The following is a 138286-nucleotide window of genomic DNA, read 5'->3' as shown; positions in this document are numbered from 1 at the left end:
ATGGAGAGAGTGGAGCCATGAGTGGGCAGGGGGCTGGAAAAAAACAGCGGTTGCCAGAGCCAGGGGAGGTCTCTGCTCCTCATCGCCCACGGGGAAGCTGCGGGGCTTGGAGCATCATGGCCCTGGTGGGCTGGGATGTCTGCCCTTGAAAACGAGGAGTGACTCGTGTTGTAGCCCCAGAACCTGGCAGGGCAGAGAGGGATGGGGCTGCAGCGATCTGCTCGCCTGAGAGGAGGGATGCAATGTGAGGCAGAATCGGGGCCACAGCTCCAGGCAACCACAGCCCTTTGTGTGCCCCCCCCCAGGCAGCACTGCAGGGACCCCATCCCTCTCTCCAAGGGCTGCGAGGGCGAAGGTGCCCAGACAGAGTGTTTTATTAGCAGCAGGTGCCTGAAATCCAACCCGTGGCCCGGCAATCCCTCCCCTCACCTGGAGATGAACCCGGCTTGGGGGGCACGGCTGCCCAGGGTCAGGCTCCGCCGGTGCCGGCGTTACCCCTGCCGTAACCAGAGCAGCTCCCCGGCAGCCTGATGGGCCGGTCCTGCCGTGGGCGACAGGCGCGTAATGCCTGATTTCACAGCACCGGCGTGCTCTGTTTGCTCGTGGCAATGATCTCTCCTGCCCCGGCCAGCTCCAGTCCCTGGCCAGCCCCTGACCTGCAGCTCTGTCAGCTGGGATTAGGCACAAGATTTAGGCTAAGACCTCTTTGCTCCTGGCTGAAGCAATGATAGGGAGGGGAAAGCCCGGCCCATGGTGTCTGGAGATGGAGCTCTCGCCCTGCCCTCCAGCCTATGGGCATCAGCTCCCAGAGATGGGGCAGGAACATCTCAGCTCTGCAGCCAGCACCAGGGCCTTGCAGACACCACAGCACTGCCATGGCTGGCAGCAAACCCCATGCAGAAGAGGAGGAAGGTAGAGACTCCTCCATCTCTCTGGCTCTAAGGTGGTCCATGAGATGGGGATAGGCCCATAAGATGAGGATAGGTCCCTGGGCCATCTGCAACAAACCAAGGGGATGCTCCTAAGGGAGGCAGATGAGGAACAGAAGTCATCCATGCAGAAGGGCTCTCCCCCTTGCTGCCTGCAGCCTCCCTCCCAAAGTGCTCCTTGCTGTGCCCAGACACCTCGTTCCAGCAAAGCCATAGCTGGGAGGAGGAGGAGCTGTGGGGCAGATGCAGCCAGCAGCCCCCTGCCCTCAGCTCCTCCAAGCAAAGGACCAGAGGTGGTTTGGGAACAGATGAGCGGCAATGCCCTGCAGGAGGGCTGGGGCCGGCTGCCTGGTGCAGCTAGTGCCGGGGGGAGGCAGAGCAGGATGTGTGCAGCAGCCAGGGATGCCATGGCACCCTGGCAAGCACCAACCCTGGACTTGCAGGAGCACTGTATCCATGCTTTCCCATTGCACGGTGCTGTGCCCGGGGCTGAGGATACTCATCACCTCCTTGTGGGGTGCACAGCCCCGGCCAGCCCTCCGTGTCCCTGCAAGCTTGTCCTCTCCCAGAGCGCCGCTTCCTGCTCGTCTCCCTGGACCCCAGCTTTGTTGGCTGAGCTCATTTAGCTTTGACAAAGTTTATAGTGCGCTGGAATGCAGAATTGCTGCTGGCCTCCCTCCAGCCTAAACATCCCCACCCTGTGGTGCGACAGGAGCTGATAAGGGTGAGTGCGGCAGCGAGCAGGTATCTCGTGCCCAGCCCGCGACCTTACAGCCACACGACCTTGAAGGTTGTCATTTATCTCACTCGCGTGTGTGTGTGTGTGTGTGAGCCATCTCCCATCCCCAAGAAATGTTCTCCGAGTCTCTGGTTTTCTCTCCGGGCCAAACCCACATGCACGTTGCCCGAGACCGACTCCGAACAGACTCCTTTGATGAGCAGGGCTTAAATATATATTTGGCATTCCAGCGGCAGCGTGCCGAGCGCGGCCGAGGGTGTGAAAGTGTTTGCTTGACAAACTCCGGGGGCTCTCGCCTCTCTGCTGGCCCTGGGGACTCGCAGGAGAGAAATGTCAAGGAATTTTTCACCTCTCTGTTTTGTTTTGTGTTTTTATTTTGTTTTCCTTCTGAGAGTGCATTTTTAGCTCTGGTGAAAGGTGCCTGATTGACAGTCCCAGACACTGAGTTCCCTCTCTTCGCTGGGACATGGACAGAGGGAGCAAATGTCCCACCCCAGTCTCAGGGGGGAGAGGCAACAGCCCTGTGAGCCTTGTGCTGACCTTGGGGCTCTCCCCTCCACTGGCCCTTTCCCCTCTGTGAGCCCAACGCTGTCACGGACAGATTTGGGTACCAGCAGGATGGAGATGCCCCACATCCTAGATGTCCCAGGCTGTGGTCTGCTCAGAGACAGCCCTTTTGCAGAGTCTCTGCCTGCTGAGGGCAGAGAGATGTCTGTCACGGCATCCTTTGTCACCGCTCAGCTGACCCCAAAGAGCTCTCTGCCCCAGCACCATGCTGTGAAGACACCCGTGATTTCCCAGCTGGTGTCCCCATGTGCCGTGGTACCAGCCTGGGGTACACGCTGGTCCCCAGGCACTTTTCGGGGTGTGGACATGTCTTGTCACCTTGCACCTATGCAGGGGAAGATGGAGCAAGTAGAGCAGGAGAGTGTCTCTGGATGCTTGCAGGCTCCTAAAATGGTGCATGGGAGGCGCCGGGGGCGTGAAGTCAAAACCACCTTGGTCTTCACTTGACACTTGACTTCTTCTGGGCTGCAGCCGGGAATGGGGCAGGGGAGGCAGCTCCGTCATCCATTACCGTGTAATGTGGGATCCATGGTGGGGCTGGGACTCTGGGCTTGAAGACACCCCAGGGTGTCTCCTGAGTGGGGAGGAGGAAGGCAGAACCTCCCCATTGCTCCGGCCACTGCGTCCGTGGGAAATGGGGAGGAGAGGCCCTGGGCAGCGGATTCAGTTTCAGACCCTATGTCTACAGTGCCCACCGGAGCGGGGCGAGATCCCGGCTGGCTCTTGGGGAGGGGGCCGAGGGGGCTGCATCTGTGTGTTCCCAGCTGTCCCCAGTGTAATCCCTCAGGAAAGAGAATCCCCTGCCCTGCTGCATCCCCGTTGCCTGGCCCTAAATCACTTGCTGCTCCCAGCCTGATGGATCACCATAGAAATGGGGGTGCTGCCCCCCAGGGCAGCCGATAGAGAGGATCTGGGGTCTGTGAGTCAGAGGTCCGGACTCCAGAGGCTACAGAGCAAGGATTAGGATGCTGGGAGTCTATGGGGACTGCAGGACAGGGACTGGTACCCAGGGACACCAATTTGGGGGCAGGGAACTGCTGTGAACGATAGCTGCTGAGAAAGGGTTATAGGGGGACTGCAGAGCATGGTTGGGGACCCTGGAGGGTTGTGGGGCTGGGGGCATGCTCTGTCCCCAGGGCAAGGGCAGGCTTGGCTTGGGCTCCCCGAGGTTTCCTTCCCGGCCCACTGAAGAATCGCTGGCTTGTCCGGCAGAGCGTGGACCTGTGGATTTCCTGGGCAGCAAGTCCCTTTCATGTGGCCGCTTACAAACTCTCATGACATCACCGGGGCTGCTCCTCCCGGAGACAAACCCAGTGCTTTTTAGGGGTTTGCCAGCCCCCCCATTCCCCTCCCCACCCCAGCCTGTGTGTTTTGGCCAGGGGGGACCCGGGGAACCATGTCCAAGAGCGGCCGCTCTGGCAAGGAGTTGGCGTGCAGGGCCAGCAGGCAGGGGGAGGGCAGCGCGTGTCGTGTCCCCCCCCCCCGTACTGAATAAACATGGGCTGGCCGGGGCTGGAGGGGGCTTTTCCAGGCTGAACCACACCCCGGGGGGCTATTTTTTGCCATGAATGAAGGGGCTGTGTGCTCGCAGGGCAGCCTGGCCTCTTGCCGCTGCTGCTGCACACAGAGAGCTCGCCTGACACTCAATCCTGCTGCCTGGCCAGGGACCAACATCTGTGCTGAGCAGCTGGGCACTGCCCGGGGACACCTGGGCACCAGCACAGCTGGGCACTGCCCGGGGACACCTGGGCACTGCCACAGCTGGGCACTGCCTAGGGGACACTTAGGCACCCGGCACAGCTGGGCACTGCCCACAGAACATCTGGGCACCGGCACAGCTGGGCACTGCCCGGGGACACTTATGCACCCAGCACAGCTGGACATTGCCTGGGTGACACTTAAGCATCCAGCACAGCTGGGCACTGCCTACAGGGACACAAACGGGCTGCCAGGGCTGGGAAACACGGGCTGTCACAGAGCAAGGGGAAGTGATGGTGACTCAGTGGCTGTGCCAGCGGCCGTGCCAGGGCTGCTGGGGCATGTCGGACCCAGCCCTGCCGGGGCTGTGTGCCTGGGGAGCTGCCTGAGCCAGCCCGGGGGTGAGCCCTGCTGCCCCCCTGCCCCACGCAGCAATCCTTCCTGCTGCAGTTTCGGGTGACGATGGGGCAGTGTCCCCAGGGGCTGCCCCTCTAGCTGCGCCCGTGTTTAGGAGGAACCGCAAAACCACCCGGGTGGAGCAGCCACGGCCTCCCACTCAGCCCAGTCCTGAACGCACCCAGATTCCCCCCAAAGCCCCTAATCCCGCCTGGCTCAGCCCCAGCTTCCGCTCTGGGCCCTGTTAGCTCAGCTAATCCCTTGTGTGCCAGGTTTGGGGACGCTCAGGGTGCAGCATCCCCATGGGTGTCTCCCCGTCACCCCCAGATTTCGCTTCTCAAGGGGTCTGCAAGCTGCTGTGCCAGTCCCCAGCCCTGACCCATGCTCCCGCCGCCTCCGCCAGCCCCGCTGCCCCACAGGTCCCAGGGGGACCATGAGTGTTTGTGCCCATGAATGAGTGGCCTGTCCTCGCCGGGTGGAGCCAGGGTGCTGGATCCCACCCCTCGCTGTTCCTTATCGCCGCACAGCATCCTTGTGATTCACCAGGTGTGGCTGCCTTTCCGTCACCCCACTTTGCAGGAAGTTTTCCGGCCAGCCCCCCGCAAGCCCTGCGCAATAACAAGCCAAGATGAGCTGGCCGGCCTTCCTGAGCAACCCTACAATAACAAACCAGCGCGATGTGTCCAGCTTTCCTGGACAGACAATAATAAACCCTCATGAGCTGGCACGCTTTGCGGAGGAACCCTACAATAATAAGCCTGGGTGATGTGTCCATATTCACCAAGCCACCCTACAATAACAAGGCAGTGTGAGCCACCCAGCTTCCTTGCAGAGAAGAGGGGTCCCTGAGCTTTCCCCCTGGGACAGGAAGGACCCTGGTCACCAGGTCTCCATGTCTTCTGCTCCTGGGCTTGTCCGGGCCCTCCTCTGCCTGCACTGGTCCCCGGAGAAGGCATTGCATATCGGTGGTGGTCCAGGTTGGCAGAGATTATGCCCGTAGGTGCCATCAGACTGTGGCTCTGCCTTCCTGGAAGCCAGCAGCAAGTCCTCACAAGTCCTGGCATGCCAGGACCTGCTGCTTTTCAGGACATCCTCCTTGCCCAGCTCCCTTGCCAAATTGGCACCCAGTGTCAGCTGCCCTGGAGGCTCTCCTGCTGTTGCCCCAGGGGCTGCTGGATGGGAGGACAAGTGCCCATGGTCAGGCTGGAGCTGGGGGTGCCACCGTCAGCTGCCCCCAGCCCCTGGGCAGCCATACTCAGCTTCTTGCAGGGTTGCCCAGGTGGGGAGGCAAGGCTGATGCCTGTAGCAAGGGCTGCTCTGATGGGCCCCACTCTTTTTCAGGGAGTTTGCTGGCACATGAGCAGCGGGAGGACTTGGATGCGCACGGTCTTGCTGGGCAGCCCGGTGGGACGGCCTCTCTCCAAGTGTGATGGGGTAGGGGCTGTGCCCACTGGGGGCTGGAGCCCCTCGCTCCCCCCTCCAGCCTTCTGCCGAGCCCCAGGCTGCTCCTAGTGGGCTGGTCCTTGTGTGTCTGGGAAGGAGATGCTGCAATCTCCTGTCCTACCTCTGCTCTGCTGCTGACCTTCCTTTCCCTGCGATTTATCCCTGGGAGATGGAAGCAGCAGTGGATTGGCAGGGCAGGGGCAGGACACCCCCCTGCAGCATCCCCACACGGGGAGGGGGACCTGCATCCACCCCAACACTGCAGTGGCACAATGCAGAGCCCCCGCTGCCACCGCGCCCCTCCACTCAGTGTCTGCGAGAAAAGCTGTAACCCAAGCCGCGAAAACAGCACAAGGAGAAAAGAAAAGGGTATTGAGCGGCGGGGCTGCTGCGGTCACCGGCCAGCATAGACTGCTGGTTGTTAAGCGTGTGCCTCGCTTGCAAAGGCTGCCTTGATGAAGTGTGAGACAGCACTTACGGAGGGACGCGGGCAGGCATTCTCGCTCCATCTTCCGCTCACAGTGCCGCTCTTTATGCGCCTGACATTTGCTCGCTGGAAAGGCCCCGAAAATCAGAGGGGAAAGGAAAACATTGCCCGCAGCAGGGCCGGAGCGGCGCTGGGAGGAGGGAGCGCATGGCCGTGCTGGGCTGGGTCAGGCTGGGATGCTGGTCCATCCCGGCCTCACCGCCTGCTCTTCCCCGGGGTGACCCCTTCACCTCTCGGCAGCTCTCAGGCTGCCTTCCCCTGCCGGCACCGCTGCTTCCTGCCAGGTGTGCTCAGCCTGGCTCCCTGCCTGGGAAGCCCTGGCCATCCTGCCCCTGCCTGCTCCACGGGCGGGCTGGCAGCACCGCCGGCTCTCCTAGCTGCTGCTGCTGCTGCGCCTCCCCAGGGGTGTGCGTGGTTAAGGGGGTGATGGGGACGGCAGGAGCTCAGGGCAGGTCCCTTAGCTGTCCATCGCTGGGGTACGCAGTGCCCCAGGAATTGCTGTAAGCTGGGGTGAGCACGTGTGAGAAGTTCCAAGGGCTAGGAGAACTGGGAAAGGGCATCAGCACATTCAGTGTGGGGCAGCTTGGGGTGCTTTGGGGCAGCTTGGGGTGATCTGGGGCAGCTCCCCAAAGGAGAGGGTCACTGCCCCACCAAGGAGCTGGGGAGGGAAGCCAGGCTGGCATGTCTTGCTCCATCCCGGGGGCATGATCTGCCCCTTTGCCTGCCCTTGACCTCATCCAGGAGGGAGCAGTTCAACCCCGTTCTCCTGCAGGCAGATCCTGGTGGGATGCCTTGGTCCAACGCTGTTGGCAGAGGCTATATGAGTGGCTAGCACAGACGGGTGCTCATCTACCTGGATCCCAGGGTGGATCCCTCCCCAGCCTGACTGACGCTGGCATGACCATGGGCAGAGATGCCCAGCGCGCATCCAGCCAGCCACGCCAACCCCGTTCCCAGGAGCAAGCACAAAGCTGGCGGCAAGGGAGAGCTCCGAGTACAGCCTGGCCACAAGGCACGGGAACGCCCCGGCCATGGAGCCCTTCCCCTGGCCACCACGGGGTTGCCGCTGCATCGCCAGGCTTCGCCCGTGCCAGTGTGGTGGCAGCCATGCCCATCACTGGAGAGCTGGTGTGCCATTCCCAGGCCGCCGCTCCACCACGCTGCTTCCGCAGAGCCCGCTGGTGGAGGGGAGCCCGGGGAAGCCATGCCCCCCCACCCCCCACCCCGGCCCACACCCCTTGGCTCCTGGCCCCGGCAGGAATTATTAAGTGTGCCCCTGTGGAGCATGTGCTGAGGCTGGCCACGGGAATGTGGGCAGATCTGACATACAAGCCACAGCAGCCAGGCTGTAATTTCCAAACAGGCCCTGTTCGCTCTGTTTTCCAGTTAAAAATATATTAAAAAATAGGAATGTGGGGTTTGTAGCGAAGAATGTTGGTAACCACTTCGAACGTCTGGTGTGATAATGAAAGGGTCAGTCCCCAGCTTTGAGCACGACCGATTTAGACTCTGGTGCTTGGCACCGGTGCGGGGGCCCAGCATGGTCCAGCTTGCCTGCAACCCCCACCCTGGGCCCAGGCCAGGGGAAGGTGATGCTTCTGCATCAGTGGCACGGTGCCGGGCTGGGTGACGTGCCCCTCCTGCTCACACTGTCAAGAGGACATCCAAATTGCCGCTTCTTATGGCCTCTTAAGAAGGGAGTCTGGGCAAGGGTGGGTGAAGGCAGGATGCCCGGGAGATGGATACCGTACCCTGCCCACCACTGGCCCCGCCGCCCCCCCACGCTGGGGTACAGCCCCATAGTGGATTCCTCCAGGATGGGGGGCACCGATCGAGGCTGCAGAGCTGCCCGTGAGCTGCCCCCACCGCTGCGGGGCTGCCGGCGAGCACAGCTAGCTCCCAGCGCGAGGTCAGGCGCCTGTCCCCCTTTGCTGGGCATCCCCCCCGGCTGGGCTAATCACAGTTCAGGGTGTGCTGTGGATCCTCCTGTGCCGCTGCCGCAGCCTTGAGTCGATTCTGATACCGTGGCATCTCGCTTGGCCTTGTGGCCAGGTAGTCATAACATGCTGGGCAAGCTGTGCCAGCTCCCCAGGCATCGCTCCCCGGTGCCCAGCAAGCCACGTGGGGCAACCCAGTCGGGCACTCCCCCGGGTGCCTGCTGTCTGCTCGTGCCGGTCCCCAGACCTCTGGCATCATGTTTATCCCAGAGATGGATAATCAGAGAAAAACAAGACACCGGAGGCCAGCCCTGACGTCGCAATGGGGACAAGTTGGCTGCGGCGGGGTTCAGCTTGGGGATGTGCTGGGGCAGTGGGGCAAGGAGGGAGGGGAAAGTCACTGGTACCCAGGGCTTGTCCCCCATCCAGCCCCTTGTGGGGACACCTCCTTGTCCCTCTCAGCCTCCGGGGCCATCAGGTGGCCGGTGGCTGGCACAGCATGCTCCGCTCCCTGCTGAGTCACGGCTCTGCAGGGAAATGCTTCCAACTCTGGTTATAAACCCATTTCCCTCCGGGGCTGTGAAGCGTGGCCCTCCCATCCCGGTATGGGCCAGCTCCGGCAGCCCGATGGCTCCGAGCCCACGGGCTAGAGCCACGGGGAAGGGCGGCAGCAGCAGGAGGTGGCTGGTGACTCCTGAATTCCACCCCAGGCTTGGCTGAGCTGGGCCCTTCCTAGAGGAACGGGCAGCGGGTGCCCTGTACCTACAGACCCCTGTGCCATCCCAGATCCCCATCCCTCCCCAGGTACGCTACTGGGCACCCTTCTCCCAGCACCCTCCCCAGGGTGACACCCCAGCGGGTGCCTGTGTGCAGGTCTGAGGGACACCAGATGGTTACAAGCACAGTGGGCACTCCACAGCATTGCCCTGTCCCCAGGGACACCGTGGGGATGCTCTGCTGGCTCCGGGCAGCTGGGGCTGAGCACTGAGATCCCTGCCCGGATCCTCACTTGGATGCTGGGAAAAGGAGCAGCCTGAGCAGCCCCAGGGCTCAGGGCATGTCCCAGGTGCCGTCCTGCACTGCAGCCCACGTCCTGGCTGGGTTGGAGCAGAGGAGGGTAGCCAGCACCCTACGCCTGGGTGCACAGCCTGGCACTCCCCAGGAACCCCTTGGTGGCAGTGAGAGGGGGTGGGCAGCAGGGTAGTGGCACCCAGGGCTGGGTGGCTTTACAGGGGACTCTCCTGCCCTCCCGGGGCATTGACCCACGCAATGCTATCTAGTACACTTTGCTCACTCCACCACCGTTCCTGGCTTTCCTGGGACCTGCTGTTTGCTTTTCTCTGAATTATGACTCCAGCTTGTGCCTTTGATCTAGGCTGTGTCGGCCACCCGTTGCCAACCCCTCTCCTGCCTTTGAAGTGCAGTCGCTTTCCCGGCCTCCGATGCTGCTTTTGCAACTTCAGATGCCACCCTGGCCCCCTGGGGCTGAGACATCCAGGGCAAGAGCATCCCCAGGGTGCCTGAGGTGTTCAGCATCCCTCCTCCTCCCTGGGACCTTGCGATGGGCCAGCGTAGCTCAGGGCAAGGAGGCCGAGCGAGGAGGCACTGGGAGGTGTGTTTGCCCAGTGGCAAGCAATCCCCGGGAAGCTAGCAGGGTGCTGGGACCAGAGCATCGCTCCCTCCTGTGGCAGTGGGCAGGGACACAGGAGGTCCTGCACGAAAGCCGGCCGAAAAGCAGACCCCCGGTGGCATACATGTCCTAGAGCTAAGGAGCCTTTCATGCCCGTGGCTCCAGCAGGAGGGATGAGACCTGTGGGGAACCCATCCTGGCATGAGCCATACCCTCCCTCCCTGTCCAGCAGGGAGGAGCGAGGGGGACTCCTCCTGCCCTTTCTGCCACTGGGAAGCCGGGGCCAGGCTGTGGACTCTGGCCTTGAGTGGGTCTGAGCGTCCCCATCTCCTCCCCGCTCCCCTGGCCCGGAGAGGATCCAGCCTTATCTGTTACACTTTGTTCTCCTGCTGTCTGGGTGTGGAGCGGAGCAGAGATTAGTGCGCAGACCTTTGACACACACACACGTGCGCGCGCACGCACACACACGCACACAACCAGCCACGCATGTATGCAGAGCCAGGCTCATCTACGCACGGCTGCGCGCACAGCCCCCGTGCATGCACACATACTCACACTCACCTGCACATGCGCACCCATATTGTGCCCTACACCCCCCCATGCAGCGCCCCCCCCCCCCTCCCCAGCTCCAGGCATACATGTGTTTTCCCATCTTTACACGTTTGTTTTCTGGCTGTGTGCTCCGTTAGGTTCCCAGCGGAGCACGGCGCTTGCCCAGCCTGACAGCCTGCCCATGGTGACAGCCAAGGTCCCCCATGCACATCAGCATGGTCCAGAGGATGCCTGGATGGAGAAAAAAATGCATGCAGGGAGGCGGGAGCTGCTCTGGCAGACTGGGAGCAAACCTGGGCATCCCTTGTTTTGCCACCGCATCACCCCCACTTGCCATGGGGCCAGCGGGGATGGTTTGTCCTGCCCGCATAGACATCGCTGGAGGCAGTCGTGGCGGGCAGAGGTTCCCGGTCCCCACCTCGTGCCGAGGTCCTGCCCCTGCCCAAGGCTCGCTGTCCTTATCGGCCAGCCATGGCCCCTGCCTTGCTCCTGCCAGGGAAGCCGCAGCCCTTCCCGTGCGATCTTATCTCCGGCGTTTCATGAATGACTCGCAAGCCTCCGCAGTCTGCCTCTGAATGGGAAGGCAGCCCACTGGCCGGAGCAGGTGTGTGGAGTGTGTGTTTGTGTGTGAGTGTGTGTGTGTGTGTGTGTGTGTGTGTGTGCGTGGCTGGGGAGCAGAAGGATGCACGGCCCCTTCTCCGCTGCGGCACCGTGGCAAGGGCAAGGTGTCCTGGCAGGATTCCGGGAAGGTGATGGCCTGGCGGGGTGACGGTGCCTCTGCTCTCTCCCGCAGAGCCTGCCCCAGATCTGCGGTGTGGGAGAGGGCCCGGCGTTCGCCTCCGCTCTGCAGCAGCTCTACACGGCAGTGACGCAGCAGGAGGCCAAGCAGGCTCGGAAACGGCAGCGCTCGGGTGAGGAGCTCCGTGGCTGTGGGACGGGGAGAGCCTGAAGCACCCGACCTCCCTGCGGCTGAGCCCCCATCCCCAGGGGAAGGGGAGCGGGGCCCTGGGTGCAGCTCACCCCATGCAACTGTCTCCCCCTTTGCTTTCCCCCTATGGGCTGAGCTCCCCGCTCAGGCACTGTTCCTGGTGTGGGTTTGGGCAATGTCCTGCGCTCCTTCATCTCAAACCCAAATTGCATTTCTTTCTGCTGGTACCAGAAGACACCGAGGACCCGACACCCACTGCAGAAACCGCAGAGCACCCCCATCCGCTGCCTCCATCCCAGGAGGATGAAACAGCCTCTTCCAGCGAGGGAACCATGGTGAGTGCAGCTCTGGAAACATCTTCTCCGTACCAACGGCAGGATGGGGCCTGCACCTCCCTTCCCTCCTCACATCCCAACCCTCTTAACCCCCCCAGAATGGGCTGGGGGTCTCAGCTGAGCTCCTCATCCATCCTACCCCATGCATCCTGTCTGGGGAGCGTGTGGGTCTGTTGCACACCTGTGTGTGGTTTCCACACCACCATGGGGGTGAGGGGGTGTCACTGCTTGCACAAGCAGTCCCATCCTGCGTGAACCCCTGGGGGATACTGATGCTGCCTCCGCTTTGATTCCAGCTGGCCTCTTCCCCGTCTCAGAAGCCCCGGCTGCCCATGGCCAAGGCCAAGCCGAAGAAGGCGAAGGGGCTCTTCAGCTGAAAGGTCACTGCCACCCACCTCGAGGGTCTCTGGTCCCCTCAGCAGCCGAGAGAGACAGTGCAGAGCGCCCATGCGTTCTCTGCCTGCCTGCATCTCCTGGCAGACCCTGGCCTGGGGCATCATCCCTTCCCGAGGTGTCTCCAGCCCAGATGATGGGGCATCTCCTCTCTTCAACGGTGTCTCAGGAACCTCTTTTTTGCCTCTTCCCTGGTATAGAGCTTGCCCAGGCTGCCCCATAGTGGAGCCAGCACTGGACCTGGGGGGAGTGGGAGGGATGCTGCCAGGTGGGTGTGGGACAGGAGGGACTCCGGCAGCATCGTGGGGCTTGGCTGGTCTCGTGTGGGTTTGCAATAAAGGGTTGTGTCTGAGTGAGATCCTTCTTTTTCTTCTCTGTCTCCCCTGGGCCCACAGTGTCTGGGCAGGGATGCAGCTCCTGGTGCTTCTGGGTCACCTCTCTGGCTAGTCCCACTGTCCTAAGGGCTTGCAGTGGCTATGGATGGTGAAGAGATGACAGCAGATGGGGCAGGATGGCAGCTCCCAGCCTGTGCTGTGCCTTACTCTGAGGAGCAGCATGTGGGGTGCAGTGTGCATAACGGGACCCCCAGACCCTGAGGGCACAACGTGCTGGAGGGCCTGGAGCCCGTGTTCTCCTTGTCCTGTGCTGGAGGCACACCATGTGCTGGTGCCTGGAGCCAGGTAAAGCCCTTGTAGCAGCAGATTGGCAAAGGCAGTCTGGCTGTGCCGAGGGCCACCATTCATGTGCAGGCAGCTTTCACGGGGTTAGTGAGGAGGTGATATGGGGTTAATCCTTCCTCTGGCCTCCAAGGGACAGGAGACAACCAAGCCACTAAGACACTGCCTGGGAGCAGTCCTGGAGCAGGTTACATATGCTCCCTGGACACAAAGCACCACCTCTGCCCCTCCACACCCCATCCATCCATCCATCCATCCATCCATCCATCCATCCTTTAATACTTGCTCTCCTCTTCCAACCCTTGTCTCCTTATGCTTCCTTTGGGGCCAGGACTCCACTCCTGTGCCCAAGCCAGGTCCCAAAATAGCAGGCAGAGAGCCAAGGAACACTGCTGCAGGCAGGCTGCATGCAGCCCACAGTACCGGTCTCCTGGGGCAGGGACCCGTATCCTCGGCTGCCCTGCTCCCCGGGCCTGGGCTCGCTGTAGTCACACTGCCTGCTCTCCCGGGCAGCAAGGGGGAAACAAAAACATCCGGAGCAGCCCCTGTGTCTGTGGAAGGGGAATGAAAGGGCCTTTGCTGGGCCATGGCCGGCCAGTCCCAGGGTGAGAGCAGCCCGTTGCTTTTTATATTTCCTCTCTGAGGGAGCAGCGTGTGGGGCAGGGTGGGTGGTGAGAAGGGGAAGCCATGGGATGGGGAGCTTGTGCCGACAGCCATAGCTGCGTATCCTGCCTTCCCCTGTCTGCCAGCATCCTGCCCTGGCAGCTTTGGGTCTGCCTGTTGGGCACTTGCCCCCAGAGAAGGTCCTGCTACCGGCTGGGTAAGACCAGGGCAGCAGTTTAGCAGCTGTATGTTTCATGTGTCTTCTGTCACCAGTTTGTCCCCTGGTGCAACTTCTGTCCACCCATGTGGGCTTCATCACCTGGTCTGGGAGCTGCTCTGTTCCAAGCCAGGTCCCCCAGCTCCCTGCTGGGGTCCATGCTGCTCCCCTGTACAAGTCAAGACCTGCAGGAGGAGGGTTTATGCCCCCAGCAAGGGCATCTAGCTCATCTGTCTCCTTTGGGGCTGTGAAGCCATCATATGGAGGGTGTTGGTTGATGAGAAGCTCAACATGAGCTGGCAATGTGTATTCACAGCCCAGAAAGCCAACCGCATCCTGGGCTGCATCAAAAGAAGCGTGGCCAGCAGGTTGAGGGAGGTAATTCTGCCCCTCTACTCTGCTCTGGTACTGTGTCCAACTCTGGGGTCCCCAACATAAAAAGGACATGGACCTGTTGAAGCAAGTCCAGAGGAGAGCCACAAAGATGATCAGAGGGCTGGAACATCTCTCCTATGAAGACAGGCAGAGAGAGTTGGGGTTGTTCAGCCTGGAGAAGAGAAGGCTACGGGGAGACCTTATAGCAGCCTTCCAGTACCTAAAGGTGACCTACAGGAAAGATGGGGGGTAACCCTTTATCGGGGAGTGCAGTGATACCATGAGGGGTAATGGTTTTAAACTGAAAGAGGGTACATTTAGATTAGATATTAGAAAGAAATTCTTTACTGTGAGGGTGGTGAGACACTGGAGTAGGTTGCCCAGGGAAGTTCTGGATGCCCCATCCCTGGAAGTGTGCAAGGCCAGTCTGGATGGGGCTTTGACCAGCCTGGTCTAGTAGGAGGTGCCCCTTCCCATGGCAGGGGGGGTGGAACTCGATGATCTTTAATGTCCCTTCCAACTCTAACCATTCTATGATTCAATGATTCTATGACACATTGCCATCCCAGCTCTACCAGTGGCAGGTGGGCTTTATAGGGGAGTGGTTGGTGCAAACCATTACCTGCACCCTGGGGTTGTCCCAGCTGCCAGCTGCACCTAGGCTGTGTTTCTGCTTCTCCCCAGGGTGCCCAGCTCAGGGGACCCTGTGCCAGCCCCAGGGACGCTGCAGAGGTGTTGGTCAAGAGCCTTGTCCCACTGGAGAGAAAGTCCCCCCAGGCAACACTGCAGCTCTGTGCCTGAGGGGCAGATGAGCACCCCAGTGGGCATCTGGCGAGGGCAGATGAGCACCCCAGTGAGCTCTGGCGAGGACCCCCAGGCCACCACAGGGACCCCAGCCCCCAAGACTCCAGCGTGGGGCCACTGGTGCCTCCCTGGCCCAGGTTGCCACCGGCTCCAGGGAGTGTCACCGCTCATTGTCCCATCCTGTCCCACTGGGGTCTCCTTCCCTGTCCCCACCCCCTCCTCCCTGGAGCCGGCTGGATTTGAGCTCCCGACACACATTAAAGGCCACAAGTTCGGCCTCGGCCTCCATAAATTTGATTCCATAAATATTAGTTTTCGCAGGGTTTAATGAAGCCGTTATGCCGGGCACGGCCCAGCACCCCGACCCGTGCCCTTAATAAGGGCTCTGTGGCCTCGATTAAAGGGACCTTTCAATCGCTGTCAAGTATTTTTAGAAAAGGAAAAGAAAAAAAAAAAAAAGAGAGCGAGAGAGAGAGAGAGAGAGAGAGGAGAAGAAGACGACCAAGGCAGCGAACAGAGAGAGGAAAATCCCAAACCCGTCCAGTGCAAAAATAGAGAAATAGCACCACCTAGACTGCATCGCCCGGCTCCGCTGCCCGCTCGCCTGCTCGCCCGCTCGCCCTGCGCAGCTCCCGGCTCCGGGCAGCCCTGCGGGGCCCTGTGCCAGCCCCCTGCCCCCTGCCCCAGCCAGCCTTGGGAACCCAGCGAGGTGTCTGGGGGATGCTGCCCTCCCCCTCGGGGCAGAGGTAGGGGGATGCGGTGGTGGGGAAAGCCGAGGTGCAGAAGAAGGAGGGACTTGGTCACGGTCGGGACACAGGCAGGAACAGTGTGCGGTGGCTGAGCGTCGCGGCGGTGCCTGAGAGTGGCTGAGGGCTGTGGGAGATGCTGTATGATACAGGGATGGATGCTGCATCTCCCATGCCTCCACGGGAAGGTAATTCCTCCCTGTGACCTAGTGCTGCAGCAGAAAGTATCCCTTCCCAACAGCTCCCCAAGCAGAATTCCCCTTCCCCAAGCAGAAAAGCCCCTCACCCCCTGGTTAGACAGACCCTGTTGCAGCCTCCAGCCCCCTGCCCGCACACCCAGCCCTGCCTGCCCTATCATGCCTGGGGCTCCTGTCCCACTTGGACCCATGTGCCAGTGTGCTTTGCCTGGCAGGGACATGGGTTGGCATTGGGAATGATGATGCTGTGGGCAGCAGTGCTCCCACAGTCTGCCTCAGCTCCCCTAGAAGAGGGTTGCTGACAGCTGGGGCAGTGTCCCCAGCTGCAGAGCCACCTCTGCCACCAGCACAGGGCAGTGGGGCTGGGGCAGGACCAAGGGTGCTTGGAGCTGGGGCAGTTCCTGGAGGGTTGCTCTTCATCAGCACAGAGTTGTTAATGAGTGGGTGTCTTTCTCCTGGGTCCCATGTCCCATGCAGGAGCCAGACCAGACCAGCAGGTCCCTGCTGCATGGGGAGGTGACAGACTCTGCACCCAGTGACAAGACACTGTCACTGCTCCCTGTGGCCCGACCCGATGCAGGATGCCAGGGCCCCTGCATCGGTAGGAGCTGCTGTCACAGACAAACCCAGCTCTCTGCCTGCAGCCCTCGGCCTCCGTGGGACATAAATGTTTGTACCAGTGAGGGCTGGGCAAGGCTGCTGTCAGCCCAGAGCTGCTGGGAGGGGGACAGACATGTGTGACATGCACGCTGAATGCTGGCAGGCTGCAGAGGTTATTTGGAGGTCTGGGTTCAGTCACTGGCAGCCATAGGGCACTTCTGCCTGAGGATGTGCTGTACCTCCTGGACCCAGTGCCATCCCAGACAATCCTGTTTTCCACTCCCTCATGGCAGTGATGAGCAAGGTGGGGACCTGGGCTCATTTGGTGGCTATACAAACCAGCTTGGAGGACACTGTGGACCTAGCCCCAGGCTCCATTTTTACTGTTCCCATGATATGCAGAGGACTGTGCCCCTTCTGCAGCCATGGGAAGCCAGGGGCAGGGATGGAGAGTGGTGCTGTGACACATCCTCTGTGCTTTCTCTGCTGCTGACGCCCTTAAGGATGCTCCATCAGCTGAAGAGATGTGGAAGTGGGGTGGCCTGGCTCTGCTGGCCAGACCCTCTTGCTCCATCATGTGCAGGAGTAATGGGACAGCCTCACCACCCTGCACAGTGGCAGGACTTCACAGAGGCTCTGGGCACTGGTTTGGGGGGTTTGGATACCCCAAACTAGTACAAAAAACTGATGGAGTGTGGCTACTGAGTACGAAAACCTGATGAAGATACCTCTGGCCAGCTGCACTTTACCTGCAGCTCTTCCAAAGGAAATGGTCCATGGTGGCCACTGGATAGCAGCATCCCAAGCTCATGGGTACTGCTGGCTCTTCAGCCTGCATCCTTCTTGCCCAAGTTGCTTGGTCCTGCTGAGGCCAGCACAGTCCTGCAGCCAGAGCCAGACTGCCTGGCCTCTTTGTGTGTCCCTAGAAGTGACCCATGCCCTGTGACCACCAAATAGCTGGTGAGGGGACATCCCTGAGAGACTTGTGTGCGCGGAAGCATCCCAAAGCACTGCCTCACCTGGGAAGGTCCTAGGGAACCAGAGGGGGTGCAAGCAGAGCGTGCCGGACCCCTCCCCGGCACACAGCTGGGGGAGAACCGGGGGGCCCCGCAAGCCCTCGGTCCTGAAATCAGGGTGTTGTATTTACTTTCCCCTTTTGGCAGCTAGAAGGGGAAGCCCATCCCAGCCCCTCATTGTTGTCTCAGCGAGTTAATCAGATGCCATAATCCTGTTGTGGAAATATCGGGCCTCACTGGAAACAATGGGGAGCGAGAATATTGTGGTTAAATTTCAACCAGCTGCCTCCCTGCTCTGTTTGATCCCCGCCCGCAGGCCCGGGCCCCTGGCGAGCAGGCGGCGCGGCGGGGGCCGGAGCCCCGGGGGTGCCACCCCACGCTCACGCCGCCGCGGGGGACCCCCCGCGGGACGCCCCGGGTGTGTGTGGGGGGTGTGTCGGGGGGGGTGTGTTAGGTTGTGTGCGGCGGGCCAGGCGCGACTCGGGGCGGTGGCGGGGCTGCCCCGGGGGGCAGGTGGCGGCGGGCACCCCCCGGCGGGGTGGGCTGCGGGCTGCGGGGCTCGGCCGGGGGGAGGAGGCTGCGGGCGGCCCGGGGCAGGTTCCGCGGGGAGGAGGCGAGAGAGGGAGGGCGCTGGGAGGCTGGGACACGGGCAGGGTGCGGTCCTGGCGGTTCCCGGTCCCGGATCTCTTCAATTTCCCCTCTCACTCCTGCCCGGGGAGCGGAGGCAGCGGCGGCTCCGGCTCCGGCTCCAGCCCCGCCGCGCTGACCGCCGGAGCGCAAACCGCGGGGGGCTCCGGTAGCGCCGAGCCCCGCTCCCCGCGCCCCGCAAGCGGCCGCTCGCCTGCCAAAACAAACGGCCCTTCGCTATTTATTGCCGCCGCCGGGCCACGGCAGCTCAGAGCGGGCCGACACCGGCCCGCCGCACCGGGCAACGGGAGCGCACCCGCGCCGGGCAGCCACCGCGCCCCGCCGCCGCCGCCACCGCCACCGCCACCGCCGCCACCACCACCACCGGCACCTGCCCGCCGGCTGCGCGCCGCATGGGGAGCCCCGGGGCGGGCGGCGGGAGCGGCGGCCGAGCCTAGCGGGGCCCCCGGAGCCGCCGGTCCCCCGGGCCGCCCCGGGGCCGCCGGGCGCGCCATGAAGCCGGCGCGGCTGCTGCTGCTGCTGAGCGGGTGCGCGCTGCTGCTGGCGCCGGCCGTGCGCGGCTGCGGGCCGGGCAGGGTGGTGGGCAGCCGCCGCCGCCCGCCCCGCAAGCTCATCCCGCTCGCCTACAAGCAGTTCAGCCCCAACGTCCCCGAGAAGACGCTGGGGGCCAGCGGCCGCTACGAGGGCAAGATCGCGCGTAACTCGGAGCGCTTCAAGGAGCTCACGCCCAACTACAACCCCGACATCATCTTCAAGGACGAGGAGAACACCGGCGCCGACCGGCTCATGACCCAGGTACGGCCCCGCCGCCGCCCGCTTCTCCACCCGCGCCGGGCACCTGCGGGCACCGGGTCTGCCCGGGAGCTCCTTGCGCCCCGCTTTCCTGGGGCAGCGAGGGCAGCAGCGGGGGACCCGCCGCTGCGGTTTCCCCGTCCTGCCCCGGGCATCCCGATGCCCGGCCCGGGCTGCCGGCTGGGCGGTGCGGCTATCTCCCTTCGCCGGGCGCTGCAAAGCTCTGCCACTTCGGCTGAGCTGAGCGCGTCGGAGCCGGCGCGGGCAGCAGCCCGTCCCGCTGCTCCTTGATACGGCAGCACCCTGCGCCCGCAGCCGGCAGCACCCTGTCTCCCGGGATGGCAGCACCCTGTCCCGCGGGATCGCAGCACCTTGCCCCGCTACCCCTCGGACGCGGTGGCGCACCCATGACTGCTGCGCCCCGAGCTGTGCCCTTGTGCCTCCCGAGCTGGCAGCACCCTGCCCTGCTGTCCCCCAACTCATGTCCCCCGTCCCCTGAGCTGGCAGCACCCTGCCCTGCTGTCCCCCAACTCATGTCCCCCGTCCCCTGAGCTGGCTGTAGCCTGCCTTGGTGCTCCCCGAACCATGCCACACTCCTCCCGATCCGGCAGCATCCTGCCAAAACACCTCCGAGCCGGCAGTGCTGTGCCACGCTGTTCCCCAGCCGGGCAGCCCCTTTCTCCGCTGCACCCATCCTGCCCTTGCCCGCCCTGCTCTGCCTACCGGCTGGCAGGTCAGGCAGCCTGCCTGTTGGAGCCGAGGGGCAGAGCAGAGCCCTGTGTGCTGACAGGGAAGGGAGTGGGCAGAGCCGGTCTCCAGGAGCGCCCTTGCTGTCCTTATCCCCACTCTGTCGTCAAACCCCTGTGCCGTGCCTTAGTGCCCCATTCCTACATGTCTCGGGTGGGGTGGTGAAGCGTGCCTGGTGGGGGCTGCCCTCAGCTTGCTGCGCTCAGGGACAGGGACAACCTGTTTATTGCAAATGCCCTGCTGCAGCCAGCTTACAAGTTCCCTGGGCCAGTGGGAAGGAGGGGTGGGGGGGACAGAGGACGGCAGCGCGGGGGGGGTGGGTAGGGGGTGATGCTGGACGAAGGTTACTCTGTGTTTTAATATTGCCAGGAGAATGCCTGAGGGTTTCAGGAATGCAGATAAGGAGCCGCACGGCCTTGCTAAGAAACCTGGCCACCAGCCTCAGCACTGGGTTACAGCCCAAGGAAGCTCCCGGGGGAGGCGGGGGGGGAGCCGGGGCTGCCCCGCTGACCGCTGCAGCTCCCGGTTTGGGGCTGGCAGGTGGGTGAGTGTGGATGTACATGGTGGCAGGCGCTGAGGGGACTCTGGCCATGGTTTGTGACTGAGGTGTTGGTAACAGCTGGAGAAGAAGCTGCTTGGGTGCTGGCTTGACAGCTCTGTAACACCGTGTGCCCCGGGGGCAGGTCCTTGAGGGCAGAGGCCATGGTCCAAGGTGGTTCTCAGGCTGGGGACTGCAGCAGAGGGACCGAGACCCCCTGTGAGGCAGCACCAAGATTGGGAACTTGCACAAGTCGTGGTTGCTGGTCACTGGAGCCCTGGGGCTGGGATGGAGCCTGCATCCCCCAGGGAACAGCATCAGGGATACTGAGGAAGCAGTGAGTTCCGCTGGTCTGTGCATCGGAGAAACAGGTGACATTGTATTGCTTGAGTTGGAGGCAAGAGAGTACTTTTGGCTGCATTTGCTCTTGACGGTGCTCCCACCACCTTCCCTAACCCAGCCAGTGCCCTCCAGTACCCCTGGGAGAGGGAGAGCTCCGTGTCCCACCTGCCAACCCCACACTTCTCACTGTCCCACTGCCTTGTTGGCAGGGTGCCTGGAAGCTCCCTGATCCTCTTTAGTTGCCAAAATGAGGGCTCCTACCCCCTGCAGGATCCTTAGTGACCACACGTTTGTGCACAGACGGGTACCATGGTGGTTTGAACAGCTCTGCAGGGAATTGTCCCCACTACTGTGGAGGTGGCATGACTTCTGATAGCTCCCTGCCATCCCACAGCCCTCTGGGCTTGCTCTGTGGCCTCTGGCTGTGGGAGATGCCCCCAGGTGTGTGAGCTCTGGCTCTGGTACCATGCCCTGTGTTGCTGTGGGTTGGGAAAGGTCATTGACCCAACTCCTTGTCCCTTCCCCCAGTGCGCTGGCTTTTACTGCTGTTGACTCACTTCAAACCTGTTTTCTTTCCCCAAGTCCAAGGGTCTGGGTGTCCCAGGCAGCCGGAAGATGCCGCCTGCTTTGGGGGGTGGGTAGTGCTGCTCTCTGCCCGCCTTTCCTTTATCGTTTCATCTTCCTCAAGAATTCCAGTGTGTTTGCTCTCGCTGGTCCCACTCGGAGGTGCTGAGATAAGGCTGGAGGCAGAGCCCGCCTCACCTCTCCCCGGCAGCCTGGCCCAGGAATGTCCCGGGCCCCCCTGCCCCCATGGAGTCCCAACCTCAAGCCTCTCCCTTCCACAGCCATCACCCCTTGCAGCCACCATTGGCCCAGCTGGTACCGAGACCATCCTTGCAGTGGTGAGGAATCACTCATGGAGACCTTGGGATAGGACTCTTGGCTTCCTTTGAGCGAAACCTCACCTGGGGGGAAGATGCTAGTGGGATCCCTCTTCTCCTGGCCAGCCTCAAGCATGGGGATAGCTGTGGCCAAACAAACTCCATCCACAACCCCTGTGCTGAGGCTGTGGTCACACTTGAGTGTCCTGCATACCTCTTCTGAGGTGGCCCTGGGGTCCCTGCTAGCTGTGCCCAGTCTTGGAGCTGTGCCCTTCCTTCCAGACCTGCTGTCTTCCCAAAAGGGGTTTGGCTTCCTCCACAGGACATGGTCCTGTCCCCAGTCTGGGCATGAGAAGGGAGAGATGCCAATGCTGCTCAGTGGGGAGAACAACTCTGCTCAGCCCAGACCAGCGTCTCCAGGGTCTCCACTGTGATGTGCATGGGACAGCACAGAGCCACCCAGCTCAGCGTGGTGGCATGGTACCATGTACTGCATGTGGCCTGGGTGTGCCCAGTCACCTGTGCCACTACAAGGACAAGTTGTGCCCCCCCTCACACTGTCACCACTCGCCTTCCCCCCAAACCCTGTTATATGCCTGTTGCATGGGTTTCAGCTCCCCGTCTTGGTACCAGAGCAGCGCTGGGGCTGGTGGGCTATGGACAGGTCTCAGTGCCACATGGCTGAGCTTGGACTCAGGGCCCGTAGGCCATGGTGGCATTTCCACATCTTTGCCGTCACCTTGAGAGACTTTGTGTTCACCCCCAGGCAGGAGAGGGACGATGTCACACAGGCAGACATGGTCGCCCTGGTCCCTGAGGATGCTGTAGCCCCTCTGGACTGTGCATGGGGAGGAGGTGGGCTCTCCCTGCAGCCCCTGGCAAGCACAGGCCCCGCAGACAACCCATGCCTGTGGGTGTCTTGGTCCCTGCCTATCTGTCTGTGCAGGCAGCAGGGCCCCTGAGTGCACAGAGTCCGTTCCCTACCTGCTTTCTGCCCATCTGTGCCTGCTCCCTGCTGCCCATGCCTGCTCTCTGCCCATTGCTGCCTGTTCCTTGCCCATCCCTGGCCATCCCTGATCGTTGTTGTCTTTTTCCTGCCCACCCGTGCCTGCTCCCTTCCCATCCCCACCCGCTTGCCATCGCCCATCACTGGCTCATAGTTGCCTGTTCCTTGCCCATCCGTGCCTGCTCCTTGCCCGCTGCTGCCCTGCCTGTCCGTGCCTGCTCCCCCACCCGTTGCTACCCGCTCTCTCCCCGACCATCCCTGCCCGTCGCTGCCCGCTCCCTGCCCGTCGGTACCGATTCCCTGCCGGTCCCTGCCCGTGCTCTGACACCTGCTGGCCACCAAAGGCACAGGCAGAGCCGCCCGTCTCGGCAACCGGTGCTCCGGGGCTGTGTGCCCAGCCGGGCAGGGAGGGGGAAAGTGGGGGACTCTTGGGCAGGGGCTGCGCTGGGAGAGGAACATGCAGGAGACAAGGCAGCCCAGGTGGGTCCCGCTAGGAAAGGGTGGCCCTGCCCCAGGGGCTGGTGGCAGGCGGTGTCCCTGCCTGGGGGACAGGGGTGGGTTGGAGGGTCTCCGTGTCTGTGTGCGGGCAGGGTGCCCCTGGAGGACAGAAGGGCTGGCAGTGAGGGCAGGACGGGTGCCCAGAGTGGGGTGCTGGCATGGGAACGGCAAGGGGACATCTGGAGTGATGACCTGGGGGATGCTGGGGGGCATCAAGGAATCCCTGCTTGCCTCCAGCCCTGAACCCCCTTACTGGCCCTTCTCTGCAGGGTCCCCATGGGGCTGGGGGACCTTGGGAGCTGCTTGTGCCATGTGCCAAGTGGTACCACGGTGGTGTTGGATGGAACAAAAGTCGCTCTCCTCCCTCCTTCTCCTCCACTCACCTGGCAACTGTTTGTCCAACACCTTCCTTGCTTATCTCCCCACACCCAGGGAGCCGTGGGACGAGGGCAGAGGTGCTCCCCCGCCCCATGCAGGGCAAAGGCCTGCCTGGCACTGCCCTTCCCAGGGTCCGGACCCTGCCAAGCGCAAGTGGGTTTCCCCAAGGGCAGGAGTGCCCACCACCCCTGGACAGGAGCAGGTGCTTGGGGATAGGGTGAGGGACAATGTTTTTGAGGGGCAGCTCCCTTGGGAAGTAGTGCTGGGGCGTTTCTGAGCCCAGGGGTGTAGCCAGCATCAGGTTTTATAGCCTTGGCTCGTGCTCACCGTGACACTGTCTCACGACCCATGACATCCCATGGTGGGGAGTTCCAGCGCCGAGCTAGGCACTACACGAAAACATCCCCCACAGTGGCTGTTTTTTAGGCTGCTGCCCAGCTGTTTCATTTAGTCCTTCCCAGAACTGGCCTCATGCATGACTATAAATGCTCTGTCCTTCACCTTTGATTTTATAGCACTCTCTGGGACCCCCCCAGCACCTGCTTTCTAGGCTGCACGATCCTAGTCCCTTCACCTGTCTTTTTGTAGAAGCTCCCGTATTGTTTTTCCTACACTTTTTGTAGCTCTCCTCCATCCCTTTTGTGGCAGGGGAAGGGACCAGAAGTGCAGGCTGCACTTTTGCAAGCCAAGCGTGCAGGGGCTTCGTCCCTCCCTGAGATGCAGCTGTGTCTGGGGGAAGCGGGCAGTGCAGGGCTGCGGCACAGGCATGAGGACAGCGGCAGGTGGGGACAAGGCAGGGCAGTTGCCTTGCTTTTGTGACCTCTGTGGCCACCAGGTCTAGGGCTTTTGGAATCTGCTGCCGTTCCTCAGCCCTGGATTTTCAGTTCTTGTGGTGGGGAGAGGTGGAGGGGGCTTTGCCCCACATCCTTTCTGCTCCAGCACAACAGAGCTCTTGGGTGGGTTTGGCATTTTCCATGTGAGCAGAGGTGGGATGAAGCTACGAGGCTGCCCAGTGCTGTGTCCCTGTGCCTCAGGACTTGAGGAGTGATACCCAGCAGAGCTGTGCTGAGGACTGGTCAGATTGTTTCATTTGTGCCTGTGGACAGCACTGAGGACCCTGGGGGGATCCTTCCAGCCAGGAGGCAGCAGGGTCTCAATTCCCTCATCCTCCTCCTGTCAGCTGGGAGCCCCCAAGGCAGTGCTAGTGCAGGGAAGGTGTCCTGGGAGTAGAATGGGTATTTCACCCTGACCAATGCTCTGCTGCCCAACAGGCTCTTCAACAAGCTGGGAAGGGGGGGAAGAGATGGAGGGGGAGATGGGTACCCGAATGGGGTGCACACCCTTGGGAGATGCTGGGTCAAACAAGGGGTTATTGGGCACCGCGAGGAGCCTGGAGGGCATGGGGTGGACAAGGCACCTCATGTTCTCAGCTCTTCCTGGGCTGGGCCAGCCCCCAGAGGGTCTGGGAACCCAGAGAGGCTTCGTGGAAACATGACGGGATACAACCTGCCAACCAGGCAGCTAACCCCCACCTCCAAAAAGCTGTTACTGACTCTGCCTTTCTGCCCCATAGCGCTGCAAGGACCGCCTGAATTCCCTGGCCATCTCCGTCATGAATCAGTGGCCAGGGGTGAAGCTGCGTGTGACGGAGGGATGGGACGAGGATGGGCACCACTCAGAGGAGTCGCTGCATTACGAGGGCCGAGCTGTGGACATCACGACCTCGGACCGGGACCGCAACAAGTACGGCATGCTGGCTCGCCTGGCTGTGGAGGCTGGCTTCGACTGGGTCTACTACGAGTCCAAAGCACACATCCACTGCTCCGTCAAGTCAGGTAAGGCTGGGGGAGGGCAGTGAGTGGGACTGGGGGTCAGGTCCCCCATTGTGGCATGCCCAAGGAGCCTGGATGGCTGGGTGGGGTGCTCCCGCAGGGGTGCTGGCTCTCGCAGCCTGATTTCCCTATCTGGGGCAGACAGTCAGGTGGAGAGTGAGTCACACACCTGTGGCCAGCAGTGCCATGGGGCAAATTCCCTATCTAGCGCCCACAGACGTGCAGCCTGACCCACCCTCTCTACCCACTTCCTTTTCCCACCCTACGTGCCCTTCTCCCTCAGCCTGTCCCTCCGAGTCTGCCCATCGCATCTGTCCCCCCTGCCCTTGCAGTGCCTCATTGCCCAGCTGCCCACGCTCAGCCCCATCCAGCCCTGACTGTCTGGGGCCGGGGACAGGTGGGGACAGGCCCTGGGATCAGCTCTCTGCCATGCAGCTTCTTCTGCGGAGGGGAGCGGAGCCAGGGGGTGCTGCGGGCAGAGGCAGCTGGACTGGAGTGAGGGATGCTATCGTGGCTGGTGGTGGTTGCTTCCCCCCCGTGCGGTGCAGTAGTGGGGGGGGAGAGGCTGCCGGGACGGGCTTGCGTGGGGTGCAAGGCCCCCCGCCCCCCCGCAGCCCGGGGAGAAGCTGCCCTGACTGGGATGCTGCAGCCCCGGTCTCCGCGCATCTCCCGCCTGCGCGGCGGCTCTGGCTGCGTGCGGCAGAGGGCAGCAGCGGCCCACGCACGGCACCGGCCACGCAGGACCACACTCGCCCCGCGGCCGCACGCCCGGAGGCGGCCGTGCTGCTGCTCAGATGCTTGTGTGCCCGTATCGCGACAGGCCGGGAAGGGCTCTGCCTGTGCGTGGGCTTGCGTGGGCGCAGAGGCAGCCTCAGCGGCTGCACGCACACTCGGCACTGCGCCGGCACACGGCTGTCGTGCCAGAGGACCTGTGCCCAGAGCACTCGCACACGCACAGGGAGAAGGCTGTGGCTTGCACACACATGCCCACGGACGTGCCCGCACACCCCTGTGTCGCACAGCGTGAGGCGGCAGTGCCAGGGCTGGTGCACCGGCGCTGCCCCGCGTCTCTTGTCCCCGGGCTCGGCTCCCACCACACTCTGCCTGTCCTACTGCCCTAGCCCGCGGCCAGCGGCCTGACACCCCCAGACGCCAGCCTGCCCCCCCGCGCTGACCCACTCCCCCGTGCCGATGCCAGGATGGGCGCAACGCCGGCCGGCGATGGAGGTGGGGCGACCGCGCCGCAGAGAGGGAGCGACGCGCCCCCGAAGAAGAAGGACAAAGCGTGGGCGAAGAACCCCCACGTCCCAGGGTGCCCCATGGGGCTGGCCGGAGGAGTGGGGCCAAGCTCCGAAGCAAGGACCATGACCCCAGAGCCTTGGGGCTGGCCAGAGTGGGGGGCTGTGCCCCTGGAGAAGAACGGAGGCTCTTGAATCCCAGGATGCTCCCCTGGACCGATTGAAGAGGGATGCCATGACCCAGGCAGCAGACTGGGGCCCTGAGGCCCTGGAGGGCTTCTGGAGGCTGGCCACAGCCCACTCGCTCCGCAGTGGCTCCCCAGAGCTCTGGGTCCCCCATATTTATACCCGAGGCCATGGGGAGCCTGGGGATGCGTGGGCTGTGGGGTGCATACCCTGACACACTCCCCCAGAGCTGTGTACAGAGGGCAGCCGGGCTGCCCCTGCCTTTTAGTAAATGGCTTTTATTTTTGTACGGATGGCCACATGGCCTGTTGTATGTATTGTGTCTCCTCGGGTTCCCCACCCCCCCCCCTACACCTGCGCAACCCTTCATGCCCAGTGCCTGTGCCCCCCACTTCTGCCAGGTGCCCCTCTCGCCCTCCTGCCAGCCCCTCCCCATGGCTCTGCCACCTGCCTGGGGCTGTGGGCTGCAGGGTTTGGGACCTGGCCTCCGGGACAGGCATGGCGCAGACACTGCACCTCATCTAAGCAATAAAAGGATTCTGTCCCAGAGATGGATGCCTCTCTTCATGGGCCTGGGGGCTGGGATCTGGTTCTGCCTGAAGCTGGGGAGGGATGGGGGGCAATGCCATCTGGGTGGGAACACTCAGGGATTAGATGGGGGAGCTGGGAGAGGGCCCCGAGGGGGGCTGGCATCGTGAGGCTGGAATTGTGCAGGGCCAGGAGCAGGACCCTAGATGAGATGCCCCCAGCAGATGGTGGGAGAATATCAAGTAGACCCTAAGATGGGGGTTGCTGGGACTTTGGTGACCAGAGCTGCTGTAGGAGCTGAGCACCGTTCCTTGGGAAGCCAGGGTTCCCCTGCTGAGTGCCAGGATGGGTCCCTGTTGACATTGGGTCACTGGCCTGCATCTTTTCATCTGGGGAAGGGTAGGACCGCTGTGCAACCATCCCAGGCTACAAGCCCCGGAGAGTTTGGGTGCTTTACCCTGTGAAGGGCCGCTAGCGAAGCCTGGCCCAGGAGGCTGGTGGGTTTTGCCTGATGATGGCCACAGGCTGTGACACTTCCCTGCAGCTCAGAGAGGGGGTTGGCTGGCATCAGCGGTGCAGGGGTGAACAAGCAGGAGAAGGGAGCAGGTCCACGGCATGGGGTGGGGGTGTGCGGCGGTGCTGGGGGAGGGTACTGCACCCTGTGCCTTTCCTTGTAGCATCCTCCCCAGAGGTACCCAGGCCCAGGACTGCAGGGGATGGGGACACTGTGGGCATGCAGAGTGTGACCAGGCACTCTTCTCCTCAGCCTGCCACCGGCTCAGGGTTCTGCCTCCCCTCTTTCGATCTTTGGGTGCCCCCTGGCACTGCCGTGCACAGTCAGGACTGTGGCTGTGCCCTGCTCCCCCTGCCAGGCAAGTTTCGGGACCTGGCTCTGTAGAGAAGTCCTAGTGCCCTGTCACTGCAGCAGGGAGCAGATGCTGCCACAGGCGACTCGAGCCCCCAGGGGCCACCCCCAGTGACATGGTGGTTGGGGAACAGGCACCCAGGGAGGCTGGATTGGTGGCTGGGGGTGTGTAGCTGACACGTGCATGTTGGTGATTCCAGGGCAGGGTTATCCCTGGGTGGGCACGAGCTTAGGATGGTCTCTGTGCAGCGTGGAAGGGTGATGCTGGGGGTCTGGCAGATGGGTAACCCTCCTGTCCTCTCTCTCCTCGCGCAGAGCACTCAGCCGCTGCGAAGACGGGGGGCTGCTTCCCTGGGCGGGCGCTGGCGACGCTGGAGGACGGTGCCCGGATGCCGCTGTGGGCTCTGCGCCCGGGCCAGCGGGTGCTGGCCATGGACGGAGCGGGCAGGCCCACCTACAGCGACTTCTTGGCTTTCCTGGACAAGGAGCCCCATGCCCTCACTTCCTTCCACGTCATCGAGACGCGGGAACCACCCCGGCGCCTGGCCCTGACGCCCACCCACCTGCTCTTCGTGGCCGAGAATGCCTCGGCGCCCGCCACCCACTTCCGTCCCACCTTTGCCAGCCGTGTGCGCCCTGGACATTTCGTGCTGGTGGTGGCGGGGGGAGGCGGCTTGCAGCCCGCTGAGGTGGTGAGGGTGAGGGACCGGAGGGATGTGGGAGCCTACGCCCCGCTGACGCGCCACGGGACGCTGGTGGTGGACGGTGTGGTGGCCTCGTGCTTCGCCCTGGTGCAGGAGCAACATCTGGCGCAGCTGGCCTTCTGGCCACTCCGGCTCTACCACAGCCTGGTGGGGTGGCCAGGGGTGCAGGGGGATGGCGTGCACTGGTACTCGGGGCTGCTCTACCGCCTGGGCAGGCTTCTTCTGCCCCCTGACAGCTTCCACCCTCTGGGGCTACCCCGGGCTGAGAGCTGAGGGTGCGCCCCGGCCACGGCCGGTGCTGCTGGCAGAGGTGGTGGCTGCGGGGTGGCTCACTGGGGACCAGCACCCCCTCCCAAAGCTGGGTGCCCATGGGGAGCTGCCTCCAGCCCTGCCTGCTCTGGGCACAGCCACCTCCCAGTTAGGAGGCACTGGGGCTCCCCGGTGTGCCTCCTTTCATGCCCACCGCCCCCTCCTGACCCCCTGTTCCTGGGGACAGGGGGGGAGGCACAAAAGGTGCCCCCCAGACATGGGGGTGCCCCTGGCTGGATCCACATGCTGCTATTTGTGTGTGTGCGTGTGATGTGCGTGTGCGTGTGCAGAATTAGCTAAAGACGGAGGTCTGATAGACGAGGGGGAGCAGGGAGAGGAGAGAGCCCCTGGCTGCAGGCTGCTCCCGCGGGGGCTCCCAGCCCACCCGCACCCGGTGGGGTGGCATTGGGAGCGGGAACCGAGGGCCATTTTCTAGGCAGCCCCGGGCAGGAGGGTGGGAGATGCCATTGCCACCCCTGGGAGGTGGCAGCTGGGAGGAGGGTGACCCAGGTACTGGGACTGTGACTTGCCCTTAGCCCTGGCCGCGGGTGCTGGGGGCCATCAAAACCAGCCCCTGTATGCCTGGGGTGCTTGGGAATGGGCAGGGCTGGAGGGGCTGGCATGGCTCTGGTGCAAGACCTGTGACTTGGTGGCACAGATGCCACTGGAGCGAGAGGCTGGAGAGCAGGACCCCAAGCTCTGCCCAAAGCCAGCCCTGTAGCCATCCAGCTGGACATGCCCGTGGGGATGCTGTGACAGCATGGGGAGCTCTGGCTGGCAAGAGGAGGCTTGGGAGGCAGGCGGGCGGGCAGGAGGTTGCGAGTGCCAGCCAGGCATGGGCATGCACTGGGTGGGAGCAGGGGTGGGGAGAGCCAGGGCTGCAGCCCCAGCCTGCCAGAGCCGGGGAAGGAAAGCGGCTGGGGAGAAAGGTTTCCCTCCCTTGTCTTCCTGGCATCCTGCCCCGAGCTGGCTCAGCCCAAAGCCATGCCTTTCCCCACCCCAAAGCTAAAAAACTCCCCATGCTCCAGACCCTGCCTGGCCTCACCTCCCCGGCCTCCCCAGCACCCCAAACCCTCAGGGTAACTCATTGCTGCTCACCCACTCCTGGGACCTGGGGGGGGTGTCCCATCAGAGCTGCAGCCACAGTACACTCCCCCCCACAAATCCTAGCTAGATCCTCAGCCTCCCCTGGCTCCACCTGAACGGAGGTAAAGGAGCTGGGGGGGGGGGGGGGGGAGGAGGGCGGTGACCCGTGTCCCCCCTGCAGCATCACGCGTCTTTATTTATTTATCTGCTCTTTGTATGTACCATAGATGGGAGGCAGCGTGGGCACATGCAGGGTGAGACAGGAGCGGGTGGGGGGGAAAGCTGTTCGGTTGGGGAGGGTGATTTTTTTTTTTTTTTAAAAAAAAAAAAAACAAAAAGCAGAAATTATTTAAAGATTATTTTAAAGCACAGTTTTTATGGTGATTGTTGTCCAGGGTGAAGTGAGAGAGCGCGAGCGCAGCCAACAGCAGGTGTATTTTTGTCTCTTCACTGGATGTACCTTTCCTGGTCGGGGACACGGCCCAATAAATCCATCGTCTCCCAGGCGGGCGCTCCGAGCTCTGGTGTGAGGAGGGCAGGCAGGGATCAGAGACGCTTAGTGTCCATCATAAATGGGGCAGGCAGGGACAGAAGTCATCTTGCTGTTCTCTAGGAGCAAGATTTGGCCACCCCAGTGCTCTCCACCAGTAAGGGCGAGCTCTCCTTCCCCACTCCCCAGTACCCAGGGTAAGTGGGCTGCCTCCCATGGGTGGTGGTGAGGCTGCAGAAGCACCCCAGCCTACATGGAACCAAGCTGTCACCAGGACCACCTGGAAACTAGGGCAAGAGGGACAGGACATAAGAAGGACCACCACCGTGGGACTGCTGGAGACACCTCTCCATCCCAGTCTGAGCCCACCTGGCCATGCTGGGACAGCTTTCCCCACCATCTCCATCACCACAACACCTGCTAACCCAGTGCCCCTGGAGGAGATGGACCCCTTACCCTGCACGCCAGGTTTCCATGTCACTTTAGCCTAGTGCAAGTCACTGCTGCCCCTGTCCCCTTGCCCCTCACCAGTCCTGTTCCCCCTCCACCCCATCCCCATGCCAGCAGAAGGAAAGACCACCAGCCAGCACCCCAAACAGCCTCGCCCTACCTGTGCCACCCACGCACCCCTCTGTGCACCCCCTTGCCCCATCTCCAAGCTGCTCTGCCTTGGTCTTCCCAGGAGGGCTGGGAGCGGGGTCCCCCCGGGCTTTCCCTGGACCCCACAGGATGGCAAGTGCGGAGCAATTCGGCAGCAGGCTGTCAGCGAGGGCCCTCATCACCGTGGCTAATTTAAGGGCTCTGCGAGGCGGCTGAGCTAATTTAATTAGGTTCTTATTACAGAGAAGGACAAATTGGTCCCCAGGGGGGCCACGGGGTCAGGCCTTCGAGAAGCGCTTTATGGAGTGAAATTTCAATCAGGCTGCCATTGCAGGCGCGGGGTGGGGAGCCAGAGGCAGTGGATGCATGGGGAGAGGCTGTGCCCTTTGGGGTACCCCATGGCGCTGTGGCCAGCCCACCTCCAGGCCCAGGTTTTTAGGGCATCAGTGAGTATGGGGAAACAGCTCCTTGTCCCGTTAGGAGGATGCTACAGGGTATCAAGGGGGTGCTTTGGGGTGGAAGCAGGGGCTGGCTCTGGGCTGGCCCCAAGGCAGCAAGAGGAAGGGGGAACACCCATAAATAAGATTCTGTGTTCTTTCTGAAGCCCCATTACCCCCCCCCCCCCCCAGCCCCATAAAGCCCCAATGGCGAGGATGATGAGGACAAAATCATGTCCAGCTGACAGACAGAACTTATGGGGGGCTCTTCCCCCTTGTCACTCAGTCCCAGGAGAGCCAGGGCAGTTGGGGGGCTGCCCCACTGCTTATGGGCACCTGAAGCAGCCCCATCTCGCAGGGTGCCAGTCCCGGGCGGGGGGTGTGTGTCCCACCAGGGTCCTGGCTGGGTGGTGATGGATGGGGATGCCGGTGGGTGGCCGGCAGAAGGGCCGGGCTGGAGGGTACCACAATGGATGTCTCTCCATCAATTTGTCCTCATTACCATGTGAATGGTGGGCGGGAGCGAGAGGAAGGGCATGTGGCGACAGGAGAAACCCCCCACATGTTCCCATCTGGGGTAGCGTTCCCCCCGCCCCCCATAATTCCAGCCTTGTCTGAGTGTGTTAAACCAGAGCCAGCACCCCCCCGGCCCCAAATTCAGGGGAGGAGACGTACCACCCCCTATTCAGAGCCTTGAAAAGGCTACAGGGTCCGGCGCTGTTAACAAGGGGGGACCCTATCCCCATCCCCGCCTCCGCCGTCTGTCCCTTGCACCGTGGCCTTCTGCCATGGCAGCGCCAGCCAGCCCCTCTCCTGGCCCCAGGCTGGCACACTGGGTGCTGGGTTGCCGGCACAGGATGGTGGGAGGCGTTATGGCTTAGGGAGTGGGAGCAGAGCACCCCAAAAGCATCTCCTGTTTGTGGGTAACTGCACTTTTGAGCAGTGTGGGCAGAAGATGACAGCAGGGTGCAGATCCTGCGGGACTCCAAGACTAAACCCTCCTCGCAGAGGGGAGACTATCTCTGGGCAAGGAGGTCGATTGCCCCCATCACCCGGGGGCTCTGGGTCCAACCAGGTCCCCCATCCCCTGGGCTGTGACAGTGATGAAGGGGGTTGGTGATGTGTCACCCAGAAATATCAGGACAGCAGGTTGAGGGGATCCCCCTCCCGGCTAAGGCAGACCTACCCATAGCTGCCCCCCCCCAAAAAAAAGCCCAGGAGAGGCCTCCCAGCCCATCTCAGCCCCGCACGCTGCCAGCCGGCGGGTGCCCGCAGAGGGAGCCCTTACCAGCCTCTCACTCTCACTTGCATTAGCTTGATTTAGCTTAATGGCTTTTCGGAGCGCTGCTGCTGCTCTGGGGACAGGGGCAGGACCCTGCTCTCTGTTAGGGTGGGGGGCCCAGGGCCCTGGTCCCGGGCTAGCAGGAGCCCCAGGAATGTGCGTGGCGTGGGCTGCGGAGCCCATTCCTACACCCCAAATGTCTCTGCCCTCTCCCCCTCTGCCCCGAGCCCCCACCTCCTGCCCCTCTCTCAATCCTGCTGTGGCAGCCAAGTTTGGGGACAGTGTTGGGAGCACACTCCCACCATTGCAGGGGATGCCTGCCCCTCCCCAGAGCCCCTCTGCCTGCGCTTGGCAGCTTTCCCAGGGCAGGGATGGAGGTGCTTTAGCAGGTGCCTGTACAGATACGGACAGACAGACGCACACATCCACCACCTATGCATACCTGTATCCCCTGGACAGACACATGCCCACCACCCCACCGGTCAGGTTTGGACACCTCCTGGCTCTCAGCGTTGACATCCAATCCCTGAAATTTCTCTCTTTCCAGCCTGGATACTTTATATCCTAGGCACCGCCTTGAGGACCCAGGTGTCCCTGGGTTTCTGATCTTTGTCCCCTCCAGGGACAGGCCGGGGGACATACAAATGGCTCATGGTGACAGCATGGGCACTGCGAGGACCACAGGACACAGGCACCCCGGGGCAGTGCCCACCTCTGCACCCATGCCCACTTCACCTCTCCCAGGTGCAGAGAGCATCCCAGACCCACAGAGGGGTTTGACACCCTCTTCCCCTGCCTGGAGGGAGCCCCACCGGCCCTGCCACTGGAGGGGCACCCTCTAGCACCCTCTCCCACAGCATGGTGAAGGAACTTACACACCAAAACCCACCTTTCCCTTCCTGTATCCCCTCCCCACTGCAGGGCAGGCAGAGCTGGGGTGATGCTGGTGGTCCCCCACCCTCCACGCAAGGGAGGGGCAAGCAGGGGTGGATGGGCACCGTGCAGGGGGTCTGGCAGCCGTTACATCGTACAAGGTCCCATTACGAGACAAGGGCCTCCCAGCACCTCGGGGGGAAGTGAGCAGGATACGGCCCCAGGGGAAACCCCTCAGCTATCCAGTGCTGACCTTCGGCAAGCGGCTCTGGGGTGCCCCGGGCGTGGGATGGGGGTGTGTGAGTATGCGCCCGCACGCAGGGGATGAGTAAGAATCTAATCAGGGTCCTTTTCCTTAATAAATCATTCGTCTTAATCCAACGCCCTCCCCTCCTGCTCTAATAACTCCCGGCGCTGGGCCCCACAGCCACAACAATGCGGCTAATGGAACAATTTATTTTCATAATGGTGCTGGTGGGGAGAAGGGGCGGCCGGGCTGGGGGTGGCACGCTCCAGGGCAGGAGTTTCTAATTAGTGAATGAAATTTGATGTAAGGCTGGAGGAAGATGGATTCACCGCCTGACAAGGGGCCTTTCAGCTCATCAAAATGCCCGAACAGGGAGGTAAATTAAATTATTTCTAATTCCTCACTAACCTCCAGGGAGTCACCCTTCCACCAGCAAAAGGTGGGTCCGTTCCTGAAATGGAGAGGCGCTTGAAGGAGTGAGGTTGAGTGGAAGGGACTGGGCTCTGTGAAGGGATGGGGATGACAAGACGGGATGGGATGGGGTGGGGTGGGTCAGGCTACCACTGGCTTTGCTGGAAGAATGGGGAGGGAAAAGGTGGTGATGGAGGGAAAAGCTGCAAATGGTCAATAAATAGACAACTCCAGGGAATAATGACTATTTTACAGCAAGATTTCCATCCATGCCTGTCACCTAAGTAAACCCGGAGCAGGACTGAAACACAGCTGGTGCTGGGGTAGAATGGAGCAGCCTGGCAGCAAGGCAGCATCCCAACCCTCCAGGGGGTTTGAGCTGGGTCGGAACTTGGTTTAGAAAGGTTGACTGGTGCTGAAGCAGGTGAAGGGTCCAGTGCAGGGAGATGCTTCTGCAAAGACCCTTGTTCCCACAGCTCTGTACGATTTGAGGCCAATGCCAGTGTTGTTAATACTCATGGCATAAAAGCTGTTCTTGGGATGCGCAAGTGGTGTTTTTTCCTAAATCCCCAGCTCCTGGAGTCCCGTGATGGAGACTCAGTTTTTACAGAGAATAAGTGCACTCCTTCCTAGCACTCCTGCTTGCAGAGGGACCTTGCAGTGCCAACTTGCCACTAGCCCAGTTGTCCCCAATGTCAAAGTGCAAAGAAAAAGGCTGTATGGCTGAAACCAGCCCCTGGATCTACCTGGAGTGGGGAGCATTACAAGTTACCCCAAAAGCGCCTGAGGCTGCCCCAAAGCTTCCCTCCCTGTGGAGCCAAGAAAGTCCATTCAGGGACACCAAGCAGGTTCCCAGGGGACTTTCTGTACAAAATCACGATCTGCATTTTCCGCAAGATCTCCTGCCCACACACTAACCAGGCTCAGCATCACTGAGCAGCCACGGTCACAGCACAGCCCAGGGAGGGAAATAGGGGGAATAGAGGGGCTGTATCTTATTGCAAGGGGCTGGGGAGGCATGGGGGGGGGCTGGGGGACTGCAGCAGCGCCATGGACTTGCAGCAGGCTGGAGAGCACGGTCCCCTCCCCGCGGCTGAGCTACGTGGAGCTGGGACAGGCCCAGAGCCGGCTGTGCTGACCCAACACTCCAGGAATTTAATTTGTTTAATATATTCCCTGGGAAAGAAGAAAATAAATAAGTGGCACCTTGCGTGCCCCCATGTCTCACTCTCGCAACGGAGGTGTCAGCTTAACGAGCCGAAGCCCTCAGCCTGATTAACCAGCCGCTGCTCCCACTAATAGAGAGCCACCGAGCAGCGTGATTGATGTATGGAGAGCATTAGCCCCCGCAGCCTGGTGCTGGGCTGCCGGGTGGGGGCACCGTGCCCGCCCCAGCCCCCTCGCTCCTGCCCTCCGTACCCAGGCCCAGGTCGAGGGCGAGTCAAAGGCTCCCACTTGCCCCAGGGCAGATCATGATGCCCACCGCTCTGTGGTGTAGGCAGGGAAGGTGGAGATGAGGTTGCTTTTGCCTCTAGAGGCAAGGACACACTGGTGGCTTCCCATCGTCTGTGGGACTGTGTGGCAGGTCCTCAAAACAGGGGCTGAGGGTCAGAGGTGTGCAGAGGTTCTGTGCTGAGCACTAGGTCTTGGCCACGTTCTCCCCCATGGGCTGGGATAAAGGTACTTGGGGACACTGAGGCACAGGGACGTGCTGGAGGCCACGGTGGCAACCTGGGGGCAGCCCATGAGTCTTGGCAGCTCCTTCAAGGCTTTAATCCACCAAGTCCTTACCGTACTCCTAGGAAGAAAAAACAAGTGTCCTGACTCCCCACCCTTGTCCCATCGCTCAGCCCCTTCTGCAGTCCTGCTTGCCTGTCCCTCCCTTATTGAGGTGTCCCTGGGTCTCACTGCAGGGACGTCACCCGCTCCCGCCATCCCTGTCCCATGGCATCACCACCCACTGCCCCCACCTTGGGAAAGGGTTAATCAGCAGCCAGGGAGACAGGGTAATAAATGGCCGTTATCTCGTTAATGAGCTGACATTAATTAGAGCCCAAGGTCCTGGGAGGAGCAGTTGATTTATCCAGTCACCCTGGGAGCAGGTTAGGAGCTGACTCCATGGAAAGGCCATTAACAGGGAAGAGGTGAGGCTGTACTGCTGGGGGTTGGGGTCACCCTGCACCCATCCCTGTGGTGCCCCCTCAGCCCAGCCCTGACTCCCTTCCCTCTCCTCTCCTCTCCTCCCCTCCCAGGGAGCAGCTCTGGCCTTGGGACAAGACCTAGTGAAGCAAGACAGAAGATTCCAGAGGTGATAGGAAAAAGCAGGGCTGGGCAATCCTCTGGTGTGCCCATTGCTGGGGGGAGGAGAGTCTGGCTGTGCCAGGGACGTGTAGCACTGGACGCGATGTGCTGGGGAAGGACTGCAGGAGCTGGGGCACAGGGAAGCAGCAGGAGGGATGCTGTGCATTCAGCCACTTCCCTGCTTTCTGGGAGGACACTGGGCTATGGGGGATGCTGGCTGTTCAGCATCTCCCCCCAAAAAACCAAGGCCTGGGGTAAGGACATTGAGGCTGAGCCCGGGTGCTGCCAGAGCTTGTTTTTGGGACAGGAGGATGGAGGAGATCTCTGGGTGGGTGCTGTGGGCTCGTGGTGTTTCAGGATCTAAGAGGAAAGGGGTCAGGGGCTAAAGGGACTGGAAATATAGCAGTCAGACCCTGGATCCTTGCACGCAATGGAACTGAGCTGGCTGTGTGTCCCTGTGTCTCCAAGCCATGCATTTACACTGGGACAAGCTGGCTGTCCCCAAGCCTGAGCACCTCTGTAGTGCATTGCTGCAGCCCAGGAAACCAAACCAACAGCTATCGGAGGGGAGTGCCGGGGTATCCCCTGCATCTGCATGGCCTGATCCTGCAGGATGCTGCTGCCCTGCGTGCTGGGATCAGCTGTGACACTTCAGAGCTGCCCTGGCTGTTTCTGCTGGGGGCAGGTACCTTCCCAGCCCCACAAGCCTTCCCGTGCTGGTTTGCCGTCCCCCAGCTCCAGGATGGGAGCTGTTAACATGTTTTTCTGCTCAGCCTTGGCCGTGTCCCATCAGAGATGTGGCTGCTTATTTGAGGAATTGCTTGGCTAAATAAACAGCTGCTCAGAAATCCCTGCAGGAGGCCTGGCTAGGAGGGACTGAGCCGTGTTTGCTTTGCCTGTTAACCCCTTCTCTCGGGGCGGGTGGTACCCGGGGCTCGGTGCTGCGGAGGGAGGTGTGTGGGCTGGGTAAGGTGGGCGGGGGGGGGGGGGGGGGAGCTGCGTACCCCACAAAGCCCCTGCAGTGGCAGGGGGGATGGAAGCATGGGGATTTCTGCCTCCCAGGATGGATCCCCGCCTGGCAGACCAAGCAGCTGATGTGCCAGGATGGAGAAGCCCTCAGGAGCTTGTGAGTGGCTCAGAGGTCCCCAGGGTGGGCAGGAGCAGGCAGAACCACGCAGGCAGGGACAGGGCAGAGGTGCAGCACGTGGCAGTGCCTGAGCACAGCATCCCCCAAGGCAGGCATGGAGGTGGCTTTGACGACTTGCCTGGCACTTGTCTCCTGCCGTCACTGGTGCAGGGGGGGACCCCTAAAAAGAGATGGGGTGGTCTGCAAGCACGTCTGTGGGGCTCTGCGGATGGCTGCTCTGCTTCCACAACGGTGGTGCAGACACCTCTGCCAGTGTTTCTGCAGAGGGGACGGCCACCAAGCAGTCCAGGGCTGGCTGTGCCAGGTCTGACACAGGCTGGGCTCAGCTCCCACTGCTGTGGGGCTGATTAAGAGCCATTATCTGGTTGGTAAAGGGGGCCCTGGGCCACTCACAGGTGACTTCAACTGTTCATTTAGCCACAAATCATCACGGGGCTGGCAGTTTATTTACCTTCCCCACCAGCCTCCTGTGGCTTCCCAGACTCCAGAGATAGCGGGTGGCCCTGCTGCGAGGGGTAGGGGAAGGGCAGTGTCCCACTGGGGGCAGTAGTTAGGGCTCCCACAAAACCTGGTGCCACCCCCAACTGGAGCAGACCAGGGGCTCTTACACCCAGTGCTTCTTACTGGGATGGAGGCTGCAGAGCATAGATGAGAGTGGGACAATTCTACAGCCCCTCTCATGGGGGAATGGCTGTGAAGACACCTGCGAGCAGGCTTACAGCCTGTGTCTCCAGAGTCGGTGATGCTTCTGGGCTGTATTTCTCCACTAACTGGCTGGGGACTTTGGAGTGCTGCAAGATGACCTGAGGCACCAGGGCCAGAGCAGCAAGATCCGGTGCTTCCTGAGAGATGCTTTAAACAAGGTTATTGCACCGTAGGTTTCTTACAGGGAAATAATTTCTAAAGATGGAAAGCTCTGGGGGCTGTGACCTGGGGAGTCGTTAATGCTTACCAAACAGGTACAGCCATCCTGGGGACAGGGAGCTCTTGGAAGGTGTAAAGCTGTAGCCTGGGCAGAAATCAGGGTGCCTGCCACCTCTTTGGGATGGGCTAAGCACACCGGTTCCTGCACTGGTCTCTGTCTCAAAAGCAACTTCTATTGACTGAAGGGAAGAAGTGACCAAAACCCACCAGAAGGACCTGGTGCTCAGCTGTGTACCTAGGAATAGCCAAAATGACAGGTTAGGTAGAAATCAAGACACAGCCCCAGAATGGGTCATGTCTTCATCTGATGTCTGGGATAAGGACTTGATCCTGGGAAAATGAAAAGTCTGGTCCCGGTCGGTAATTTTTTATCAGGGTATGGATTTTCTTCGGCACCCTTGACTTTGATCTTGGGGCAGTTGGATTTGCTGAGGGACGTTACGTTGCTTCCCAAGGTGACACTGAGGAAGTGGCAGGGCTGTAAAACTGAATTGTGCTCCCAAATACTACCTGTGACCCCCATGGCTTGTTTCCGAGAGCTCAGGCACTGCTGGCGACAGCTTGGGAAAGTATGTGAACGACTGTAGGTAGTGTCATGGATCTCTACAGACACTGAGAACTTGTGTGCACCAGAGCTGGGTGTCCTTGGTGGCCATGTGGGTGTTTGCTCTTCTAGTTTGACTCCTGCTGCTTGGCCTTGCTCGGATGGAACCTGCATGGAGACAATCCACATGGGGCAAGACACTGCAAAGACAGCTCCAGTTGTCTAGCTGGGCACCTTCATGTCGGTAATAAAAGGCTATGTTGTGACTGCTTCTTTCATGTAGCTGAAGGAAGACTGGGCTCTGAACACCAAGCTGAGGTACATCCAGAAAATCCCCCCAAAATACTTGGGCAAATGAAAGAGTCCCAGGAAGCCCCAGACTGTGTGAACGCTCCTTGCGCTGCCCATTGCCCAGCGAGGGATGTTGTGATCAGGGGTCTCCCAGAGAGGTGAGGGAGCTGAGGAACCTCAGTGCTGCCCGGGCAGCATGGACCTCCCACTGACACCACTTGCTGGACAGGAGTAGACTAAGTGGTTAAGTGTGGAGGCACCTTTACGGCCAAGTCAACATAAGGTGCATCAGGCAGGGAACAAATGGAGATGTTGATGGAGTGTGCTTGAGTCAGCAAGGGATGTGGAGATGGGAGAAGCAACCTGGCTGGTTCAGGGCTTCAAGTTGGTCCATCTAGCTCAGTATGGGGTTCAGGACGCTTGTCCTGGATGTGCCCAAGGTCTTCCACAGCAGCAAGGTGGTGTTTGCTGGCCTGTTTCATAGAGCTGGTCACCTTGGGAGGGCTCTGCTACCACTGGGTGAGCAAAGGAGGCCCTGGGGTAACAGCACAGGGTGAGCTGTGGGGGGAATGGGAGCAATATGGTCCTGGCTGGGAACATCCCCCCCCTTTAAACTCCACTTTCTCCTGAACTGGAGTGGTTTTCTGGGGCAGCTCCTGTCCATAGTGTCCTGCATCCCCAGGCTGTGGGAATGAGCTGTCTCTCTGGCTGATGTGGTGGGGTCTGCTACCTGTGGCTGATGTTTGGGGTTGCCTTAGATCCTCTGTGGAGGAAGGATGCTGGGCAGAGGTAAGGGGCCAGGCCACAGTCATGTTCGCTTATTACAGTCCTCAGATCTAGTTAGCAACCAGGTAATCTGTCACCAGAGGACCTGATGGATGTGGAAGAGAGTTCCCTCCTTCCTGAGGCGGGAAATGAAGCTAATCAGACCTTGGACACCTTATTCCAGCTCTGATCTGATTAATGACCCTGAAGACTGTGAACTCATCAGCAACCTGGTATCTATCACTGCCTGCATCCCGCCCCTTTTGCCGGCCACCGCTCGGCACGGCTCTCCTTTCCTCCACACAGACCTGGGCTCCGGCTCTCTGCCCTGCATGTTGTGAGCTGTGCATCGGCTGCTCCAGCCCTGGACAATCCTCTTGTGGGGTCCAAGTGTCTGGGTTTGACTCATCTGGAAGAGGGAACTCCCTCCATGATTTTCCTAGGTTTCTTTATTGGGATGTTTCCACCCAGGTTTTATGGCTGGTGCCTGCGAAGATTTCTTGCTTGTGTAATTCAAAGGCTGCAGCTCGGCTGCTTGTACTCGCATCATCCTGGGATCAGTGAATTGGGCACCAGCCTGGGCTGCTGGTCCTTGGAGGTGTTGCTTGTCTTGGGACAGCTTCCCTGGGTAGTGCAGGGGACTTCCTTGAGGACAGTAAGGCTGTGACCCAGACCCCCCAAATGACCCTCACTCAAGCCCTGCTCCCACTGCCCAAGCTACAGCGAGTACAGTCACAAATGGTCTTAGGGCTAGGCAAGGGTTACCCAGGGTCTCCTGGGTTGCCCATCTGCCACCCCATGGTGGTCACTGTGGTGGTAGTGGTGACTTCTCTGTTGTGCCTCAGTATGGCAGCCCCAATCTCTGCCCTGGGTCTCAGGACACATTCCCTGTGCAAAGCTAACAAGCCATTGCAATCCTTGGACCCAGATGAGGAAGTGGTGGCTCGTCCCTTGCTGCTGTCACCATCACAGGCTGTTGACCTGTAGCAGAAGAGTTGTTGGCCCTCCATGCCACGGATACTTGTTGCAGTTTTCCCACGTGCTTGGGAGCCAGGCTGCTCCATTACTCCCCAAATCTTGTCCTGTCCATGCCTGCTGCTTGGCAGGGGTGGCTTTCCACATGGGGCGAGAGGGAAAGGGCTTGAGGTCCTTTTGCTTGGCAAGAACATTGACTTCTGTCCTGGGAAAGCAGAGAGGGATGGATTGGGGCGTGGGAAGGAGTGAGCCCTACAGCCTCCCTGATGGTGGAGAGAGGGTATAGCAGCAGGCACAGGGTTGCTGGGAGGAGGAAAGTGAGTCTGTTCTACCTTCAGTACCCTCTGTCCAAGTAGATTGTGGTACTGTGGGGTGATATCCACCCCAAATCCCCTCCTGGGCTGTCCATGGGGCTGAATCCTGCCCTCCTCCCTCCCAGGGAGGCTGCTGGAAAAGGGCTGTTGTGTTCCTGTACAAGGATTTGGGGCCACCCAGTGAAGATGGTGGGAGCCAGGCTTGGGCAACAAAAGGAAGAAGTTGTCCCACACGTGGGACCTTTGGAGCTCCCTACAGTTGGGTAATGTGCATGCAAGGAGCTCAGCAGGCTGCGGACCAGACTGGATGGGCACGGGGAAGAGAAACCCAAGAGCAGACAAAGTACAGGAGGCTGAGGAAGGTCCCCCACACCCCCATTTTTCTCCTCCCTGGGCATCTGCTTACAGTCTGTGGGACATAGGATACAGGGCAGCAGACCCATCTCGTGCTCCGGGAATACATCAGTGCTGGAAATGCTGAAGGAGGAAGTACAGGGATGGGACCCCCCCTTTAGCTGTTTTAATATTTAGGCAGGGCAATAGTGGTTGCCTCTCTTTCCAAAGAGCAGGGTCCATCGTCAGACGTGAACAAGCAGAGGCTTGTCGTGCTGTGTGAGCATGGCACAAGGTGGGACCCAGAGACAGACGCAGATCCCTGATGCCAGAGACCACAAATGCACTCACACATGCTCTGTTTCTCCCTGAAGGCCAGTGCCACGGTTCTGGGCCAGCTCTACCCCTTGTCACCCACCAGGGTCATCTCCCAGACCAGCCAAGGCTTTCCTCTCCACCTTTCCCTGGTGCCACTCTCTAGGCTGTGTCTTGTCTGGGAAAGATAAGACCCGGCTAATGAATAACAGTCTGCCTGTAGGCACCTGCTCTATTGGCATTTTGGACAGATATTGGTGATGGAGGGTGGCGGGCACCTGTATGTGTCCATCTCAGGTCCACAGGATCTCCCTGGCCCAGACTGGTGCAATGGGAAATGGCACAGCTGGACATTACTGGTGATCCCCAGTGCATGGGGTGTGGAGGAGTCTGCTGGTGAAAGACCCTCTCCTGCCCTCCCAAGCAGACGCTCTGCCCCCCAAGGACCTGGGGGCTCTGCAGAGCCAGGGCAGCACTGGAGCCCAGGAGGGCTTTGCCTACGTGTGCTGAAGTCCACCTAGTCTCTCCAGATCTCCTCTAGCTGCCGCAACCACAGACCCGCTTACCCACCAAGCGGCTCTAAGGAAAGCGAGATTGGCTCTGGATCGGAATGATGGGCTCAGTGTGCAGGGCAGTGGGTCCTGCAGGCTGGGGGGACCCCCTGGGTGCGGACCAGGGCTGGGTTGTGTTGTGAGGCTCGGGGGGAAGAGGCAGAGTGGTCTGGGCAGACCCTGGAGTGTCCCCGCTGCTGTGGCCAGAGGACGAGGGAGCCGGAGGAGGGATCCCGGCCGGGGACCGCGGGAGGCAGGCCGGGGCGGGGGACCGGCGTGGAGCCAATGGGGAGCTGGGGCAGGTGGAGGGGGGGTTAAAACCCCCCCGGTGCCGACGGGCGAGCGAGTGCCCGGGAGGAGGAGCGGAGAGGAGGGCTGCCCCGAAGGGCAGCCCCGCGGAGCGCGGCGCGGCGGGGCCCCGCGGGTGGATGCCCGCCTGTGCCGGGGCTGGCCCGGGGCTGCCCGGCCGGGCTGTGCCCTGGCAGGGGAACGGCGGGGTGCCGGGGGGCCCGGTGGCTCCGCACATAGCCGGGCCATGCACAAGCCCATGGAGAAGTCCCAAAACTTCCGCATCGAGGCGCTCCTGGCTGAAGAGCCGGCGCGGAGCGCCTCCCCGCCGGGGCTGAGCCCCGGGAGCCCCGCGGCGAGCCCCGGCCCCGCCGGGCGCTCCGACACCCCATCGCCGCGGGCGCCGCCGGCCGCTGCGCCCCTCGCCCCTACTGGCTTCGTCCCCAAACCCGGCTTGCTGCACCTCCCTGGCCCCGGGCTCGGCGCCCTGCCGGCCCTCTACCCGCCCGCCGTGTACCCGCTCCCGGCCCTGGGGGGCCAGCACCCCGCTTTCACCTACACCGGCATCCCCCACCTGCCGCCGCCCGGCACGGAGCACCTGAAGGCGGCCGTGGCTGGCTCCTTCCCTCTGGAGCACTGGATCCGAGCCGGGATGCTGGTGCCGAGGCTCTCCGACTTCCACGGTGAGTGACCCGGGGACCGACCCTCCCGTCGGGCGGGACGCGGTTCTCGCCCCTTCCTACCCCCGGGTTAGGGGGGCTCTGCTCCGCCCGGTCCCCGCCGGCACAATGGGGTACGGGTCCCCTCGGGGACGAGGGGCTGAGCCTCTGCGAGGCCGCTCCTTCACGGCTACCCGGCGGTTCGGGTCGGGAGCCCGGCGGGGACGGCGAGCCCTCGACGCTGACCCCAATGCGGGATTCTTGCTGCGCCTGGACCCGCTCCCCAGCCAGAGCAGGTTTGGGGGTCCCACCGGGGAGGGAGAGGCAAGACCAGCGCGCCGGAGACTTCCGAGGGCTGCGGGGCCCCGGGAACCGGAGCTGAAGGGCATAATCTCGCCCTGCCACACCAGGTGCTGCGGGACGGCCCCGCGGGCACTGCCCGGCCTGGTACCGGCAGAGCAGAGCCGCTGCCGGGCCGGGACACTGCTCCCGGCCCCAGCTGTCGACCCCGGACGGCCGCGGCGGGCTCGTTCGGCTCCGCCGCGGTGGGAAGGAAACGAAAATAAAGAAGCAACGGCCGGAACCGGCACCGGGAAACGAATAAGTCCCGGCCGGTGCGGTTAGGAACGAACCCGCCCGCGTTCTTGCGGCTGAGGCCGCCCGCCGGGGCTGGGGCACGGAGGGATGCGCGGCCGGATCCAGCCCCGGGGCCGGGGCTCCGGGCCCCTGCCCGCTGCCGCTCTCGGCTCCTGCGGGCGCGATGAGCCGGCTCCGCGGGTTCGGTGATGCCAGTGCCGGCGGGAGCCGCAGGAACTGGGCAGCCCGGCCCCCTGCACGGTGGGCACGGCCAAGGCTGAGGGCAGGCACCGGATCCTGCGCTGCAATGCTGGGTCACGGGTGGGGAGGGTCCTGCAGGGCACGGACAGCACAAGGACCGGCTTCGGGCTCTTGTCCCATCGGGGTTCATCACCCTGGGAGGGGTGAGTGGAGGTCTGGTCGCCACAAAGATGGGGCCAGTGGGCAGTAAACCAAGAGTGGCTTGTTAATAAACTCCCAGCAGTGTATCCGAATTTATTAACTGAATTTAACATCTTAAAAACCAGGGAGCCCATTTAAAAAAAAAAAAAAGGCTGGATAAGTCAGTTAATAAACTGGCTAGATGAATAATTACACAAAAATGGAGAATTTACATGAAACGTCCCATTCATTGCTCCTTCTTCAAATTACACTGGTGCAGGTTGAAGGCAAAGAGGCTGTTCCTCACCCCAGGCTTTTCTCTCTTTCCCTGGATCTCTGCGGACTGTAAGATAGATCCAGCCATGAAGCAGTGGTGGCACCTAAGGGTGTAGAATAAGCCTGTGGTGTTATGGGCTGAGTGCACTCTTCAAGCATGCTATTAAGAACAGGGTGGGGAAAAAAAATCTCTGTTTGCTGGTGGTGAAACACCTTCCTGCTCTTCTGCAGAGGCCACATTGTCCTTGTGGGGTCTGGATCTGTTAGTGTATCTCAGCATCCAGGTGACTTCATGCAGGGTTGTGTTTCACCAGAGTGGGATCACACCACTGTACTTGCCCCTGTGCCCTGAGCTCAATTTCTGGCTGGGATAATGGAGAGATATTTGTGTATCAACAGGCGAATCCCTCTCAAGTGCAGGATCAGTTCCAGAGCTGGTTGTCTCCAAAACCCTGTTGGAAGGAGACAAACCCCAAATCATGGGCATGAGAACAAATTGTGGAGGGAGCTTTTGGGCTGTGCTAGGATGCACAGGAACAGCCTGTCAATGAGTCTTGTGGGAAACAGTGAACTGGTCTCCTGGGATAGCTCAGGAGAGGAAAAGCAGTTTCTGACCCAATTATTGGGGTACTGGGCCCTGGAGAGCCCAGAGCAGAGTAGAGGCAAAGGAGACATATGGAGGTGTAATAAGGAGGCAGCAAAAGCTGCAAATTTTTAAATCGGCACTGAAAGGTGTTTGTTCCGAATTCTGGGGACTCCTTTGCAGTGGGGATTGTCTCTCCCCAGGTTCTCTGATTTAGTACTTCAGGAAATTTCCTGCTCTGAAGCTTTTCTTGCTCTTGTTTTCTCCCAAAATTTGTCAGGCCAAACACAGCAAGCCGTTCTCCGTTCTCTTTGCTTGCGTCCTCTGCATATGAGGAGCATCTTTAGGTCCCTTTCAGCCTTCTCTTTCCCCCACTAAGCAGCCCGGCTGCTTCCATCTTCTCTGAGCCAGGTTTCCATCCTGACTGCTTTCAGGCTTTTCTTCCAAATGTCCTCCTGTCCCAAAGCAGAGGGACCAAGCTGGATGCAGAACTTGAGCTAATGCTTCCCTGAAGCAGAAGGATGAAGCTTTGTGTGTTTGCAACTGCTCTACCAGCCTGTACCTCCCCACAGACATCACTTCTAACTTGGGGAACTTATGCTCAGCTTGAGGTCTCTTCTCCTCTCCACACTTGTTTCCCCAGTGATCTTGCTCCCCCAGTCCTTGTCTGCTGTTATTTTCACCACCATGTAGACTGTGTCATCAGACCCTGTTCCTCATCCATCTTCAGATCCTTCTTTCAGTCCATTTGGAACATTTGGGTTCTCCAGTGTGTCCTCTCAAGTGCGCTTTTCCTCTTTGTGAGCTCACTACAAGCTCTGAAAGCAGGTCTCTTTGCAGCATGCTTTGTCCCTGCAGTCCCCAGGACCGGCCAGGGCTGCATGTTACGGCTGTGTCTGGGCTCATATTGCCCCAGTGTGCTGGCCATAGTGTGGGGATGGGGACAGTGGCGTGAGTAAGCAGGGACAGGAAGGGGCACCTGTGTCCTGCCTAGGACATGCTGCTGCCAAGCCCTTCCTCATTTCTCTGAGGAGGGTGGTGGGCTGAGCAGGAGCCTCCCACTGTTAACATGGGGCTCCTGGGCTGGCTGTGGTTCCTGTGTGCCATGTCCCATCACAGCCTACAGATGGACAGACCTGCCTGGCTGAGGTTTCCAGAGCAACTGAGCACAAGTGTCCATGCTGCTGGTGCTGGCCATGTTTAGCTCTCTGGGTAGCAGCGGGCAGATATTTGGGAAAGGTGCATCTGAAAGCCTCCTAGGACATGTTCTGGGGTATCCCAGAGGGATCTCACCCTTGTGATTTATTTAAGGAAGATTCCAGGACTAAATCATTAATTCCTCCTTTAGCTGCATATGTAGAGATGTTTTGCAGGCGCAGTCTAGTTTTGGCTCCTGGGGACAGTCAGGGTGGGGGGAAGGTGCAGGACAGCCCCTGAACAGAAGCCGCAAGCTCCATGGGGATGCATTGCACTTGCTCGCCCTGCTCTCACCCGTGTATGGGGGAGGTGGGATGCTGGGAAGGTGGTGTGAGGCAGTGGGTACCCTCAGGAACCTGGCCTGGGCTTGGCTGCTGGCGGTTGCTTGGAGAGGTGCTCCCGCTGCGATGCAAGGGGGTGCCGTGCTTTCCTCACTAGCTGCCTCTGTGAAGCCGCAGCCAGCGCCTGGTTGCCTCTGCTGCAATGCGGGAAGAAGGCCTGAGCGCAGGAGCAGTCTTGCCCCTCACTGCAGCCGGTGGGATGCTGCCTGCCCAGGCTCCGCTGCTGCCAGGCTGGATCCCTGTCCTAAGGGTTTGACCACCTCCTGAACCGCACAGGAGGGCATTTGGCACCAGGTTGCCGTGCCTATCAGTATTCCTGGGAGCTGTGATTTGTTTGCCCAGGGTAGCAGCGTGGAAATGCAGCATGATGGTGGGAGCCATGGAGGAGAGTTGTAGGAGTGGTGACATACAGCTGCAGGCCCTCAGGAAGAGCAAAGGATTCCCCACTGGGGAGCCAGTGCTCAGATAGCTTTGCTGGGACACCACTTGCTTGCATCACCCGCTCACCACCTTGATGGGTTGGAGCCCAGGCCGGGTCCTGCCCTCAGTGGCGGAGAGCTGGCTGACAGGCTGTGCTGGGCTAGAAGAGTGGGCAAGACAAGTCGTACCAAACTATTTCAAAAAGCAACGGCTTCCAAGGCTCACACCATGTACACAGTGATCTGGTGTCAGCAGGAAACACAGGCTGGAAAACAGCTGGCAAGCAGCACTCAGGAGTCAACGGTGGAGCAAGCAAGAGACTAGCAGAGGCAGAAGGTGCCCTTACACATGCTGCCCCACAGACAACGTTCAGGGCTAGGAGAAGCCTCTGGTGATGGCTCTGATATCAGTGAGACCACCTCTCCCCCTCCCAGCCCTGACACCTGGAGAAACACCTCCAAAGCAGACAGGGTGCTAATTTCCTCTCCTTTATCTGCTAGCTCACAAAGTTAAGTGAACTATAGCTAAACAAACCAAATTAAAACCAAGTGGGTTAATATCAACCTAGGATTACCCTTGTTATCAAGTAGACGGAACTGTATCAAATAAACCAACAATTCTTTATAAGCTTTATCTAATTATCCAGGAGGCAGCTGCCTTGTAGAGCTCCTGGCCTCAGGCTCGGAGGGCATTCCCAGCTCCGGGCCAAGCAATTTACTTACCGATATTGCAGCCAAATGCCAGGCACCCATCAGGGGGTCTGAGCCCTACCAGGCTGAAGGGGTATTAAGATGAGCTATGATCTGGGATGTAGCACTGGAGGAGATGGCTGGGCAGATAGGAAATCCTTTGGCCATCAAAGGTGTGATGCTGAGGCAGTCACTGGTCTTCTGGTAGGAGCTGGATAAGGGTGAGAGCCTTCCTGAAGGGTTATTCTTTCTGTGGGATGGTGGTTGTGATGGAGATGGGTTCATAGCTCAGCTGGCAGGGACTGGGGGAGGCGAGCCCTGGGGGGTGCTCCCTCTGCATCCCTTGGGAGGATGCTGTCCATGTCCATGTGATGGCCTGCCACAGGACAGGGGAGGACAGGACTCCACCAAGCAAGCTAGCAGGACAGGCTGGAGCTACCAGTAGCCACAAGACATCTTTTCCTCTTTGCATGGGAAACTGGAACGTAACTCATACCTTAACACTCTGCTTCCTCCTCCTCCCTTTGCTTCTTCCCCAGTGAGAAATTGCAGACCCTCTTCCTCCATACTCTCCCTCCCCTCCCAAAGGACCCAGAGCCCTTCAGGGAAGCTGAAAACAGGTCTGAGGCCAGAGATGTTGGTGGTTCAGGTCCATGCTGAGCCGCTGCTGTGGGTGGCTGAAGGTCAGGTGGACCTTAGAGCTGTGTCGGTTTGGGCTCTCCTCATCTTGTCTGCAGGCCAAATCTTGAACCATGGGGAGCAGTGGATATGGATAATAGTAGCTGCTGAAGGGTGTATTTTCAGAGGAGGTGACAGGTTAGGTGGCCAGCCATACCTGTGTAGGCTGGGCTTTGGGCTGGTGGTGGCTTGAACTGTATGACAAGACCCCAGAGGGGTTTGAGGGTGTGGGTTTTTGTCAGCGCTGGGGCAGGAGGCAAGGCAGGTTTCCAGGGAAGTCAGGGTCTGTACAAGGTTTGTAATGGACACCACTGCACTGAGCCCAAATTGGAGAGGCTGAGATGGAGAACCTGAAGAGGGACCATGCTCCAGCGGTTGGTCCCCTGCATTGGCAGCTATTTGGGATATATCCCCTTCAGATTTATTTGGCTTTTGGGCAAACTTTCTGTTCTTTTCCCTGCTAGACCAAGCAGTCTTCAGCATCTTACCTGGGGAAGAGTGAGTCCCTCAGGGGGGTGTTGTTAAAGCAAGCTGCCTTCCAGGCTCCTCTGAAGCCGGGCAGACTGAACTTACCCTGCTTTTGGGGTTGAGACTCACTTCTGCGCCTCCACTCTTCCCACATCTGTTTTTAGTCTGGTCTTGCAGGAGGAGGAACATAAGAGCCTTTTGGGGTGGTCTGAAAGAACTTCAGTGCTCCCTAGAGCCAGGATGCAGTGCCCTAGGAGCTGAGCCCTGGGCTCTCTTCTTTGGGGTATAGAATTCAGGCTGGGAATATGATTTCTTTGCCCCTGGCAAAATAGCCTCTGGCTCCAGAAGTCCCAAATTACTGGATGCTGGGATGCAGGCACACCCTCTTCCCTTCTCTTTCTCCAAAGCATCCTCTGCATACCATGCCCAGAAAGAGGACCGGCTCAGAGGGACCCTTCCCTGACTCAGCAGAGGCAGCCTGTGCAGTGCAGCCCCCACTTCAGGGAGGGACTGAGGCACTGGGTGCTCCAGTGCATCTTCCCATCTCTGGCATCAAAGGGTGCTCCCTGGGTGCTGGAGCTCTCCAGCTGCCGGACTCTGCCTGGGGCTGCTTTGTGTTGAGCTCCCAACCAATGTGGGCTGAATGAATTTCTTCTCTGGTTCTTTCTGACGCATCTCTGGCCTTCCCCCTCAAGGAGCTGCAAGGGGTGTTAGCTTGGGCTGCCCCATGCCTGAGGATGCTGGTCCCCATGGCACCTCCTTTCCTTAGCAAAAAGGATCCTTCCTGGGTCCACTTGGTCCCACGTCTCTGCCAAGAATTTGTACAACCAGAGCCATGGCTGAGCTCTGCAGGGCTGAGCCATCTTTCACCTGACGTTCGTATTTTTCCTTTCAATCCTTTGAGCCTCTCATTTGGTTTTAGCCTGAAATACGTTTGGTGTGTAAAATAATGCACCGTGTGTGTTGGAGCCATCAGCACAGCTCTATTCAGTCCCTAACTTAACTGGCCAGTGGCTGCAAGGTGGGTCCTACGGGCTGTCTCTCCTGTTGTGGTGGGGCTGTGGACGCAGGAGGGGTCGTCTCCATTCCTGCTTGCACAAGGAATTCGCAGAGCCCCAGCCCAGCTTGGGCTCTGCCTATTTGACCCATCCCACCCAACATCCAGGTACTTGGGATCAAACCCGGATTGTGATCAGTTAATGCCCCCTTCATAAATTCCTGCCTCATGCGTCACCGCTGTGTTTGTGAAGGGCTCGGTGGACACTTCGGGAGATGGGCAGGTCGGGATCAAAGCTGGAATCTGAGGAAGATAACATCGATGGTGCCCCATGCCCTGCAAAAAGGGTGAGCCAGAGCGACCCTCACCAAACAGGGCATCTCTGGGGCCACGATGCTCTGTCTTCCCACTCAAGGCACGGCAGCAGCAACATGCTAAGGACCTTTCCCGTTAATGCCCCCCACCCCCCCCCAGCGCCGCTCAGGCACTTTACTCCCAGCTGCAAACCTCTGGGTTTGATTGCCGATGCGGTGCTGGGAGAAGCAGTAAAATTGAACCCCGGGGGGACAATAAAGCCAGCAGAGAGGAGATAAGCGGGGATCAAACACGGCGCGGCAGCCACCCCACACTGGACTCTCAAAGGTCCCTTTGTTCCCGCTGCCTCCTGATTCAGCGCCGCGCTGCCTTCAAGGGCTGCGGGCGAGATAGCGGGGCTCACGGGCAGCCCTGCCGCCGCAGCCCCTGGCAGTTGGGCAGCCACCTGCGTGGCCCAGCAATAAAAAAAGAGGTTTAATTTCAGTCACGGGACTGATCCCAGTTGCACACTGAGGCCTGATAACGTATCTCACTGGCAGGCAATAAAGCCATTATTGGGGCGGGAGTTGATGGAAGAGACGCTCGCCTTCCTTCTCATCCCAGGCTTGCTGAGGGGATGTCCCCCCGCCAGCCCTGCTGTCCCCTGACCCCCGCTCGCTGTCTGCCCTGCAGCCGCCCCGCAGTCCGGCTTGATGGGGAAGTGCCGTCGGCCCCGCACAGCCTTCACCAGCCAGCAGCTCCTGGAGCTGGAGAACCAGTTCAAGCTCAACAAGTATCTGTCCAGACCCAAGCGCTTTGAGGTGGCCACGTCACTGATGCTCACCGAGACGCAGGTATCTTGGTCCTGGAGGGATGGAAGGTGGCACCGGCCGGCAGCCAGGGCGGTGGGGGGCTGCACTGCAGGGTGGGAAGTCAAGGTCATGGGCAGTGCTGGTGATCCTCACTTGGCTGCCATCAGCCCCATGTCCTACTGCCCCAATCAGCACCCCTTTCCAGGGCCTCTCCCGCAGAGAGCTGCCTGGGGGGCTTCAGGCTCGTCTCTTTTGAAAGGTACCCCAGAAATACTGCACCTTTTTTTTAACTGGCACCCCCAACTTAGATTTCAGAGCCTTCCCATCCCTCCCTGCACAGTGGGAGGGTGGTTTTTTTGTGGGGCTGAAATTCCTCTTTTAATTTCCCCTGCATGTCCTTGGGCATCCTGAGGTTTTGCTGCTCCCCTCTGTCCCCTCCCCACAGAGACTGGGCAGGGGGAAGGGAGCATCCCCCTGGGTACTCCTCTCCCCATGACACCCTCAGCCTCCTCACACAGACCTGCAGCACCATGGCATGCTCCACAACAAAGAGGCTTTGGGGGGGCCCTCCATGCAGGGAAGGTGAGGGGGCGAGTCGGGGCAGGATGGGGCAGGGGGACACACTCTCCCCTGGAGGCTCTCCCTCGGCAGGTGAAGATCTGGTTCCAGAACCGCCGCATGAAGTGGAAGCGGAGCCGCAAAGCCAAGGAGCAGGGGGCTCAGGTGGAGGCTGAGAAGCAACGAGGGCTCAGCAAAGCCTGCGAGAAGCTGCTGCCTGGCGAGCCCCAGGGACAGGCTGCCGAAAGCCCCGAGTTCATGGGGCACAGCCCCAGCTCGGGCTTCCTGCACCACACCACTGCCGAGCTGGGCTACAGCCCGGACTCCTCCTGCTCGGGGGGCGAGGAGGAAGAAGAAGAGGAGGAGGACGAGATGGGCACTACGGAGAGGAAGATCAGCTCTGTGTTGTGAAAGGCGGCCAGAGCCAGCCGGGGAGAGGGGCTGGGCTGCCGTGTCGGGGGTCTCTTTTCTGACAGACACAGACTGTGCCCAGGTGGAGCAGGGGGGGCTGCAGGGCACCTGCCCCCCCTTTAACTTATGTGTGTTTGGATCCTATTTAACTCGTAATTATTCTTCTGTGTGTATCTGGGGGAGTCCCCACATCCCTCCCCTATAAAGCTGTTATCCGGATGCCTGTGCTCTTCCTTAGGGGACAGGAGGCTCTATCTCCCTCCTGCCACCGCGCTGCCCTGCTGGGGTCCCTGGGGAACTGGGTGGGGACAGCAGATTCACACAGCTGGAAGCCCACCGGCACAGCTGGAGGGGACAGACCCTTCTTTGGCTGTGCACTGCCCCTTCCCTACAGATATGACAGTGCCTGGAGTAGTACATCCCTGCCTGATGCTGGCTGCCCTTCCCCTTGGTGGCATAAAGGTCTGGGAAGGAGGATGCCCAGGATGCGTAACAGCCTACCCTGCCTCCTCCTGCACCTGTAGCATCCTTGGTAGGCTCTGAGCTTTGCTGGGCAAAATTAAGCTGCTCTGCAAAGCCGAGCTGATAAATTTGTTTAATGCAGCGGTGCTGTTTTCCATGTTGCAACCAGCCTGGTTGCACTGGTGTGGCATTGCCCTGGTGAGGTGGGGATGGAGACCTCCTGGGTGTAGGGTGGTGCTCAGGTTGTTTGTGAGGGCTCAATGCTGCTGTTAGACCCCCTTCTCCCATCACGATGTCTGAACACCTCTCAGTCCCTTTCTGTGCTCATTTCATGATCCTATGCTCGCTCTGGCTGGGCTCAAATCAACCCCTGATAGCAGGATGACAACGGACACCCTCTGCCACCTCCCTAGAAGCACTAGGGTTAAGGCCTGACTCCCCTAAGTGAGCGGGATGCCCTTGTCCTCAGGATGCCAGGGGGTCCTGGCAGATCGTATAGACCTCCCTGTATGCTTTCTGGGTCACCCCTTGGAGATGCTGAGATAGCTGTGCAGGCAGAGGCACCAGCCCCACAATGCCCAGCATCTCCACTGCTCCCTCAGCCCAGGGGGGGGCAACCCTGCTTCACCACCCCACTGTATGGAGGGCTGCAGGAGCTGGGCAGACTGGGCTGGGGCGCCTCGTCCCCAGGCAGCCCGTGGTGTCTCCCTCCTGCCCCACATCCTGCTGTCCCCTCATTTCTTCTCCTGGTCCCTGCCTGGGGGTGGCAAGGAGGGTGACCTGCACCCAGGATCTGCTGTAGGGGTGGGAGCTGCTGAGGGGCAGCAGCCCCTGGGGAGCCCTGTGTCACCTCCAGCAGCTGGTCAGCGAGGGATGGGACAGGTAAGTGTTGGTGCGGGGCTGTCACACCTCGCAGGGTAATGCCTGGCAGCAGCTGGGGCTGCTGTGGGGCAGCACCCTGGGCAGGGGGACAGATGCGATGCTTTTGGGACACAAGGGAAGCAGATGATGGGAGAGAGGAGCATGGGGATGGATGAATGGATGGACGGATGGACAGACATATGAACAGATGAACAACAGTCCTGTGTGAGGTGACAGTGACCCGCAGTGGCTGCTGGCAGCTCAGCAGCCTCCCCCTGGGTGTGCAGCATTCTCGGTGCCAGGTCCCATGTCCCCAGGCAATCCAGCCCAGGGCATGGCAGTGCCCAGCTGCCCACGCAGGAGGTGTCCAAACCCCTGGCACTGCCCGGGACTGGGGTGGGGGGGGAGTGTCTGGTCCTGGGGAGGATGCAAACCTTGATTCAAGGGCAGGGAGATGTGAGCAAGGGCAGGGGCCAGGTGCCAGGAGCCTGCAATGGTTGGAGTGACATGGAACAGGAGAGGAATAAATGTGGAGAAGGTGAGGAAAAAAGACAGGGAAGGAAAAGAGGTGGGAAGGGGGAAGTAGGGAAGGATGGTACCCTGTCATTCTCTGTGGGGACAGCGGGGCAGGAAGTATCCATTGCCCCAGGGGAGCTGTGCCCCCCCAGCAGGCCTGAGATGCTGGCAGATGCCACCCCATGGCTGCAGGAGCCTTGGGGTTAAAGATATCTACCACCCACTGTACAACCTAGTCCTCCAGCAGCAGGGGAGCATAGAGACGACCAGAGACTGGAGCTGGGCACACCAGGGCAGGGGTGAAGTGGGGAAGATAGGGATGGCAGGGGCAGAGAGAAAAATGAAAGAAGGAAAGCAACAACAACAAAAAAAGAGTGCCAGGAAGGAGGAGGGTAACTGAAGGGATGCCACAGACTTAAAATGTTCACCTTGATGGGCCATGACAGGTTTAATTTCCAGAGTACAACCATTAAAGTGATGGATGGGAGGCGTTCATCTCACGCCTGGCGCATACGGGCCCTCCATGGCTGCAAGAGGGTTTGTTTTGCTGCTGTTATTTATGAGGTTGTTTCTGCAGGAGCCAGGCACTCATCCAGTGCTGGGGGGGGCAGAGGAGGGGACATGATTGATGCTGGCGGAGTTGGGGTGCTGATTTATGGCTGCTTAGCCAGATGACTCATGTTGTAAACATCGACAAATGCCATTAAAGCTGCATCTCCTTCCTGCCTCTGCCCTGGCACCCTCCCCACGCTGCGGGATGTGGCCAGCCCCGCTCTCTGCCACACTGTTGCCGTGCACCCCAGAGGAGCTGTTTGGCTGTCCACACTGGGGACACAAGGGTGTCCCCCCCCCTCCCTGAGGGACATCCAGGATGCTGGGAAGATGCAAGAGTGACTCACGGCTGTGGTGGTGCCCCATGGGAATGATAGCTGAGATACCTGATGGGCTTGTGTAGCCAGGGTTCCGCAGCCTGTGCCCCTCTGCCCCTTTGCTGGTCTTGGCCCCATAATTTCTTTTAGCAATGGCCACAACTTGTTATACGTGTGGTGCTCCAAGGAGCTCGGGGTGACCTGGCCTTATTATGGTGCCAACCCATCCTCATGCCAGCACTCTCCAGCCTGCTGCACTCCATGCCTGCTGTCCACCTCCCAGTACTCCTACGTCTTAGCCCCACAGCCTACTCACCCACCCATCCTGTGCACCCACATACTTTGTAGCACCCCCTCTGCCCACGCAGCTTTCTGCATGTTTCCCTCCCCTGCACCCATCCTCATCACCCCTCTCCCCTGAGCTCTCTCCTGCACCTCTGCATCCCCTGCACCCCTCCATCTGCCACCCATCCCCCTCCATCTCCCTGCCCCTGAACACCCACATCTCCTCCTGGTCCCCATCTACCCCTGCACTGCTTCCCATCCCCTCATCTGCCCCCTGCACCCCTCCATCTTGACACTGCATCCTTGGTGCCCTCATCTGCCCCCCGTACCCCTCCATGTTGCCCCTGCATCCCCTGAGCCCCTCCATCTCGACCTTGCATCCCCCGAGCCGCTCTATCTGCCACCTGCCCCTCTCCATCTCCCTGCCCCTGAACTCCCCTGTCTTCTCCTGGTCCCCATCTAACCCCTGCACTGCTTCCCACCCCAGCTGCCCCCTGCACCCCTCCATTTTTCCCTTGCATCCCCTGAGCCCCTCCATTTGCCCCCTGCACCCCTCCATGTTGCCCCTTCATCCCCTGAGCCCCTCCATCTGTTCCCTGCACCCCTCCATCTCCCTGCCCCTGAACTCCCCTGTCTCCTACTGGTCCCCACCTATCCCTGCACTGCTTCCCACCCCTCCATCTGCCCCCTGCACCCCTCCATCTTGACCCCGCATCCCCTGAGCCCCTCCATCTGCCCCCTGCACCCCTCCATCTTGACCTCGCATCCCCTGAGCCCCTCCATCTGCCCCCCTCCATCTTGCCCCTGCGTGCTCTGCATCTCTCCACCTACCCCCGAGCCCCTCCATCTGCCCCCTGCAGGCCTGAGAACTCCCCACCTGCCTCCTGTACCCCTCCATTTGCATCCTGCGCCCCCCCATTCTGCCCGTTGCCCCCCTACCATTGCCCCCTACCCCTCCCCTCGCTCCCTGCCCCGGCCCCCCGCCATCTTCCCCACTCCGCGCGTCCCTCTACTGCCCCCTGGCGGCCCCGGCCGGCAGACGCCGCCCGCTCCCCGCGCGCGGATTGACCCGAGGCGGCCGCCGTCGTTGCTCCGGGAGACGACGCCGTCGCCGCGTCCGGTCTCCATGGCAACGCGGGCCGGGGCCTCGTGGCGCGGAGCGGTCGGCACCGGGCCGGGCTGGGGCCCGCCAGGCCCTGAGGTGGCCCGGGCTCTCGGGGGTCGGGCTGTGCTGTGCTATGGGGCCAGGCTGTGCTATAGGGAGCCGGGCGGGCCGAGCGGGCCCGGGTGGGCAGCGGCGGCGGCGCGGGCCCCAGGCCCCAGGCCCCAGGCCCCAGGCCCCAGGCTCTGCCCCGGGGGCCGGTGGGGCTATAAAGGACTGGGCCGTGCCCCAGGGAGCTGGGCAGGCTCTTACTGTAGGGAACAGGGCTCTGCCACAGTCTATATAGGGTTATAGGGGGACAGGCATGGCTACAGGGCAGGACTGTGCTGTAGTGGTCTCTGTGGGGCTATAGTGGGTTGTGCTAGAAAGGCCCAAGGAGAGCTCTGCCACAGGGGGCTGAGCTGTGTGTGAGGTGAGGGTCATGGTCGGTGCCAAGGGGACTGCTGAGCACAGGGCTGCGGCAGCCTGGGAGCAGTGTGGTGTGTGGCAAGGGCTGGACTCAGCCGGCAAAATGAGGGGGGACAGTACTGGGGACACTGCAGCCCCTGCAGGGAAGTGTGCCACCCTGAGCCCCGAGGAGGAGTTGTTGGATCTGTAGGAGCACCCAAGTCTAGGCAGTAAAGACTGCCTGGGTGCAGGAGCAGTGTGCATGAGGACTTCTCCCTCTTGTTTTTCAGATGCTTGCTCAAGTGGATAGTGAGCCCCAAAATTCTGAGTCTTTTCGGAAGCTGTGCTGTGGCTGTGTCAGGAAGGTGAGTGGTGGAGCAAAGGGTGCTATTGTTGTGGGTGGATTTACTGGCAGGGCAGGGAGAGGAGAAAAACAAAAAAAAACCCTTTAGCCTTTGCTTCCCTCGTTCATGACATCCTTTAGTATCTGTTGTTTGGGCTGTGGCCAGGAGGTGTCCCCTCCAGACTCCTGAAGCAGGGCTTTTGGTGACTCCGGGAGGTTTGCCGCAGGGTGGCTCCTCCCGTCCTTTTGCCAGAGTCAGAGCCTTTTAGCATAGAGAAACAGCTGTTTGAGTGATTTCTCCTCCCTCCCTCGCTCCCAAAGTGCTAATGTCCCCGTTACAACTTCCTAAGCTGTCTGCAAGAAAGGCAAAGAAGAAGAAAAGCATATTCTGGGGCATTGAGGTTGCTGAAACACTCAGGTGGCATGGCTGGGAACTTGGAAAAGAGATGATCAAACATCTGATCTTGAAAAATGTTCATGAGAAAACTCAGAAGCTGAACTACAGGTGCGTGGGAAGTTTCTTTTTCCTTTGTACTCTTCACACTTCTCACTTCTTCCCTCCCACTGTATCAGTCACATTAGCACCTTTCCTTGGCTTCATCTGCCCCCTCTCCCTTTGGGCTATGTGCTGGAGACAGCGCATGCACACTTACGTAGCAGGACAGAAACCTGCTAATTCAGAAGTGCAGCCCTTGTTCCTGGCAGGAGTATGTTAAATGAAATGCCTTTTTGTAAATTCTGTTTTGCTGATACTTCTGTCTGTGAGGCATTTCCAGTCTAGTGAGATTTTAATTGTGGATGTATGCCAGCCAGTCACTAGTGTGTCCTAAAACCGTTGCTCCCGGGAGTCCCACTGGATGTTGAGCCACTCCAGCACTCCCTGTGACCCTCCGTGCTCCGAAACTCAAGTGTTTCTGCCCAATATGTTTTACTTGTGCTGCATGGCCTGGGAATGTAAAATGTTGTTCAAGGATGGGATAGGTACTTAGCGCTGGGAATGTGTTTCCAGGACACCTGGGTTCTACCCCTGTTTCTGCTGATTTGCTACCAAGGTATCCTTGGGGTCTAGCATGCAAACTGCTTCTAATTGTGGGGTCTGGAGGTTTTGTTTCTTTATTCTCTTTTCTGCTGTCTACGATAACAACAGCTGTATGCCCTCAGACAAAATCTCTTGTTTTGATTTCATTATCTAGATGTCCTTCCACACGATTCTTCTTCACTGTTTTTCCGCAGCCGATCACTCTGAGCCCTGGTATGTCCTTAACTCTGCCCATCGTTTTCCGGCCCACTGAAAAGGTAAAGTGGCAACACCAAAACTGCTGTCAGTGCTCAGGCTGGGTTCTAGGGGAGCAGCGGGCCTCTGCCTCTGTTGTCCTTTCTGATTTGTTTTCACTTGAATGGATCGGTCCTTTGGGAAAGTTTTAGCATAGAAAGATGAGACAGTGTGACCTTCCTGCTCTCCCCCACATCCTCATCACCTGAGGGAGCCCTAACCCCTGATTTCTCTGCAGAGTTTGCCAGTAGTTATGAGAGGGACCCTCACAAAAAATATTACCAGTTTTTCATGTGCTGCTTTCTTGCCATGAAATCAGTAAGATAAAGTGCTTGTACTGTCCACATCTGGTTTGATCCCAGGGAACTGCAGCTGGGTGGTTTTAATGCTGAACTTTGGGTTGAGGGACTCACTCTCTGCTTTCTTACAAGAGACCCCAAAGCCTGTACATTGAAGGGCTACTCATTTTCTATAACGGATATGTCAAGGGCCTGCCTTCTTTTGGATGGAGTGGGTTTCTTTAAGCTTTATTTTTAACAGTGATGGTTCTTTTTATCCAGAGCCTTTTTTTATTATTATTTTCAGCTTGTTCCTTGTGTCTGTCTAGGCTGAGTGTTGATCTTTGGCTCTTGTCCACAGCTGTATGTCTTTGATGTGTATTTCAGTCCTAGCCATAGAGTGTGATCATTGGGCGGATGATCCCTCTGCTCTCTTAGTGTCACGGTTTTCTGATGACTGTTCAGTGTTCCCTTTATGAAATAAACTGCTGGCCTTGTTCCATTTTCAGTGAGTAGTTTGTCTGCACCACATCAATCGCTAGAGCAGGAGGCTCCCTTTCTTAGAGAGAGCAAGGACTGTGTGTGCTGCAGTGTCCAAGGTCTCTCCTTACCTGTTTAAGTGGTACTCAGGAGAGGTGATGATTGGGGAACACAGAAGACACATATCTTGCAATTCTTTCTATCTTAGCTGATTAGTAGATGTCCTGGGGCTCTCTGTACACAGTGCTGTTAATGCTGCATCCTTAAGTTGTGTCTTATCCGCTTAGGCCTCTAGCTGACAAAGCACTTAATCAAAGACTAATATTTCTGTGCCTGTGGAGCTCAAAGAGAGGTTGTACATGCTTCACTTAAGCTGAAATGGGATCTTGAAAACACTGAAAGAAATCTATCTGTATCAAAACAAATCAGGTGAAACAAATGTGGTCTTCAACTCCTCTCTCTGAGGGTGTTTGTGTGTTCCCTGACAGAGTGAGGAGTATGTCTGAGTACCTTACTCCCTGCCTTACTCAGCCTTTTCTGAGTGCTGCATGTGCTCTCTCCTGCACAGAGATCTTCCTTCATGCCTCTGTTGCTGATTTTTATTCCCAGCACTCTTGCAGAGGTGAAGGTCCTGGATGTTCATGGGTGGAGCTGCACTACCTGCAAGATGGAGCCTGTCTAACTGCTGTCTCCCCTTGCTTTTCTGTGCAGAGGGAATACGAAGACAGCATCTGCTTTAAGAAGGCCGAGGGTGAGTTCTCTGTCACCCTGCGTGCTACGCTTCCAGGCCCCTGTCTGTCCTTCCCAGCTGCTGTCCAGTTGCCCATCTGTGCTGTCCACAATGTCACGGAGACAACGTTCCCTGTGCGCAACGTTGGGTAAGCGAGATGTGACTCGGCAGACTCTCTTTCTTTTTTGTTGGGTATTTTGGCACCTTCTTGGACTCTCCAATGAATGTAGCTTGTTTCAGTTGTCATTAGATCTGCTGGCTGCCTAACAGGCAGCAGACCTCTTCATCCTCTGAGGTGACAGCAGAGAAGGCACCAGAAATGGTAGTACAGGTCAGATCTCACTGTGGGCACGTCTTGGCACCTCACATCAGTCTGTTTCCAGCATATGCTGAGAAGCATTTATGCACAGGAAATAGTTGAGGACCAGCATGGTGTCCCACTGAGAACATCCCACAGCCACAGGAGACGCCTGGGCTTCTAGTTAATCAAAGGCAGCCTGCCCAGCATGAGCAGGGAGGGATGAGCTACCAGCTGGAAAAGCTTTAGTCTTTCTATGACTTGGCCTCTCTTCCTTTGGCACAGGAATGCCGTAGGGATGGCAATGGAGTTGCCAATGCTTGAGGCAGGCAGTACAGAAGTTTGAGAGTCTCTCCAGTGGCTGCTCTTAGGTTCAGGGAGCTGCCCAAAGCAGTGGCAGTATTCTGTGGCTTGGAGACATTGTTTAGGAGCAAAGATGCTCCCATTTACCAAGGACTGTCTTATTTTCATAAGGGTAAGGACAGCAATTCAGGCAGTATAGTAGAAAGGAGTGCAGAGAAGAAGTTCCCAGGAAAGAAGGAGGTGTCCTTCCAACCATTTACAGTGAGAGCAAAATAACCTTTACTAGTTGGAAAATGGCCTGTGCTCCCCAAAGCAGTCAGCTGATGTGGTAGGAGAGTGGAAGTGACAGAGGGCACGTGTAGCTTAAGCAAAGCAAAGTGTCAGCCAGAAACCATTTTAAGTGATTCATTGTCCCCTTAGAGAAATCATTTGTGCTGACTGAGAGGTCCAGGGTGGTGGAGAACATGGATGTGAAGTAATACACGGCTTGGAATGCATAAAATATAAAAAGCTGATGGTATGTCATATTGTTTATACAAATCAAACAAGCAAAAGGAGTTCTGAAGAGTTGAATGAGATATTAGGAAAACAGCTCAGTCCTCTCTTCTCACCTGGGCATATAAGCAGAGGAGCAAATGTTCATTTGGAACTAAGAGGCAGCAAATTTAGATACAAGAAAAGTCAATGCTTCATCCTGAAGCTGATTTGTTTGCTATCACCTGATGAAGCTGAGAAATTTTATGGCCGTTAATAAAGTTCTTGGCTATTGCATCTAAGATTCATTAAAGTGCAAACAGAGAATTTGCAGACACTAGAGACAAATTTATTCCTGGCATCACATATTTGGCCAGATGCATTGAGGATTCGGCCATTCAACATTGGTTGTTTCATATCCTAACTGAATAATCCATTGGGAAAGGTCCATCCTATGTGTAACTGCACAGGCAGCAAAGGATCTATTCACCTACTTAAAATGTATCTCCATTTACTAGTGATCTCGTTACTGTGTTTGCGTGGGAGACACCAAGCCCTTTCTACATGATTCCTGACTGCGGCATGCTGCACCCAGGCGCTGAGTGCATGGTCAAGGTGGTCTTCCAACCCAAGGAGGCTGTGGTGTATGATGTGAAAGCAACGTGCTCATTTGGAGGTGAAGAGAAACAAAAGAGGACTATCCAGCTAAAAGCCGTGTGTGAGTCTTTCTTGCATTTAACACTCAAAGAAGTGTGGATCATCCCTAACTGTGGAATAGCATTCCACAGGGATATGAGGAGGTGCTGTGCTCTTAAGCTGTGCCACAGTTGGCTTGACCCACTGATGAGCAAGTGAACCCCATGGTTGGAAAGTGGCTTGTTAAATTCTCTAACGTACTTCTGTCAATTTGGAAGCGTGATCTGAAGAGACCCAGGATCAATATGCCCTGTGGCATGCTTTGGCCAAACCCACATTACTGGAGCCTGCTTAAGTTGACAGAGGGGAAGAAATGAGAGGAGTTCATAGGCACAATGCAAAAACCTCCAGAAAATGCACTCGGTCTCTCCTGTATGTCCCTGCTAGACAGAGAGCCAGAGGAAAATTTCTAAAGCTTTCCGGATGCAAGCTAGAATAAGCAATGCTTTCATTAGCAAGTCCTTGCCTGAAGTGCCTTGTTTGGCCACTAACAAACAAAAGATGTGACTCTGAGTTTAGGAAATTAGTGTTGGAAGGGAGCTTATTTGGTTGAAAGCAGGGCCAAATTTGAAGGTAGATCCAACCTGATCCACTCTCAGAGTTACCTGAGGATGTTCAGAGGCTTGTCCAGTTGAGTGCTGAATATCCAAGAGTGGAGATTCCACCTCTCTTTCTTAACCCAGTATATTCTTCCCTTTAACAGCCAAATACCCCTTCCTGCGGGTGAGCGTGACAGCGAAAGAGTATGAAGGTGTACAATCTGGAAAGTTTCAGGATGTGTTGTGCTTTGGATCAGTGCCAGTGGGGACAACCATGGAGAAGTGTGTAGAAATCTTCAACATGTCTGTGGTATGTGGAGAGGGAGTCTACTTCTTGTGAGAAGTTGGTGTGCTGGCACATTTCCCTGAGATAAGTGGTCTTGAGTCTCTCCTTTAATGGTGTGAAAATAACCCAGGTGGAAATGTGAATAAAACAGAGATGATGAGCCTTCCCCTACCAACCAGGCCATTCATCCTTGCCCCCTGCCTTCTAGCTACAGTGCTAGCAACTCATGCTCTGTAGAAAGAGACCTGGGAGTCCTGGTGGACAACAGGATGACCATGAGCCAGCAATGTGCCCTTGTGGCCAAGAAGGCCAATGGCATCCTGGGGTGCATCAAGAAGAGTGTGACCAGCAGGTTGAAGGAGGTCATCCTCCCCCTCTACTCTGCCTTGGTGAGGCTGCACCTGGAGTACTGTGTCCAGTTCTGGGCTCCCCAGCTCAAGAAGGACAGGGAACTGCTGGAGAGAGCGCAGCATAGGGCTACCAAGATGATTAGGGGACTGGAACACCTCTCTTATGAAGAAAGACTGAGGGAATTGGGTCTCTTTAGTCTGGAAAAAAGACAGTTGAGGGGGGACCTGATCAATGCTTATAAATACTTAAAGGGTGGGTGCCAGGAGGATGGGGCCAGGCTCTTTTCGGTGGTGCCCAGTGACAGGACAAGAGGTAACGGGCACAAACTTGAGTATAGGAAGTTCCACCTAAACATGAGGAGGAACTTCTTTACCTTGAGGGTGGCAAAGCACTGGAACAGGCTGCCTAGGGAGGTGGTGGAGTCTCCATCTCTGGAGACATTCAAAACCCGCCTGGACGCATTCCTGTGCAACCTGCTCTAAGGTGACCCTGCTCTGGCAGGGGGGTTGGACTAGATGATCTCCAGAGGTCCCTTCCAACCCTATGATTCTATGATTTGCAGCATGGTATGGCAGTTCCTGCCTTCTTCCCACTGTGCTTGGTTCAGATCAAGCAGCCACTGTTGTCCTTCACATCCTGCAGCTCTCCTGCCCACCCTGGACAAGCCCATCAGTCCTGTGTGGCAGTTGTGGCAGTCTCAAATTGGCAGGCATGTATCCCAGGCAGCTGAAGGATCTTCTGCTGTCCTCAGTGGACTGCAACTTGGTGAATTTCTCCCAAAATCAAGTGGGCTGGATTTGAGCACCTTGTTCTTTGTGCCAGCCCCGTTAAAAGCTGGATGTACTGAGAGATTGCAGACGTGGCTGACACAGTGCTGACTCGTTCACAGGCTCTGAAACTTGGGAGTGGCAAAGACATAGTCATGTGTTGTACTGTTGTTATCCACACTGCAATGGTGCTCAGCATCCCCAGGCAACCATCAGGACCTTCTTTAAGGGGGTGAGGAAGGCATTAGAGCACTAGTCTTGGGGTTTTTTTTTGTGAAAAGAAAATCCCCACACAAAGTGGAACAGTGGGTGGAGAAAAATAAGTTACCTGCATGCCTCTCCTCCTGGTCACAATAGTCGCTTAGGCTACTTTGGCCCTTGGGGACACCTTGAGCCATCCTTCCCCCTATCAAGAGGGACACTCTAATCCCAGAGATCACCAGGACATTTTGCTGCAGCCCACTGATTTCTGAACATATGGTGGGAGCTTGCTGCCCCAGCAGGACAGGGTTGCAGAGGTTTGCATAGCATTTTTGTGCTGGGCTGCAGTAGCCGTGGTGTTCTAGCTGGTGTTCAGCTTTGCTGAAATTGGCAGTCCTTCACTGATTAGTGTTGCACATTCAGAGCTATCCTGGCTCCTGTTGGCTCCTTTGTTTACCTATTTCTTTTCTGCTTGGAGGTTGATGCGCCATGTAGGATAGAAAGAGCAAAAGATCCTCTGCTTCGAGATCATGTTTTCTCCTGTGATGTCTCCCATGGTGTTGTCCCTGCCAATGGGAAGCTGGACTTGTGCATACGATTTCAGCCTCAGACTGTAGGAGAGCACAGTACTGACTATTTCACTATCATATCTGCTGGATGTCTCCTGCAGACGGTCCTGAAGGTGGTTGGCTCATGTAAAGGTACCAGAGCGAAAGCTTTTCCTGTTTCTCCCTGCCTTCTTCTTAGCACTGTAAGGGAAGGGCTAGTCCTTGGGGAAGGGCTAGGGATTGTCACAGTCCTCAGTCGGAGACTTACCTTCTGCTGGGATCCGGGCTGTCTCTGGTGCACAGTTTGGGGTTTATATGTGTTTGAGACAGATGTGAGGCTGTTGGAAGTGAATGTGCAGCTGTTTGCTGGGACTGGTGGGTTTGCTGATGAGGTGATTCTGTTTTGGGAAGATCAGTTAAGTGCAGCAGTGGCTTGTGACATGTTGACAGAAACACCTATGACACATCCAGGATCTGTCTTGCATGTTGTACTAGGTCCTTTGGTGTCCCTGCACCGATATTCTGTGGACTTCAACTGGATCAATCTTGGGGAAAGTTCAATGCAGACACTGAAAATCAGCAACGTCTCAGATGTCCCTGCTTATTACCAGTTTGATATTGATGGCAGAGGGAGCGTCTTCTCCTTGGATCGCCCCTGTGGAGTCTTGGAGGGCACAACAACACTAGCGCTGAAAGTGACCTTTCGACCTACTCACCCCATCAGCTATCACCGCAGAGTGGTGTGCCTTGTTCACCATCAGGTATGAGAGGCAAAGGGTGGTTTCAACATTGGGATAGGTCAGAGCGCTGTTCCAATGTAACCCACCAGGGCTGGCCTCTCTCACTTAGCCCCTGGAAGTTTCTTCCCACTGCATTTCTAATGACACCTGTCCTGGGCTCTTGCTGAGCAGAGTCCCCATGGTGCAGGTTCCTATCAGCAGTAGACATCTGATGTGGACAACCAGCCAGTAATGCCTATGGGTAGGGTGAGCCGTATCCTCAGTGGCTCCTGTCCATTTAGGTCTCTGAGTTAAATTTAGCTGCACAGCTGTGCATTGAGTGCCTTTCACTCCAGTTTCAAGAAAGTTCTTGGGCCCTGTGAAGACATAAAGTAAATGGCAGTCTAACATTGCAGATTCTAAGCCTTTCCCAGGCATGGGTTTGGAAGTGATGTACTAGGATGGTGTAACTCTCAAAGCAATCACAGAAGGGCAGTTTATCTCTTATAATCCTTTCTGGTGTTTTCCCAGGAACCCATGCATGTGGACTTTTTTGGTACCTGCCATTCAGACACAGCTAAGCCAGCCGTCCTTCAGGCAAGACACCTCTCCTGGTATCGAACCAACATGGTGAGGGGACTAACCTTCTACCCCCCTGATATTCTGAGTGGGATGCTGAAAGATGGGAAGCTGCAGATGGATGAAAAGGGAGCCCTCATGCTGCTCCCTGAGGTATGAGCTCACCTTCCTGGAATCTAAGCTACTCCCATGCTGTTCTCCGCACATGCTGGGCTTCTGTTGGACAGGTCAGACAGATTTAGAAGGACTTGCAGGTGCCAGACTAATTTCTTTAGTATCTTTGCTGTTAATGTTCCCAGTATGCACCAACACTATCTGTGTCATACCCAAGCTCAGCCACTAAGCCACTTTCTGGCTTTAACTCAATCATGGGGTCTTCTTTTGCTTCATGTAGCTTCAGATTAAGGACTGGCTTATGAACAGGAGCCTCCTTGAAGCCTAGACTTTGAGCTGTGCTGGAAACTGTTACTGAAGTGCATTTTTGCATGCCCTCTTGCTCATGAAGGCAATCAGGACTGTAGTGGCTGGTGTCTCCCACGGGCACACTTTCCTTTCTCACACTGAGATGTTTCCATCCTGTAGATCCCTCAGGACAAGCCTCCCAAGGAGTACTTTGAAGCCAACTCCATGACTGAATATTTCTACGATGGTGTAAGCAGTGACCTGGCCTTGTTTCCCTCTCATGTTACTATCAGCCCCAGGGAGTATGATTTTGGTTGCTGTGTGCCACTCCACAAGGTAGAACTGCTTCCTCTCTGTGTGACCAACCACACCAAAGGAAAGATCACTGTTGCCTGGACTCCGAGCCATGGCAGTGCCTTCCAAGTGACCCCTGAAATTTGTGACATCCCACCTCTGAAGTCTTCGGCCTTCCATGTCCTTTTCCAGCCCACTCAGCTCAACAGTCTCTATGCAGCAGAGCTGGAAGGTTTTGCCTTCTACAAGGTTAGTAGGAATTACTAAGGCCAGTTTCTAGAGAGGTCCTGGCAAGATACTGCAGGCTAAAGGCTTTTGGGGGAGTTGAAATTCAAATCAAAGCTTTTATTTTGAGTTTGGCAAACTGGTGTCTTTACTAACTTCTTTGACTCCTGTTTTGATGAACTGGTGGGTTAAAATTTCTCCTTCACCTGTGTCCTGGCAAAGATAAATCAGCAAAGCAAGCCACAGCTCATGCATATGGATAGTAACACTTTCTCTTACCCCCAGTGAATGTGAAGGAAAGTATACCTCACTGAAGGAGGAATTACTGTGAATTACTGCACTATTAGCATAGAAGGAAGCTTGCACAGGGATGGTTGTTGAGGCCTGGGTGATGGGCAGTAACTTGGTTTTTTGCATATGGCTCTCCACAAGTAAAGCTGCTGAGGGCACTGTATATCACTGCAGCCTCTCCTCCTATGTGATGTGGGATTCACATCACACAAGGCTGTAATTGCAGGAGGTTTAGCACCCAGAAACTTCCTGGTAGGTGAGAAAGATCTTTGTTACATTGTTGATTACTCTTCTTGCATTTTTTTTCCCTTCTAAGCCAGTGTGGAGGATATCTGGGAGTAACCTCAGAGTCAGGAGTTTCTTAGGCTCAGGTAAAGGCCAGATGATTATTTTCAGTGACTCACTGTTAAATGCCAACTTTAGCACCTTCAAGTATCTCAAATTGCACTAGAGTATCTCCTTCCCTAAGGCAACTCTTGTAGTATCACAGAATAGCTTGGATAGGCCCTTCTGCTTGAAAGTCACTCAGTGGTCTTTTGGGTCTGAAATGTAGCTGTCTGGGAAAGCAGCACTCATGTTCCTCATCTGGCACTGGTCAGTCTTTCTCCCCTGAAAAAGTCAGTTCCTCAGCCCCAAAGGTGCCATTGAAACAAACTGCTGCTTGTGATGACATGGGCACTTGAAAATACCTTGCCACACTCCCTTCCTGCATGCACTCTGCTCTGTCCCTTGTGTGCCTGCAGGTGCTGAGGCACTACAGCAACATTGAGGATGATGCCACCATCTGTCCATCATGGTGCCTGACTGTCAGGCTGAGAGCACACACGTATGAAGCAGAGCGGGAGCACTTCATTCCACAGTACATCCTGGATGTTCCCAAGGTGTGTAACTGGCTGACGTTTGAATCTTTACAGAGATGCTCAGTGTTTGCCTTTGAAATTTTTTACCTTGTGTCCCATTGCACCATCCTGAGACATGGCTTAGGTGGCTTCTGATGGTGTGGAGACTCCTGCTTTGGTACAGAAGTTGGATGCTCTTTCTCCTGCATTAGCTTTCCAGCCTCCAATGTGTCAGGTTACACTAAACATCTCATTAGCTCTGAGAGGAAAGCTGTTGGGATCTCCTTCCTTTCTGTTTAAGTGGATATAGGCACTGACAAGGGTGCTTAGTCCTCTCCCAGGAGCCTCAGACACTCTGCATGCACTTAGACAAATGGAGGGCACCACACAGAATCCACACTTATGGAAGAGAGGTGGTTGCAGGGTAGAGTGGAATTTTCCTGCGGCTTCTGTAGCACAAGAAAGTATTGTTCCAGTGAGGTTAAGTAAGATCTGACCCTAGGAAGTAAGAATTGTCTTGAGAACCTCTTAGAAAATCTCCTCAGCTAGTTCAGGACGTGCAGCCTGTATCTGATATGCATGAACTGGAGCAAATACCAGCCTGCTGGAATTCTTAATCCAGGAGGTTACTATCCATACAGAGACTGCAGGTCCCAGCAAGCAGCTTGCTTATTGAATGAACAGGAAGCATTGCATAAGTAAAGTAATTTCATTGGTCCCATGAGTCTATGAAAGGTGAGAGCCACTGTGGGAAGGTAAAAGACCATACACATACTGAAGAGAGGCAGGTACAGAGTTCTCTGGAGGCTCAGGATAATGCTTGCTGGAATGTGGAATTCAACATAGCAAAAGCTTTTTCTTTAAGATGGATTTCTAAACCCAGTGCAAACAACCCTTCTTGCTTGTTTCCACCAGACTTTTCCTCCTGTGGCTCCTAACACTGATACCTACTGCAGTATGCTGCTCTTGAACACGGGCACCTCACTGATAACCTTCAGTGTGAACCAAGCTGCTTGTCCCTCTCTTTTGGTCAAGCCCCACTCAGGACACATCATTCCAGGAGGCCAACAGATTTTCTTTCTCTCCACTCACCCAGTTGACACAGTCTCGCAGCAGCATGTCCTGCCTTTGCAGCTGAACTCTTGTCCTGGATACACAAAGGTAGGGAGAGGGAAGTAGAAGATGGTGAGAAAAATTTGTTCCCTTGTTGTCCTCCGTTTTCACAGTGACTTGCGCTGTGACCCCTGTTATATCTCCTAATGGTTGGTTTGGATTTTTCCATTTAGAAATAGGAATGAAGTAACATTTTCAACATTTAAGGTGGAGTCAACACTGCAGATAGAAGGTGCTTGTGGTGCCAGACATCCTGTACCCCTTGTTCCCTTGGGTTTGTACTATGCACAGTACTATACTCAGGGCCCTCCTCGAGAGCACAACCTAGAGTTCTGCTCCTCCTCCTTCTGACCCAGTTTGTTCTTACTTCTCTCTTGGAAGGAGCAACATCTTTGCAAGGTCCCTCTAGAGGTCAGCTGGGACTTCTAGCAAATGTCTATTACTTTTCCCTTAATTCCACAGGAGATTGCTCTCTGGAGTTGTGGGGAGTCCCTTCTCTTGCTCTTAGAAGGTGATGGAAATCTTTACTTCAAGCCTGTCTATGTAGGGACCTCCTTTACACGAATGTATACCATAAAAAACTGCACAAGGCTACCTATGGTTTTCACATGGAAGATCCATCAGTCTGACAGCAAGATCCTGTCTGTCAGCCCCACTTCAGGGATCCTCCAGCCCTATGAAGCCATGGTAAGTTCAGGTTCTACCAAACTCGTATTTTGCTTTCTACAATACAGCTGTGGAGTGTTTGGAGCAGAAATATGAGTGCTGCCAATCATGTGGTCATTAATGCCAAAGTCTGAGAATACCAGCCAGTCTTAGCTTGGGTTGCTAGTCATGCTGGTTCCTATAATGTGGATTTGCCAAACGTGATCACATCCTCCTTGACTATAGGACCAAATGGGTCTTAAAAGGGCACTAGATAATGATACCTGGATGGGACTGGGCATTAACGCAGCAGCAACTTTGTCATGCACCAGGAGATGTTAATAGATGGAGAACAAATGCGAGCACAAGAGAGTTTATTCTGTTGTTCTTCCGCATGTAAATTCAGGTTCTAAACTTCTACTGTATTCTCTGAGTGATCTTTAAGAGTAGCAAGGACCAGCACATCTCCATAGCCTGGCTTTGAATGTCCTGAATGTGCATTCCTAAGATGACCCTTTGACACAGGCAGAGATGGTGGAGGATTGAAATAAGAGTATCTTCGGAGCTGTCTGTAGAGGACTAGGTTAGCTGTAATGGAGGAAAAGATTGTGGGTTGAATGCAGTCATTGTAGTGTATAGGCTTGGCTCTGGTCCGCAGCTCCTGTGAGCGCTTTCCTTTCCTCTTGTGATTTCAGGCTCAGGCGTGGACTTTTACTCCTGACAAGGAAACCAAGTATCTCCTGCGAGCTATGGTGTTTGTGAGGAGGAAAAGCCCAGACCCCGTGTCTCCAAAAAGTGTCCGTTATGCCTTACAGATTGTTGGAGAGGGGGCACTGGGCACCATCAGGGTAAGGAACTGGAGCCCACTGGGTAGTAGGAGGGGTACTAGGGTGGGATGAGGATCTTGGGTTTCTCCTTTTTGCACAACCTGTACTGGAGACAACCAATAAGGATTTACAGCAAAATTCCCAGACATTGCTTTCAGTGGAAATGACAGAGCTGATTCTGGCAGCCTAATGGCAACAGCACGATGTAAATGTCCTGCCAGTTCAAATGCAACCTGCCTGAATCCTCCAAGATCACTCTCAAATCCTCTGTTCCAGACTGAACGGAGCAAGCCATTTGGCTCCTTGGGATGCCCAGCGCTTTACTCTCATTCTGTCTGCTCTCCCTCTCAATTTGTTCTGCTGTCAGTCCGATTTTTAAGCGTAGTGGACCTAACTGTTAAATTGGTGTAGCCAGTACACATCCACCTGGCTTTCCTCCTATTATCTGCAGATCTGTGCAGCCACCTTCATTTTCAGACAGAAGCCAGAGCTAAATAAAGTAATACTTTGTAAGTCATTGCCCCATGTCAATCACATTGTACAGATGGGTGAAAATGTCTTGGAGGTTATTTAGTCACTATAAATTGCATGCATGTGGATGACTAGCCAAGACAGAGAGGGACTTTTAATGCAGCCATGGAGGGACCAGCAGACAAATCCCAGCCCTTGTCCCAAGTGCAGCTGGCCGGGTAGTGTCCTCACAGCCCTGAATATACTGCATCCTACTCAGCAAGCAGCATAAATAACAGTAGGAAAAAGCATTTGGAGGAGGGATTAAGCCCCTTTCAGCCCTGCTCCGACATCTCCCAGGGCATGCCAGGTCCTACACAAAGTTAGGAGCCCTTTGCACTGCACTGCGTGTGCCAAGGGATCAACACTCGACCACTACGCTTGACATGTAACAGTGACCTTTGCACGGTGGGTTTGAATTTCAGGCACAAAAGGAGCACCTGGACCTTGGAAATGTACTAGTTGGTGACCTGCAAAGCTGCAGCATTGTACTGCTAAATGATGGGGTCTGTTCTCTGAAGTACACCCTCAGTGTGGAACAACTGATCACCGGGCCTTGTGACCCTGAGGAGGTCTGCAGCGATCCACTGGGTACTGTAAAATAATTAGCATGGGATAGGGCCTTGGCCTTCTCTTTTCTGCATAATCGTTCTAGCATGAACTCAGAGGTTGAGCTGCTTGCTGGCTAGCTTGCATTCTCTTAAGTGCCTTAGGTGTTCTCTGCTTTGCTTAGGGATTTGCTACAGGTGACTCTTCTATTTTGCTGGGAAAAGCATAGCTTTTTCACACACAATTGTCAGAGCCTGACAATTGAAGTTAGACCAGTTTGGACCTTGAAAGATGATGTGATTTCCCGGCAGAGAAGGAAGTTAAATAAATGAGCTTCACAGAAGAAATGGAGTGCAACACTTAGCTGCCTTTCTAGAGGACTTCCTCTTTGGAAGCTTCCTGCCCTTAGCCTGCCAAAGGCACACCGGGTGCTCCCAATGAGCTGCCTTACGGTTGTAGTCTGGGAATCCCAGCTTCAACACCTGAAGCTGATCCTAATGATTAGGCACGGGGAAGAGTGAGCAGTAGCTTGAGTGCAGGTAGACTTGGGGAGCTGTGTACTGAACACACATGTGGTGTGAGAGATCAGTGGTGCTAAGAGCTCTTACCATCTCTTTTCTCCTACAGCTCTAGAGCTGGAACACTCCAGAGGGACAATCGCTGCAAGGTCAAAAGCTTTTGTCCAAGTAACAGTCAGGCCAGCCCGTCGGCTGCATTACACCTGGTCAATCAAATACTCTATTTGCACCCCTACAGGTGAGAGATGGGTATTTGGGGAAAATCATTCCCTCCCAACCAAGTAGACTGTGCCATAACAGACTAACTTGTACAGTTCCCAGTGTATGAGTCCTGGCTGAAGAAATCCCTGTGCTAAACAATTCACCAGAGCCAGATCCTGTGTGCTGCCTCCTTTTTGCTGCACCTTTTGGGGTTAGATATGATTGAGCCATGAGACACAGACAGGGAGAGCTCCAGGTTTCCTGTGGCTGTGGTCACAAGATTCCCTGCTCCTCTGCATGATCATGGCTTTTACGATGGGTCCTGAAACATATTGTGAGAGCTTCATGCAACCAGTCCTACGCAGCTGGGGTCCTTTTTGCAGATCAGGATTGGTCCCTGTATGAGAAAGAATGCAGTTGAACTAGAAAAGGCACGGAGAGGCACAATAGGGATGTTCAGAGGTGGGTAACAGTGTTTGTACAAGAAAAGACTAGGTAGACAAGGAGTTTCCAGCTTGGAAAGGCGAGAATGGCAATGCCACATGAATGATATGGAAAAGACAAGCTATAAACAATTGTTCATCATTTTTTAGTGTGAAAACAAGAGACACTTCATAAAATGACTAGGCTGCAGGCTTAAATAAAAAAGGGGGTTTCACATAGTGCAGAAGTAAACTGTGTAAATACACCGCTTAAAAGCACCACATTCATAGTCTTTTGGTGATCTCTAAATGCAGGAGTCAAGGTACAACTAGAAGTCAGTGGTTTAGAGGTTTTCAGAAGCTGCCAAAGAAAAGACTACGTACAAGTCCTGTTCTTCTTTCTTTGGTCTAGGTAGGGCTCTCTCCAGTTTGCTGTCCCAGACAGCTGCCCCTAAATGGTGTGTGACTACTTTTTGGTGCTTCTTTTGCTCCCAAGCTACAGATCCTGTGTGCACAAAAGAGGAGCAGCAGCCCCTCTGCTGCATCGTAGCAACAGGCATCTACCCAACTTTCTGCATCGCAGATGCCTGTTCAGCAGGGAGTGCCAGTGGTATCAGCAAGTTACACCTCTGGAGGCTCTTTTCCTTGGACACACTGAATGAATACTTGGAACGAGACCCAACTCCCAGTGAGCTCACCTACAGAGTTCCCACAAGGCACAGGTGAGACGAGGAGGTGGCTCAGAGGATCTTTCGGTCCCTCGCATGAGCCAGACAGAGATGCTGAGGCCATTGGCTTGTTTTGCAGCTCACTGCTGCATGGCACTCTTGTTCTATCCTAGCCCCTGCAGGCAGTTGCTCACCTCCGCTTCTCTGCTCACCCTCCCTAGAGAGGAGCCACAGAAACAAAGAATCATTTAATTGCAATGTACCTCTAAAAGTCTCTGGTCTAACCCCTTGCTCAAAGCAGGGACAACTAGACCAGGTTGCTCAGGTCTTTGCCCAGTTCAATGCTGAATATCTCCTAGGATGAGGAAGCCACAGCTTGTCTGGACACCTGATTCCAGTGTTTGACCACTTTTATGGTAAAAAATTTTTTGCCTAGCATCTAATTGGAATACCATGTGTTGCAGCTTATGCAGTTGCCTTCCCTGAGCCCTTGCTTCATAAGGCTGAACAAACCCAAGTCTCTTAGTTGCTCCTTGTAAATAATGTGCTCCAGCCCTCAACCATCTCGGTGACCCTCCACTGGACCTACTCCAGTATGTCAGTGACTTCCTGGTACTAGGGAGCTGAAAAGAGGCCTCAGCTAAGCAGGACTCTCAGAGCCTCCATCTATGCCTCTGACTCTCATTAGGCATATATAAAAAAAACAGATAAAATCCAAAGGCCTTCCTTACATCCCAAAGAGCCAACAACATAAGGTCAAAGAAGAATTATAAGGAAGAGAGCCAGTGTGGAATGACCCTTTCTCTTGTCATGCCCTGCCAACCCTTCCTCCTGTCTCAGTTTAATCTCTTCCATCTCTCCTGTGACCAGCACATGCTTGATCCCTCCAGTGTACACCCCTCTCCTGCTGGACTTCAACTTTGGGGCTGCCCCGATAGGCTCAGAGCCTACCCTTGTGATGCTCCTGCTGGCGAACAAGGGTGTTGTGCCCGTAGAGTGGTAAGTGGCTCTTGCTGGAGCACAGCCTTCTTTCTGGGGTCTGTCTGTGGATATGGAAATGCTCACAGGGGCCATGAGATGTTTGCAAATTAATAGGGTGGATTTTGTAGGTGCAGATTGTGTTGTGGAGCTGCCACTGAGATCTGTTGGTGGGTCTGAGTGTGGAAACAAGCAAGGGCAGGCAGTTCTGCAGATCAGATCTAATGAAACGTGATGTGTCCACCAGCTGGGCTAAGCCTGGCTGGACTGAATATGCTGACCGTAGCCCTGAGGAAGTCGTGTGTCCCTGTTGCTGACCAGCTGACTGGTTCCCTAGGGCCTTCTTGTTTCCTTCTGATCAGAAGATGGACATGGAACACTGGGCAGAGGATGCTGAGTTGAGTCCCCATGAGCTGCACCAGATGAGAATTCAGGATAACCAGCTCTTCAGTGTTTCCCCAAAGTCAGGGAAACTTCTTCCAGGACAGGAGGAATCAGTCCAGCTCTCACACAGGTGATGTCAACTGCCTGTATTTCAGGGCCTCATGCTGCATGCCAGGACAGCACATGCCATCAGTCCCCTGTGTTTCCATGCTGGATCCCTTCCCTTCACATGGTGCTTGCCCAGCAGAGGTTGGGCAAGTAAAAAGTTCCTGAGTATGTCCAGTTTCTGGACCCCACAAAGCTTGTCTTCCTCAGCGGCATGTTGTTAATGTGCTTTAACTCTACAGCACAAGAGACATTTAGTGTGACATGCTGGGGATGCTGCTCTGCCTTGGCCTGACAACTGGGGAGACAAACAAGATGCTGCACTTCCTGTGGTTTTGACTATAAAGTGATATTCTTATTTTTGTCATGTACTAGAGCTGCTAGCCCTTCTGTGCCTGTGGAGGTTATGAAGAAGGCTGAATACCTCCCCTTTCACAGCAGACCTGATCTGAGAAGTACTGGCATTTCAAATGGTGTTGGCCTAGAAACTTGGGGCCCTAAATTGGTGTATGACTAAAATCAACATTGCATCATTTGTTCCCACCCAAATACAACTGTTCCCCTCCCTCTCTCAGTGGCCCTTACGCAACAGCGACTCTTTAGCTGGGAAGTGAGTTGTCTCTAATGTACTGTGTGACCCTGATTCTGTCACCCTAGACACAAGGTGCGTTTCTAACGTTTTCTCCTCTCTCCTCTTTCACTGTTAGACATGATTTCATTGGCACTGATCACCTCCCTGTCCTGCTGAAGGTTTCCTATGGCCATGAGATTCTGGTAAGATAGCAGGTATCTTTTGCTTCTGTTTGCAGAACAGCAGCAGGTAGGAACTGAATTACAAGGTGTATTCCCCAGAAGCTGCATGGTGTGCAGGGACCTGTGGCCTTCCTCTGGAATCTGCAGTGGCCAAACAGACACGGGGCCGAGCAGAGACATAAAACCAACATCCTGACAAACTCTTGGTTCCAGCACAGTGTGATGTGGCAGTGCACTGGCTAAATGGCCCTTGGATGTAGCATCTGCTGGTTTCCCCAACAAGGGACTTTTTTATTGTTATTATTAAACTTTTTATTTTATTGGTGGTGTTAGTGCAGAATTGCTTCCTCCTCCAAGTCCAAAACAGCACTCCTGGGTTTTACAGTCCTTACATGCTTTCCACACTCAAGTATCTCTCATGGACAGGATTTCTATGCTTGGTTCCCCACATTTCATCTGCCTCAGTGTCAGTTCTTCCACACAGTGATCCTGGAGTTCAGCTCTGCAGCCCATCCGACTTCTCTCATGTGCAGCTTTCCTGAATCTGTCCATCTCATCAGCTCTCTATGCTCTTCAGAGCCCCTTGGAATGCACTTTTTCCCAGAAGTGCCACCTGCGCTGGCTGCAGTATGAGGGCACACATGCTGACAAAGGGTTGGCAGACCATCCTCCACCTCTGGAGGTATGGAGGCAGCTGCTTCCCCAGGTCCAGAAGGTACTCCCTGCATTCCTGGTTGGCTGTTCCCGTTAGAACCATGATGCCTTTATCCCCCTACTTATTTCTGTTTGCCAATGGTGGAGGAGCTTTCTACTCATTCTTCCTGCTTTGCTGCTTGCTAAAGCATCCCAGAGCTGATCTGTGGTGTGTTTTCCCTGAGTATTTCCTCAGGCTTGGAACTAATTTCTCTCTCTCTCCCCCTCTCTAAAACTGTCAGTTAGAGTCAAAGTCACCTTGTGCTCTGCCGGGCACAGCTCATGCCCGGCTGAGCTGTCCAGTCTGTCTCTGAAGTTTCCTATGAGACCATTGTGTTCATACATCTCTTTTATTTTTCTTTTCTTTCAGGACTGTTGTCAGCTGAAAATCCAACCCTTTGACCAAGCTGTTCAAACAGTGGCTTAACTGTGCCTTCCCTCAAAGCCCTTGGACAGGCTCCCTGTGCTCTGCCTGCCTGGCACAATCCTGAGAGTGGATGTGAGCGTTTCACCAGCTGGCCAGGGAGGGAATAATAGGCTTTGGAGCAGCAGCAGCCTATGGGGCACACATCCTGTCTTGCCACGTAGCCAGTGGCTTTGGTGGCTACCAGAAGCCACCACCCTACCTTACACTGTCACTGCAGAAGGGGCTGATAAAGCTTGAGAAGCCCTGGGGATGATAAAAGATTCCTGGGTGCATTGGAGCTGTGGCAATAGGAGGCGAATCCAGAGAGCTGGAGCAGTGCAGGTGGTGCAGAGACGCACAGTGCCAGCACTGAACTGTTAATATGGGAAAGTAGAAATGGCAGAGGCTCTTCCTTCTGCAGAGAGGGCAGCTGAGGGGCTGAACACAGTGTGCCTCCATTCCTTTCAGTCATGGCATGAAGAGCACAGAGCCGCCAGTCCCCATGGCAGAGACTGCTCTAAGCACACTCACAGGCCAGAGTTGAACAGATCCTCACCTGGGACTATGGTGAAATGTGCAGAACATATGCTAGCCTTAAGAGAAGCAAATACCATAACATCACCCCAAAAGTTAAGCTTTGGAAACTTGAGACAGCAACAATAAGCAGAGGTGGAGACTGTAACACTGGGGTATTGCCTGGTTATTCTGTTAAATTCCAAATTGCCTGGCTTTGGAGCAGGGATGTTAGCCAGCTGCAAGCCAATGCATGATTTTTTGGGTGGTCCAAACTCACCTCTGTGATGGCTCTACCCATGCAGACAGATTTTGACCTTCCACTCCTCTGCTTCCTCAACAGAGTCTGTCTGCTTCATCTTCAGGAGGGGCTCCCTCTCCATTACTCCTTCCCTACTCAGTGGCCACCTTTCAGTCCTGAGGTGACTGGATTTATAGGTGCTCCGAAGGACCCAAACTGATTTCCTGTTGGCACTTTCTTCTGATGGCAGGATGAAACTTCTGTATACTTGTGTGTTACCCACTCCCTTGTGCAGGAGAGAAACGGGGCCTTCTTCTGCCTAATGCTCTCACAGGTTGTCCTTTGCCTCATCGCCATAGCCTGCCTGTATGACTACAGCTGTGACCTTGTTTTCAGAGCTCTGGGATAGTTTGGCCAGGCAGAATCTGCAGCCCTCAGCAGTTTTAGTAGGAAAAGCCCAGCTGCCTGCAGGTGTTGCAGGATGAGGTAGGCTGGTTCCCAGAACACACTGGAGAGAAGAACTGGATCCCAGGGAGAATCCCTGAGCACACAGGATCCATAAACTGGAATTGTTTGCACTTCACTTCGTAGCTGCTGATTAGGTATTGTGAGATATTGTCACCTGCAGCACGTATTCTCCAGGCAGCTCTCTTTCCTGGTGTCTCTGTCCCCTCATGCTCTAAGTCATTGCTGTGGGACAAAGTCTGTGCACTCTGAAAGGAGAATGGATTGCAGTAGGTCTTCACTTTTCTCCATTTGTCTCCCTTTAACTGATAGACCTCTAATTGTCACGTCCTGTGTCTATGGAAACTGATGACAGTTTTTCCTCGGCAGTTGTGGTCTGGTGGAATCCAAGTTGGCTTTTTGACTCAAGTGATATAAAAGGGTGTTTCGCTCCCAAAGCTCAGGAACGTTCCTGTCCCTTTTTCACTTGCAGTTTGAAAGTGTCAGCCCTTGCACTAGTCCTATTTTGCATTGCATCTGGCTTGCCAAGGCCCTCAAGAGGCTGAATGCTCATATAGTGCCTTGAAAAGATCCCATGTGGGACTTTGTTAGCATTGTATTTCTAGTCTTCTCTCCCTCCTCCCTTTGCTTGTAGCACTGAACTGGAATAGGTTGTTTTGGAGGAATAGGCATTGTCTGCTCTTTTTTAAGCAGCTGATACAGTATCTCCTGCAGGTGTCTGTCCAAGGCATTCACCTGCCATTGTAAACATCCTCTCCATCTTCTGCACATGCACTTGAAAAATAGTCTTGCTTTAGGCTTAGCTAATTGTGAATTTTGGCAATTTAGCTCCCTTTGGTCCATGCAGAGACATTACTAGTTCTGTGACTGCTTTACAACTTCTGTCTCCAGGTAGGCAGCTCAAGGGTGCTTTGTGGGGATCTTGCCCAAAATCATGCATCATGACTCATGTCTAGCTTGATTGCAGTTTTCTCAAAATGCAGAATCCTGTGTCTCTTCCTTCCATGAAATAGCTCCATAAATCTCTCTGCTCTGCTGGAAGTGCCTGGTGGCTGCTTTGCTAACAGAATACTGTTGACCGCTACTCAGTCACTTAAAATTCAGCTGGGATCTTTGTGCAGCTTTTGGACTGTTAGACACATTCTTGGAGCAGGATGTCCTCCAGAGAGAGGACATCCAGATGGTCCTTTCCAAGAGGAGGCCATTACTTACCTAAAATCCTGTCTTTCCAAAGCATTTGGCTGTCACAGCTGCACACTCTCCTATGTACGGTCCAGACACTTTCATTCATGGAGAATTTCTACCATATAATTGCAAAGAGAAGCACTGAGGTTGGTGCCTGACATAGCAGGCACCTTCTTCTCTGAAACAAGATGCAAATCTTTCAGAGAAGAACCAACAGTTGAATAGGCTCTTAATCTCCTTGCTTTTTTCTTAGGACACACTGTCCCAGTATTACCACCTTAAATGTGTAACTGTGTTGCCTTCAGCTTGCAAAGTCCTTTTGCAGTTGTTGGTGATGGGGCCAAGGCCCTGTGAGAAAGTCACGGCATTTCTTTCTACTGTAGCTGAACTTCAGTGGCGTGACAGTGGAACAGGACCAGCGGTACATTCATTTTGCATCCACTAAGCACCTCTTCACACCCATCGCCATTGGGACCTCCCAACCCCCAACACAGGTGAGCGTCCTGGGGCCAAACCCAGCAGCAGCGGAGGGAAGGAGATAGTGTAACTGTGTCCCAAGGACAGACAGTGTCTGAGGCATTTCCCAGGAAACAGAACGGCCTCCACAGGAAAGCATCACAGCACAACTTTGAGACTAGTGGTAGGCAGAGCCTGGAAATGGCTGCTGGGATGGCAGCAGGGAAAGTACCTCTCACCACCTCCAGTTTGACAAGATTTGGCTTTCACTCTAGCCAGAATGCCTATGAGGCATGTTGGGCTGTTCCGCTATTCTCTTGCATTGGATCTGAGTGAAAACTTGTCTAGCTGCTCCAGGCACTCTGGAAATAAATCCTAATTAGTTTTTTAGTAAATTAATTAAACTTCCTTAAACACTTATTCAGCAAAAAGGCAGCTTTGATTCTGTTCTGCCTAATTTAGTTGGGAAATGAACAAGTCTGAGTTGAATTAAGATCACTTTAATATGAGTGTTTTTACATTTCAAGTAATTCAAGTAATCCGCTTTACAGTGATCCCTTTAGATAATTTGTATTAATTTTCTCCTAGACTGAATTTGCAGGGCACCACTTGGAGAGGCACTGTAGTTATCAATGTACATGTGTGGTGATAAACCTTCAGCACAGTCTCCTATCAGAACCTCGGTGATAAATCATGACACTATGAGGTCTCCTCATTCTTAGGAGACAAGCTGACTAATTAATTATTAATGCTTATCAGAGTCCTCTGGGGAAGTGTTAACTAGTTTAACTTGTTCATGGTATAATAAGCACTGCTCTGTCTGACTCACTTCAGATTTATGAACTCTACAATGGCGGCTTTATGCCTGTGATGTTTGAGGTTCAGCTGGACAACATTGTGAGGATACAGGAGAATTTTCAGCATCCTGTGTTTGTCTGCCTAACTCCTAGAGGAGAAGTCCCCCCTGGCACAACAGGCCACATTGAGTGGATCTTCTCACCACTAGAAGCTAGAACGTACTTGGTAAGGCCCTCCTCATGACTGCCAGAAACAGTTTCTTTCCGTTGTCGCATGCCTAAAGTTCTTTAGATCTCTTACTGATGATTGGTCTATGTCATGCGACATCTGAGCTGAGCTCCATTCCTCCAAGAAGCAGAGTATTGAGAGCAAATGAGTGGCTGGTCTGGTCAGGAAATGGAGTAGGTAAATTGTTATCTCCTAAGTTTCTTCTTCCTAAAGAATGGATTTCTTCCACAGCCAAAGTTGTCCCAGTATATACTTTTCAAGGATCAAACAGCGACTGGGCATATATACAGTATCTGATCAGGTCTGTGGTTCATTATTTGCCTCCAATAACTTCCACCACAGAGACAGAAGTTGGTGTCTTTTAGCATCGCAGTGTACACTGCTGCAGCCCTCTGGAAACAGCCTTCCCAAAGACCTCTGTCCTAAGCTGCAGCAGGCAGGCAGGGCCAGAGCTGGAGCACTACTTATTGCCCCACTCTGTGGTGGTTACATGGAAAAATAAATAAATTTAATTTTAAACCTCCAACTTTTTGCTCCAAGACGGAGTCCCTGCCGATCTCACACAGTAACTGGCTAATTACTTAACCAACTTTTCTGTGTTAGCATGAAAAGTCAAGGCCTGAAAGAGCAGAAGAATACGGATTTCTCTTCATCCGTGCATGTGGTGTATTTAGACCAGTCCATTAGCAAGTATACTAACTTCTTGCACATCTTTCCCAAATATGACTCTGGACTTAGACCTCTTATCTTGTCCAAGGCAGGTTGATGTTCTCATCCACATCCTGGGGGGTGAATCAGCTCTGATCACCTTCCAGGGAGTAGGCTACAATCCAAATACCATAGGAGAGACTGCCACAATCAGCGAAGTTTTGTCTCCTTCAGTCTTTCCAAGTTCTACCCAGCTAACTGTGCCTGGGCAGGTAAGTCCAGGTATGCTGATATAAGCAATATGATCAGTCCAGAAACGTGTGAGAGTGACTGAAATATGCAAGTGGCCCCATTTAGCAGTAGTCTGCGCTGCAGGAGAGTTCATTTGCCATAAGATAGAGCAAGATATTTCTGTTCCAGCAGATAATCCAGAGCCTAACTCATAAAAGCAGTGGTTCTGAAAGGTGCTTTCTTTCCAGCTTGCTGCTTCCACTGCCATTAGAACCAAAAAGTTTTAGGGTTTGTTCATGTTCTGATTTTTTCATTAAAAGTTACCCTCCATCACAGCTACCTTTCTTGTTTGCAGGTACACCACCTTTTTCTTTGGTAATTCATTCACAAAAAGAATATTATACTCCTGATATACCCTGTTAGGGCTTGGCTGCCACCATTTCACAGCCAAATGCAGGTGATGCATAACCTGAATGCAGACTGCCGGATGGTCACTAATTCTGGAACATCCTGAGGAATGCACTTGTTTGACCTGTCGCTGGCTCAGCAGGAGCTTGGCCTGGCTAGAACTGGCCTGGCAGCCAGGACAATCTGTTGTTAAACTCAGCCACAGATCCCAGTGTAGTGAATCTGCATTAAAAAGCATCAGCAGAGGCATACTCCAGGCAGGTAAAGGATTCATCCTGTGTGACATTAGCATGCCAGCCTTGGAGCCCAGCCACAGCTACATATACTCTTTGGCTTCCAGCAGGGTGATTGCGTTCCTGGGTAATGCAAAGAGAAGGTGATTAAAAACCTGTTTCAGGCTGCCAATGAAGATGCCATTCCACAGGGCTCTGTTGTCTGTAACCAGGAGTCATTAGTTTCTCTTATGATTAGTGTAATTAATTAGAGTTTGCACTGTGCCTGGAGAATGGGACAGACTAGTAGCATACTAGTAGCAAGATGCAGTAGGAAGTACTTGCCCAAAACTCTCATTCAGGTTGATGAGGATTTTGCACAAGCACACACCTCACACATTTGCTAACTGAAGTGGGAAAAGGCCTGGATTGCAAGTGCTGCAGACAGGATCTTGGTGCTACTGGTCCTGTGTGCTCCTGAGGTGTTCTCCTGCCCCACCACCAACGTTACTGTTCATTGCTCACTCAATCCCACTGCAACAGGGCTGTCCTCTTGCTGCAAAGAGTCGTAACCAGAGCAAAAAGGAGACAAACACAACACTCCCTCAAGTTGTTAGGGTAAAGATAACTGGCTAATATTATCTATGAATTGCTGGATAACTTAAAGATGACTGTCTGACTACCCTTCTCCAATGGCCACATTGGCCACATATTCCTTCACTGCTGTTTCTCCTGGTTTTACCTTGCTTCTTGCAGGCAGCCACCTTGTCACACCACAGGATTTGCCTTGGCAATATCCCAGACTGCACCAAAGCCAGTCGACTTGTCTTTCTCAACAGTATCTCAGAGAGTGAGGCTGTTGTGTTTGCCTGGCGGATAAGCACCTGTAAAGATGAGAGGGTAAGTCCTTCCTTCTCTTTCCTCTACAGCTTTCTTGCCCATCTCTGTTGTGCCACAAATGAACTTTCCACTCCATTTGCAACCAAACAATCAGAAACAATCCTAGGGACTTGGCTTTTGTACTAGCTGATGAAAGGAAAAGGCAGAGAAAAGTGAAGGCAAGGGTTAGGATAGGGGTGGGAAAGACGAGTTCAGAAGGGGAATCTGAAGACTTCAGCAAGAATACATCAACCTGGAGCTACAGGATGCAGTAATTAACCTCAGGACCCTGTCTACCAGCAAAGTCCATTGTTGGTCTTTGAATATATCAGCCACATCTCTCTCATGCCACATACCTCTGAGAAGAGGAGGGGAGGGAATTACCATGATCTTGTTTGCTCCAAAGAGAAGGCACAGAAGAAGGTCCCAGGACAGTGAAACAGCTCCACCACGTCTTTTTTTTCCCTCCCAGGTGTTGCAGATTGCTCCAGAGTCAGGGGTTGTGCAGCCTGGAGAGAGCATCCCCTGCTTCATCACCCTGCAACCTTCAGGGGGTGCTTCCTTCTACAGCATAGATCTGGTGTGTGAGGTGAGACCCAAGAGGTACCTGTGTATTACCATCATCTTGGCATGTCACTGCAGTTTCCAAGTGGCTGGCCCCAGCAGTCAGCTGTCTGCTGCTTCCAGCTGAAGGAATTCGTCTTTGCTCCATAATGCTGGCAAGCAATTCTCATTACTGAAGATACTGAACTTCATTTCTCCTGATGCTTTAAGTGTCTCTCTGCCTGTGTGGATCACTAGATGAGGTGTAACTGGGCAACAAGTGGCTTTGTGAGTTGAATCCAGCTACTAGAAGTCATGGTTTGGATGGAAGTGGCTTTCAGTGGGTGTCAGAGACTTAAATATCTGTAAAAATCAAATCTTGCTTCTTTAGTACTAGCTGGGGCACAGACTTGCAGTAGTGTCCCTTTGGACACCTTCCAGGTGTACTTTGGCAGGAGACTGTGTCTTCTCTGTGTAAGTCTTATAATAGCACTGTTCTCTCCCCTTCATGCCACTGGAAGATATGGAAAGGGAGTGGGCTCTGGCTGGGACCTCCTGGAAGGGAGGAATGGGTGATAGGCATGGACTTGAGCCAGAAGCTGGGTTATTTGCAGCTCCTTTCTAGCCTTTCTCCATCCAATTGTAGTTTGCTTCATAGCTATACATCCAGGAGTCCCTGATTCAGTATGAGAGGGACCTGCAGGAGTGGCAAAGGGAGAAGGAACGGCAGGCTGTGGAATTCACCATCACAGAGAAGGACCTTGGGACTAAGAAGAAGCCAAAGTCACCTGCAGGGGTAAGTGCTCTCAAGACTTTACACTAGCTTAGCTCAGCTCAGAAAGAGCAGCCAGGTGTCAACAAGAGATGTTCCTTAAGAAAATCTGGGTGAGTTGATAAGAGGACACAAGGCTCCAGTCTACACAAGAGCTCATAGCTGCTCTGTGGATAGTGGAAAATGAGATCTTGATTTATAGCCAAGAATCCTCTTGCACTCTCTTTAACATTGAGGGAGGGGATAGCAGGTGGGGAACTTGCAATTAAAATGATTTTTCTGGTCACCTTACAAACTCTGAATTTGCTAACAATCATCTGAAATTTGGAAGTGCATGAGAGGCCTTAAGAAAAAAAAAAAAAACAAACAGTGGCTCTGGAAACAGGTGGTTGGATTTTAAACTATGAATAAACACTGGAGAGAAATGTGTAACTAACATTAAGAATGTGGTCTGAGTGACGAATGGGAGGATGAGATCATTGACTCTCAGCTGGGGCAAAGTAAAACTAAATCTTGGAGTCTTGTTCTACTCCATATCTTTCCTACACAGTGATTTCTCTTCCTTTTTTTTTTCTCTTTTTTTTTTTTTTCTTTTTAGAGGTCATCAGATTCTGCTGAGACAGAAAATCTCCCTGAATCCTCAGCTGTGATCAGGAAATACAAGGTAAGTCAGGCCTGTCTCACCCATGGTAGAATCAAACTGATTGCTTTAGAAAAGAGGCAGATGTTGGATATCACAGCGTGGGAGCCTGGACAGAGAGCACAGCAGGATTTGTAGCTTCAAGGCTTTAGGAGACAGACTGTTTGGAGGAGCCAGAAGAATCAGACTGTCTGGCTGTGTCCTCTGTGCAGTAACTTTCCAGCTGAGGTGAATGGGAAGTGAAATTGGAACCAAACATACACCCGTGACTGGAGAAAGGGGGAAAAGTTTTGAATAAGCAGAAAAGATGCACATAGACAGGGCAGTCAGTACCTGGACTGGTTTCACACTGGGGCCACAATGGAATGTGTGCCACGATGGAAAGCGGCAGGACTCTGGTGTGACGTGGTGCAGACTTTGCCCTTGCGACTAAAAGAGCTGTGCTCTGTGTGTCGGGAGAAGCTGCAGGCAGGAACTGCCTCGATTTAAGCACGTGGAAAGCTTTAAAGCTCAATTTGCCTGGTTCTTCTCTGTTTCCCCTCAAATTTGCACAACCATGTGTCATTTCCAGCAGTGGTGGCAAGGCGTGAGACAAGGTACCAGTGAATGCTCTGCAGAATTGCCTGGGCCCAAAGGCAGAGCCACGCTGCGCCTACAGCATCAGCAGCATGTGCTGTGGGAATGACAGGGCTTGTGGAGAACCAGCTAACCAAGATGTGGAATGGTTAAGGGAGCTGGTGTGAGGCTGGGCCTGAGCAGGTTGACTCAGCTAGGAGACACAGCTTGTTACTTTCAGGACTGCCACTACAGCAAGGTTCTAGCAGTGCTCCTGGGACCCTGCAGAGTGCCTCTGCATGCCCTGAACCGTTCTGTGTGAAGGTATCAGCTCGGGGCAGGTCTATCTTAGACTGTCTGCCCTGTGCTGTTAGATGTGGTCAGTGATGCAGGTCAAGGCATTCACTGGGATGAATATAAGGATGGTTGGGGAAAAGTAAAAACGGTTTCTTTTAGTCCTCTAGGCTTTTGGCTCCTAGTGACAATTTGGAACCTGCAATCACCTGCTGTGGCTGTGTCCAGAGCAGTGAAGGCCTCTGGCTTCATTCCCAGAGGCTGTGTCTCAAAGGTCATTGAAGTCCTGTGATGCCTGAGGGCTTCTCCAGAGCTCGGTGGTGTCCTTCTTGCCCAGGCTTCTGGACTACTCCTGCCCTAAGAAACTTCCCCTAGGCTATCTGCTGGTAATGCAGCCCCAAACTGACCCATGTAGTGTGGCTGGAGTGAGTTCCTGGTTTCCTTCCAGGCTCAGGGAACAATTTCCACATGCATTCCTGCACATCTTCTCCCACAGCACATCCAGTGTGCTCAGAAGAGCAGGGATCCCGGAGTTCCTCAGGGATGGATCAGAGTACAACAGCCCCAAGTGCCCTGGGGGGACCCTGAAGCCCTGCTGAGACTCAGGGCTGCCACACTAGGCGGTGAGGAGGGAGCAGACCTGATTTCCAGCATGGCCACTCATGCCTGATAGCGGCACTGCAGTGCCAAGACTGTTTTGATGCTGTCTGCTGTCCAGGATCTGGTGTCTCTGGCTGCTAAGCATTCCAGTTCTCATGTCAGTGCTCACACCTACACCAACCTAGCTGTGGCCAGAGAATCAACCAAGTACCTGCCATTTCTTTCTCTCCAACAGACATTACCCCCTATAAAAAACCACCCTATGCCAAATCTGCCGGCTGGACACTTTCAGAGGAGGCTGCTGTTGGACAAAGAAGCCAGCCATGTGTGGGTCAAACCAGAGCCTCCCAAGCCCATTCTCTTACACCTTGGTGTGACAGCCAGGTCCTACTCTGTTGAGGACTTCTTCAGCAACTTCAACTCAGAGTTCCCCAAATATTTCTTGTCCCGGTAAGAGATCCAGCTTTTTGGATTGGCATCTTCATCTGAGCCAGGGCTGCCTGTGCTGTGATATGCACTGAACTTGGAGCTCTGCTCTGCTCCTCTCCAGTGCCTCAGTATTAGGCAACAGGTGCCTTGCTTTCCCCAGCATTAGGTGACATGACCTGTTTCTCTCCCAGCTTCAAAAGGGAGATACTGTCAGAGCTCAGTGCTCCTCTCTTATGACAGCGTCATCCCACTCCTCCCCTGGCACCCTGCACTACTCCCTGCTTGCCTGCAGTGCTGCTCAGCCAGGGGGATGCAGGTCTTTGTTAGTTTGGTTCAGTAGTGCTGCCACTGATGGAACAACACCTTCTTTCCAAGCCCCTACAGCGACCAACACTTGGAGACCAAGTTTGTGGATGCGAGTAGGGACAGAGACAGGATGGACATGGACTCCAAATGGCTGTCCCTGGCTGCTGCTTCCAAACAGGAGTTGCAGATAGTGACTGACATACTCACAGTTGTAATCAGGTGCGTGTCCCTTCACCCTCACCCGGTTTGGAGCCCCTCTCCTCCAGGAGAATGCATACAGCATGCCCAGCCCTCTGCTAATCCCAGAGGAGTCTGTGCACTCCTGCCACACCAGAATGGGGGATCCAGCCTGCTAAAGGCTGCCCTGGGAACTAGGAGTCCTGGTGTGACAGCCAAAGGCAGGGACTTACTCCCCAGCTAGGGGCTGGGCCCATCTCTGCATAGCGAAGAGTGTCACTGCCCAGGAACCAGGGCACTGCCTGCTGTATTCTTGGGAACAGGCTGCATTTGGATTCGCCTATTTTGTCTATCAGCTGCAGAAATGTAAAGAACCAGAGCTGGGGAGGCAAAGGTAGTTTCCTTAGCTCAAGCCATCTTGCTGCCTCCATTAGGCCCAGAAAGCAAGAAGGGACAGACTAAACATTGATATCAGTCAGGGTTTTCCTCTGATTTGTACTGTCTTGTACTGTCTGGGTCCATACTGGGACCAGTACTGCTCAATATCTTCATCGATGACATAGACAGTAGGATCAAGTGCACCCTCAGCAAGTTTGCAGGCAACACCAAGCTAACTGGTGCAGTTGACATGCCTGAGGGACAGGATGCCATCCAGAGGAACCTGAACAGGCTCGAGAAGTGAGCCTGTGTGAACCTCATGAGGTTCAACAAGGCCAAGTGCAGGGTCCTGCACCCGGGTCAGGGCAACCCCCAGTATCAATACAGGTTGGGAGATGAAGGGATTGAGAGTAGCCCTGCCAAGAAGGACTTGGGGGTACTGTTGGATGAAAAGCTGGACATGAGCCAACAATGTGTGCTTACAGCCCGGAAAGCCAACTGCATCCTGGGCTGCATCAAAAGTGTGGCCAGCAGGTCAAGGGAGGTGATTCTGCCCCTCTACTCCACTCTGGTGAGACCCCCCCTGGAGTACTGTGTCCAGTTCTGGAGCCCCCAGCACAGGAAAGACATGGACCTGTTGGAGCGGGTCCAGAGGAGGGCCACAAAGATGATCCAAGGGCTGGACCACTTCTCCTATGAAGGCAGGCTGAGAGAGTTGGGGTTGTTCAGCCTGGAGAAGAGAAGGCTCTGAGGAGACCTTATAGCAGCCTCCCAGTGCTTAAAGGGGGCCTACTGGAAAAGTGGGGGCAAACTTTTTAGCAGGGCCTGTTGCGATAGGACAAGGCTTTAAACTAAAAGAGTGAAGATTTAGACTAGATGTAAGGCAGGTGGTTTTTACAAAGAAGGTGGCGAAACACTGGCACAGGTTGCCCAGAGAGGTGGTAGATGCCCCATCCCTGGAAACATTCAACGTCAGGTGGGACAGGGCTCTGAGCAACCTGATCTAGTTGAAGAGTCCCTGATCATTGCAGGGGAGGTTGGACTAGATGGCCTTTAAAGGTCCCTTCCAACCCAAACTATTCTATGATTCTATTCTATGATCCTCTGAGGTCATACAGATGTCTGACTTGCTGGGACTCATCCCTTATTTTCTTACTCCCAGAGGCATCTTGGAGAACACCCAGTTCCATGATGCAGTGAGAAGAAGCCTGGATGAGCCCATTCCATATTTCTCCCAGTTCCGGTGTGAAGAATCAGCAGAGCTCCAGGACAGGAGACAGTGCTCCACTGTTCCCTCCAGGGTCTCTGCTACCCCAGATCTTTACCTGGAGAATGATGGAGGGAAGAAAGACCTGAGGCAGGAAATCCCTTCCAACAATGATTTGCTGGAGTCTTGGGAGAGGATGAGTGAGATTTTGCACCACAAGCAGTTGAAGGAGCAGAAGGAGATGATGAGTAGGTGAGGAAGAGCTGCCACATTTTATGTGGCAAGAGCTGCACAGGCAGGAGAGCCATGGCAGCACATCACCTGGCCAGAAACCCGTTTCTGCTTCTGCCCTGTGGCTTTTCTGCTGGTCTGTTTTGTGTGCTCTGGGTGGAAATTGATGCTAGCCCACCTAGCCACCCTCTCCTGAGTGTGGCTTGTGAAGAGTGCAGGTTTGCTGTGTGCCAGGGCTGAGCCCTGGGCAGTGCCAGGATGCTGGTGGTGAGTGACATCTGCTTTGTGCTCAGACACTCCTGGCTGTATTAGACATTAGAGTGCAGTGGCTGCTCACCTTACCTTTTATTTTTACTGCAGTATTTCATCACCTCGCATTTGCTGTGGCTACACCCTTGTACGCTGGTACAGGCCATAAGCATTATGCACAAATACCAACTACAGCACAGCTCGGAGAAAGAAACCAGTAAAACCACAGTCAGCCAGCTCTGTCCGAGGTCGGGGCCTGATGCCAGCTGGTGGCAGTTCTGGGAGAAGGGTCAGCACCCCATTGCTCAAGCCTTTGGTTCATTGGCCTCAGCATGTAGAAAACAGTGTGTGCTCCGCTGCTGTGCCTGATGTGTCCTGGGAGGAGTCAAAGCAAGCAGCCTGCCTTATCTGCTTTCTGATAGCTGTCCTCTGCCTGTACTTTTGTCCCTCCAGGCAGACGGCCTTTGGGAGCCTGGTGGAGCTGGTGCTGGAAAACATGCTACGGAACATCCTGATCGAAGCCAGCTGTGGGGAGGTGGTGCTGACAGCCCGGCCCAGGGTCATTGCTCTACCCCCCAGCCCTTCCCGAAGGTAGCAGAGTGTATCTGTGCTGTGGTGGGGGACAGGACCTGTCCTTAATATGTCAGGCTGAAGCACAGCCCATTTTCTAGACCACATGGATTAGCTGCATCACTGCCTATCAGTGCCAAGGCTGCCCATGCAAAAGGAGGAATCCACTCCCAAAGCCTCTGACCCTTCTTGGCTTGTCCTGAGCCACAGAGCAGAGGTGGTAACGCTACAGCCTTTCTGTGGACCTGAGAGCTCTGGGGCAAGGCCCTGTGAGTGAATGGCTGGCAGAAGGGGCTGGCCTGAGCCACTGGAGGGAAAAGGGCTCCAGGACCAGGCAGCACAGCCTCTGACAGCAGAAAGGGTGCAAAGCTTTTGTGGTCCAAAATGGTGTGGGTTCTAGTTAGGTTGAGAGAACGGCCACCGGTGGGGAGGCAGATTTGGGGCTAAGGGCAAAGCATGAGGATTTGCCCCAGTTTGAGGAGAAGTACAGGGAGATGGGATTGAGGGAGGTTGGCAGAGGGTTGTTAGATGGACATGTCATCTCCAGAGCTGCAGGAGTCTTGTCTAGATAGACAACAGGTGTTCCCTGTGATCCCTCAGGGAGGGATGATTGCCTGGGGGGAGGTGGCAGCAGGGTCTACTCTCCCGACTGCAAAAGCAATCTCTTCTTCTTCAGAATCACCAATCCAGCACCCCTGCCCTCAAGAGCATAGCTGCTGGGCACTCTGCTGCTTGAGCTCTTCAAGCACATCAACTGTCTCCGTTCTTCATCCCATCCCTGTGATGTCCAGAGCAACTCTGATCCTCCCACACCATGACCTGAGCTCAGCATGCTGTCTGCCCCTGAGGAGATATGTCCTTATTATGTCCTCAGCTCCAATTTGAATCCTCTGGCAACTCCACAGCAGAGTTCATGACATCTCTCCTCTCTGTGGCTGACCACATCATCGGAGAACCTCCCTGCACTACAAGGAGCACATGGACAACCTCTGTGACTGTTACCACTGCCCCCAGTCTGTACCAGCTGGGAGACGAGTGGAATCTGCTTTGACACGTAGCTGAGGAAGAACTGACAGCTGGGCATTGTGGTGCTGAGCCCCTGCTGACATCGGTAGGACACAGGTACTGAATCCTCCTACCCTCCTTGCTCCGGTGGCTGCTGCAGGTCCCACGTACAGTGACCCCAGCCCAAGAGAGCAGCTGCAGCACCATTTAGCATACTTGGCAGCCCAATAAAAGGAGCTTGGCCTCTGGGTACACACAGACACCAACGTGTAACACGTGCAATTCATGCATCTGGGTTTGGGAGCACCCTGGACAAGCTCTCTCCCCTTTTCAAACTGCAAGGTTGTCACCCGGGGAAGGGGATGCCTTTGAGCCTTGGCCTGGCATAGATGTTCAGAAGGCTGCGGGGAGGTGTCGCTGTGAAGGAGCGGGGTTTGTCACAGCCAGGAGGTGGCAGTATTAGTTGTGAGAAATCCCAGGTGCCAGCGCGGAGCTGCGGCTGGTGCTGGGAACAGGCTGCCTGCTCCCCGGCAGAGGATGCAGGCCAGGCAGCGGGGCTGGGTTTGCGCCAGCTCCCCTCTTCTGCGACGGGTGCTCACCTAACCACCCTGCTCCCGTGGGGACGCAGCTGGTGTCCCCCTCCAAACCCTCCTGCCATGTGTTCCCAGTGCTAGTGCCCAGCCAAGACTGGAGCTGCACCTTCTCCCCAGCCCAAGAGAAGACCATGTATGAGAAGCTGCGGAGGGCTTTCACCCTGCTCAGCAGAGGGCAGGTGCCTGCTGTGCCTGGGGGTGCTGCAGCTCTCCCAGCACAACCCCAGCGCTCCACTCCGTGCAGGAGCCCTGCCTGCGTAACCGTTACTAAGCCCCAGGGCCGAGCTGTTCCTGTTGTCAGAGATACAGCAAAGGCACTGCCAGCTCCTGAGCTCAGCCTGGGTGCCTGGGGCCTTCACATGGGTCCCGGATCCTTCTCATGAGAGAGGACTCCCTTCCCAACACACTGGGTGCCAGGTCACAGGAGCTTTTCTGTCTTCCTCTGGGCTTCGCCTGATGCTGGACAGGCGATGGGGTATCACTTCCTTCCTCCCCAGCTCAACCCAGCATGAGGGCCTGGCTGTTCACACTACTTGGGGTGACTCTGCCTGGTCCAGACTCCTCACTAGGATTTGCTCACTACAGATGCTCTGTAGTTCTGTGAAAGCCTTCCCAAATGGGTAACAGGCAGAGGCATGAGCCTTGCCATTGTCCTAAAGCTATTTGAATCTAGCTGCCGGCAGGAATCCAAGGACAGCCTGGAGCAGCGCGGACAAGGTTGGCGAGTTTGTCCATCCTCAAACCTGCATGATCTGATGCGTCACTGTTAACTCCTCTGCCTTGTGGGACAGATGGGTCAACACGGAAAACGCTGTTAGTCTGGTGTAACACCCAAAAGTGAATGGATGGAGCCTGAGTGCAAACACATGTGCAGAGAATGATTTTTTTTTTGTCATTAAAGCGCCTGTCCACCCCACCCTGCTGTGCTGAACACAGCCTGGACCTGGAAGAAACGGTACTCACACTGTACTTGCTTGTTGGAGCACTATCAGAGGTAAATTCACTTCTCTCATTAGCGTCTCTCTAGCGAGAGAAAACCCTGAGACAGTGCCTTCAGCATCAGGTGAGTCAGGGAACCAGAGATTTGAGAGCTACCTACATATCTGAGAGAGAAATCTTTCTTCCCTCGACTCTTTGCAGGGGGTGCGAGATGGTGGTGTGTCACCTCTATTCTAGGTCTTCTCTGGTGCCTGTCAACCAGAACCGCTCAGTGTGCACTAAGCAAAGGCATTAGCAGCTGTCACACACTTTTCTTCTTTTATCCTCATCCTAAGTTAAAAATACACCAGGGACAGCCCCTTACCCGAGTTGGGGAAATTCCTGTTTCCTCTTTTCAAGCTGGGAACTAGTTTAGCTGCTAGAAGAGTGGAGAAGCCCTGTCTCTGCTAACCAAATTTGAGTCTCAGACAGGAGGAAGTCTGAGCTTGTCGTACCGGCTTCCAGGGCTGGATTTGGCCCCTGTCCCAACACCAGCCATGCTTCCAATGCACATCTCTAATGGAGATATCATAGATATGGGGTCCTGCTCCTTCCCACTGGTGTTTGGAGTGGGGTGATGTTCCCACGGGGCTGGGGTTAGTGGGCAGGCCGGCCAGGACAGGCTGCCAGCAGGTATACGGCCATCGTGAGGATGGCTGAGTATGAGCTTGGCAAGCCAATGGGGCTCCCCTCCTCCTTGTGCTAGTTATCAGGAGTGCTCAGTCATCAGGCAGTTAATGCAACACACAACAGGCCTTTTCTTCTTGGCTGTTAGTCCTGGCTCCTAGGGAGGGGTGAAATGGCCTTGGGGCAGGTGGGCAACAGAAGCTATCCTGAATCCCATTAAAACATTTAACACCTGCTGAATCGTGCCATTGTCTGGGAGATAAAGGAAAGGGAACAAAGCTGCTCTTGGTCTTCCCTGCCAGAGTGTCTGCAAGGCTCTGCTGTCCCATTGCAGCTAGGGATCCTGAATCCCCTGCAAAGACCCACTTGGCATGGCTCTGTGTCCATGTGGGGAAGGTGGCAGCGCTAGGGCATGGTCCCCTGACCCCCTGCTGCAGGTGTGCACAGCCCCTGGTTGGAATCAGCCCCTTCTCCCCCCATACTCAGTATTAGGTAGGAACCTGGAAAGGTCCTGCCCCGACTACTTCACAGTGTCTGAGAAGGCAGGACAAAGTCTGGAGAGCAAAAACATCAAGGTGCTCTTCCCCAAACCCTTGGCAGAGCTGGGCATAGACCCTTGACCTCTGGTCTCCCACATCTGAGACACCAGGCTCTGCTGGCTCAGCTGTGTTGCTTTGGTATATTTGGGGATGGGGACACTTTAGTCCATGCTCAGGTCAGGCCAGGGCACAATGGTGGCTGTTGATGGACAGGAGAGGTGCTCTGATGTGAGCTAGTCAGTCTTCATGGGACACTGAGGCAGCACAAGCCCTTGGCTGAGTGCACGAGCAGGGGCTTGGTCCCAGCACTGCCTGCCTGCCAGGGACGGGTACACACCGGTAGATGCTGCCCTGGAGATGCCAGGGCCAGGGCAGGTGGAAGATATTCCCCAGGATAGCTGTCCAGTGCAGGGCACTCAACAAGCTCAAGGGACCTGTTTTTCTTCTGCTTTCCATAGGGCAGCCCTGCAAGGGCAGTTTTTGCTGTTATTCGGTGCATGGTGGGGCACTGCCCTTAGCAGGAGAGAGGTTGGAGTGAGAGAGCACTTCTGGCAGAGCAGTAGCGCTATCTTGGAGAGGTCTCCTGGAGCTACAGCAGCAACAGTGTGGCGGTTGGGCATTTTCTGGCTTCTCTGGGAAGGGGGGGTCAGACAGGCAGCACACTCCAGGAGCTGCTGGTCCACTCTGCCACTGCCATGGCCCAGCAGGGAGAGGTGAGAGTCCTGCCCAGCACGTTTCCCATCCTGGGAAAGGAGAAGTGAGCAAGCCTCAGGGCCTGTATAGCACCAAAAGGAGAGGGAACTTCACATTTCTTCTTAGCACCACAACCCGAGACAGTGGTGGTTCTGCATTTCCTTTGGTGGCAAAACTACTGGAAAAGAGGAATCAGGGTGACCACGGCCAACAGGTTGGCATCACTCCAGGTCCTCCCCACGCCAGGCTCTGTTGGGCTGGGAGCCTGCAGGACCCCAGCCCCAGAGGCAGCTGCAGGCAGGAGGGATGGAGCCTGCCTTTCAAATTCCTGACTTTGTGAGGGACAAGTCTCCAACGAAGTAGAGTTGGGTGGCAGTGGCTAATAAGGATTTGCCACTATCCATTTATAGTTGGGAATCCACTTACTGCAACCAGCAGGCACGCTCCAGCTCTGGGAAGAGCAATGGTGGCACTTTCTAAAGCGCACCCAGGACCAGGATACCTGCAGGTGTCCGCCGTGGGGGTTAAAGCAGTGTTACCCCCTTCCCCACCCGCAAACACACCCATCTACACAAACAAACACACCAGTGAACTTGCACAAAGGAGCTTCTCCTGCCACCACTGCTGCACTTCATGCTCTGTTATCCAGGGAGCTGCGGGTGCCAGAGTAACCCAGAGAGATAGCCCGGCTCTGGCTGAGATCAGCTGAGGACTGCCAGGGCTGAGTAGCATGGCTGGGTGCTGCAGGAGCGCGTCCAAACTTCTCCTGGCCTGCAGGGGCTCTGCACGCTGCCCTCAGAGTCACCATGGGGATGTCTGCATGGGTTATCCTGCTGGGTAGTGCCACAGCCTGGATGCGGGACTGTTGTGACGCTGGGATGCAGTGAGCCCACGGGAAGGCATGTGCACATGGAGTGAAACACATCCTGTTCTTGCAGCCACGTTAGGAGAGCTGGCTCCTGGCCCACACGGCCGTGCTGGAAACACTCCCAAAGAGAGCGAGCAGAGGTGGTTTATGTCGAGCTCTGCTTTGCTGCCCGGCTCAGAGGTCTGTGGGCTCCTCTAAAGGAAGCGTGCATCGCCCTGGCGTGTCCAAGGGATCTCCAGCATGAGCAAGGGGGATTGGGGTGGGGGCAAAGCAGTCCTTGCCATCAAATGGCGCTCGGTGTCAGGCTGCTTGCGGCAGGCACTAGTTTTGCTTTCCAGCCTTGGGACCTTACAGCTCCCTCACCTTTCAGCAGCCCAAAGTGTTGCAAGCAAGCAGCCCCCACTCCAGAGCTGCCCAGGTAGGGTGCCCCCACACCTGCCTCCCCTGGCCCCCCGTTCTCCCCTCACCCTCGGCTGCAAAGAGAGCCAGGCAGGTGGGTGGAAAAGTGACAGCTGGTGTTGTTCCAGTGCAGGTTAATGAATGTCTCCTCCTCTCCCCCCTCCACCACCTCCTCCTCCTCCCCACCACCCGCCCCAGCACCCAGGCTCCTGGCTCCTATCAGCCCATCAGGCTCCCATTAACAAAGGCAGCCCTGGAGAGTTTGCATAGAGACCTGCTCTGCCTCTAATCTAGGTGGGCTAATCGCCTCCCTTGCCCAGCCTGCCTTCCCTGGGTCAATATTTGCTCTGAGCAAACACAGAGCCGTGACAGGTGTGCTGGGGAGAAGGCTCGCCGCCGCCAGCCCAGCCCTCTCGCCTGTCTCTGCTCAGTCACATCTCTCCGGCCCCCCGATCACCGGCCAGCCAGCGCTATTTTTATCAGGGCTATAAAAGCCCCATCCAGACGGCGTCACCCTCATTTTCTGCTCGTGAGCCGGCGGGGGAAGGCGAAGCCGCTCACCTGCCAGCTGCCAGCGTGTCACCGGAGCCAGGTGAGCAGCTCTAGCCCGGCACACATGGGCCGGGGTCCTGCCTGCCCGGCTGGGAACAGGGTGCTGGGCATGGGGGACCCCCCAGGGGCTCCCCCTGGACAAGCATTGGGATCCCGGTGGCACCCCCGAAACTCCCAGGAGGGAAGGGGATGGGTTCTAGGGACATTGTCCCGGCTGTCCTGTTCCCTTAACTCTTCCCTTCTCTCTCACCTGTATTTTCCGATCCTTTCTGTTCCCCTCCCTTCCTCCATTTACTTTCTTCCTTCCTTCCTTCTTTCTTTCTTTCTTTCTTCCTTTCTTTCTTTCTTTCTTACTTTCTTTCTTTCTTTCCCCACCCTCCCTCCCCACCCTGCTGTGCCAGTTTAACCCGCCCCTGCCGTGTTTGGCTTTCCCAGGCAGCAGGTGTCAAGCATCCAACCTTCCGGACTTTACCCCCAGGAGAAGTTGGTTCAGAGCAGCGGGTGCAACAAGGACACGGACTCCCAGCCTGGAGGGACCCGGCTCGGGAGCAAGGATAAGGAAGAGGCTGCCGGCAGCCCGTGGCAGAACAGCCATCCAGCCCACACCGTCCGAGCCCGGAGCGACTCTGCACTTGCCTGGCGTCGAGCCCCACGTGCAAGACCTGACCTGAACGTTTTGTTCGTTCGGCTCGCGTTAGGCAGGTCCAGCCCGTCTGCAAGCGGAGCGGCATTTCCCTCCCTGCACCCGCGACCCGCAGCCCGCGTAGGGAGCGCACGCTTGCTTGCAACTCATGCAGGACACGCAGCCTGGTTTGCCGCACACATGCCAGGACGAACACGCTGCCCGTGTGCGGCATGCACAAGGGACATGCACCTGACACGCAGTCTTCACCCAAACACACGTGTGCGGCATATGACCTGTGCGTGGCACACGCGTGGAGCGATGGACAGGCAGTGCGCACACGATACAATCTGCACGCAGCACGCACAAACGCCATGGGACCTGCACACGCATGGGGACACATGGGATGCGGGACACGGGACCTGCATGGCATTGGTACTCACGGTGTTTCTGACACTCAGCTGTGCAGGCTGTGATGTGCAGGACCTGTGTCCGTGTGCCCACGGCGTGACAGGCGTATGTAACATGCCAGGCACACGCATCCCACCGGCTGGGGAAGGACAGCCTGGCCCTTGCACCCCAGCAGCGCTGCAGAGCTGTGGCAGGCGTGGGGAGCCCTGGCACCGCTGCCCTGCCCCGGCACAGCGCTAGCCCAGGGTGGAGCTTGCCAGGCTCTGCCCAATGCCCAGGTAGGTCTCAATGGTCTGCTGGCACCAAGGGGAGCTGTAGCTGCTGACACAGTGCAGGCGGTGGGGAAGGGAGGGCAGGAGCAGGCAAGGGAGGGAGCAGGGCAGAGGATGGAGGGGGGTGTCGCATCCTTTCCCACACGCCTCTGCCCAGGTTCTCTACCAGGAGCTGCACATCCTAGCCCTTCCAGGGTCCGTCTGCCTGTGGCTGGGCTGCCCTGGGCAGGTGTTGCCTGGTGCCCCCCCTCACCTTGCAGGCCAGGTACCAGCTCCTGCTGGTGTCAATCCCTCTGCCTAAGCTTGCTGTGGAAGAGCATGATGGGGTGGATCTGGCAAGCTGAAGGGTCTCTTCCAGGATAGCCCTGCCCACCGCCTGCCCCACTCTCAAAGCACAGTGCAATGCTTGATATGGACTCCTGTCCCATCCCGTGTCCTGTCCTGTCCACATCCTGGCCAGCACAGAGACATTCAGAGCCCAGGGTGGCTCCTAGTCCCGTGGAGATAGCAGGGAGTCCCAGAGAGCTAGGAGATAGGACAGCAATGGACCTGGTCTCCTATCACCTCAGGATGTTCTCTGGGAGGTGTAAAATGCCCCATACCTCCCTGTCTAGCCGTGTCTGCAATTTCTCTGACAGCCCCGAGCATGCTCCTGCCCTGCCCTGGGGATGCCATTCCCGGGCACTCCCCAGCAGGCACAGGCACTTCTGTAGCAAAGGATCCAGCTCTAGCCCTGCTGTGCTCAGGGATGCTCCGAGTTTACTGGTGGGTCCTGAGCCCTTAGGATCATAGAGTCATTGAGTGGTTTGGGTTGGAAGGGATCTTAAAGATCATCTAGTTCCAACCCCCCGCTTCCTGCAGCCTCTTCGCAAATGCCGAGCCCAGCTCCGCAGTGTGGATGGAGGAGAGGCTGGAGGTGAAGGAGCCCAGGAGTGTGCCAAGGGACAGGATGATTGCTGCTGCTTTCCCTCATCCCCATCTGATCCACGCATGGGACAAGGCTCACCAGCCCTGCCCTGGAGCAGGAGAGCCCTGCTCCCTCCTTGGGGTGTCCCTGCAAGGGCTGGAGATAAGGCACCTCCTGGGCTTCCTGCCTGGGCAGATGCTCTGAAAGTTTCCAACAGGTGATGTGGGAAAGCATCAAAATCAAAGAGCATCTCCAGGAGTGCTGAGCTTCCCGTGTCTTTCCAGAGCCAAGTGCTTGCCCTGGCCTGGGAGCAGCCACCACACGGTGAGGTGACTGGCTATCACAGTGGCCACAGGCCATGTCTCCAGGCTGTCTCCTGCCACCGAGCCTGGCAAAGTTGAAAAGCTGAGAAAGCACAACACATGCCCTGATACGCACAACCCCCCGCAGCCACCCCGCTCAGGCTGGGATCAAACAGAGCACAGTTAATAACACTGAGCAAAGCCAGACCCTGCTGCCTGCGCTGCTCCAGCCGCCGCACGTGTGTCCCCGTGGGGGCAGAGCCCGGCGGAGATGGTATCTGGCAGAGCGGGACTGTGGAGATGCTGCCCGGCTGCCTCACTCTCCCTTGGTGACTCCACGCACCGCTGGGCTGCCTTGTGCCCTGGCAGGACCACGCAGCCTGTGGGACCCGTGTTGCACACTGTAGATGGCCCAGATGCTCCAGAAAAGTATTTTTTGGCTTTTCAGGGTATATGGGCAGCAGTCAGGGAGCCAGACCCTGTGCTGGCACCAGGAGCAGGTCTGTGCACTGGGCAGTGTCTGTGTCCCCACAGGAGAAGGGGGACACCCGCAAATGGCAGCGCTAGAAATTGCTCCCCCTGCAACTTCCCAGCCTGCTCTCCCTGTCCCAGCTCTTCCAGCCCAGTGGCACTGGGAAGCTGTGACACCCTTCAAAGCTTGGGGTGGCCCTGGGAAACCACGTTACCCTATGAGCTGTGTTTCCTGGGGAATGGCCCTTTGGCAGGTCAGCACCCAAGGGTGACCTGATCCCTGCGCTGGGGACTTTAGACACTCACATCTCCCACACCAGAGCTGGCAGCGGTGCCAAGGGCTGTGCCAGGCTGGCAGGGGACAAGGAGCAGGGGGTGCTACTGCCTGTGCTGTGTAACGCCATCTCCCCACCCTGTATGGCCATTGGCATGGCCTTGGGGACATGGGGACCTGGGCTGGGGATTTGCATGGCACAGCTCTGCACGAGGAGGATTTGCATGAGGAGGGCAGGGTGCAGGAGGAGCGCTGAGGAGGCATGAGTGTCCATGTCTGCATTTGCATATAGGTGTAGTTGCATTACAGGTGTACAGATGTGCATACATGTATACGTGTACCTTTGCATATATGTTTATCCGTGTGCCTGAGTGTGTGTGCGCACTCCTGCTGAGCTAAACACATGCGCTGGCCGTGCCCCTGCCACGCTTGCTGCTCCGTGTCCTGGTGTGCATGCGTGCATCTGACGAAGGTGAGGGTGTGCGCAGAGGTGTGCACCGTGGCTGGCTGCCCACAGGCTGTTGCCTGTGGGCTGCATGTCCTGCCCAGCCCGGATAGGGTGTGCCATTCCCGGGGGAAGGCACCGCAGAGCCGCAGGATGGGGCAGAGGCAGCCGGTTGCCCTCTGCACCCCAACACCCTGCTGGGGATCAGCCTGGGGAGATGTCGCTGCACACAGGGTTGTGCACCAAGGTTGTGTGGGCACCCCAAGCCCCCACCTTTCCCCCCAACCCATCATAGCTCTGCTGTGCCGGGAGGAGATAGCCTGGGCTGAGCAGGAGCTCTCTGCTGCGGGAAGGTCACTCTGTCCCAGCACCGCTGTGGGTACCCAGCCAGCTTGCACAAGGTCTGGGCTAAGGAGACTGAGGCTGCTTGTGTCCCTCGGGCTGGGACAATGTTGGAGGTTGGGGTGTTGCTGAGCACCCTCAATTCTCTCCAGGTTCCCCCAGTCTGTTCCTGGCCAAGGCAAGGACCAGGACAGGGAGCATAAGGGACTGTCCCAGCTCTGCTGGGGTCTGCACTCCCCATGGTGGGGGTGTAGCTTCAGATACCATTCCCAGGCAATGGGTCCATCCCACACTTCCCCCCCCCTGCCCCCCCAACTCGAGTCCATGGGGAGAGGCAGCCTTCAGCCCCATTGAATCTGGGACAAGCTTATTGCTTTTTAGTGGGCAGGATGGAGGGGAGAAGTGGATCCCAGGCACCGTGAAATAACAGGCAGCTCTGCCCACCCCCAGCCCGTTCCTGGCCATGGTGAGCATCGGGCACAGTGTGGGTCCCTGCTGGGCTTCCACCCCCCCCACCCCACCCCAGACCACCAGGTTGAGGGGACAGGTTTTTCCATTGCCCCAGGAAAGGGCTCTGAACTCCCATGATCAAAGGGGATGGCTAAAGGGGTGCCATGCTGAAGGGCTCAAGGTGTTGGGGGGAAAACCCCAGAGCTTGCAATAGTCCCGAATCTTGGAGTGCTTCAGCCCCACCCTCCCACAAGGGCCTCCTGGGAAGTGGTGAGCGATGGGGATCCCCTCTCCTGGGCCAGTTGGTGGCCCCAGGGAGCACGTGGGCAGCCTGGCTGGGGGATGGATGTTGAGCAGGGTGCCAGGGCCACTGCTCCTGTCCCAGCTGTTGCCGGCTTTGGGAGCCCCAAGGCAGGATGTTCTGTTCTGGCCGCAGCGTCTGGCTCGGCCCCCGCCTGCGCTGCCTCCTCAGAGCTGCTGGAGGAGGGGAATCGCTGCGCCCAGGCCTTTTGTGTGCCTCCTGGACGAGCGTCACCCTGGCTCGGGGTGCCTGGCACTACAGATGTTGCTGACAGGGGAGTAGAGGAGAACTGGGGTGGAGTGGGACCTTGGCCAGGCCATGGTAGAGCTGGCATCCTCTGGCTGTGGGGCTGAGGGAGCTGGGGAGGGGAGGTCCAAGGACCACCCCACCCTCCCCAGCCCTGTCCTTGCATCCTATGCCCCTATAGCAACACCTCAGGTAAAGCTGGGACCCGGGAAGCTGTGCTCACCCTGTGGTGCCCCTCCAAATGTAAGACAATGTACTGGAGGAGATGCACCTGCAACTACATCTAGGGTAGGCTGGGTGCAGGGTCGGACATGTTCTCTCTGTCTCCATCACCACTCCCCTGGGACTGGTCTGCGCCAAGCACTGTGTGGGGACCAGCATGTTTCTCCAGGACACAGTAGCTACGGGGTGCCCAGGGGGTACCAGCCTGGGGTCATGTGGGGGTAGCAGGCAGGTCTCAGTGGTTGGCACCAGCGGGCTCTATTTCAGGTCAGGATCTGGCCCTCGAGGACCAGATACCATCTCCTCTGCCCCAGTGCCTGCCATCCCCACCTGGGTAGGGTATGATTAGGGGGGCACACCTGAGGCTGTGAGACCCTGGGGCCCCTTTCAGAGCAGCCCAGCTGGGGTTTGTCCCGCTGTCAGCCCCATGCCGGGGCTGGGCCAGCCTGGGGACACAGCAGTTGCCACCTGCTCACACCCAGGCTGTAATCCACAGGCAGGAGTTGAGCAGCTGGTGGAGCCTCCCTGACCTTCAGGTGGGATTAGTCCCCATGGGAACAGTGGGGAGCAGGCAGGTGAGGCCACGGCTCCCCCAGCATCTCCTGGGGACCGAGCAAGGCTGGCAGAGCTGGGGGACTGAGCATGTCCCCATGCCAGGGGCAGCCCACAGCCGTGGACAGGCAGGACAGGTCCTGGATGGGTGGCAGGGGATGAGCCTGTGTCCCCTGGGAGTATCCTTGTCTTCGTGGGTACATCTCCGGAGCTGTGGGTGCCATGGGGCAGAGTGAGCACCCATCGTACCACAAGGAGGGGCTGAGGAACATGCCCAGGGGTGGCCAGGCTGCCGGTGGGGGCAGCGGGTGGGCAGGTCTGGAGAGCAGGTCCCAGGAGGAGTAATGGTGGCTGGCTGAGGGCCACTGGTGTGTGGGGAGAGCAGAGGCTGGGGCTACGCGTGTGCTGTGTGGAAGACCACCTCAGCAGGCTGTTTGCAAGACCCGGCTGTGAGCAGGCACATGTGGGTACCCCTTACACTGCCAGTGGCTATGCTCTCCATCACGTCCCTGCCCTTCCCCGGCTGTTGGAAACGGTACCCAGGGACCAGTCAGCATCTTGGTCCCCGGTTCCCATCAGGGCTCCTCTCCCACCACCTGCTCTCCGTGGGGACTCGTCCTGCCCTGGGTGCAGCAGGAGCTGGGGCAGGTACCCACCGAGCTCTGCCCCAGGGGAACCCGAGTGGCTGCGACTCCTCCAGCCCCTCCAGACACGGAGCGGCTGGCAGCCCACAGCGTGCGTGTGTGCCTGTGTGGGAGCTAATCCCGGCAACATCTGCCAGGGCTGTTTGCGATCCCGGGAGTTTCCGGCTGGCGGGGAGGGGACGGCCGGGTGCGCGGGGGGACACGTGTGTGCGGGGCGGCTGGCGTGTGCCGGGGCTCCCTGTGCAAGGCAGTGCCTGTGCATGGAGGCTTCTGCGGCAGGTGTGTGCCTGCACACATGTGTCTTCTGTGGCCAGCAAGGCCCCAGAAGGGCACAAGTGGCACTGAGGACCACAGTGAGCCTCTCAGCTCTGGGATTTGGGGACCCGGCAGGTGGAAGTGGGGGGTTTGGCCTGGGACTTAATAATCCTGGTGCGGCCACGTTCACAGCAGCCCCGAAGGGGAGATGCTTGGTGAGGGAGGGGAGGTGTTTGCATCCTTGCCGTGGAGGAGGAGGATTTCCCAGGGAAATGAGGCTGGGGGAGAAAGGGGAGGAAAACGGAGCTGTGGGGCTGAGGGGGGCGGAATGACATGATGCCCCTGATCTAATCAGCCAGACCCTGCAAATAAAAGCCACCTGTTTCGGCCCTGGCAGCAGGAAGCCATCCCCAGAACAAACAGAGCACCAGGCAACTGGGAGAAAGACAAACAGGAGCCGGCACCAGCTCCATCTGCTCCCACTCAGCCCAGTTTCTGGACCTCCAGCCCAATGGGGTGATGGTGCAGCCCCCGGCAGGGTTAGGGGCAAGGAGAAAGGGGCTAGCGAGGCTCGGGGCTGGGTGGTCAGGGCTCAGCCCATGGCATCGGCCAGATGCAGAACCACTCACAGCTGTGCTGGCTGGGTCAGCTAGCCTGGATACTCATAACAGCAGTGGGAAAGACAGCATGCTGCCATGAGCCCCAGATGTGACCCAGATGTGGCATCAGCATCAGGATGCCCGGGCAGCACCTGCCTCACCTCCCTCAGGACCGTCTTTCAGCCCACTCAGTTCCCAGAGCCGTGCACAATCTCAAGACCAGCGCCTGCGCAAGGCGTGGGGTATAACCCCATGGCTGGGGACCACGGACGGCGTGGTCTGGGCTTGGCACGGAGCACTCGGGCGACCCTGTCCTCCCGCCGTGCCTCGGAGCTGCTGCCCGCCCGCGCTGTGCCCGGTGGCACTGAGAAACCCGATCTGTTTTGCTAGCGCAGGGAACAGGCTGAGCCGGGAGCGATGCGGGGCCCTTATTAAATTAGCCTATGCAGGAGTCCCTGGGCGAGCGTTAACCAGCTCCCAGAGCCAATATTAGCAGCTGCCCTTGAGCAGAGTCGCTGCCTGCCCCCGCACCAGCCTCCCCCTGCCCGTGTCCCCAGCCGGGTAGGTGTGACTGGGGGCTGGCAGGTGACTCAGCCACGGGGATGCTGGCTGGTGACAGGGACCGCCTGGAGGTGCTGGGAGATGCCCCGGGGAGGCGGGCTGCATCAGCACCCTGGGCTGCAGTGGGGAAGGACCCTCAGCATGTCCCCATGTGGGTCACCCCCCTGATCCCCTGTCCCTGGATGAGGTTGTGGCTCCCATGTGGCTGCCCCAAATGTGCCATGCAGGGGGGTGAGGCGCATCTCAGCATGTGGGACACACTGAGAAGCGAGGAAGGGGCACAGCCTGTGTGTGGAGGTGGGTTTCTCCCCTGCACCCCCCCCCGCAACGCTTTTATCCAAAGGATTGTATGGGGGTGACTGAGCTGCCTGCATGCCCATCACGGCACAGCACCAGTGCCCCATAGATCCTGTAGCACACTATGCAGTGCCCCACACACGCGCACCCCATAACAGCCTGCAGCATCCCACATGTCCTGTGGTGCCCCGCACCCTGGGGCCCTGTAATACACCCCACAGTGCCCTGCATCCCATAACTTCAGACTGCCCTCACACCCCACAGCCCCCCCAGACTAACCAGTGCCCCACTCCTCTGCTCACTGAGTCCAGGCGAGGGGCAGCAGTGGCATGGGGGGACCCTGCAGTGTGATAGCTCTGCATCTTGCCCCACCTTCCCCAAGGTGTTGAGGCTGCCCAGACCTGTCCCCCGGTATTTTGAGGGATGTCCCCAGTCCACCCTGAGCAAGCACCTCCCTGGTCAGCAACCAGGACAGTGTCACCACACCATGCCCCCCACACCCCTGGGACCCAGGGGTCATTTGTGCATCTGAAAAAGTGGCTATGGCAGTGCCACAACATGTGACTGGTAGCAATGGGGACAGATGGGGATGTACAGATGGACAGGGGGGCAGAAGGGGGACAGGGCGGGGGGGGGGGGAGGCAGACAGAAGGGGGGTGTGTGGTGAGCTGGATGGATGGAGCCAGGCTGTGCCCTCTCCAACCCCATCGAGGTGGGGTTGGGTCTTGGATGCTGCACCCCGGGGTCTGCTTAACCCCATGCGTCCCCTTCCCTCCCTGGGGAGCATCTCCATCCCTCCCCCCATTCTCTGCTCTCCCGGGCAGCTCCCAGGGGGTCTCCTCCTACGAGCACCCCAGGGCGTCGCAAGCGGAGGGTCCCCTCTCCAGCGCCTGTCCCCGGCCAGGGCCACCAATGTCGCTTAGCTGGAGCCAGCTCCAACCGCTGCCAGGCTGCACCCTCTGCTGGGACCTGCAGGCATCGGCGCAGCCCCGCAACGAGCCTAAGAGCTGGGACAGAAATGCTCCCCGGAGCCTTGTGGAGCGGTCGGGGGGGGGTCACGAAGAGGACCTACGACTCCTGCTCCCAACCCATCGCTGCTGTCACCCTTCAGCCCCCGATCCTTGCTGACAACGGGGCAGAGATGCCAGGCGTCCTAACACTCCTCTCCAGCTGCCCATGCTGTACCCTCCATCATCGGCACTGCCAGGCTCTTCTTGGGATGCTGACCCCATGCTCAGGACCCCCAGGAGGGCTGGGGTCTTCCTGGGAAGGTTTGGGGTGATCTAGGCCAGCCCTTGCCCAGAGGTCAGGGTGGCTCCTGCCCAGCTGAAGGTGGGGAGTGCCCGGCCTCACCGTGGGCTACGCAGGGATGCTGCAAGAAACACTGCTGCCGAGAGACCTGGGATTTCACGGCTGAGCTGGGCACTCTTCTTCCTTTTCAGCCTGTGTTGGTCTCATCCAGGTCCTGGTGGGGGACACTGGGGATGTCTGCATGGCACAGTGCAGTCCCAGGTAGGGCTGGTCCCACTGCTCAGCTGAAGGACAGAGCTGTGCCCCAGAGCTGGTCCTCTCCCGCCGTGTGCGGTGTCCCCTGCCTGGGTGGAAGGTGTGCGGCGAGCACGGGGAGCCCTTTGCCAGGCCAAGGGAACATGCCCAAGGCATGGCAAGCAAGGAGCATGTAACATGCTGGAGTCCATCAGTGTCTGGTCTGGAGCCAACAGAGACCTCCGCAGGGTGTTACACAGCTCCCAGAGCTTGGACTGATCAAGCCGTTGGCTGTGCCAACATGTCCTCCACCCCTCTCGCTCCCCCTATCCTTCTCGCACCCCACACGCAGCCCTGCCCATGCAGCCCGGGTCCCTGCCCTGTCCTGACAGCTCAGGACATGCAAGGCAGAGCCCGACCAGAGGAGAGACCCGCGGTGGCAGAGCTGCAGGCGGAGGGGCAGATGCAGCCCCAGGCGAGTCCCATATCCCAGTCCCAGGACATCAGTGCCCAGCAGCTCCCAGCTCGCAAATCCCCGCTTCAACCTGGCACCTCCTTCCCACCAGCCTCAACCCTGGCAAAGGCTGCGGGTGCCCTGGGAAAGGCTGGGTTCCTAATCCCTGGGCCAAGCGGGGACATTGTCCAGGGGCAGAAAGGAAAGCAGCGCGTCAGGCCCTTTGCCCATTGTGCCCTGAGCCCCTGCGCAAACACAGCCCAGCACTTTCATTGTCAGCCCCGCAGGGTGCGGGGGGGCCGCTCTCGCCACACTGCCTAACTGGAATGGACAGCCGGAGTCTGGGGTGGGTGCCCACCCCCGTCACCACCACCCCCCCCCATCCCCTGCCTGCTGACACAGCGCCCTGCTTGCCTGCACCATCGGCACTTCGGCACCCGCCTATAAAGGGCGAGGGGAGAAGCCACCGTCGGCACCGCCACCTTCGTCTCTGTGCCCTGACGACCAAGTAAGTACCAGGCTGTGAGCCCCCAAGCCCCGCCACTGCACAGGCGCTGCCACGCTCCCTTCAACCCCCAACACCAAGCCCTACTCCCCCCCCCCCCCCCCCAATGCACACTCTGGGGAAGGGCAACCCATGGGGTACCCTGTACGGGCAGGAGGGATGCTGGCACCCATCTTTGCAAGAGCTGGGCTGCTCTGCCCCACACCCATGTCTGAGTGGGGGGGTCACTGCTGCCCCCCCCTGCACCGGGTACAGTGCTACTGCACCTGGTTGACCACAGGATTCATCGCAGGGAGCTTGGGAGCAGAGAAACTGAGGCAGCCCTGGGTAGTTTGCATGGAGAGATGGGGCACTGCAAGTGCCCCCTGCAACTTGGGGGTCACTGGACAGAAATCCCACAGCACCGAGGGAAGGGGAATGGGAAGTGTCCCCCGTGCCAGTTTGGGAGGTTGAGGGGCCAGTGGCGTAGGATGTGTGAGGGCAGCACTGCTGGTGCCCCAGGCTCGGTGACAGGCAGCGGGGGAGACTCCGGGATGATGGTGGGCACCTTCCTGGGGTGATTCGTGGGGCTCTGCCAGCAGCTGAGCGACCTGCATGACCAGCAGCGAAGCCATGGACACTCTGGGGCAGTACAAGATCACGGTGTGGGAGGAGGAGAGCTTCCAGGGCAAGCGCTGCGAGTTCCTCATGGAGTGCCCCAGCATCATGGAGCGTGGCTTCCGCAAGATCCGCTCCATCAAGGTGGAGTCCGGCCCGTAAGTGCCCCGCCGGCCCCGCGAACCCAGTGCTCCCAGGGAACTGTCAGGAGCTGCCTGGGAGCCAGGACACCCGGGTCCTTCCTCAGCTCCGACACAGCCTCATCGTGCGACCTCCCTCCCTGCGCTCCTGTACGGTGCCTCAGTTTCCCCATCTGCAAAGCCAAGGCGCGGGTTGGAGGCAACGGTGTGGCCCTGGGCTGAGGGGTCCCGCTCTCAAATGGGATGTTTGCTGCTAGAAAGGACCCCAACCTCCGTGGCAGACCCATACCCTGCCAGGACATCTCCATCCCCTGCGTGGGGGAGAAGCCAGTCCTGGGCTGCGCCCTGGGGCTGTGCTGTGCGTCCCTGAGGGCTTTCCTCCTCTCCCCTCCAGCTGGGTGGGCTTCGAGTACCCTGAGTACCAGGGGCAGCAGTTTATCCTGGAAAAGGGTGACTATCCCCGGTGGGAGGCCTGGAGCGGGAACAGCGGCTACCGGACCGAGCACCTCCTCTCCTTCCGGCCCGTCAAGTGTGCGGTGAGTTGCGGGGACCCCACTGCAGGCAGAGCCTCCCCCTGGCAGCCCAGCCCAGACCGGAGAGCGGGGACAGAGGGTGCATGAGGGACAGACAGGAGGACGGGTTACGTGGGATGTGGGATGGAGGGGTGAGGCATGCACGGAGGTGCCATGGGGTGGAGGGGTAGCTGCACCCACTGGCTCCCACCTCCCTGCAAGGATCCTGAGATGCTCTTTAGGCTTAAAATTTAGCCTGAAACACTTGTCCCAGCTCCTTCTGCTTTGTGCGTTGGAGAGCCACCTCCAGGATGGGCTCCCCAGGACTTGTGTCCCCCCGCCCCTCCCCCAGATACTCAGGGATGGGGTGAGCTGAGAGGAGCTGGCAGGACCGAAGGGATGCTTGGTGTGTGGGGTCTGTCCCCCTCCCGCCTGGAGTACCCGAGCAGTGCCCAGGCAGATGCAGCCTCTATCGCTCCATCTGCAGAGACACTGGTGCTCGCAATAGCGGCACGTCTGCGCCTCCGAGCGGGAGGGGGGGTCCCCCCCAACTTTTAATAATCACCAGGCAGATATGCTTGGGCTTTAATAAAGGAGATGCGATAAGATCACTCCTTACTGGCAGGACTGCTCCTCGGTGCAGATAGATGCGTGTGGGGGCTGGGCATGGGGGACAGTGCCGCATCGCTCAGTGTCCCAGCAATTAACCCCTCGGTGCCCAGCACCCAGCAAAGCCCTGCAGAGCCTGGGGGACCGCTCTCAGCAGCTTGCATTACCCTGCAACCCTGCTGCAGCTGAGGATGCATCCTGAGGATGCTGAGGGCAGGAGCCCGTGTGGGTGCAGACGGTGTGGCCGTTGTCACCCTCCCTGCAGATGTGCATGGGGACCACAGGGGCAGGAGAGCAGCATCCTTTTGGCAGCCCTGGGGTGAGCCAGTGAGGGGGTGCAGGCTGAAAGACACCCCTAAGCCCTGCACCGAAGCCAGGCATGGTCCCAGGCCTCCCACTGTGCCTTGACATGTGTCCCCCTGATGCCACATCTCCTATCCCTGCCCTAGCCACATCGTCCCTGCTGACCCCCAGCCCTCTCCCTCCACAGAACCACAATGACAGCAAAGTCATCCTCTACGAGGCGGAGAACTTCCAGGGCCACAAGTTTGAGCTCAGCGATGACTACCCCTCGCTGCAGGCCATGGGCTGGGGCAACAAGGAGGTGGCATCCATCAAAGTGAACGCTGGAGCGTGAGTCCCACTCACGGGGAGGGGTGTGGTGGGGGCTGAGAGCAAGGGTTCGGTGAGCACCTCCCTCCTGCATATCCCCAGGGATGGGGAAGGGAGACCCCAAAAAGGAGAAGTGCCTGCCCGCTCCCCTTCCCTTGAAAATCCAAACCATGAGGTATTTTCTGTCCCTGTTTCCCTGGGGTAAGCAGATGGATGGGATGGGATGGGATGGGATGGGATGGGATGGGATGGGATGGGATGGGATGGGATGGGATGGGATGGGATGGGGTGGAAGGGGGTGGGAGGGGCCAGGGGATTTGGCCCGGGGCTCTGAGCCAGGGGTCTGCCTGCAGGTGGGTGGCATACCAGTACCCAGGATACAGAGGCTACCAGTACGTGCTGGAGCGGGACAGACAGAACGGCGAGTTCAAGAAGTACAACGAGTACAGCAGCCAGGCCCACACCAACCAGATCCAATCCATCCGCCGCGTCCAGCACTGAGCAGGGGCAGGGCCGTGCGCCCCGCAGCCCCCGAGCTGCTGTGCAATAGACCTCTATCCGGTAGCAAATAAAGGCATTTGTCAAAAAAAAAAAAAAAAAAGGGAGGCTCCTGCCTCTGCTCTGCTCCTCAGGGAGGCTGCCAGGCCCGGGGGACCTACCGTGGGGTGGGAGGGTAGGTGCCTGCCCCAGCCCTGCTGCCCTCCAGCTCTCAGCAGCTGGAAGGGGTTTCCCATTCCCCAGGTGGGTTTGGACCCGTGGCCACCTCCACCCTGGGCTGAGGTCTCTGCACCCCACCTCAGACCCATGCATGGTGAGTAGAGGGGATGCAGAATGGTCCCTACCCCCTTGATGCTTCAGCTGGGGAGATGGGAACTTACTGGCTTTACTGGGCAGAGAAGAGGCTGGAGATGGGAGGGGTCATCCAGGGGGGGTTGTGCTCTGGGTCCTTCCCCCAGGCTGAGTACTAGGAAAGGTGATCGCCACAAAGCCTGTGAACATGAGATACCTTCTCTCTGCACCCCAGGTTGGAAAAGAGAGGGGGGGTCCCTGCCAGCTGTGGCTCTAGGGAGGAGGGGGAGCGTTGGAGTCATCTGGGGGGAGACTGCCGCAAATGGGATGGCCACAGTTGGGGCAGGGCTGGAGACACTGGCTTATAGAGGGGGTGTACAGGGGGTGTGGGGGGTTGCTGGGGACAGGGGCAGAGGGTCCTCGGGGCAGTGTCCCACAGCTGGCAGGGGGCTCAGCTTGCTACTCCCAGCACCCTTAGGGTCTGGGTCCACCTCCCTCAAGCCTGGCCACGCCAGCACATCCGTGCCAGCATCCGGCTCCAGATCCGCCCAGGGCACACCGGCAGCCCCACCTAGCCGTCTCCTCCTCCTCCTCTTCCTCCTCCTCCTCCTCTTCCAGCACCCTTTCTCGTCCTCCTTCTCCATCCTGCTCTGGCACCCCAAGCCCTTCCGGGGTGCAAGCCTCCCTTCGGCACCCCGAGGTGCTCCCCACGCCCAGGACATCCCCTGTAAAGCCGCAGGATGGTGGAACAGTGCCAGGTGGCTTGGATGCCCGGGTCCCTGCCTGCCCACCCTGCTACAAGCACACGCGGCCCTGGGGCTGTGGGTGCCCCTGAAGGGTGCTGGGAGACTGGGAAGGACTGGACAGGGGGTCAGTGAGTGCATGTCCTGCACCCAGGGCTGTGCAGAGACCCCAGCCCTGACGTGTGTGTGAGTATGTTCACCCCATGTATGAGCTTGCACATGAGCGTGCACACAAGTGTGCCCATGCACGCTCCCCACTTCCCCTCTCCCTCTCCCCTTGCGCCCATCCCAACGCCCCAGCACCTTGTGCAACCCCCTCCCGCTGCACCCCAGCCCTCCCCTGTCCCCTCCGTGTCCCCGCTGGCCCCACCCCGCCACAGCCCCACGGAAGCTGGCCTCTCCCCCTGCACAAACACATTCCTGCACACCCGGCCGGGCTGCAGCCAGCCCAAGGCCACGTCAGCTCGGCTCTGCTCCACGCCACACTGCCGGCGCACAGGTGAAGTTGTCCCGGGCACCTGCGGACAGGGATGCGATGGGGGAAAAGGGGGGCTGTGGGGGTCACGGCAAGGTGTGAGATCCTTACTGGTCTATTCGAGGGGGGGGGGGGGGGGGGGGAAGGGGGAATGGGGGAGTGCTAGGTTGATGGGTGGGGGGCAAACTGCCTGCTTGAAGCCGGGGGACCTTCTGCTGGTTCCAGCTGGGTGCTCCACGTGTTCGGTCTCCATCCCCTGGAGCCCCACAGACCTGAACCCTCATGTCCCAGAACCCCCACGGACTCAAAGCCCCATCCCCTGGCTCCCCCATGAACCCGGGCCCCCATTCCCTGGATTCCTCATGGACCCTGCACCTCCATCCTGTGGGTCTGCCCCAGTTCCCCCGTGTCCCAACTCCCCCATGAACCTGGGGTCACATTGCTCAGATCCCCAGAACTCCCCATGGGCACAGGGGTCCCCAGCCCCTTGGATCCCCACACTCCCTACCCCTCTGCACCCCTCAGCCCCCAGGTCACCCAAAGCCCCCAGTCCCCTCACACCTCACTGTAAGCCCCCCGACCCATTGGCTTTCCCAGGCACCCAGAAGTCCCCATCCCCAGTGCCCCCTGCACCCCCCCCCCATCTCCAGCTCCCACAGCCCTAACCCTGCTTCTCAAGGCAATCTCAAACTACTCCCCCCCTAAATGATGCATTTGCTCTCAGCCCAGACCCCCCCCTCTGTGCCCTCCACCATGCAGGTTTGCTTGAGGAGGATCCTGGTCACCTGGGGCTGCCGGCGGAGAGGGGTTCAGCGGGTCTGGCCCCCTCTCCACCTCACCCCGCTGTCTCCGGGGCTTGTTTTCCGTTGCCTGCGGTTTGTTTCAGTGACTCAGGCAGCGAAAGCAAGTCTGGGAAGCTGCGGAGCCGCTGCTGGGAGAGCTGCACTTGGGGGGCTGGGGAGGAGAGGGATGGGGGGAGCAGCCAAGGCTGTGGGGCTGTATGGAGTTGGGACACCCCATGACAGGGTTCAGGGGAGCTCAGGGGGCAAGCTGGGGAATTGATGGTGGTGTAACATGGTCTCTGCTCGTGTCTCTCCCCCCCAGCATCTGCTCTCTGTCCCCGATGGAGATGGGCAACAGGGGTGGAGCATTCGGACCCCAGCTCAGCACCCGTGGGACCCCCTGTTTCCTAAACCCTTTGAACACCCCCACCCAGGAGGAGCCACCAGCCCCCTTGGGCTGTGGCAACCCGAGGCACACTGGCTGAGTGTTGCTCCCCATGGGCTGCGACTTCTTATGCAGGGCACATTTTGGCTGCAGTATAAATATTACCTGTGGGTCTGGCATGGTTGTATCCTGGTTTCCATTGGGTTCACGTCTCCTGATGGCCACTTTCAAGAAATTCAGCTAAATCCAGCATGAGAGCTCATCCTTTTACTAGACATCAACGAAACACCACAGGAGAGGTCATGGGCTGATGGGCATCTTGGCTATACAGCGTTGGACTCGTGGACCAGAGCTGGTGCCCACTGCTGGCACACTGCCTTGCTGCCTGAAGCTGTGGGGTGCTGGTGCAGGGTCCACTCTTGGCCAGGGGGGACAGAGCCATCTTCAATGTCTCTTCAATGTCTCTGTCCCCCCTGGCCAAGAGTGAACCCTGCACCAGCACCCTGCAGCTGCATGTAGCAGCTGGAGCCATGGGTGATGAGGAAACACCCAGCCAGATGTTTCTTTTGGGAGCCCAGATCACCCCAGACCCTTCCCCTATTACAAGTTTCTCCTTCAATCACCCTCCCATCTTCACAACACCCAGGAAAATCTGATGGAGATGCGGCCATGAAGGTTTGGGTGGGTGCTAGGGGGGTCACCCAGCTTCTACAGGTCCTAATAAAGATGGGTCAGAGATGGGGACACCCAGGATGGTCACAGGTTTAACCCTCTCTGAGGCAGGGACTGTCCAGCAAAGCACCGAGAAGCCAGCAAGGTGGCAGAGCTGTGGTACGTTCTGGTGCCACCAATTGCTGGTGCTGCACTTACCAACCCTGGAGCTCTGGGCACTGCAAAAAAACCTCAGCATCGGGGTCCTGGAGCTGGAGGGATGTTGTGGGGACACAAATGACACACCCCATGGCTCTGGGAGCTCCAAGGGGACCCCAGGACCGTGCTGAGTACCCCAGAGCTGGGGAAGGGGCAGGCAGGGAGCCCCACGGCTGGTAGCATGGATGGGTCAGGGGGATGGAGGCAGGTGGGATGCCGCCGATGCCATGCAGTGAGATGCAGAAGCGGGGACCGCGGTGCTGCCGGCCGGCCCTGTGGGTCGGGAAAGCGGGATGCTGGTGGCGGGGATGGGAGGCCGTGCCCGGGCGGTCTCCAGGCAGTGTCCGAGCCCCGCTCCCAGCTGGGATGGCAGCGCCGTGTTTGCGAAGAGTTAAGGAGGCGGAAGAGGCAGGAAGCGGCCCGAGCCGCTCTCCATAGAAACCCGCGGCCGTGATTAAAGTCTGATGCGGGCCCGATAGCGAAGGGGGGGTGTGGGGGGGTGTGCAGCGCCCGCTTTAATTACAGCGGAGGAAATTGCTGGAGCCGGGGCCCCGAGCCCCTGCGAGTTGCCTGGAAACTCCCCCCCCACACCCCCCGCCTCCCCCCGGCCCCTGCCCGTCCCCTGCCCGTCCCGCTGCCATTTATTCGCCATCAGCTGCTCCCTGATAAAGTGGAATAATAATAATAATAATAGGGGCAGGAATATTAAAACATGCAGCCCGCGGGCCGCCCCCACAGCTGCCATGAGACACGGCACCGGAGCGGTGCCACTGCTGCTCAACATGTACCTGCCAGGTACGGGCGGACCCCCCCGGCCGCTGCCCTGTTGCAGCGCCGTGCACCGCACAGCACCCGGCCCCCGCCCACCCTGCCCCGCCGCTGCCTGGGGCCCTTCTCTGCCCCGTCTCCCCCCAGCGCCCATCCTGCCTTCCCCTCTCCCTCTGTCCATCCTCCCTTTCTGCCTTCCAGCCTCCAACCATCCCTTCCTCCTTCCTTCCAGCCACCCTCGCAGCCTTTCACGCCTGCACATCCATTCTCCCTTCCATCTTTCATCCACCCCCCATCCCCCTGTCCTTCCATCCCTCCATCCATCGTTCTGTCCTTCCAACCCAACCTTCCACCCACCCACCCATCCCCTGTGCTTCCATCCATCCTTCCACCCCACCCACCTGTCCCTCCATTCCTTTTTCTGTCCCTGCTACCTGCCATTTCCTCCATCTACCCTCTGTCCCTTCCATCAGCCCATTCTTCCACCGTCTTACCCATTACCTGCCCTTCCCTCCATGCATCCACCTCTTGCCCTTCCTTCCCTCCTTCTTATCCTTCCCTCCATCCACCCATCCATCCATCCATCCATCCACCCTTCTGTCCTTCCATCCATCCACCCATCCATCCATCCTTCCTTCCATCCATCTCTCCTTCTATGTCTCCTTTCCCCAACCGTCCGCTCCCCAACCACTGACACTCATCCTTCCTTCCACCCGGTGGTCCTGCCACCCATCCTTCCACCCCACCCGCCTTCTCTCTCTCTGCCCCGCAACTCTCCCTCTCTCCCTCTCTCCTCCCTACCCCAGCCCGCGGGATTTTCTATTCCTATTTAAAAGCTTCCCCGGCTCGGTCGGAAATCGGATTTCCTTTTTCCTGGACGCGTTTCCTGGCTTCGCCGCGGCGGCGGGGCAGGAGAGGGGGAGCGGCCGGGGGGCTGCGGGGAGGCTGCCCGCGGGTGGGCGCCGGGGGGTCGCGGTCCCGCCTGGCTCCAGCCCCCCCCTCCCCCCTCCACTCCCACCCGCGCCCCTTTTTCCCCCCAGATCCAGTCGGGGAAACTTTGTTCAAAGACGGCAAGAGCCAGGCGTGGGGGTCCCTCAGCCCAGGCGTGCAGAAAGGTAAGACCACCGCTGCTCCTTCCCCGGGACCGGCCCCACTCCCCCCGGCCCGCCCGGAGCGGAGACTCCCCTGCGGCAAAGGCATCCTTTCTCGTCCCGCAGCCGTCGGGGATCCCTTCCCGTCCGTGTGCCGGGCACTCCCACGCGGGACACGGCCACCGCAGAGCCCCGCTCCCTGCTGCTGCGGGCGGCTCAGGCTGGGAGCATCCCGCCGCCAAAACCCAGCGGGAAAGCGGCTGAGCCCCGACAGCCGGGAGCCGCCGTCGGAGAGCAGCCGGGTGCCCAGCTCCCCTGGGCTGCCCCCCCCCCCCGGAGCCCCGCAATGAGGCTGGGTGGGTGCGAGGTTCCCCCGGTGCTCCGGGGACATACGACGGGGAGGGAGCTGCTGGCTCCCGCAGCCCGGGAGCTGGGGGGGGGGGGGCTAATCCGGGCTCGGGGAACACATTCCTGGGAGCGAGGGAATGAGGTGAGATACCACCCGGGAGGGAGCTGCCGGTGAAGGGCTGGGGCTCAGGCAGAGCACGGGCTGGTTGGGAGACGATGGATCCCCGGGAGCCGGGGCCATCCATCCGGGGGAAACCATTCGGGGTCCTGGGGATCGGCCAAGGGCTGGACAGGGAGCAGTCTGAATCCTGCTGGGAAGCGCAACAGCACTGGTCATCAGGCAGCCACGGGGCCAGCAATGTGGTTTTTGGGCCATGTAGTTTGGCTGTCTGGCAAGGAGACAGGGGCCAGGGGGTGGTCTGAGGGGGACGAGGGGAACCCTGGTTTAAGGGTGGGAGTGGGGGCAAAGCTGGGACTGGGGGGAGCCCTTTTGCCTTTGCACTGCAGGCTCTGCCTCAGCCATACTCTATGCACTGCACTGTGGTGAGAAGGACATTTTGGATCCCTGGAGGTTTCCTCAGGGAGCTGCCGGGCGCTGCAGCACAGCACCCTGCGGCAGGCAGGATTGAGCCTCTCCACCCTACCCAGCTGCATCCCCAACACCTCCCTGTCCTCCTTGCATGGGGTGGGGCACCCCCTGGGTGGGGGATAGCAGGAACCCAGGGTGGGGGCTGTGGGGATGGAGAAGAGGCAAGGGCTGCAGGTGTACCCTGGGAAGGAGAGATCCCCCACCTTGGTCACAGGATGGGGGATCTGGAAATACTACAATACCTTGGAAAGACCTGGCCTTGTCTGCCTGGATCAGGGTGTCTGAGCGGTGTTTGATGGAACAGGGATGGATGGGGAACGGCTGTTCCCTGCTTCTTCCAGAGCAAGAACTGGTGGGCAGCAGATGAAATAGGGGGGTGCAAAACAAGCAGGACAAGGTGGTTCTTTGTGGGAAACGTAGCTGAGCTTTGGGACTGCCTGCTGCAGGGGTTGCGGGTGCTAAACCTCTATATGGGATCCAAGCACCATTAGACAGAAGAGTGGCAGAAAAGCACAGAGGAAGATGAAATGCAAAGGCACTTGCTCTGCTGCAGGAAAAGCCTGCGCTGCAAGAGCCAGGGCCAGGAGCAGGGATGTACAGGGGATGTGGCTTGGGAGGGAGTGTGGAGGGGATAGGGGGATCTGGGTAAGTGCAGGGCTGCTCTGCAGAGTGGCTGGGTCCCAGAGGCGGGGCTGCCCATCACTCTGGGGACCATGGACCCTCTCCTCTCGTGACCTCTGGCCAGGCTCAGTGGATCCTCTCCTTGTGCCTCGTCATGGGCATGTCCAGGTGTGCCAGGCTGCTGTGTGTGTGCAGCCTGGCACAGGGGCATCTTGGGCACCCACCAAGGGTGCTCCTCAGTGCAAGCTGTAGGTGCAATGGCCGTGGTTCAGAGATGATAGTTTTCCTCCAGAGATGAGGAACATGTGCCTGATTCAAAGCCACATCAGGTCCTGACTTGTCCTGGTCCCCCATACCTGCCTGCGCCTGCCAGGGGTGCAGGTCAGAGCAGTGCTGCACCCCGACTTCAGCTCACCATGGAGACATCCTCGCAGGGCACAGTGCCCCTAGAGATGGGCAAGGACTGCGCTGTGACACCAGCCCAGTTTCAAGCAGAGGTGTCAGTAGGGAATATTGGTGCTGGGATGGCTCTGGGTACCTCCTTCTTGGGGCTGCAGATGAAAGAACCAGCCCAGATCCTCACACCAAAGCAAATGAGCAAATACTCATCTTCAGTGGGGTACGAATGAGGGTGGGAGGGACGTGGCGACCTTGGATCCAGACCCACTGCAGCCTGCAGTGGGTCTGACCCACTCTGACCACTCCTACCCCTGTCCAGAGGTGAAGGGATGTCCTCTCCTCATCTTCCTTGGGGTGCAGGATGGGGTAGGGATGCTGCAAAGGAGACAATGACCTTGTTACCACCTTCTGTGTCTCTAGAGCAGGGAAGATACAATGACTTGCATCTGAAACCTGGGGCCGGGGAGGGGGGGCAACATAGCGGGGTGTCAAGAAGACTGGGGCACATCCTGCCCTGCTCCTTGTGCCCTGAGAGGGAGTGTAACCTTTCCGGGGCCTGGCCTTGCAGGCAGCGGGCAGATCCAGCTGTGGCAATTCCTGCTGGAGCTGCTCTCAGACCGGGCCAACCTGAACTGCATCGCCTGGGAAGGCACGAACGGGGAGTTCAAGCTGATCGACCCCGACGAGGTGGCGCGGCGCTGGGGCGAGCGGAAGAGCAAACCCAACATGAATTATGACAAGCTGAGCCGGGCACTGCGCTACTACTACGACAAGAACATCATGACCAAGGTCCACGGCAAGCGCTACGCCTACAAGTTCGACTTCCACGGGCTGGCTCAGGTGTGCCAGCCAGCCGCCCCCGATCACACCCTCTACAAATTTCAGGGCAACCTGGCCCCGCTGCCCTTCTCAGGCATCTCCAAACTCAACCTCATGACCTCGGGGGTGACACCAGCCGGCTTCTCCTACTGGCCTGGCTCCAGCCCATCCCTCTACCCTGGGCACGGGCTCCAGCCCTCTGCCTCATTCAGTGCCATGGCAGCCTCCCACCTCAACAACATGAACAACCATTACCATTAGAGGCTCAGCCGTGCCAGGCAGACCTCCCCGTCCCCGGCAGCATAGGGCTGCGGAGCTGGGGAGCTTAGCAGGGAGGGATGGGAGGGTGGGATCGTGCTCTGCTCTCAGTTGCCCCTTTTAGATTTGGAGAGAGGTGTGGGGGGTGAGGGGTGCTTGCAGGGTAGTTGGGTTGGTTGCCTGATGTGGGTGGCTGGAGGAGAGAAGCCATCTAAATTTAGGGTGAGGAGGGATACATGATCTTGGGAATGGACGTAGATAACTAAAGCAGGGTGTGAACGGAAGTGAAAACCATGGGGTCTCCTCCTGGCAGGGACTGTCCCCTCCCCTTTCCTTTGCAACATGCTGCCCACCCCATCCTTAGCTCTGACCCCAGCCTCCAGCCTGTGCCTGCCCTTCCCTCTCCCTGCAGAGAGGAGTCGGGAGCTGGGACCCCAGGGCAGCTGTGTCCAGGGGTGAGAGTCCCACTGGGCAGGGGCCAGGAAAGGGGACCTTCCTTGCTGCTCCTTGGTCCCCCAAAGCCTTCCTTTGATCTCCAAAGCCTTCCTTTCTTCTCTCCCTCCTTCACCTCCTGCTGATGGTTGCCTCCTCCAGACCTCAGGAGAAGCCTTGATCTGGAGACCAGGTGCCTTGCATGGGTTAACTCCTGCCTGGGGCACGGCGCTGGGGTTGGAGGTACCAGGGGCAGGTGTGGGGGGCACTGCCAGCCCTCAGGGCAAGGCCAGAGCCTGGAGGGAGCAGAACCTGGCCCCTGCAACTCTGCCCTCTCCCCGGTGCCCAAGGACCATGCCACAGAACAGGACAGTCCCCAACACCCTGCACACGAGCCCATGTGCTGCTGGTCACTTCCAAGTTTAACGCTCTAGTTTTACTGTGGCTTAAGCACCTTGCATGCAGGGTTTGGTGGGACACCCTCCACAGGTGGGGACATCCCCCAGGGCAAGGCTGGGTGGGAGGTGGAACAGGAGAAGGGATGACGGCAGAGCTGGGAGCCCCAGGCACTGAGGGGCAGCCCTGGGCCTCTCATCCCCAGGTCCAAGGAGGCACCCCCATCCTCCAAAGCAGGACTTTGTTCCAGTGGATGCAGAAGAGCTGGGTGTGCTTGGCTCTGCGCTGGCTGGGGGGAGGGATTGGTCTTCAATAAAACAGAGAGGTGCTGTGACCTGTGTCCTCTTGTGTCTGCAGGGGGTGGGCGAGAGAGGAAACCACCCAGCAAACCCCCTCCCATCCAAGCTAGACCACCTGCAGGGCTGGGATGAGGAGGATGCAGCCACCTTGCTGCACCACCTTTTCTCCAGGCACCACCTCTGGCTTTAACAGTCCCCAAGAGATAGGGCAGAGCTGGAAACCTCTGGGCTTCTTGAGCCACCCCTCCAGGAAGCCACACGCCCTGTTCCCAGGCTGGCAAGGGGATGTGGCAGTTGGAAGCAAAGAGGAGATCCAGTTGGCCTGGTGGGATGTCTGCCACCCTGCCATCATCCAGGGGAGTTTGGGATGCCAGGAGCCAGATCTCTCATGACGCACAGAGCCCTGTGCAACCAGTTCGGGGCAATGCACTGGGCCCAGCATGGCCCAATCCTGCAACAGGTGTCTCTGCTGGGCTGCGTTGTGCCAGGAGCAGGGAGGTCCCAAGCCATGTGGCCAGGCTTATGTGTGACATTGACGCAGGGGTGAGCAGCGAAGCACTGCTTGCCCAGCTTCAGGAACATGTCCACAGACTCACTGGTGCCCATGGTGGCTGGTGTGGGCTCAGAGGCTTCCCTCTGCCTGCCCCTTGGGGTTGTGGTCCCCATTCGACCCCCATCGGGGGTCTGGGGTGCCAGGGTTAGGGGCCAGGCTTACAGCAGGGATCAGACTGGCTGTGTAGGGGGATGCTGTGCAATTATCCAGCCCATGGAGGGGGTGGCCAGCCCCCAGAGCCTCTCCCTGCACCCCAGAGATCAGAGCAGCCCCCAGATCTAGGGGCTCTGTGCTCCACCCTCTGCATTCCTCTAGGGTCCAGTCACTCTCGTGGCCTTGGTGACATCTGCTCAGATGTGTCCTTGCTGCCCTAATCAGCTTAAGGGAGGGGGATCTGATGTCAATGTCTCCTCTGGGGAGGGCTCAGGCTGCAGGGTGGGAGGGGCTGATGCTGCTAGAGGGGAGCCCATGTATGGAAAAGGAGCTGTGGAGACTGGGAAGGTCACTCCCAGTGGGGTGTCCTTTCCTTCGGGGTCCCTGAGCCTTGCACATCCTGGTCCCCAAGGATGGCGGGAGGTAAACTTGGGGGGAAAAGGAGTAGCTACCCCCATGCAAAGAGCACTCGGGCTGGAGACACCCACCCCTACCTTCAAGCTTGGCCTTGTGAGGGCAAAATGGGGGGGTTGGCCACAGCTGGCTCCCTCAAGAGCTGGGGTAGGGGGCTGTGCACCCGCCAGGGGAGCCTGCTTCATGGCTTAGGTAACTGCATGACGCAGGGCAGGACACGGATTAAGGGATGTGGGTCACTAGTAGCTCCCCCCTCCCCCTGCCATCCCGCTCCTATCCATTCTGTCCCTCTGCCAGTGCCTGCACCAGGGAAGCCCAGGTGAGTCCAGTTCCCTCCTCATTCCTGGCCCTGCAATCCAGGTCCCTGCCAGATCAGAGGCAGGACATGCTGGGGAAAGGGGAGAGTTACCTTTTTGGGAGAGGGAGGACCACTGCACACCCCCAGTGCAACAGGCTGCAGCTGAGGGCTTGCTTCGCTCTGCTCTGAACTCACCTGGCACTGTCCCCCTGCTGCGTCCCCAGAGTGCCACCCCAAAAGCCTGGAACCAGCCCTACACTGCCCAGGGATGGCAGCCAGGAAGGTGGGGGACACCCATGCGGGACTGCACCAGTGATGTTCTTGCCTGCCTGAGGATGCAGCCAGTGTCACCATGGCAACTCGGGATGCTCCCATCCCCAGTCCCCACTGGGAGCAGTCCCCCCCCATGTTGTGCTTACCGGAGCAGGGGGGACAACAGAGCATCGCCCAACCCAGCCTCCCCCCTCCCCAGAGCCCCGTCTGACCCAGCCCACCGGCAGCACTTCTTCCTTCAGTCACCAAAACCGCCGGCTTGGAGCAGACTGCAGCAAAATCCTGCCAATGGGCAAGCAGGGCTGAGCCCAGCACAGCTCCCAGCAGAGCATCATCCCTGGCCCAGATCAGGAGTGCCCAGCCCGGGGGGCTGATGGGGGAGCACTGTCCTTGTCAGTGGGGTGCACCAGCTGGGTGGAGAGCCAGTCCTGGGTGGCTGGCATGGGCTTGGCACACCCGCAGGCTTCAGACCTACCTGTGGGGAGTCCTCAGGTGCCCTGCCCTGGGTGAGATGGGGTAACGCAGTCCCAAAGGGCCTCAGCCTGTGCTGGAAAGAACGTGGGAGCAGAGAGCACATGGCCTGGCAGCTTCTTCTGCTGCCTTGAGATTAAAGGCAGAAGGTTTTTTTCCTACTTAAAAAAGAAAAAAAGTCTTTATGTCTGGCTTTGCCTAGCCAGCAAGAGGGCAGGATTGAGCCCTGGCCTCAACCTCTCGCCAGGATGGTGGGGGGACCCCTCCAACTCCCCCAAAGCCTCCCAGCCCCACAGTAAGGGAACAGATGCGGGGTGGAGTAGCCCCTCTTCTATTTTAGCAGAGCCACGTCGTCACTTGCTTCATTTCTCATGCTGGGAAGAGCCTCTGCAGCACAGCCAGGTCACATCTGCCCCCGGGGGGATGAGGGCTGCCTCCCTGCCCACCCCTGCTCCCCCTCCAGCTCTCCCAGTTCCCACCTATTTCCTCCTCTTCGCATCCTCGCTGCTGTGCTGGCTCCTCGGCTCGGCACCCCACCCCCCCCCCAAGCTGCTGACTCACATCCTCTCTCCAGACGCCACCTTCCCTTGGCCTGGCTCCTTGCAAAGCGCTTCGTGACTTGGTGTGGCTCAGCCGGAGCCCACAGGTGCCAGCAGTCGGGCTCCAAAACAACTCGTGAAGCCCCTCCAAGGAATCAACTGTGATGCTTCCAAAAGATGCTGCTTTCCCCCTTGCCAAAGTGCTCAGGGCTGGGGCCGTACTGTCACCGTAACCCCCCCTGGCCTGGACTTCTCTTCCTCCAGGTCCTGGATTGCACCTGGGAGGAGCTTTGTGCATTTTGGGTTACTTCCCTGTGTCTGGGGAGGGCAGCGAGCAGGGATGCTCTGGATGGAGCCCCAAACCTTGTCCCTGCTGCCACCTGCTCCCTGGTGCCTGGGCAAGGGCTGCAGAGGAGACAGTGACCCGGTGCTGCTCCTGCCCAGCAGTACACTGAGACCTTGGGCTGGACTCTGCCGAGGGCAGGGGCTGGGCAGCAGAGAGGACTGGATTAATGCGTTAATGCCAGATTACACTCTAATGCAGGACTTCTGATGAGGGAGCAGCACCCAGAGGGCACTCACTTCCTGGGGCAGGCTCCCCGCAACTGCCCCAAGCCACAGCTTGGTGCTGCCTGGCTGTCCCCCAAGGACCTCGGTACTCAGGGGTGACACAGGACCATGAGACAGGCAGGGGACACAGCACAGGGTAACCTCCGTGCTCAGCTCCCAGTGGACTGGAATTAATGCTCCAGCCTAGGCAGCCCTGGCCCTCCTCTCTGCCGATCTCCATGGCAGAAGGATAAACCATCACAGCAGGGCTCCAAGGCATCTGGTTCCCCTTCTCCACCTGCCCCAGCTTCTTGGCACTGAGCTGTCCCCAGTCTGTGCTCCTCAGTCCCATATCACCAGCCAGCCAGTGCCACAGGCCATGTTTTGACTACAGAGGGGATGAAACTGGCTGCTGTCCCACCTCCCTCAGTCTCATGCCTGCCACTGGGCACAGGCAGAGCTCAAAGCCTCTTGCAGGTTCCCACCCCAGCCTGGATGCATCATCCCCCATCAGCTGAGACCCAGTGGCAGCTGTCCCACCCCTCCCTGGGTACAAATATCAGCCAATTTAGTTTAGAACCCCTCATGCTCTCTCTACCATTTGCTGCCATCTCCTTGGGGCACTTTGTCCACATTTCCCCCCCTAGACATCCCACCAGCAGCTGTGACCAAAATTCCATGGAGCAGGAAGGGGACCAGAAACCTGCACCCACAAGTCTTCCCCAATTCAGCAGGGCCACAACAGCCTGAAACTGTGATGGAGCCGGAGTCCGAGTAGCTTCCATAGAGGCAGAAGAGAGACCTCCCACTTCCATCTGCCTTGAAGAATGTGTTATCCATCATCCTCGAACTGAACAGAGAAGAAGGGCTTGCGCAGAAAGCTGGGCTGAGGCAGGTCCTTCCCCAGCTACGTGGGTGCTGGGTCTGCATCATCCGGAGCTGTTTCCTCCCCACAGAGCAGCTCCGAGTCACTCTGGGGGATGCTGCCAACTCTTAATAGCAAAAGCACAGCTCCCCTGCTGTTAGTCCGGCAGGAGGAGGCACGGCTTGCTAGGCTGGCTGCTCCAGCCACCTATCACTCCTCCATATCCCAGTGCCATGGCCCACACCTCCAGCGCATAGAGTTTGCTCTGCCGACAGAGCAGCAGGGCAATGAGAGTCCCACAGAGCTGTTGCTCTATGAGCTCTGGGCTCATAGAAATCCCCCCCCTTTCATGGGTCATTATGCCTCCTGGGGACCACCTGCCACCCAGGGTGCCTCCAGCAGCCCTGCACACCCTTGGGGAGCAAAAGGAGGATGCTACAGCCTAAGAAAAGACCTCCCTGAGGCAGGAGGGGCTGAACCCACTGCAGGCTGCGCCATGCAGCTTTGCTCCCACCTCCCCTGCTGCAAGAGGAGCACATGGGGCATCCACTATGAGGCATAGAAAGGAGATGCGTTGCTGCTGGAGGGATTTCAAACTAGGAAAGGGCTGAGATTCTTCACCAAGGCCTTGTGGTGATGGATCCCTGACTTGGCCCTGCTGCTCTACCTCTGAGCCCCAAATCCTACGTAAATCCCCCATCCCTGCAACCCCAGAGACTGCTGGGCTCTGCGGCTGGTAGTGAGGGGGGTTTCCCAGCCCCTCCTGAGAGGGTCTCAGCCCCTTACTGCTCCTCAGGAAGCACTGGGTGGCTGCAGGGATAACAAGCTTGGGGACAATCTCTATCCATCCCCTTACTGCTGCCCCATAGCCAGCTCCTGAGCCCAGACCCCCATGGTATCGTACAGCAGCACAGGGGTCTGTCAGGTTAAAGCACACACCATTTGAGAGGGGGAAAATGCCAAGCTCCTAGGCCTGTCTGAGGATTCCCACCCTTAGTACCCCCCCATGCTTGTGTCCCCCCTCCACCTCCCCTTTGCCTTGGGGAAGCTCCCAGGCAAGGTAAGGTTAGTGCCCCCCCCCCCCCGCTCTGCTCCCCCCAGCAGCTATATGAGGTCCTCTGGGGGAAGGAAAACCAGACATGTCTCCCCTCAGTAAGGCTCTGGCTGAGCCGACGATGCATATTTAAATGCACGGGAGCATCTAAGCTCATCTCTCATTCCTTGACATTTCCAGAGACTCCAAGCTGTCTTCAATTACCAGTCTGCAATTAGCTCTTCCTAAATCCCCCAATGAGGCCTAGCACTCTTAATCAATGAAACACAAGGGAGGAGGGGAAGGACATGGCCTTGCTGCAGCTGGAAGCATTTTAAAAGGCTGGGAGGACCCTGAGGGTGTCTCTGAGGGGATCTGTAGGGTGGGAAACCTCCATCGGTGCTGGCAGGTTGTTCAGCTCTGGAAAGGATATAAAGTCCCATGGCTGGGGGTAGGGGGTCACTGGACAAACACCCCCAGCTCAGGGTGGAGTCAGCTGGTACCAATGGTTTGGATGTTATCCTGAAATGCTGCAGACCCTTCTTGCTGGATTGTAGCATTCTGCTTCATCTCCCTCTGCCTCAGTTTCCCTCTCTGCAAAATGCCAATAGGGGAGAGTCAGGGTTCCCCCAGCATCCCTATGGGAGCTCTAAGGGTCCAATTCCACCCCTGTTTAAGCCAGACTAAGTCAGAGCTGCTACCTTCCCCAGCACAAGATGTTGATATGGCCAAATTTGGGGTGGGCTGCGAGTAGATTTTGGCCCAGACAGCTCACCACAAGGTCACACGAATGTCAATCTAAAGACAGGGAGAAGAGCATCCATTCGGGACAGGGAGGAGGGGAGCAGCAGAGGTCTCGGTGGGTTTACGCAGCCACAGAAAAGCCTTGCACAGCACCCTGCCAGGTCAGCCCCCGTCACAGGGACATCTGTGCTGTCTTCCTGGCAGCACAGCTTTGCCTGAATGAGCCAGATTGGGCCTAATTAGCAGCTCTGCTGATGCACACAAAGGTAGAGAGAATCCAGCTTACCCTCCATGACCTGCAGAGCCAGCACAGCTCTTCCTGGCTGAGGAGAGCCCGAGTGCCTGGCTCAGACGGGCTGGGGAAGCACTGGATGCAGACCCCAACGAGAGAGCGTATGCTGTGGATCCTGCTAGAAAAGCCCTGGCAAATTCAGTAGCCTGAAGCGCAGCAACCAGCTATGAGAAAGGCAAAGCCTTCCCCTTCTCCACCCATCTCCCTGGGGGTCTGCAGAAGCACAGGGCTGGTAACTGGGCTAGCAACACAGCTCCCACAGCCCGCTGCTGCCCGTAAAGGGAGCCTGGTCCTGCAGAGCAGAGACAGGGAGGAAGAAGGTGAGAGGGGATGTAGCTTTTGGAAAGGAGGGAAAAAAAAAGAAAAGAAAAAAAAAAGGAGGTGACACAGGCTGTGGGATCCTAATTAAATTCAGTGCAGCAGACAGGCATCAGGCATTTCCATCTGGAATGGAGGAGGCCAGGAGAGCTCACAGGGAGCCAAGAGGCATTCAGGTGGACCAGGACTGGCCTTGGGCATAACAAACAGGGGTGAGATTCTGACCCCCAACTCATACTGGGGAGTAAAACCCCCTCGGAGAACCAGCCCCCCCAATACTTCTTGGGGAGGAGAAGGGGGCACAAATGGGATGTTGGGGTGCCCCCCCCAATCCCCCTTGCACCCCACAGCCCAGCAAGTCCAGGGAGCCACCACCAGGCCCGTCCAGGCCACCTCTTTATTCTCCAGTGAAGCAAAGCAAGAGGAGAGGGACAGTCACCCCCCGCCCCCCCCCCCCCATAGCAGGCCCCTTCCCCCCAGGCTCCCTAGGCCTCCTCTGGCGCAGACCCCTTTCCCCGCAGCAAGCCGGGGGGGAAACGCGGGGGGGGGAGGGGGGGGAGCTTATCCCACCGGGACCCCGTTTCGGTAAGCAGACGGGGGGGAACTGTGGGCGCCCCCCCCCCCCCCCCAGCGGTTCGAACAAAGGGGCATGCCGGCGGCTCCCGCGGGGTGAGGGGCAGCGTCGCCCATGCCCTGGGGGGGGGGGTGTGTGGAGGGGGGGGCCGTGCCCCCCACGCGGGGCGAGGAGGGGGTGGAGGAGGAAGCGCCCACGACACGAAAGCCCGCCGCCGCCCCCCCCCGCCTTTGTCTGCTCAGCTGCGGCGGCTCCAGAACCACGGACAGCTCCGGGGCGGCGGCGCGGGGCCCTACTCTGCCCGCGGCGTGTGTGTGGGGGGGTCCTTCACATGCACCGTCTGCGCGGGGGCCCCGCAGCACCCAGGAGGCACCCCACCCCCCGGGACCCTCAGCTCCATTCTGCCCCCCCTCCCTTTTTTTTTTTTCCTAGACAAAACGCATCCAGGAGCCTGCGCTCCTCGGCAGTCTCCCCCCCTTCCCATCGCGCAGGCGGGAGGGCACACACACACAGCGCCCCCACCCCCCACCCCACTCCCTCCCGGTCTTCTCTGCCGTCTCGGTGTCCCGGAGCGCTGCCTCTAGCTGGGGTCGGAGGGGGGGAGGGAGGTGACCGGCCGGATCCGGAGCAGGGAGGGTCCAGGCAGCGTCTCCGTGGAGCTGGCGGCCGGGGAGGGGGGAAGGCGAGGAGGATGCGGGGGGAGGGGGGGGGGATCCGGCAGTCCTTCGCCTCCCCCGCCCCTCGGTGCGCGGCCCTTTCCTCCCCCAGCGCCGGGGGTCCGGTACCTCCCTAGCGATCCAGGCTGATCGTCCAGTGCTTGGACCCGTCTCCGCACTCGCCCTCGCTCTTGAGGTCCTGGAAGAGTTGCGTGAAGTAGTGCGGGTCCGCGTTGATTCGCAGCATCTTGGCGCTGAGGCGCTGGATGATGCCCAGGCAGCGCTCCCAGAAGCGCCCCTTGTCGCCCTCCACCAGAAAGGGCTTGAGCGGGTAGGAGATCTCGTTGCCCATGTAGGAGTAGGCGAGATAGAGGCAGGTGAGGAAGGCGGCCTGCAGCTCGGCCTGGGTCCCGATGTCTTCGCCCCGCAGCGCTTCCCGGCACAGCAGGTAGACGAACACCAGGTTGGCCGGGGTGATGAAGCCCTGGTCCTGCCAGCCCTGCAGCAGCAGCGAGCGGTCCACGCTGCGGAACCAGGAGATGAGCTCGCCGGGGCTCAGCTCCTTCAGCCGGTAGCAGCGGCGGCACACGAAGTCCCCCAAGCAGCGCAGCAGCTCGCCGGTGGAAGCCTGCACCACCACCCGCCGCGGGGAGCCCGGGGTGCGGCTGCCGGCCGGCGGCGGTGGCGGCGGCGGCGGCTTGCCCCCACCGGAGCCCGGGTGAAGCTCCTGCGGCGCCGAGGGCACGGTGGGCACCGGCACGGCCAGCGGGCCCTGCTTGGCACCGTCGGCCGGCCCCACCACCGATTTGCGCAAGTTCTCGCGGTTGCGCTGCACCACCAGCGGGTCGGGCTGGTCCGAGGCCCCTCCCGGGGCCCCGCCACAGGGCTTCGGCGTCACCTTCTTGGTGCTCTTCTTCTTCTTGGCCGAGGCGGCCACCAGCCGCTTCCAGGTGAGCGCCGAGATGAGCACGCTGGGGCGCTTCAGCCGGCTCTCGCCCTTGCCCGGCACCCTTCCCGGCGCCTTCTCGGCCAGCAGCCCCCCGCCGCCGCCGCCTTTGCCTGAGGAGGCGGCGGGGGAGAGGGAGAGCACCGTGCCCATGCTAACGCCGAGCGGGACGGGCGTGCGGGGGCCGGGACGCCGGCACCGCCCATAGGAGGCCGGGGGCTGCGGGGGAGGCGGCCCGCACCGGGGCCGCGGTACCCGAGGATGCTCCGCCGCGCCCGCTCTGGGCTCCGCGCCCGCCGCTGCAGCCAGCCGCGGCCCCGCCGCTCCCCGCCTCCCCGCCGCCAGCCAATCGACGCCTCACGGGCCCCCGGTGCGGTCCGCCTCCTTGCCGGGGGGCGGTGGGGGGAGCCCGGCGCGGCGCGGCTCTGCCGGGCGGCGGCCGCTCTGACGTGACCTTCAGCGATGGGGGGGTTCGCCTGGTGCTCCTGCCGGGGCTGAGGGGCTGCGACCTATCATGCTGTCGCAGCCCCTCAGCCCGCTGTTTTAGGGACGTGGGGAGGCGGCAGGGCATCCCTCATCTTCGAGGTGAGGGATGAACCTTCACAGGACAGCAGAGCCCCCCCCCCTCCCTCTCCCCAAATGGTGCTAGGGGGACACAGTGGGGAAGAAAAGCCCTGGGCGATGCCAGAGGGGGGAATGAGAAGGGATGAAGAACAAGAAGAGTGTGAGTGTGTGCTGGGGGAGCAGCAGGAAAAGGCTTGGGGCTGGGGAAAGGCTGGCTGTGACTTGACAGCCTCCATGAAGGGGCTAAGCTTGGTAGGAGAGCCCCAGTTCTCCTGAGCATCAGCCCGACCCTGGGCATGGTTCTGAAGGGAGTCAGGAGGCACCTGGCTTCTAGGGGAGCCCCCCTCCCAGCACCTGTTATGAGAGCGTTGGGTGCCCCCCCACCCCCCCACCTCTTCCCACTGAGCTCTGGAGGGGAGATTTACCGCCACACTGACTGCCACCAGCATCAGGCCAAAGTCAGGGACCTTGGAGAAAGGAGAAGAGGCCTCCTGCAGGTCCCCAAGGCAAGACCAGCCAGCCCTGCTGCCCAGGGCTCCCTGAGCCCTGGGGGGAGGAGAGAAGACATGCTGCATTTCTGCATCATTGCAAAACAGTATGCGATAAACCAGCCATATGCACACAGGCTGCTTCTCCCATGGATGAAACCTGCACGCCATGGATGAAACCTGCACCCTCTGCTTGCTGCATCCCTGCCCCTCGCAGGAAGTGTCGTGTGTTGTCCCCCCCCCCCCTTTTTTTTTTCTCATGAGCTGGAGGATGGATCCTGCAGCTCTGATTGCTACAGTGGGTGCCAGGCATCCATTAGGAAAAAACACCCCAATTGCCAGGACTGCTCCTGCATGTAAAGTGCCGGGAGAGGCAGCTGGGAAAGGTTTCAGGGAGAATGTCTCAATGATGCATTTTGATACAGCATTTTACGTGTGAAATGAACACATGTCGGTGCCAGGATGTAGCTGCTGCCGGATGGATCCAGGCTAACAGGCGGTAATGAATTATCAACCGGGAGGAGCTAAGCCAGCCTCCCCCCCCTGCTTCCTCCTGCACTGCTGATGCTGGAGGTGTTTGCAATGAAAGCACAGGCTCAGAGATGGCTTTCAGGCTTCCAGCCGGGCCTGGGACTGACATGCCACACCTCGGGGCAGGACAGAGGGTGTGCCCTCTGTGCCATGGCAGGGAAGAGGGGCAAAGTCTCGTTCCCACGTATCCTGTGCTGTGGCCAGCCACGTCCTGCTGTTTCCTTGCAGGAGGCTGCAGTGGGATCTGCCAAGAACACACACATGTGCACACAGACCCCCAGACACAGGGGTTTGCTTTGGGAGTGGCCAGAATCAAAGTGGATCTGGGCCAGCATCACCTGCCCAAGGCCAGCTTTGGCTGGGCTGAGGTAATCAGGAGGGTTTGGTAAAGGGGAGCAAACACAGAGGAAGAAAATCAGGACAAGGATTCTGCTGAAGATTAAGTCAGCACCTTTGGATATACAGAGCTGGCTTCAATCCAGCCAAGAAGATGGAGGAGCCCTAGGGATGGGATGAGAAGGAGCCTGTGGTCTTTGCTCTCTTTGCGTGGACTGATTTTCTGGTGCTCAAACACGATGTCATCAGAAACCCACAGCTGAATTTTGCAGGTGAGGAAGCAGAGACCTCCTTGCATATGACTAGCTCCTGCTGGAGCAAAATTGCTCTCATCTTGCTTCATCTGAAACACATGAAGCCACCTCCACCCTGTGTGAGCTCTCCAAAATTGGCTTCCCTGAACTCATTTAGAAGGGCTATTTGTATTCAGCAGCCATGAACTGGGCTTTGCAGGCTTTTACACAGAGGATCAGCCCAGAGAACTCCCCAGCCTCCCCCAGCTGGGCTTGCGGTTACCAGCACCAAGCAGCTCCGTGTGTGTGCACCTCCTACCACTCCCAGGAGGGGAGATTTGGCTGAAGCCTGTTTAAAAAATCCAGCCCCGGGCTGTTCAGTAATGCAGCTTGAGGCCTTGGCTATGAGCAGCAGAAGAGCTCCAGGGCCAGATATTCCCTTCTCGCCTGCAGCTGCCTGTGTCCTGCTGCGGGATCAGCTCTGGGGTAGAGGAGGTCATTGAGCGCACAGTCCTTCCCCAAGCCAGCACTGCTGGCAGGGGCAAGGGCTTCCTGCAAGCACTAGGGAATTACCCAAGCCCTACAAGAACAGCAGGATGTTTCTTATGCAGGTAAAGAAGCAGCTTTGCAGCTTACTTGGGAGGCAGCTGCTCTTCCACGTGAAAGAGGAGGATCTTTTCCCCCCTTCTTCAGTTTTACTTGTCAGGCTCCAGCCCTGAGGTTGGCAGGCAATGATACAGCATGAGCTACGTCCTTGGGGCCATCTCTGCTTGGCACTTCCTTTAGGTCTTGATTGTAAATGGTCAGTTGGCAGGGGAAGGCACAAAGCAAGAGGGGAGAGTAGCATTTCCCTTCCCCAAGGAATTGAGATTCCCACCCCAGGCAGCTGGAATGGCAAGGGAGGAATGGAGTAGGGCTCCAGGCACTGTCAGTCTCAACGCTGCTCTCAGGGTCCTGCCCTCAGACAAATCTTCAGCTGCTGGTGGTGTGGCTTTGCGGGGGCACTGTTGGCATACACAGATCCCCTGCTACTAAGGGTTGCTCTGGCCAGGACAACACACACATCAGCTTTGTGCTAGCACCAACAAAAGGATGGTTTGCTTGTCCGGACTCTTAATTTGGGCTGTGTAAAGAGGTATCCCTGCCCTGAATCAGGGGTGTTCCAGGTAATGAGTTGGAGCATTCTGGTACCCAACACAGCTGGCTGGGCTCCAGGGATGGAGGCAGGCAGGGAAACAGCAGTACCAGGAGAGAAGCAGGGGTAAAACCTGGCAGTACTGTGCAAAGGCTCTAAAAGAGCTAGTGTTGACCTGCAGGAACCACACAGTTCCCTGTGGATACCTGGCAGCCAGTCTCCCGCTCTGCTCCACCTGAGTCCAATCTCGCACTGCACAGAGCTGTGCAGCTCTGCCTGCCTGGTTCAGGTGGGAACGTGGGGTCAGGTCAGGCTTGGTGAAGCCCGTGCCAACCCTCGCGTCCTCTCCAAGCTGTCTCTGCATGATGCTGCCATGCTGGGGCTGTGGCTCAGAAATGTACAAGCTCCCAGCCTGGGGCAGGGCAGCTCTCCCAGCACCCCCAGGACATGAAAAGGCATTTTGGAGGGTCCTAGGTCCCCTAGTCTGATAGCAGCTCCCCTCCAGGCTGCCCAGCTCTTGGGCATGGCCTTGGTGAGGGGTCCTGGCTGAAAGAAGCTAGCACATCCCCCTGCCTGCTCCAGAATGATGAATGAGCTCGTGTTTACTGGTTGGCTGGAGCTGCTCTTTAATAGCTCACTTGCTGTGCCGTGGTCTGTCTGCACTGGCAAAGACAGGCAGGGAAAAGGACTGTCTCCCTGGCAGCGGCTGGCCAGCCAGCTCCTGCGCTGAGCTGCTTTACCCATAGAGACAGAGTTCACAGTCTTGGTACATCTCCCTGTGAGCAGGTCTGACAGCTCTGATGGTCCCCCTCCCAAGCCCATACAGCAGGCAGACAACCTCCAGCCTGAGCTGGGACCCCTGGGGCTGGGATGCCCCAGAGGACCTGGCTGGCAGGTTGTCTGCAGCACCCAGGGAGGAGAAACCTGATTGTGCTTCCGAGTGGCCCAGCCCAGGCATCTCTCCCTTCTCCATCTTTGATTCCCCTCCATCTTTCCCCTTCCCAGTTCTCAAGGGAGAGGGGGTACAGCTGTGGCTCCACAGACACTGAAGCTGATCCGTGCTTACCTTGTGATACCCCCTTAGCATGGCTCAGAGTGGGAGCAGTGCCTACCTAAGAGGGCTGGAGGAGTTTGTGTCATCCCTGCTCCATGGTCAGCCCTGAGTTCATGCTGGAGAGTGGAGCAGAGCACATCCAAGGCAAACAGCCCTGTTGCAGCCCCTGGAGAGAAGCTATTTTTGTCCTGCCATTTGCCAAATGGCGGTGCTGGGAACGGCTCAGAGAGACGGAGAAACACAGCTCCTCTGGGTGGAAACCATGTAAGGCAGAGCCAAGCCTTGAACTGACATGGAAACACACCTCTGCTTCCTGACCCCCGAGCAGAGAGAGGGGTCCTGGCACTAGGCAGCCATGGGCTTCTTGTGAGGAGGTAAGTAGCCCTTGCTGGCACGGGGGCAACAATGGGGATTGCTGCTGGGGCCATACTCACAGCCTACATCCCTCCCAGGACCACTGCCATTAAAGCTCTTAAAGGAAGAAGGTCTCAGCTCTGATTGGGACAGGAAGGTATAACTGGGAAGTTCCAAGAATAGCCATGGGCTGCTTAAATGCCTGCCAGCACATCCCGACAGTCTTGTGTCAGGAGGAAACCCACGCAGCCGCAGGCTGGTAAAGGTTAATGGGACTGATTATCCCCCCTGTAGGCAATTAGGGCTCCATTAGGAGACCCTCTGTCAGCCCAGCGAGGGGAGGCGGCCGGTGGTCTCTGGGCTGGACCCTCTGAGGTGATGCGGGGTTGTGCGAGCCCCTGCGCTGCTCGGGCGGGTGGCTCCCGGGGGGGAGCTCGGGGGTGTCGCCGGGCGGGTTGTGCTGCCCTCTCGCGGCAGCCGCCCCCGGAGCTCCCCGGGTCGGACCCGCGCTGCTCTGGGTCCCCCCCCCATCTCCAGGTTGTCTGGAGCTGGGCTCAGGCTTGCTGCAGTGCCCAGCCCATAGCTGCAACTCTTTCCTCCCTCCCCCCCCCCACCCCCCCGGTTTGAAGAGACTCTCTGGCCATCAGGGGCACCGGCACAGATGGAAGAAGCTGCCACTTGTCTGAGGGAAAGTGTCTGGTTGCTGTCCCGGTGGTGGTTCACACACCACCATTGCCTGGCTGTGAAGACCCAGCAGCTCCCAACCTGCAGCCTATACAGAAGCTGGGGACACCTCTGGGGCCTCCTGGCAGTGAAAGGGCTGTCAGTGAAGGGGATGAGGTCTCCATGCTCGGTTTTGATGGGATGGAAGGGATGTCGTGGGGTGCTGTGCGTGATGAGCATCCTGGAGCTGGGAGAAGAGGGCAGAGGGAAGCACAGGGCAAGGAAAGCATCTCTGCAAGTGCTCTACCATGGCAGGCAGCAGGGATTTGTCCAAGATCATGTAGGATGCTGGGTACTGGCCCAGGACTCCTGGTTTCCGGGTCAGACTTGTTCCCACACGTCTCCGGCTGGCAGGAGCTGAGCAGTCCAGCCCCTCAGGATTGCTTCCATCTGGCAGGGAGGCAGCTCCCTTCATTTAACCTCCTCCTGCAGGCAAATGGGAGCCTCAGCACGCAAAGGCCTGGTCGTTGGGGCACAGCTGGCTCTGCACCAGCTGTCCCAGTGCTTGCTGCACAGGCTCTGTGTGTGTGGAGATGCATTTGTGTGCATGCAGCGGCTTTTGCATGTGCACCAGCAGACTGATGCTGCCCCAGCATCCCTAAGGGCTGGAGCAGCCCAAGCCCCAGGGTGAGGCTGCTGTCCCCTGGCTCTGTTTCCTAGTAGGTGACAGGGAAGGCAGGACCATAGGCTCCGGTTCTCAGGGCACCTTGTCCCCTTGCAGTGGCCAGAGGGACCTGGTGACACTCGGGGTGGGGACGGGGACGGGGACACTCGCTGCCCACCAGGTGGAGCTGCACCCCACGTTTTGCTGCTGCTGGGGTGGCCCTGGGCCAGCCCTCCTCTTCTGCTGCTTTTCCCTGCCCTGGCAAGGAGGGATGCTGGTCTTCCCCAGCCCTCCAGGTAATGCACGGTTGAAGGACAAGCATGCACGTCCTGTACAGATGCTGTGGTGACAAGTCTCCAGTGTTAACCCTCGCTACCTCCACCTGCTTGGCAGCATGGGGAAGTTGCCTGCTTGCAGGTAGATCGTGGGTATTCCCAGTACCTTGGAAGCTTTTTCCCCAACAGCCACACAATGGGAGACTCAGGAGATTATCCTCAGAGGTGTTCTGGCTTCACATTTTCCCTCTGCTTGGGTCTGACTGCATTTGCTGTGCAGACGAGGATGGAGTCAGTCCCAGCCCCTGCTAAGCCCCCTAGATACAGCAGACCTTGCCTGTTCCAGCTGAGTGGGGGTCCCCAAGGACCCCTGACCCTCTGGGGCTGCAGCAGACCATCCCACTGGCTCTTCTGTGGCTGTTGCTGGGATCCCAGGCTGGGTGCTTAGTGATCCTGAGCTCGGGGTGCATCTGCTGAGGCGCTGCAACCCTGTGAGATGCAAAGGGCTATGAGGATAAATCCTTCACCTGCCTTCCCACTGCCTCCGTGGGCCTTGGCTCAGGGCTGCTGAGGACTGGCTGCCTGAGATCCAGCTGCCCTGTACCTTAGCTTGGACGGATCCAGGAGTAGGTGTCGCTGTGCTGACACTGTGATGACTCCAGGGAGCCGGTCTGGGACTCACCAGCCTCCTCCCACAGCCCTAGACCTGCCCCATGAAGCTGGGACCTGGAAGACCCTCCTGGTCGAGCAATCCGCTGCCTTCCCCAGCCCCTTTTCTCCCCTGATGCTTGTCAGCTCCATGCAGGGATCCCATCACAGCCTGTTCCCTTCTGTCCCCATGGCACCACCAGGCAGGGGCAAGGGGACTGGGCATGCAGGGAGCTGGAGAAAGGTCTCTACCCTCAGTCGTGGCCGGGCTGGGGCTCTGGAGGAGGGTCTGCTCCTTGCCTGGTGGGATGCTGTCAAGCCTAGTCTGCGGTGGAAGCGAGGGAGGCAGCTGTACAGGAAATAATCACGGCTTGTTCCAAGATTAAATCACTGGCGGGAGGGCGAGAGAGGATAAAAGGAGCCGTCTGTCGTTAGAGGCAATATTAACCCGGCAGTGGGCTGGGAGGGGGGAGAATTTTATTCCCTGCACTTGCTGGCTGCCAGACCCGCCGTGCACACAGGGCTCAGTGCTGACAGCATCTCTCAGCAGGGCACGCAGCCTCCCTCGCTGGCTCAGCCCTCGGCATGGGCCCTGCTCGAAGGAGGGATGCTGCTGCTGGCAGGGGCAGAGGAAAGGTTGACTGAGAAGTGGGGAAACTGAGGCAGCACGCTGTGGGATCCTGCAGTGTGTCTGGCATTGCATGGAGGCACCAAACAACTTGGTCTCCCCCACATCGCTCTCGCTCTTCCCAGGCCAGGACTTTGCTCAGCTCCTCTGGATGGGCTCAGCGTGGCACAAAAGGTTCTTGTTTGGTCTGGCCCTTATCAGGGACCTGCCTCGAGGTCCTTCAACATGGGAGCCGGGCTGGAGCTGGAGCAGGTGGGGCTGGGGAGCAATGAAGAGGGCAGAGGGAAAACAAGAGACCAGCTGCAAGGGGGTGAGCCGGCGGGAAGATAAGATAGAGGGAGAAATGCAAAATATGACGGGTGGCAGGCGGGAGGGAACGTGGGAAACTATGGGACACCTTGGGTCAGCCCAACTGGGAGAGACACTTAACAGGGCAAACCCTTTGGAGGTGCCAGCCAGCCATGGTGACAAGCTCCCAGCACCGCTCCAGGCCCCTTGTTCTTCAGCTGGGACCTGCTTTTGGATCTGAGAATGGCTGAGATAGGACCCCAAGACCCTCATGCCCCGCTGGCCCTCAGCTGCTCCAGAGATGCTGCGTGAGGACTGAGCATGGCCCTGAAGAGCTGATGGGAGCAGAAGGGCTAGCTGCTGGCTCCAGAGATGGGGACACCTTCCCCTCAGCCCAGCTGGGTGGTGGCCACTCACCAGCTGGGCTTGGCAGCCATGCCCAGGTGGTGGCCCCCTCCCTGCCCCTGGCAGGCTGTCCCAGCCCGGCCGCCGGGGCTGCGGTGGGGAGGAAAGCCATGCTCCGCAGACGGGCTGAGGGCTGCAGTTTATGGGCTTTCCCACACCAGGATAAATAGACCCATGGGGGCCAGGGTTTGCAGCAAGCAGTTCATGAAAGCCTGCGGCCCTGCGCCTAGGGCTTCCTTCCCTTTGATGGAAGAGTCCCGGCAGTCTCCCAAGCAAGAAGATCACAGCTCCTTCCCCCTCGCCTCCTTTCTTTCCTGCCCCCCACATTCCCCCAGCCCATTCCCTCTTCAGCTGAGGCCTCGGCTGAGATAGATAGGAATATGAGCAATCTTTGGCTGCCTCTTCCAGTCCAGTGGAACCCCACAGAGCCAAGCCCTCCCCTCTATGTAGGATGAGACCCCCGGCGCCCAGCCTTCCCGCAATGGGGGTGCCTGGCTGCACACAAACTGCCTCAGCCTGGCCTGATCTTGCCTGAGCAACTTTCTTTATCAGCCTGCTCCCTCTCTGGGGAAGTCGTTTGAGAAAGGCCAGCGCTGTTGGGGACAGCCAAGGCAGTGGATTCTCCCACCGGCACAGCTGATGGAGCTGAATGTGCGGGGAGATCAGACCCATCGCAGAAACACTTGTTGCATCCTCGGTACTGCATGCCCAGTAGCTTCCATCGATCCACTCCAGACAGGACCTGGAGCGGATAGAAATCCTCAAAGCTCGACTGGAGCCTGGAGAGCTCTGCAGGCTTACACCCGGGGAAGGTCTGTCCTGGCTGCACGCAAACCCCAGCAAGCAGCCGTTGCCAGGACGCTGAGATTTCCAAGCTGACATCAAAAAGCAGCTGGGGATTGGCTTGCGAACGCTCCCACACAGCACATCCTCTGTGTTTTATGAGCGATGTTTTACAACATAAGTGCTGCTATATTAAGCCACGCATCTAACTGGAAAAACAGGAGACGGTGAGGCAAGCGCAGCTACCTCGGTGCCGGCTGCTTTAACGCTGCATAAGCGAGTCCTTCTCCTGCTCAGGCTCTCTCCTACCTCTCTCCCCCTGCTCAGCCCCGCTCCATGCAGGCGGGAGGCAGGCACGGGCACCCTGCCATGCAGAGCCAGGCCCTGGGCTTTGGGATGGGGTGTTCTCCCACCTGCTGCACCCCCTCATCCCCCATCCCTGCTCCTGGGGTAGGCAGGAATTGCAAAATGGGGCCAGTCCTCACCCTTTAGGGCAAAATCCTTGCTGGCAGCAGGGTACCAGTGGCTTTGCGGGAGGTGTTTGGCTTCAGCTGGGACCTTTCGGTTCCTGAGCAAAGGGTGTTTGGGGGAGGGCCAGCCCTCCTCACTGCCGGGGAGGCGGAGGCAGAAGGGGGTCTCCTTCCCGGCGGCCCCAGGAGAGGGTGCTCTCCTCCCGCGGCTGCGCCGAGCCCGCCCGGGCACCTCCGCAGCATCCCCGCACTCGGGGCGATGCCCCGCTCCCCCCGGCCCGGGGTGCAGGGGGAAGCAAACGACTTGGGCCAAAAAAGCCCCTCCTTTTATTCCTTACCACCCCCCGGGGTAAGGGTTTGCACGGGGAGGCTGGATTTTCGAGAGCTCCCCATCGCCGGACCCTGACCTGCTTCCCACCCCTCATCCGTGGGGACGGATGCAAAGACCGTGGCCGTGCCGTGTCCTACCTGTGGACGGTGGAGGGAGCAGTCCTTGGCAAGCCAGGAACCCCTGCAAGAGAGCGGTGGAGTTGATTTATGCTCCTGACATTTCTCTCCCGGTCGGGCAGAGCTTTTAATAAAGAGTGAGTGATTTATAGCTCCTTTTAAGTGGGAAGGAATGTTACCTAAGGCAGTCTGCCCCCGACACCCCCGCCTCGCTGTCTCGCTGAACCCCCAGCATCTGGGCTAGCAGGAGGGGAGCAGAGACTGTCTCTGCCCCCGTCTTGTCCCAAAGCCCTCCCCACAGCTGAGGTGGTCCCAGCATCCTGGCCCTGTCCAGGGATGCCCTGGCACCCTGGGGAGAGCGGTGCTGTATCCCCTCCAAACTGCCCCAGGCCTCGGCAGCGGGTCAATGCATAGCCCACATGCTATCCTGCACGTAGCAGCAATTCAAGGAAAGCTTCTGCCCCCAGACCACTCTGCTCCCCTCTGTGAGGACCCCTGTGGTGGCTGCCCTGGGGAC

At 57.9% G+C, this 138286-nt stretch overlaps 7 protein-coding genes across 7 annotated transcripts in view; 6 read left to right on the top strand and 1 right to left on the bottom strand.

Moving 5' to 3' along the window:
- Nucleotides 1–12018, top strand: part of NHEJ1 (non-homologous end joining factor 1) — a gene marked incomplete at its 3' end in the record, with an annotated part of 44384 nt that extends 32366 nt beyond the window's left edge. Inside the window, exons 5-7 of the mRNA XM_082484653.1 lie at nt 11172–11289; nt 11538–11641; nt 11938–12018. Of these exons, the coding sequence (XP_082340779.1) occupies nt 11172–11289; nt 11538–11641; nt 11938–12018 (303 nt within the window). The remainder of the gene's footprint in view (nt 1–11171; nt 11290–11537; nt 11642–11937) is intronic.
- A 6391-nt stretch (nt 12019–18409) lies between these two features.
- Nucleotides 18410–28725, top strand: IHH (Indian hedgehog signaling molecule; the record flags this gene model as incomplete). The annotated part of the gene is made up of 3 exons (XM_082483179.1): nt 18410–18712; nt 24673–24934; nt 28064–28725. The coding sequence occupies 3 exons, from the start codon at nt 18410–18412 to the stop codon at nt 28723–28725; spliced, it is 1227 nt and encodes a 408-aa protein (XP_082339305.1).
- Nucleotides 28726–43182: 14457 nt separating this feature from the next.
- LOC309672800 (uncharacterized protein) lies at nt 43183–52275 on the top strand (the record flags this gene model as incomplete). The annotated part of the gene is made up of 3 exons (XM_082484398.1): nt 43183–43618; nt 51188–51348; nt 51958–52275. 3 exons carry the CDS (start codon nt 43183–43185, stop codon nt 52273–52275), a joined length of 915 nt encoding a protein of 304 aa, XP_082340524.1.
- Nucleotides 52276–57107: 4832 nt separating this feature from the next.
- Nucleotides 57108–90433, top strand: CFAP65 (cilia and flagella associated protein 65; the record flags this gene model as incomplete). The annotated part of the gene is made up of 32 exons (XM_082483732.1): nt 57108–57182; nt 57511–57665; nt 58354–58456; nt 59903–60069; nt 61515–61714; nt 62396–62541; nt 64315–64537; nt 64880–65145; nt 65635–65835; nt 66265–66627; nt 67638–67775; nt 68649–68894; nt 69309–69533; nt 70187–70339; nt 71254–71419; nt 72005–72133; nt 73015–73240; nt 74057–74185; nt 74502–74678; nt 75361–75427; nt 79293–79403; nt 80200–80388; nt 81153–81311; nt 82647–82790; nt 83242–83358; nt 83971–84108; nt 84683–84748; nt 86409–86623; nt 86978–87127; nt 88626–88922; nt 89604–89741; nt 90397–90433. The coding sequence occupies 32 exons, from the start codon at nt 57108–57110 to the stop codon at nt 90431–90433; spliced, it is 5316 nt and encodes a 1771-aa protein (XP_082339858.1).
- Nucleotides 90434–107185: 16752 nt separating this feature from the next.
- On the top strand, nt 107186–109562 carry CRYBA2 (crystallin beta A2; the record flags this gene model as incomplete). The annotated part of the gene is made up of 4 exons (XM_082483882.1): nt 107186–107346; nt 107723–107864; nt 108940–109082; nt 109415–109562. The coding sequence occupies 4 exons, from the start codon at nt 107186–107188 to the stop codon at nt 109560–109562; spliced, it is 594 nt and encodes a 197-aa protein (XP_082340008.1).
- A 4286-nt stretch (nt 109563–113848) lies between these two features.
- FEV (FEV transcription factor, ETS family member) lies at nt 113849–118001 on the top strand (the record flags this gene model as incomplete). The annotated part of the gene is made up of 3 exons (XM_082483875.1): nt 113849–113900; nt 114914–114988; nt 117490–118001. 3 exons carry the CDS (start codon nt 113849–113851, stop codon nt 117999–118001), a joined length of 639 nt encoding a protein of 212 aa, XP_082340001.1.
- Nucleotides 118002–126990: 8989 nt separating this feature from the next.
- On the bottom strand, nt 126991–127956 carry CDK5R2 (cyclin dependent kinase 5 regulatory subunit 2; the record flags this gene model as incomplete). The annotated part of the gene is made up of 1 exon (XM_082483751.1): nt 126991–127956. The coding sequence occupies one exon, from the start codon at nt 127954–127956 to the stop codon at nt 126991–126993; it is 966 nt and encodes a 321-aa protein (XP_082339877.1).
- Nucleotides 127957–138286: the final 10330 nt, after the last annotated feature.

Source organism: Vanellus vanellus (assembly GCF_965231255.1).
Source record: "Vanellus vanellus genome assembly, chromosome: 5".
In the NCBI taxonomy this organism is placed as follows: Eukaryota; Metazoa; Chordata; class Aves; order Charadriiformes; family Charadriidae; genus Vanellus; species Vanellus vanellus.
Note: the sequence above shows the minus strand (reverse complement) of the source record. Positions and strands in the feature narration are given on the sequence as shown.